The sequence below is a fragment of the Scyliorhinus torazame genome, chromosome 14, assembly GCF_047496885.1.
Source record: "Scyliorhinus torazame isolate Kashiwa2021f chromosome 14, sScyTor2.1, whole genome shotgun sequence".
In the NCBI taxonomy this organism is placed as follows: Eukaryota; Metazoa; Chordata; class Chondrichthyes; order Carcharhiniformes; family Scyliorhinidae; genus Scyliorhinus; species Scyliorhinus torazame.
In genome coordinates, this window is record NC_092720.1 from 17,197,451 (window position 1) to 17,341,629 (window position 144,179).

At 50.5% G+C, this 144,179-nt stretch overlaps 1 protein-coding gene across 2 annotated transcripts; it reads right to left on the bottom strand.

The window, feature by feature from the left end:
• Positions 1 to 2,348: 2,348 nt before the first annotated feature.
• On the bottom strand, positions 2,349 to 56,043 carry LOC140389547 (membrane-spanning 4-domains subfamily A member 4A-like). Of its 2 annotated transcripts, XM_072473751.1 has the most exons (8): positions 55,761 to 56,043; positions 53,316 to 53,500; positions 51,204 to 51,413; positions 39,518 to 39,646; positions 28,596 to 28,652; positions 17,310 to 17,438; positions 17,113 to 17,211; positions 2,349 to 2,871 (listed from the first exon to the last, which is right to left on the bottom strand). In XM_072473751.1, exons 3-8 carry the CDS (start codon positions 51,396 to 51,398, stop codon positions 2,758 to 2,760), a joined length of 723 nt encoding a protein of 240 aa, XP_072329852.1. In that variant the 5' UTR covers positions 51,399 to 51,413; positions 53,316 to 53,500; positions 55,761 to 56,043; the 3' UTR covers positions 2,349 to 2,757. The 2 variants fall into 2 exon arrangements, with proteins under 2 accessions (XP_072329852.1, XP_072329853.1); XM_072473752.1 differs by lacking the exon at positions 53,316 to 53,500.
• Between the last annotated feature and the right edge of the window lie 88,136 nt (positions 56,044 to 144,179).

Here is a 144,179-nt window from a genome sequence, read left to right on the forward strand (position 1 = left end):
AAGCGGCACGCCGTTCTATGGATGCCGGCCTCGAGACCCTGAGCCATGGAGGAGAGCTGAGCCACCTTGTACCCGGTCCGGGAAGGAGGCTGCCAGCCGCCGCCTTTCGCCATACCTGGGCACAGCGGCAGAGACGATCAGCGCCATGTGCAACACCATCCCGACCGGCCAGCAGTGCAGGAAGAAACTGCACAACCTCCTCAGGGTGACCAGGGTGAGTAGGCAGCGCTGTGCCCCGAGCACCAACCCCCGTCCCACACACCCTAACCCACCCCCACCCAGAGGGCAGCCAAACCCCCACCCTGCACCACATGCCAGCACCCATATCGGCCGCCATGGGTAGGTGCCCTGGCCACTGAAGCCATGATCTGGGCTGCATGCATCGGACTATCTAACACTGTTCTGTTCACTCCCTACCCACACCAGGGCGTAGTCAGCCATAACCACCAGAACGGAGAAGACTGGAAGGGGACCCCCGGACCTTCTGTTCCTCATCGCAGCAGAGCAGAGGGCACAGGACGTGGTTGACGGGCGAGGAAGTGGGGCCCCGCTGAGTTGCAGTTTCCTGTGACACGTGTGTCAACCCTCCCCAACACCACCCCACCCCCACCCCCACACCCCCACACACCCCCAACATCATCCCATACCCACCCCACCCTCAACCTCACACCACCTTCACACCACCACTACCCCCACCTCACCCCCGCCCCACACACCCCCACCCCACCACCCTCACCCCCACACCACCCTTAACTCCACCCCACCCCCACACCACACAACCCCATCCCCACACCACCCCCACCCCACATACCACCCCCACCCCACACAACCCCACCCCACCACCCTCACCCCCACACCACCCTTAACTCCACCCCACCCCCACCCCACCACCCTCACCCCCACACCACCCTTAACTCCACACCACCCCCACCCCCACACCACCCTCACCCCACCACCCTCATCCCCACATGGGCTGAATGGCCTCCTTCTGCACTGTAGAACACAATCTCAGACTAAAGGACGATCCTTTAAAACAGAGATGAGGAGGAATCTCTTCAGGCATACCCGCGTTCCAATCCCACATGGCAGGTGGTGAAATTGAATTCAATGAAAATCTGGAATTACAGGTCTAATGATGATTATGAAACCGTTATCAGTTGTTGTAAAATAAAACCCATCAGATTCACTGATGTCCTTTAGGGAAGGAAATCTGCCATCCTTACCCGGTCTGGCCTACATGTGACTCCAGACCCACAGCAATGTGGTTGACTCTTAAACGCCTTCTGAAATGGTCCAGCAACCACTCAGCACTGTCTCCTGATGACAGTAACATCTTGACTGAGATTATAGATGTAACCGAGGAAATAGCTGCAGAGCAGCAGGAAATGGAGATCTTAAATGGATTCCAGATGGCGAAACCGCTGAACAGTGAAATGAGTGAGCAAACATTTCAGGGAATAGAGAAATGCACAAATATAAGAAAAGAACCAGGACAATCAGGGTCCAGCTTTGTCAATGCAGAGAGAAAACTAACAGCACAATGAGGTGTGTCCCTTTATATTCAAAAATAATGAGTTATGTTTCACCACTTTGAGATGGGAGGGGCTGGTTTAGCACAGGGCTAAAGAGCTGGCTTTTGTTGTGTTATGTACTCTAGGATAACACAGGCTGCAACTAGATGCAGCTTTGATCAAAAGATACTCCAGACTTTGAAGTAAGATCAATGTGATTTATTGAACCATTAGCACAGTTCTCTATGAGTTCGACTCTACTGCCAATCTTGCTACAGTAACTCAGTCTAACTAACCAGTCTGCTCTAAACCACGTGGTGGGTGTGATGCTTCTGATCTGCCCCTGTCCTACTCTCTAAGTGTCGCCTGTGGTAAGAGAGAGAGAGCATGTGTGTCCTGTCCTTATATATGGGTTGTGTAGTGCCCCCTTGTGGCAGTGTCACCTCTGGGTGTCTTGAATGCCCATTGGTCATGTCCTATTCTATGTGTTCATTAGCTGTATGTCTGCATATCATGACGTCTCTGGTGCTGCCTCTAGTGTTTACTTAGTCGAAGTGTATTTACATTAACCCCTTGTGTATTTACAGTGATGCATATCACCACAACTTTTAAAGCAGACCAAGGCAGGCCAGCAGTACGGTACCAGTACCAGCCTCCCCGAACAGGTGCCGGAATGTGGTGACTAGGGCTTTTCACAGTAACTCCATTTGAAGCCTACTTGTGACAATAAGCGATTTTCATTTCATTTTTTCATTTCAGATTACAGAACATCTAGTTCTGTTTTCATGCAGTACTTTCAACGTTCAACAAATATATGTTTTATTTGTGTAGATTTATTATACAGCAGAACTATACAGCAAGAACAGGGAACCCTAATTATCTATTGTATGGAAGCAATTATCTGAAGCGGTTTAATTTCCGATGATCTCCACAACATATAACAAATGGATTGAAAAATAGTTTTATTCCACACTCCACCAATCCCCACCTGTACACAGTTTGTCTGGGCGACATAGAATCACAGTCTACTGTATGTGGGTGACTCTAAAACGATCAAGAATAGCAAGTCCACTGCTACCTTCTCACGGCAAGTCGGGACAATATATGTGGCCTTCGAGGAATAACGTGCAGCTCAAGTACAAAATGGACAGAATCCTGACTCTTTGGATGCATCCTAATAATGTTGCTCCAAGTTCTGTAAGATTAAATAACTTGGGCTAAACAGAATTTCAACCGTAACCGTTTCTTATCCAACATATGCACTTTCCATCACTGCCACGTGGTAGGGTGGAGGGTTGTCATGAAACTGCTGTTGAGGAACCAGTTGTTCAGATGTGCTGTTGAACACCACAATCACCGGCTGAAAAACAAAACAACACGAGTGAATAGATTGTGAAAGGTTTCAGAGCAGAATGAGCCAGTCAGTTCCTCATGGCTCGCCCGCCTCTCCCAAAACATTGGACCCGTTCCATTGTCACTTCCCCACTGGGACAACAATGTTTGTGCCAGCTCTCTGCCAGAGCAATCTACAAGGCTGTGTTTATTGGTGCCACAACACTAGGGGGAGCACTTCCTGCACATGCTCAGATGAGGAAATCTCCCCAGAATTTCTGTGAATAGTGTCATGTTCTGTAGACTGGTCGGTGTAAATGATGCACTACAGAACATCTAGTTCTTCACTAGTTTAAAATAATTTATTATGAAATAATTGCGTGATAAGGTTAACTGGAGTAAATATGTAACAAATTACTAACACTAACTATACTAGAGATACTGTAAAATATCTATCCACCAACACGACTTACTCCCAACTCCCCTCGATACAGAGTCACCTGGTAGGTTTAAATTGCCACCTGGTGGACAGAGGTCATGTAAGTTATTATATACAAGATTGCTATGCATATCATCGCAAAAAGTTTAACTTCAGTGGAAGAACCTGTCTGTGTTTCATTTTATCACTATAATTTCCTGACTCCCCAGTTTTAGAGTTGGAGTTACCCAAAGGTGCGCTCGGAATTCCAAAAAAGAAGTTCCCAAGTCAGTGATAATTCTGCAATTGTCCAGAAGTACTAACTTCCCCAGAACAATAGCGCTGCGCAGGAATCCATACAACAAAGTCATTTAAATCGCTATGTTCAGATGGCTCTGCCTGTATCACACTCAGTTACTCTGAAAGAGTCAAAAGAAATAAAAGCACTTCTAACCTCTGCTCTTTGTGGTTTTTATAAATGACTTGGATGAGGAAGTGGAAGGGTGGGTTAGTAAGTTTGCCGATGACACGAAGGTTGGGGCAGTTGTAGATAGTGTTGTCGATTGTTGCAGGTTACAACAGGACATTGACAGGATGCAGAGCTGGGCTGAGAAGTGGCAGATGGAGTTCAACCTTGATAAATGTGACGTGATTCATTTTGGAAGGTCGAATTTGAATGCTGAATACAGGGTTAAAGGCAGGATTCTTGGAAGTGTGGAGGAACAGAGGGATCTTGGGGTCCACGTACATAGATATCTCAAAGTTGCCACCCAGGTTGATAGGGTTGTTAAGAAGTCGTATGGTGTGTTGGCTTTCATTAACAGGGGCATTGAGTTTAAGAGCCGCAAGGTTTTGCTGCAGCTTTATAAAACCCTAGTTAGACCACACTTGGAATATTCCACACTTGGAAGTTCTGGTCGCCTCATTATAGGAAGGATGTGGATGTTTTGGAGAGGGTACAGAGGAGATTTACCAGGATGCTGCCTTGAATGGAGGGCATGTCTTATGAAGAAAGGTTGAGGGAGCTAGGGCTTTTCTCACTGGAGCGAGGAAGGCAGAGAGGTGACTTGATAAAGGTGTACAAGGTGATGAGAGGCCTGGATAGAGTGGAGACCAGAGACTTTTCCCCATGGTTGAAATGGCTGTTACAAGGGGACATAATATTAAGGTGATTGGAGGAAGGTATGGGGGAGATGTCAGAGGTAGGTTCTTTACACAGAGAGTGGTGGTGTGTGGAATGCACTGCCAGCAGCAGAGGTGGTGGAGTCAGAGTCATTCGGGACATTTATGCGACTCTTAGACAGGCAAATGGACAGCAGTAAATTGAAGGGGTGTAGGTTAGGTTGATCTTAGATTAGTATAAATGGACGGCACAACACCGTGGGCTGAAGGGCCTGTACTGTGCTGTACTGTTCTATGTTCTATGTTCAGTGTAACTATTTTAACAACCTAGATAGAGCCCCATATGGGAAACCCCCCAAATTCCGTCTCCCCCCCAGGGGAATGACCACATCCCTCCCCCTCCCAACTAAGTTCCCCACTCGCACGGGATTCTTCACCTCCCCCTTGACTTGACCCCTGTCATGCACTATCAATTACTATGAGATGAGAGTAGAGAGTAATCAAGGCTTTATTAAGCAGAGATGTGTGGCCTCCTGCAGCTGCTACCAGAATGGGAGCAGCTCTGGTGTGCAAACACATTTATACCCCGCCTACTGGGCGGAGCCAGCAGGCAGGGATTTACCCCCGTACCTCTAGTAGAGGAGCCTTACCGTATTGCATCTACTATAGCAATCAGTGGTGACTACCACATTCTCCCCCTGTTACAAAAGGAGTCCAGCGGGGGGGGGGGGGGGGGGTGGAAAAATTTACAGTTTGGTGGAAAGATTTACAGATCAAGCAAAATTTATAAGTTCAGTCGGTCGGGTGCCTTGATCCTCTGCTGTGATCACCTCGGTCCCGGTGGTGATGCAGGCACCGACTTGGTCGCCTGTGACTCCGGGAGCGTATTGTGCTCGTCTTCATCCCCGGGTGGGACCAGTGGGAGGACGGACCGTCCTTGACGGGGGTGTGGTGAGGTGCGCTGGGGGGGAGGGTGAGTGGCGCCGGGGCAATCGGAGGGGGGGGGGTGTCGGGTGGTGGGCTGGGGGTGGGGATCCAGCTGGTGCCAGGCCCCGGAGGGAGACTGTGTCCTGGCGCCCTTCGGGGTACGCCACGTAGGCGTACTGCGGGTTCGCGTGCAGTAGTTGTACTCTTTCGACCAATGGGTCCGCCTTGTGGGTCCGCACGTCTTTGAGGAGGTGGACGGGTCCAGGAGCTGCCAGCCATGTTGGGAGCGAGACCCCGGAGGTGGACTTCCTGGGTAAGGCAAGGAGACGTTCATGGGGGGTTTCATTAGTTGCAGTGCAGAGCAGTGATCGGATGCAGTGGAGCGCGTCGGGGAGGACCTCCTGCCAGCGGGAGACCGGGAGGTTTTTAGACCACAGGGCCAGTAGGACGGCCTTCTAGACCGTCCCATTCTCCCTCTCCACCTGCCCTTTTCCCCGGGGGTTGTAGCTCGTCGTCCTCCTCAAGGCAATGCCCTTGCTGAGCAGGAACTGACGCAGCTCGTCGCTCATAAGAACATAAGAACATAAGAACTAGGAGCAGGAGTAGGCCAGCTGGCCCCTAGAGCCTGCTCCGCCATTCATTGAGATCATGGCTGATCTTTTGTAGACTCAGCTCCACTTTCCGGCCCAAACACCATAACTCTTAATCCCTTTATTCATCAAAAAACTATCTATCTTTATCTTAAAAACATTTAATGAAGGAGCCTCTACTGCTTCACTGGGCACGGAATTCCATAGATTCGCAACCTTTTGGGTGAAGACGTTCCTCCTGAACTCAGTCCTAAATCTACTTCCCCTTATTTTGAGGCTTTGCCCCCTAGTTCTGATTTCACCCGCCAGTGGAAACAACCTGCCCGCATCTATCCTATCTATTCCCTTCATAATTTTATATGTTTCTATAAGATCCCCCTCATCCTTCTAAATTCCAACGAGTACAGTCCCAGTCTACTCAACCTCTCCTCGTAATCCAACCCCTTCAGCTCTGGGATTAACCTAGTGAATCTCCTCTGCACTCCCTCCAGTGCCAGTACGTCCTTCTCAAGTAAGGAGACCAAAACTGAACACAATACTCCAGGTGTGGCCTCACTAACACCTTATACAATTGCAGCATAACCTCCCTAGTCTTAAACTCCATCCCTCTAGCAATGAAGGACAAAATTCCATTCGCCTTCTTAATCACCTGTTGCACCTGTAAACCAACTTTTTGCGACTCATGCACTTGCACACCCAGGTCACTCTGCACAGCAGCATGTTTTAATATTTTATCATTTAAATAATAATCCCTTTTGCTGTTATTCCTACCAAAATGGATAACCTCACATTTGTCAACATTGTATTCCATCTGCCAGACGCTAGCCCATTCACTTAGCCTATCCAAATCCCTCTGCAGACTTCCAGTATCCTCTGCACTTTTTGCTTTACCACTCATCTTAGTGTCGTCAGCAAACTTGGACACATTGCCCTTGGTCCCCAACTCCAAATCATCTATGTAAATTGTGAACAATTGTGGGCCCAACACTGACCCCTGAGGGACACCACTAGCTACTGATTGCCAACCAGAGAAACAACCATTAATCCCCACTCTTTGCTTTCTATTAATTAACCAATCCTCTATCCATGCTACTACTTTATCCTTAATGCCATGCATTTTTATCTTATGCAGCAACCTTTTGTGTGGCACCTTGTCAAAGGCTTTCTGGAAATCCAGATATACCACATCCATTGGCTCCCCGTTATCTACTGCTCTGGTAATGTCCTCAAAAAAATTCCACTAAATTAGTTAGGCACGACCTGCCCTTTATGAACCCATGCTGCGTCTGCCCAATGGGACAATTTCCATCCAGATGCCTCGCTATTTCTTCCTTGATGATAAATTCCAGCATCTTCCTTACTACCGAAGTTAAGCTCACTGGCCTATAATTACCTGCTTTCTGCCTACCTCCTTTTTTAAACAGTGGTGTCACGTTTGCTAATTTCCAATCTGCCGGTACCACCCCAGAGTCCAGTGAATTTTGGTAAATTATCACGAGTGCATTTGCAATTTCCCTAGCCATCTCTTTTAGCACTCTGGGATGCATTCCATCAGGGCCAGGAGACTTGTCTACCTTTAGTCCCATTAGCTTGCCCATCACTACCGCCTTAGTGATAACAATCCTCTCAAGGTCCTCACCTGTCATAGCTTCATTTCTATCAGTCACTGGCATGTTATTTGTATCTTCCACTGTGAAGACCGACCCAAAAAACCTCAGTTCCTCAGCCATTTCCTCATCTCCCAATATTAAATCTCCCTTCTCATCCTCTAAAGGGCCAATATTTACCTTAGCCCCTCTTTTTTGTTTTATATATTTGTAGAAACTTTTACTATCTGTTTTTATATTCTGAGCAAGTTTACTCTCATAATCTATCTTACTCTTCTTTATAGCTTTTTTAGTAGCTTTCTGTTGCCCCCTAAAGATTTCCCAGTCCTCTAGTCTCCCACTAATCTTTGCCACTTTGTATGCTTTTTCCTTCAATTTGATACTCTCCCTTATTTCCTTAGATATCCACGGTCGATTTTCCCTCTTTCTACCGTCCTTCCTTTTTGTTGGTATAAACCTTTGCTGAGTACTGTGAAAAATCGCTTGGAAGGTTCTCCACTGTTCCTCAACTGTTTCACCATAAAGTCTTTGCTCCCAGTCTACCTTAGCTCGTTCTTCTCTCATTCCATTGTAATCTCCTTTGTTTAAGCACAAAACACTAGTGTTTGATTTTACCTTCTCACCCTCCATTTGTATTTTAAATTCCACCATATTGTGATCGCTCCTTCCGAGAGGATCCCTAACTATGAGATCATGAATCAATCCTGTCTCATTTCACAGGACCAGATCTAGGACCGCTTGTTCCCTCGTAGGTTCCATTACATACTGTTCTAGGAAACTATCGCGGATACATTCTATAAGCTCCTCCTCAAGGCTGCCTTGACCGACCTGGTTAAACCAATCGACATGTAGATTAAAATCCCCCATGATAACTGCTGTACCATTTCTACATGCATCCGTTATTTCTTTGTTTATTGCCTGCCCCACCATAATGTTACTATTTGGTGGCCTATAGACTACTCCGATCAGTGACTTTTTCATCTTACTTTTCCTGATTTCCACACAAATGGATTCAACCTTATCCTCCATAGCACCGATGTCATCCCTTACTATTGCCCGGATGTCATCCTTAAATAACAGAGCTACACCACCTCCCTTACCATCCACTCTGTCCTTCCGAATAGTTTGATAAAGGAGGATCCCTGGTCACTGTGGACGTAAGTGGGGAAACCAAACAGGGCGAAGATGCTGTTGAGCGCTTTAATGACCTTGGCAGAAGTCATATCGGGGCATGGGATGGCGAAGGGGAATCGGTAGTACTCATCGTCCACCTTCAGGAAGTCTGTGTTTCGGTCGGTGGAGTGGAGGGGCCCTTTGAAATCCATGCTGAGGCGTTCAAAGGGGCGGGAGGCCTTCACCAGGTGCGCTCGATCTGGCCGGTAGAAGTGTGGTTTGCACTCCGCGCAGACCTGGCAGTCTCTGGTGACAGCCCTGACCTCCGCAATGGAGTAGGGCAGGTTGCGGGCCTTTGTGAAGTGAAGGAACCTGGTGACACCCGGGTGACAGAGACCATTGTGTCGGGCCCGGAGTCGGTCCACTTGTGCGCTGGCACATGTACCTCGGGATAGGGCATCAGGGCGCTCGTTGAGCTTCCCGGAGTGATACAAAATCGCGTAATTGTAGGTGATGAGCTCGATCCTCCACCGTTAAGATTTTATCATTTTTGATCTTGCCCCACTGTGCATTATTGAACATGAAGGCAACCGACCGTTGGTCAGTGAGGAGAGTGAATCTCCTGCCGGCCAGGTAATACCACCAATGCCGCACAGCTTCCACGATGGCTCCTTTTCGACAGAGGAGTGCCGAATTTCGGAGGCATGGAGGGTGCGGGAAAAGAATGCCACGGGCCTGCCTGCCTGGTTGAGGATGGTGGCCAGAGCTACGTTCGATGCATCGCTCTCGACCTGGAAGAGGAGGGACTCGTCGACGGTGTGCATTGTGGCCTTGGCGATGTCTGCCTTGATGCAGATGAAGGCCTGGCGGGCCTCAGCCGTCAGGGGGAAAACAGTGGAGTGACTCAGTGAACGGGCCTTGTCCACATAGTTAGAGTCCCACTGGGCATAATAGGAGAAAAACCCCAGGCATTGTTTCAGGGCCTTAGGGCAGTGGGGGAGGTGGAGTTCCATGAGGGACACATGCGGTCGGGGTCGGGCGCTAGAACTCCGTTTTCCACAACATAGCCAAGGGTGGCTAAGCGGTTGGTGCGGAACGTGAGATTAAGGAGTTTGGCGGTGTGGAGAAATTTGAGAAGGTTAGCGTCGTGGACCTGCTGATCGTGGCCACAGATGGTGACGTTATCTAGGTACGGGAAAGTGGCCCGCAGTCCGTACCGGTGAACCATTCGGTCCATCTCACGTTGGAAGACCGAGACCCCGTTAGTGACGCCGAAGGGAACCCTAAGAAAATGGTAATGGCGGCCATCTGCTTCAAACGCAGTCTATTGGTGGTCCGCCTTGCGGATGGGGAGCTGGTGGTAGGCAGATTTCAGGTCCACTGTAAAAAAGACCCGATACTGTGCAATCTGATTGACCATATCAAATATGCATGGGAGGGGGTACGCGTCGAGCTGCGTGTACCGATTGATGGTCTGACTGTAGTCCACGACCATCCTGTGTTTCTCCCCAGTCTTTACTACTACCATTTGGGCTCTCCAGGGGCTGTTGCTGGCCTCAATGATGCCTTCCCGTAGTAGCCGCTGGACCTCCGACCTGATGAAGGTCCTGTCCAGGACACTCTACCGTCTGCTCCTGGTGGTGACGGGTTTGCAATCAGGGGTGAGGTTTGCAAACAAGGAAATTGGATCAACCTTAAGGGTCGTGAGGCCGCGTATGGTGAGAGGTGGTAGGGGTCCGCAGAATTTTAAAGTTAGGCTTTGGAGATTGCATTGGAAGTCCAGGTCGAGTAACAGGGCAGCGCAGAGGTTGGGGAGGACGTAGAGTCGGAAGTTGCTGAACTCTACATCCTGGACGGTGAGGGTCGCGATGCAGTACCCCCGGATTTCCATGGCATGGGATCCGGAGGCCAGGGAGATTCTCTAAGTGACAGGGTGTACCGCGAGGGAGCAGCGCCTTACCATAGAGGGCTTTCCGTGCTCCCGGAGTCAAGAAGGCAGGAAGTCTTGTGCCCACCGATTTTCACTGTCGTCGTCGCGGTTGTGAGGTTGTGAGGCCGGGACTGGTCGAGGGTGATGGAGGCGAGCTGCGGCTGGTGTTGGTAGGCCCCGGGCTAGTCGGCGGTGGTGGCAGGCGATTAGCGGCCAGACGAAGTTCCCGATGAGCAGGAATCCTGAGGCGCCGTCCAAAATGGCGCCGAAGATGGCGGCGCCCATGGGCGCACATGGTGGGCAGCGTTAAAGATGGCGGAGGCCACGGGCCGCACGTGGTCTGCAGGGAAGAAGATGGTGGCGCTCATGGGCCGCAAGTGGTCTGCGGAGAGGGAAATGGCGGTGCCCACGGGTCGCACATTGAGAGTGCAGGAACGCTGGGCCTAGAAACTGCAGCGATCGATCGGGCCTGGCACATAGCAGCAAAATGTCCCTTCTTTCCGCAGGTTGCGCTCCGCGCCGGACAGCGCTGCCGAGGGTGTTTGGTCTGCCCGCAGAAGTAGCATTTGGGCTCCCCCAGGGTTGGCTGGCTGTCGCGCGGCACAGGCTTGGGGTGGGCTGGGGGCAGCAGCTGGTGGGGCCCACGATGTCCATGAGGATGCCGTGTGGTCGGGTGCGTACGACTGTACATTAATGGAGGCTACTGTTAGCGAGTTTGCGAGTTGCCTGGTTGCCACAAGGTCAAGCATACCCCCTTCTAATAGGCGCTGGCGGATGTACGCCGACCCCATGCCCATAACAAAAGCATCTCCGATTAAAAATTCCGTATGCTCGACTGCTGAAACTGCCTGGCAGTCACAGTTCCTCACCAGGGCATGCCAGAAATCGTCTAAGGACTCACCGGAGAGTTGCTGTCTCGTGGACAGGAGGTGCCTGGCGTAGAGTTTGTTAATCGGCCGAATATAATGTCCTTTCAGGAGCTCCACTGCTTCAGAGTAAATGGGTGCATCCCGGATAAGGGGTAAAATATCAGAGCTCACCCGTGAGTAAAGGACCTGGAGCTTCTGTGCATCCGAGGGTTGTTTAGTCGATGATCGGAGGTAGCTTTCGAAGCAGGCTAGCCAGTGGTCGAAGGCCGACGTGGTGTTGGCTGCTTGAGGGTGCAGCTGTAGGCGATCAGGCTTGATGCGTAGTTCCATCGCTGTAATATCTCTGCTTAATAAATTGATGCACTATCAATTACTACGAGACGAGAGTAGAGAATAATCGAGGCTTTATTAAGCAGAGATGTGTGGTCTCCTGCAGCTGCTACCAGAAGGGGAGCAGCTCTGGTGTGCACACACATTTATACTCCGCCTACTGGGCGGAGCCAGCAGGCAGCGATTTACCCCCATACCACTAGTACAGGAGCCTTACCGTATTACATCTACTATAACAATTAGTGGTGACTACCACACCTCAACCCGTCCAGACCCAGTTACCTACCAACCCAATCATCCCATGAAATAAATGACCCCAGCCCACACAGACCCAAATCTCCCAACACAATCTGCACCCCTAATGTCAGAAACAAGCCCGCACCCTGATTTTCAACTCCACCCTGAAGTCCGACTCTCCTCCTTGATGACGATTTACCACCATTTACAACTACCCCCCCTGATGTCCCACTCTCTCTTCCCAATGTCCAACACCCCCCAATGTCTCACTCTGCCACCCCAATATCCAACTCCACCCCGAGGACTGACTCCCCATCAATGTCCAACTCCCCTCCCTGACGTCCCCCTCCAATGTCCATCTCCCCCACAATATCCCATCTCCACCGCTGATGTCTGACTCCCCCACGCTGATGTCTGAACCCCCCATCTCCCTCGTGCCCAATTCCCCCCCCCCCCCCCCCGATAATGTCTAAAAGCCTTAATCCTTCTTTTCTGACCTCTCACCCCCCCAACCCGATAGCCAAGCACCCAACCCCCACATCTTAGAATCATAGAATGTACAGTGCAGAAGGAGGCCATTCGGCCCATCGAGTCTGCACCAGCTCTTGGAAAGATCACCCCACCCAAGCCCGTACCTCCACCCTATCCCCATAACCCAGTAACCCCACCCAACACTAAGGGTAATCTTGGACACGAAGGGCAATTTTTCATGGCCAATCCACCTAACCTGCACATCTTTGGACTGTGGGAGGAAACCGGAGCACCCGGAGGAAACCCACGCACACACGGGGAGGATGTGCAGACTCTGCACAGACAGTGACCCAAGCCGGGAATCGAACCTTGGACCCTGGAGCTGTGAAGCAATTGTGCTATCCACTATGCTACCGTGCTGCCCAATCTCAGTCACTAATCTTGGGCGTCATTCTCTGACCCCCCCGCCGGGTCGGAGAATGGCCGTTGGCCGCCGTGAATCCCGCCCCCGCCAGTTGCCGAAGTCTCCGGTACCGGAGATTGGGCGGGGGTGGGAATCGGGCCGCACCGGTTGGCGGGCCCCCCCCCGCTCAATTCTCCGGCCCGAATGGGCCGAAGTCCTGCCGAGAAATTGCCTGTCCCGCCGGCGTAAATTAAAGTAGGTATTTACCGGCGGGTCAAGGCGGCATGGGCGGGCTCCGGGTTCCTGGGGGGGGCGCGGGGCGATCTGACCCCGGGGGGTGCCCCATACGGTGGCCTGGCCCACGATCAGGGCCCACCGATCCTCGGGCGGGCCTGTGCCGTGGGGGCACTCTTTCCCTTCCGCCTCCGCAACGGCCTCCACCATGGCGGAGGCGGAAGAGACTCTCCCCACTGCGCATGCGCGGGAAACTGTCAGCGGCCGCTGACACTCCCGCGCATGCGCCGCCCGGGGATGTCATTTCCGCGCCAGCTGGCGGGGCAACAAAGGCCGTTTCCGCCAGCTGGCGGGGCGGAAATCCCTCCGGCGCCGGCCTAGCCCCTCAATGTCGGGGCTCGGCCCCCAAAGATACGGAACATTCCGCACCTTTGGGGATGCGCGATGCCCGTCTGATTGGCGCCGTTTTGGGCGCCAGTCGGCAGACATCGCACCGTTGGGGGAGAATTTTGCCCCTTGTCCCTGGCCTGATATTTTCAATGGGGCATTTAAACACACCTGATTTACAGCAGCTAGTTCTGTAAAAAGCTGAGTATGTCCACCTTCACTCTGTTTCTTTTATACTTCACTGCTGGAGCCCGGGACGCACTGTGTTGCCTAAATATCACTCGGCCTCAATAGGAGCATCTGATGAGGCAGGTGTTGTGGCAGTACCAGGTATTGCGGTACCTGAGAGGCCGACGCCTTTGGTTGAGACCCTGGAGTCTACCATTGGCTGTGTGAAGTAGCTCCGCCCTGAAGGCAGGGTATAAGCATTGGTGCCGTCCCAGCAGCCTTCATTTTCTGTAACAAAGCTGCTGGGGATCAGTTCTAGTGCATTAAAGCCTCAGTTACTGAATACCTGCGTCTCGAGTATATTGATTGCGCATCAGATGTTTAAGAATTTAAGTGCAGGCAGGTCAGTTTAGAGTAACAACCAATCCTGATTGCCACTCCGAGGAAATTTTGTCTTTGTGATTCCTTAGTAACTGTGTATGCCGTAACCTTCAGGCTCCCTGGCATCGGATTTGGGGGGGTGCCCTAACGATATGCTAGGGAATGCCCCTCAGAACTTCATAGGAAAGCATTTGCACAGCATTTGATTGGAAACACTAGCTTTCTCTGTGCAAATGCGTTGCACTGAGAACGATACAACAAAGCAATTTAAATCACAAACTTCAGATGGCTCCGTCACAAATCATTACACAAAGGGGCTGGTTTAGCACAGGGCTAAATAGCTGGCTTTTAAAGCAGACCAAGGCAGACCAGCAGCACGGTTCAATTCCCGTATCAGCCTCCCCAAACAGGTGCCGGAATGTGGCGACTAGAGGCTTTTTACAGTAACTTCATCGAAGCCTACTTGTGACAATAAGCAATTTTCATTTTCACTTTCATTTCATCATTACTCAGAAGAAATAAAACCTTTTCCAACTTCTGCGTAACTATTTTAAATACCAAGACTGATCTACACATGAGACCCCCCCCCCCACACACACACACACACACACACACTCTTGACCCCCTCAGGGGATTCCCCCACCAGCCCAACCCCCTGACATCCCACCTGCACAGAACACATCCTTCCTGAACCCACAGGCGTGGCTCTAATCCCTGACGCCACCTGACCTCCCCGACCCAGTTTTTACCCCCCCCCACAACAAACTTCCCCAACCCGACCTTCCGACCAATCTATACCCCACCTGCTGGACTCCATGCTCCGACCTGACTCCCACATCCCCAGAGCTACCCCAACCACTTTATGTCTTATCACCCAACCCTCTGATATCTGAGACCACACACCACACGCGAAATCCAGCTCCCCCCCCCCCAGCCTTCAACGCTCCTAACCTCCGACTTCCGAATCCCACTCCGACTGCCGACCCCCCACCCCAAATCCATCCCTCTGACCCCCTCTAATATGTGTCTGTAAGGTTCAAGGAAGTATGCAGTCCAGGAAATGTTAATGGCAATTTTAACCATCCATTGCACACACAGGCAGCTCGTAAAGTAGTCGAAGATTCACAAAAACATTAAACTGCACGTAGACAACTAAATAGCAAATCGGTTTGGAGACTTGAGAAAACAAGATTTGGAAAAAAAATCTTTACTAAAAATCTTTGTTCATGTTTTTAACAAGAAATTGAACAAAATTTGCATTTCTATAGAGACACCCATGACCTTGGGTGTTTCTACTGCGCTTTCCAGCTGTGGAAGTCATTTTGAACGAGACTCACAATCATAATTTCGGCAACGTGGCAGACAGATTCTGCTGAGCAAGATTGCACCTGAACATCGTGAACCTTCCGTCTCAGCAGTCGAATGCGCTGTGTCTCGGGTGTCCGTTATTTCTGGAATGAAATTTGCTTATTGTGGTCGTTGAGGCCGAGTTATGAGTGGCAACCCCGTCTGGAGCTGGCACAGCTGAATCACGTTGGCCTGAGGTCGACGATGTTTCCTTTCTTATTTTGTTGCGCTCTTTTCTACCATCTTGTCATTTCTTTTGTTCCCAGCTTTTTCCACACCTTCTGAACTGTTTGTTTCCAGGCACTCCAATCAGTATCAAAGACATCCCATACATTGACTCCAATCCTTATCAACATGAGGGCTCACCTGCAGACATCCTCATATCACAGATGTTGATCACAAGCTGACCAGAGAGCAGGGGCTGGATTCTCCGACTTTCAGGCTCTGTCCTGATGCCGGCGTGGGAACGGTGGCCTTTTTACGACCGAAAATGCGGCGCAAAACGGCCACCGATCCTCCGTTTGGTGGGGGGCTAGTAGGCAGGCAGAGTATTGTACCCGGCTCTAGCTGTCGATACGGCCAGAGAATTGCTGGGTCCGTGGATTCGACCTGCAAAATAGTGCCCCCCCTTTGTCCGGCTCGCAACCCCCCCGGACCACCCCCTAACAGAGCCTCAGCCCCTGCCAAAGTTGCCGCCTGCCCGCGGATCGGCTCTCTCCCGACTTTGGTGGCGCCGGACTGAGTCCACAGCCGCCACGCCGAGTTCACGACAAGTAGTAGCATGAGAGACCCACGCCTCGGGAACTCGGACGGACAGGGGGCGGAGCATCGGGGGGGGGGGGAGGGCCTCAGGCAACGTCCTGATTTCGGCATTGGCGGCCGGAGAATCCCTTCGGTTTTCTGGGAAAGCGATCATCGTCTATTTGGTTTACCACCATCAGCACTGTAATAATGACTAGCTGACCTGTTTTGGTGATGTTAATTGAGGGATAAATGTTCGTCAGAACATCAGAGAGAACTCCCCAGTTCATCCTCAGAATCATTCCATGGGGCTGTTTCCATTCACCTGAGACTGTGACTGGGGCCTTGGTTTAATCTCCCATCTGAAAACACAGCACCGACAGACGGGCTGCACTCCCTCATCACTGGCACCGGGGGTATCAGCCTAGATTTGGTGCTCAAATCTCTGCATTGGACTTTGATCGAATCTGTACCTCAGATCACAAAGTGCTGCCCACTGAGTCCCAGCTAAAAGCGAATCAGACTGCTGCTTGGAAACCGGGGATATTAAAGTGGTGTCAGGGCCGATTAGAATAAGTGAAAAAAAACAGAAAACATGAGGGAGAATGCAACAGGAAAACTGCTTAAGATTTGAGAGGTCAAGTCACCTGTTCCTGTGTGGGTAACATTGTATGATTGAAGCTTTGGCTGGTAGAACCTTGCTGTACTTCATCTAATTTTTTGGCTTAACGTATCTTGTGGGACTGCTGGGATGAGGGTGGATAATAAAATTGTGGAAAGTTAATTTTAATTGTTCCTGTTGGGTGAGAAGTGGCAGAAACACACTGGCTGCTTGTTTCTGCCCTGCCTGACCTGCTGTTCCATTGAGCTCTGTAGTGTGGGGTGTAATGCAAGGGGTTGGTACCCAGCAGTTATCATTGATACAGGCAGGATTTTCTAAAATGTACTTGTACTGTAGAGATAGCCCATTCGATCCATTCATTACTTAGCTTACCTTTGGTCTTGCACAGGTAATCTTTGCGTTGGCGATTGAAATTGCAATGGATATTAATACATTAAGCAGCGTCAGCAGGAGAAGTATGGAAATTAGAATCTGTGATGTGTTAAACAGAAAGAAATTAAGTTAGACAGAAATTAAGTAGAAAAAAAAAATATTGTTTATAATGGCTCAGTATCAAATGTAACACACACCTCATCTTGAACACAGCGCGCTGAATGATAGTGGCAGAACGATAAAAAAACAAGGTTTACAGAATATATTACTGTTGCTGCTAAACAGGAAATGGCACTGATGATGTTCACTGCTATACAACCTCCGATCTGGAAGTAGAAAAACATTAAAGAACATATGAGAAAATATGGCCAGAGGAAACATCCAATGAGCCGATCAAGTCTACTCTTATTCCAGTCTATTTGAAATGAACCCAGCTCATTGAATCCACACAAACCCACACTTTTGGAAGGATGTCAAGGTTTTGGAAAGGGTGCAGCAGAGGTTTACTCGAACGGTTCCAGGGATGAGCAACTTCATTGACTCGGATAGACTGGGGAAGCTGAATTTGTTTCTTTGAGGTTTTCAATTGGATGAATGGTTTTGATGGAGTAACGAAGCACCAGAAGAGTCAGTAACCAGACAATATAGATTGAAGGTGATATGGAAAAGAAGCAGAGGCGATTTGAGGAAATGGTCTATTTCAGATTGAGTAGCTGTGATCTCGAATGCACTGTTTGAAAGGATGGTGGAAGCAGATTCAATAAAATAATTCAAAAGAGAATCAATTGATTTGGTGGTTAGCATTGTGGCTTCACAGCTTCAGGGTCCCAAGTTCGATTCCCGGCTTGGGTCACTGTCTGTGCAGACTCTGCACGTTCTCCCCGTGTCTGCGTGGGTTTCCTTCGGGTGCTCCGGTTTCCTCCCACAGTCCAAAGATGTGCAGGTTAGGTGGATTGGCCATGCTAAATTGCCCTCAGTGTCCAAAAGGGTTAGGAGGGGTTATTGGGTTCGGGGGAGAGGGTGGCTGAAGGCTTGAGTGGGTCGATGGGCCGAATGGCCTCCTTCTGCACTGTATGTACCAGCCTCTCCGAACAGGCGCTGGAATGTGGCGACTAGGGGCTTTTCACAGTAACTTCATTGAAGCCTACTTGTGACAATAAGCGATTTTCATTTCATTTTTCATTCATTTCATGTTCTATGTCTAATTGCGGGAAGACCAAGTAAGGACAGCCGATTTCCTCCCCTAAAGGGCATTATTGAACCAGACTGGTTTTTACAGCAACCTATGAGATGGCAATTAACCTCATTGATTCAATTCCTGACACCAATTATCCCTGAGACCACTGGAGTGTTTAATGGTGGCTCTGGGAGTGAACATATGTCACATGGGTCCCCTTGGTTGCGAAAGGTCGGCCAATGAACTATGTTTGCGTGTAGTCTTATAAACACAGATCCTGCCTGACAAATATGACCATGTCCAGTCAAAGGACCTGGCATAGGAAAGGTGGGGGAGGCAGAGTGGTGTTGAAATCCATCCGAGGGCCCTTGTCTCTGCCGCAAGGTGTCTGTTCTCTTTCGTCACCGTGAACCCATTCCCACCTCACTTAGCTGTGGTCAGGGATCCAGGGGTGATTTTCCGGCAAGGCCTTTGTGCATTATTGCCAGCAGTCCCGATGACACTGCCTGCAATGGAGAACTGCTGACTTCTGATTACCTGTCAGGTCACGGGAGCAGAACTTCCACCATCTGGAATACTTGATCCTCAGGGAGCCCAGGCTGACTTGTTAAGTGCCTGAAAGCATTCAAACCCACAGACGAAATGGGGGCTCCCACCAGTTCGCTGATGAGTGGGGTGGCTCGAATCACGTTGGGAGAACTAATACGCCAAATTAATGAATTTCGATGATCCCAGTTATCTTTTCTCATCCTAACTATTCTTGAATATGCAAGTGTCCTAGGATTTACACATTAAATTGCCTCTTGTGTCAGAAGGCTTTCGATAAGGTCACACATCGCAGATTAATATGTAAAGGTAAAGTGCATGGGATTGCAGGTAGTGTCTTGAGTTGGATAGAAAGCTGGTTGGCAGACAGGAAGAAAAATGTTGGAATAAATGGGTCTTTTTCTGATTGACAGGCAGAGACTAGTGGGGTATCACAGGGATCTGTGCTAGGATCCCAACTGTCCACATTATATATTAATGATTTGGATTAGGGAACTAAATGTATTGGGCTGGATTCTCCGCAGCCCGACCCCACAATCGTGGCCGGCGCCAGGGCGGAGAATCCAGTTTGACGCCATAATTGGGCCCGGCGATTCTCCGGGCACCGAAAATCGGCGTCACCGTGGAGTATGCCGCGCCCCCGGGGGCCCATTGCCAGAGACCCGCTCATCAATCCTCCGCTCCTGACCGACCGAGTTCCCGACGGCGTGGGACTAACCAGCTATTGCCGGTCGGGATACTCGCATGGCGGCAGCGGACTCAATCCACGGCCGCCCTGATCGGGGGCGGGCGGATCGGAGACCGGGGGGGGCCTTATAGGCGGCCGCGGATTAAATGTGCGGGGTTTGAGGCTCGGTCACGCGGCCAATCGGGGGTCTCTTTCTTCGGTGTGGCTCCGCGGTCCAAGTCGCCATGGAGCACGGCTCGACCGCTGGAGGCCGCCGCTGTGTGCATGCGCGGCCTCTGACCCGGACGTGCGGGGCCCATATCTGCATCAAAAGTTGCGAGATTTACTCCAGGGGCGAAATTCTCCGGTATCGGCGCGACCGGCGCCCAAAACGGCGCAACTCCCACCTGCATCGCGCCGCCCCATACGTCGCAAAGTCTCCGGCCCGGAATGGGCTAGCAGCGACGTGACGCTATCCACGCTGGCTCACGTGGTTCACGCTGTGCGGCGTCATGCACGCCGCTCGGCGTGACGGCTCATAAGACGCGCTGGTCCCCCCACACAACCAGAAGACCCGACCGGATGGCCGCCCGCCGCTCAGCCCCGAGGTTCCAGTCCCGCAACATGGAGGCGCTCCTGGACGCAGTGGAGCAGAGGAGGGAGGCCCTGTATCCCGGACACGGCCGCAGAGTCGCCCCATGCCACAGCCAGCGTCTGTGGAGGGAGGTGGCAGAGGCCGTCAGCGCTGTGGCCCTGACACCACGGACAGGCACCCAGTGCCACAAGAAGGTGAACAACCTCGTCAGGGCAGCCAGGGTGAGCCCCCCCCCCCCTGCCCGATATCCATATCCCCCATATCCCCCCTCCCCATATCATCCATATCCCCCATATCCCCCCTCCCCCATATCCCCCCTCCCCCATATCCCCCATATCCCCCCACCCCCATAGCCCCAATATCCCCCCTCCCCATATCCCCCCTCCCCCATGTACCCCATATCCCCCTCCCCCATATCCCCCCTCCCCCATATCCCCCCTCCCCATATCCCCCATATCCCCCCTCCCCATATCCCTCCTCCCCATATCCCCCCTCCCCCATATCCCCCATATCCCCCCTCCCCATATCCCCCCTCCCCATATCCCCCTCCCCAATATCCCCCTCCCCCATATCCCCCATATCCCCTCTCCCCCATATCCCCCATATCCCCCTCCCCATATCCCCCATATCCCCCTCCCCATATCCCCGCTCCCCATATCCCCCATATCCCCCTCCCCCATATCCCCATATCCCCCTCCCCATATCCCCCTCCCCCATATCCCCCATATCCCCCCTCCACATATCCCCCTCCCCATATCCCCCCTCCCCCACATCCCCCTCCCCATATCCCCCCGCCCCCATATCACCCCTCCCCCATATCCCCCCTCCCCATATCCCCCTCCCCATATCCCCCTCCCCATATCCCCCCTCCCCATATCCCCCATATGCTCCCCCATATCCCCCCGCCCCATATCCCCCTCCCCATATCCCCCTCCCCCACATCCCCCCTCCCCCACGTCCCCCTCCCCATATTCCCCCTCCCCATATCCCCCATATCCTCCCCCATCCCTCATATCCCCCTCCCTATATCCCCCCTCCCCATATCCCACCTCCCCCATATCCCCCATATCCCCCCTCCCCCATATCCCCCATATCCCTCCTCCCCATAGCCCCCATATCCCCCCTCCCCCATATCCCCCATATCCCCCCTCCCCCATATCCCCAAGTGAATCCAGCCCTAACCTTAAGCTCTGCAATACACGCGCAACCGATGGCGTGCATTCATATACCTGTCTAACACTGTTGCCTTTTACCCCTGCCACCACCCCCAACAGGAGAAGCGCGCACACAACACCAGGGAGCATGTGAGGACTGGAGGAGGCCCCGCTGATGAGAGGCCACTGACCGAACATGAGGAAAGGGCCCTGGAACTGGCTGGCAGACCTGAGGACCGGGAGGTTGCTGATGCAGAGGTCGGGGGCCCACCAGAAAGTGAGCCACCGACAGCCCATCCCCATATCCCCCCTCCCCCATATCCCCCTCCCCCATATCCCCCATATCCCTCCTCCCCGATATCCCCTCTCCCCCATTACCCCCATATCCCCCCTCGGCTATATCCCCCCTCCCCCATATCACCTGATCACTGCCTGCGTGTCTAACCATGCATGCTTCATTGTGTATCGCAGGAGCAAACGTCGAGGCACCCATCCCCACAGATGCAGACCGCCCGCACGATGCCCCTCGGAGACCACGGGAGACGGAGAGACCTGGAGCAACAGGGAGACGGCGCCCCAGTCTCATGCGGGTGCGGCGACGCAGGCGTGTGCCACCCAGCGACGAGAGGGGCAGCCACAGGCGCCCGTCACAGCCGAGCCACGAAACCACAACAACCCCCTGAGCTCCATGGCTGCAAACCTGCAGACCCCTGTTGATACCAGCACGGGCCTCCAGGACTGGCAGCGCCAGATGTCAGGGAGGCATCGGATGGCCAGTCCGTTCGCATCCCCCACCCATGTAGAGGCCTGGGGGCCATCGGGCACCCCGAGGGAGGAGGAGGTGCTGGGGCCCGTTCCGGGTCCCATTGTAGGGGAGGTCCCGGAACACGTCAACACCACGGGTTCCCCCCCCCCTTCCATCCCTGGTGCATCGGGTGGGCAATGGGCAGGACAGGCTGGCAGCTTGCCATCCCTGTCGCCCTGGCCGCAGCCTGGCCCATCTAGGCCAAGACGCCCCAGGAAACTGCCGCCAAAGGGATCCCGTGTCAGAGGGCAGGAATCGCAGGAGTCCACCTCCAGTTCTGCTGTACCGTCTGGGGAACCACCTCGGCGTAGTCAAAGGGCCCGTAAGGCCAAACAATTAGACACTGAGTAAGTTGGCACGGGTGCAGGGCACAGATGAGTTTTAGGGGCTAGGGCACGTGCATGAACTCCTTTCGTTATTAAAGCATGAACTCCTTTCGTTATTAAAGTCAATGTTACACCTACAGAAGCTGCCTTTGTGCTCTGTCCAAAACGTGCGGGGGTGTCATGTACGTTGAGCGCCAGTGTGTGTGTGAGGGGTGGTCTTACCTCAGCCCCAGGTGAGTCTGCCCCCTTCCCCCTGGGCCGCCATCAACATCCCCCCGGGCAGAGGACGGGACCGTGCACTGCAGTGTCACAGCCGCATGCAGGGATGGTCCGGGTGGATGGTGGTACTGTGGCCATGGGTCAGACATCGTCCAACGATGTGGAGCCAGGAGCTCATCGCAGAGCGGGTTGTCATCATCCTCCATGGCCTGCAATAGACTCGCGTCCACCGGCAATTGTGTGAGCCCGGCCATTGTGCCACAGGTGGATCGGCAATGGGGGGGGGTGGTGTGCATGCGGGTGGGGTTGGGGAGGCGGGTGAGGGTGCTGGGTGGGTGGATGGTGGGGGGTGTGGGTGGTCGGGTGTTGCCATGGTGTGCGGTCTGTGGACATACTACCCGATTCCCACGCCCATCTAGTCAGTGAAGCGGGCGTCTATCAGCCTGTCCTGTGCCCGCTGGCCCAGCCGGTAACGGTGGACAGCCACCCGCCTGTGTCTACCCCGTCTGCCTTGACCATTGCTCCCATCCCCCTCACCTGGGAGGACTGCGCCTCTTCCTGCTGCTCCTCCACTCCGCCGTCCTCTGCCTGCGGCACATTGCCCCTCTGCTGGGCTATATTGTGCAGGACGCAGCACACCACAATGATGCGGCCGACCCTATCTGACTGATACTAGAGGGCGCCCCCAGAGAGGTCCAGGCACCTGAAACGCATCTTCAGCTTGCCAAAGCACCTCTCTGTCACTCCCCTTGTCGCTACATGGGCATCATTGTAGCGGTTCTCCGCCTCATTGCGTTGCCTCCGTATAGGCGTCATCAGCCGCGATCGCAATGGGTAGCCCCTGTCGCCCAGCAACCAGCCCTTCAGCCGGGGATGGCGTCCCTCGTACATGCCGGGGATATATGACCGTGACAACACGTATGAGTCGTGTACACTGCCCGGGTAACGGGTGCAGATGTGCAGGATCATCATGCGGTGGTCGCAGACCACCTGTATGTTCATCGAATAGGTCCCCTTCCTATTGGTGAACACGGCCCTGTTATCTGCAGGTGGCCGCACGGCGACGTGCATCCCATCAATCGCGCCCTGGACCATGGGGAACCCGGCCACGGCAGAGAAGCCCACGGCCCGGGCATCTTGGCTGGCCCGGTCCACAGGAAAGCAGATGTAGCGGTGCGCAATGGCATATAGGGCATCTGTCACTGCCCGGATGCACCGGTGCACCGATGTCTGCGATATGCCGGACAGGTCCCACTCGGTGCCTGGAATGACCCCGTTGCATAAAAGTTCAGGGCCACCGTAACCTTGACGGACACGGGGAGAGGGTGTCCCCCGCCAGTGCCACGCGGTGACAGGTGTGCCAGCAGGTGGCAGATGTGTGCCACGGTTTCCCGGCTCATCCGGAGTCTCCTCCTGCATTCCCGGTCCGTGAGGTCCTGGTACGACAGCCGGGGCCGGTACACACGTGGCGTCCTCGGGTGCCCCCGTTGCCGTGGGGCCGTGACATCCACCTCCCCCTCCTCGTCCTGTCGGGCGAGTGTCCCTCCAGCCTGGTCGGCTGCCGCCTGCCCCTCTGCGGCAGCCTGCCCCGCCTCTCTGGCACGCTCCTCCTCCTCATCCAGGGCAACATGGACATTAGCGGCTGCCGCCACGGCGGCCAACATCGCTGGCTGACCGGAAAACATGAAGGCCTGTGGCGGGGGGGGGGGGGGGGGGGGAACGACGACATGTCATCATTGCCCATACCACCTCCTCACCCCAGCAGGATGTTATGGACCGCATGGGTCCGACTGTTGGAGGCTGGCACCTGGCCAGGTGGACCAACTCACTTGCCCTCGCATCCCCCCCTCCCCGGCACGCACCTCCCCGTCCCCCTCCCCAGCACGCACCACCCCGTCCCCCTCCCCGGCACGGACCCCCCCCGTCCACCTCCCCGGCACGGACCCCCGTCCCCGTCCCCCTCCCCGGCACGCACCTCCCCGTCCCCCTCCCCGGCACGCAGCTCTCCGTCCCCCTCCCCGGCATGCACCTCCCCGTTCCCCTCCCCGGCACGCACCTCCGCGTCCCCTTCCCCGCCACGGACCCCTCCCCTGTCCCCGTCCCCGGCATGGACCCCGTCCCCCTCCCCATACGGACCTCCGTCCCCCGTCCCCCTCCCCGGCATGGACCCCGTCCCCCCCTCCCCCTCCCCGGCATGGACCCCCCCGTCCCCCTCCCCGGCACGGACCCCCGTCCCCGTCCCCCTCCCCGGCACGGACCCTCGTCCCCCTCCCCGGCACGCACCTCCCCGTCTCCCTCCCCGGCACGGACCCCCCCCTGTCTCCCTCCACGGCACGGCCCCCCGTCCCCATCCCCCGGCACGCACCTCCCCATCCCCCTCCCCGGCACGGACCCCCCCCCCGTCCCCCCGTCCCCCCCGCCCCCCCTCCCCCTCCCCGGCAGTCATCCTCCCGTCCCCGGCACTCATCCCCCTCCCCGGCACTCACCCCCCCTCCCGGCTCTCCCCCGGAGCCCACCCCACTCGACCCACCCCCGCCACACTCACACACACACACAACCCTACACACCCCTCTCCCCCACACATACAGACTGCGGCCACGCCATCACCTCTCCAGCGGCCAATCCCCCAGGCCGTCACCCACCTCCACGCTGGTCAGCATCAACCTTGGGCACTGGTTGACGCCGATTTAAAGGTGTTTTGGTTTACGCCGACGTGACAGCCCATCCGGGCGGGAGAATATCGGCAGCTCTGAAATCCATTGCCTCGCGCCCACCCGTGCCATTCTCCGAGGCGTGCGGCACGATTGACGCCCCGCCGACTTTTCTCCCTTCGGAGAATTTGCCGGGCGGCGGGGGCGGAATTCACGACGGCCCACGGCGATTCTCCGACCCGGTGGGGGGTCGGAGAATCTCACCCCAGGTCTCTGCTAGCCCCCTGCAGGTCTATGAATTCATTGAACCTATTTGCAGGAATTTCTGGAGTAAAACTCCACCGTTTTTACACCGGCGTAGGGACATAGTCTCATTTTGGGATTTTCCAGCCCATTATCTCCAAGTTTGCAGATGATACAAAGTTGGGTGGGAGGGTGAGCTGTGAGGAGGATGCAGAGATGCTCCAGCAGGACTTGGGCAGGCTGAGTGAGTGGGCACATGCATGACAGATGCAGTATAATGTGGATAAATGTGAGGTCATCCACTTTGGTAGCAAAAATAGCAAGGCAGATTATTATTTGAATGGGTGTAAATTGAGAGACATGGATGCACAGCAAGACCTTAGTGTCCTTGTGTATCAGTCCCTGAAAGAAAGTGCGTAGGTACAGCAGACAGTAAAGAAGGAAAATGTATGTTGGCATTCATAGCGAGAGGATTTGAGTACAGGAATAGAGATGTTTTACTGCAATTGTACATGGCATTGGTGAGGCCACACCTGGAGTATTGTGGGCAGTTTTGGTGTCCTTATCTGAGGAAGGATATTCTTGCTATGGAGGGAGAGCAGCGAAGGTTTACCAGGCTGATTCCTGGGATGGCAGGACTGTCAGATGAGGACAGACTAAATTGGTTAGGATTATATTCATTGGAGTTTAGAAGAATGAGAGGGGATCTCATAGAAACTTATAAAATTCTAACAGGATTAGACAGGGTAGGTTCAGAAAGAATGTTTCCCATGATGGGGGAGTCCAAAACTAGGGCTGGTAGTTTGAGGATAAGAGGTAAACCTTTTGGGACTGAGGTGAGGAGATATTTCTTCACCCAGAGAGTGGTGAATCGGTGGAATTCGCTACCACGGAAAGTAGTTGAGGTCAAAATGTTGTGTGATTTCAAAAAGGAATTGGATATAGCTCTTATGGCTAAAGGGATCATAAGGGGGAAGGTGGGATCAGGGTATCAAATTTGAAGAACCGGTTCTGGGGGAGGTGGGACCAGTACAAAGCGGACAGTCTGCAACTGGGCAGGACTGGAACCAATGTCTTAGGCGGGATGTTTGCTAGTGCTGTTGGGGAGGGTTTAAACTAATGTGGCAGGGGGATGGGGACCGATGCAGGAAGTCAGAGGGAAGTAAAATGGGGATAGAAACAAAAGGCAGTAAGGGGGAAAGTGTAAGGCAGAGAAGCCATAGTCAAAAATCAAAAACGGCCACAGTCCAGGATATAGTGACTGAGGAGAGCTCAGTGAATAGGCCCACTAATACAAAAAGGAATAAAATGTGAAGTAAAACATAAATGGAAAACAAAGCAGCAGGTTATTACATGAAGATATGGATTCAAGGATAAGGAAAATTAGGAGAAAAGTTAAAAGGAAAAATAACGTAGGAGAGGTTACTGAAAGAGGTGTTAAGATTAAAAACGGAGGTATAAAAGGCAACATAAGGGTACCTTACGTAAATGCTCGTAGTATTCGGAATAAGGTAAATGAGTTGATGGCGCAAATCATCGTGAATGACTATGATTTAGTGGCCACTACTGAAACATGGTTAAAGGATGGTCACGACTGGGAGTTAAATATCCGAGGGTATCAAACTATTCGGAAGGACAGAGTGGATGGTAAGGGAGGTGGTGTGGCTCTATTATTTAAGGATGACATCTGGGCAATAGTAAAGGATGACATTGATGCTATGGAGGATAAGGTTGAATCCATTTGGGTGGAAATCAGGTAGAGTAAGGCGAAAAAGTCACTGATAGGAGTAGTCTATAGGCCACCAAATAGTAACATTGCGGTGGGACGGGCAATAAACAAAGAAATAACTGATGCATGTAGAAATGGTACAGCAGTTATCATAGGGTATTTTAATCTACATGTCGATTGGTTTAATCAGGTCGGTCAAGGCAGCCTTGAGGAGAAGTTTATAGAATGTATCCACAATAGTTTCCTAGGACAGTATGTAATGGAACCTACGAGAGAGCAAGCGATCCTAGATCTGGTCCTGTGTAATGAGACCGGATTGATTAATGATCTCATAGTTAGGGATCCTCTTGGAAGGAGCGATCATAATATGATGGAATTGAAAATACAGATGGATGCTGAGAAGGTAAAATCAAACACTAGTGTTTTGTGCTTAAACAAAGGAGATTACAACGGAATGAGAGAAGAGCTGGCTAAGGTAGACTGGGAGCAAAGACTCTATAGTGGAACAGTGGAGAACCTTCCAAGCGATCTTTCACAGTGCTCAGCAAAAGTTTAAACCAACAAAAAGGACGGTAGAAAGAGGGAAAATAGACCGTGGGTATCTAAGGAAATAAGGGAGCGTATCAAACTGAAGGATAAAGCATACAAAGTGGCAAAGATTAGTGGGAGACTAGAGGACTGGGAAATCTTTAGGGGGCAACAAAAAGCTACTAAAAAAGCTATAAAGAAGAGTAAAATAGATTATGAGAGTAAATTTGCTCAGAATATAAAAACAGATAGTAAAAGTTCCTACAAATATATTTAAAAAAAGAGTGGCTAAGGTAAATATTGGCCCTTTAGAGGATGAGAAGGGAGATTTAATGGGAGATGAGGAAATGGCTGAGGAACTGAACAGGTTTTTTGGGTCGAGTCTTCACAGTGGAAGACACAAATAACATGCCAGTGATTAATGGAAATAAGGCTCTGATAGGTGAGGACCTTGAGACAATTGTTATCTCTAAGGAGGCAGTGATGGGCAAGCTACTGGGGCTAAAGGTAGACAAGTCTCCTGGCCCAGATGGAATGCTTCCCAGGGTATTGAAGGAGATGGGTAAGGAAATTGCAAATGCACTCGTGATAATTTACCAAAATTCACTAGACTCTGAGGTGGTCTCCTGCTCCTAGTTCTTATGTTCATATGTTCTTATAAATTCTGAAAATTGTTGGACTGGACTTGCATCCAAGAGACTGATGTGGAAGGGTTGCATTTTTACCCACTGCAGTGTCGTATTCTACAGTATTCATTTTATGCAACCCAAGACAAGGATATCTGGAATGACATTATCTCTTGTCAGCCAACCATACCAAATCATTCTTTGACCAAATACATACCATAAAATGGGATGGTTGCTCTTGAACAAGTGCAGCAAGTATTCCTGAAATAATAAGCTGAAGAAAACATATTTCATATTAGAAAGCAAATTTGGAAGAACAAAGAACTAAGAAAAGTACAGCACAGGAACAGGCCCTTCGGCCTTCCACGCCGGCACCGACCATGCTACCATCTAAACTAAAATCTTCTACACTTCCGGGGTCCGTATCCCTCTATTCCCATCCTATTCATGTATTTGTTAAGATGCCCCTTGAACATCACTATCGTCCCTGCTTCCACCACCTCCTCCGGTAGCGAGTTCCAGGCACCCACTACCCTCTGTGTAAAAAACTTGCCTCGTACATCTCCTCTAAACCTTGCCCCTCTCACCTTAAACCTATGCAAAAAGTCTCTGACCATCCACTCTGTTTATGCCCCTGATAATTTTGCAGACCTCTATCAGGTCGCTCTTCAACCTCCGCCGTTCCAGTGAGAACAAATCGAGTTTATTCAATCTCTCCTCATAGCTTATGCCCTCTATACCAGGCAACATCCTGGTAAATCTCTTCTGCACCCTCTCTAAAGCCTCCACATCCTTCTGGTAGTGTGGCGACCAGAACTGAACACTATACTCCAAGTGTGGCCTAACTAAGGTTCTATACAGCTGCAACATGACTTGCCAATTCTTACACTCAATGCCCCAGCCAATGAAGGCAAGCATGCCGTTATGCCTTCTTGACTACCTTCTCCACCTGTGTTGCCCCCTTCAGTGACCTGTAGACCTGTACACCTAGATCTCTCTGACTGTCAATACTCTTGAGGGTTCTACCATTCACTGTATATTCCCGACCTGCATTAGACCTTCCAAAATGCATTACCTCACATTTGTCCGGATTAAACTCCATCTGCCATTTCTCCGCCCAAGTCTCCAAACAATCTAAATCCTGCTGTATCCTCTGACAGTCCTCATCGCTATCCGCGATTCCACCAACCTTTGTGTCGTCTGCAAACTTACTAATCAGACCAGTTACATTTTCCTCCAAATCATTTATATATACTGCAAACCGCAAAGGTCCCAGCACTGATCCCTGCGGAACGCCACTAGTCACAGCCCTCCAATCAGAAAAGCACCAATGACAATTGAAATCTAGCATTTTGACTTGCTAAATTCTTCTCCTCTCAAACTGGAGCCTCAAGTTGGACATTGGCTCCATAAACCTTCTGCCTCTGTCTAATTCTTCGCTCAGAAGGGATTCTTCCTCTTTGAAGCTGGATAGAGAGTTAATGAAGGAAGCTTAATGGGCCAAAAGGATGGGGAGCGTCACAGCTCAGACTGACACTTGTGTGTGTTTTACCTTCACACTCTCCTTTCCCTTTGAGGAATCAGAATTGGAGGGATGAGCAGGCTGATTATAAACTGTTAGGGACTGACCCGGAAGTACTTGAATATTTTTCCAGCTGGGGTCAATGAATGTTGAACTGAATGATGATCAATCTCGCAGCCTCTCCTGAGTTTCCAACATCACCCATACCAGTCTTCAGAACACTGCCTTTGACACTAAGAAACGGCTGAAGGCATTGGATACAGCAAAGACAATGGACTCTAACAACACCTCAGCATTAGGACTGAAGAATTGTGGTTCACAATTTGCCTCACCCTTCGCTAAGTAGTTTCAATGAAGCTACAAGGCAGGTAACTCCATGACAATGTGAAGAATTGTGCACGTGTTCTGGCCATAAAATGGAGAAAAATTCCAATCTATCATTTACCATTCCATCAGACTACTTTCAATTATTAGCAAAGAGATGGAAGATACCATTGACAGTGCAATCAAACAGTGTTCACTCAGCTCTCTCTCTCTCTCTTAGGCAGTCCCATGGGGGTGAGGATGACTTGTTTCCACACTAAAAATGAGTTCTCAGGTAACTGAGGAGTCCAAAATGTGGTGTAGATTCTCTGTCACAGGTGGGGCAGATGATGGTTGGAGGAGTGGATGGGTGGAGTGCCCAAGTTGCCTTGTGTTCCTTTTGCTGTCGACACTTAGATTCAGCTTTCTCTCAATGATGAAACGGGACCTTCGCAGATGCTTTTCTTCCACTTCGAGCCGCCTTGGGCTAAGGATTCCCAGTTGTCACTGGGGATGGTGCACTTTTTCAAGAAGACTTTGAGGGTCCTCTTGAAATGTTTCTTCTGCCCTCCTGGGGCTCGCTTGCTGAGTCGAAGCTCTGAGTAGGGTACTTGTTTATGGAGTCTCATGTCAGACATGGGGACAATGTCGCCCGACCAGCTGAGCTGATTGAACGTGGTCAATGTTTTGACGCTGGGGATGGTGGCCAGAATGTGAAGACTGACGTTGGTGCGCCTGTCCTGCCAATGGATTTGCAGCCTCTTGCAGAGGTAGCACTGGTGTTGCTTCTCAAGGGTTTTGAGGTGCGTACTATTTATAGTCCACATCTCTGGGTCATACAGTGGGCGGGTATCTCTACTGCTCTGCAGACCATGAACTTAGCACTGAGTCTGAGTTCCTGGTCTTCAACACTCTTTCTCAGCTGACCGAAGGCTGCGCTGGACACTGAGGCAAAGTTGAACCTCATCTCTGATGTCTGCCCTTGTTGGTAGAAGGGTCCCAAGGGATAGAAAGTGGTTGACATTATCCAAGGCCTTGTCAACACCTTCACTGAGGCATATGAGAGTATGGATCTTACACTAAACATCTGTAAGACAAAGGTCCTCTATCAAATTGCCCCCACCACACAGCACTGCCACTCGGTTAACAAAATCCACGATGAGGCTTACTCAGCAACAAGCTGCTCACCCATGCTGAGTTTGGGTTCTGCCAGGGTCACTACACTTCAGGTCCGATTATAGAGTCTGGTGTGGATGACTGCCCTCGATATCAAGACTACATTTGTCTGAGTATAGCATCAAGGAGTAGGAGCAGATTTTAAATCAGTGAAGTTGTGAGGAAGCTGCTCCAATCATTGGGGTAGTATCTACCACAGAACAATGGTGGATGGTTGTGGTTATTAGAGGTTAATCTTCTCAACCCCAGGTGTTCATCTGGGTAATGTCTTAGGCTGAACCATCACAACTGCTTTGTCAATGATCTTTCATCCAACATAAGGTCAGAAGTGGGGATGTTCATTGACGATTGCACAGCACTTATTACCATTCGCAACTGCTCTGATACTGAAGTGGTCTGTGGCTGCAAGCAGTCATATCCAGACAGCGTTCAGGTTTGGGCTGATAAATGGCAAGTAACACTCATGCCACCCGTTCTAGGCAAGCCGCACTCCAACAAGTTGACATCCAGTGAAATTACCATCACTGATCTGCTGGAGTTTAGAAGAGCAAGAGGCGGCTTGATTGAAAAGTGTAACATCCTGTGCTGTTAGGGAGGGAGTTCCAGGATATTGCACCAGCGATAGTGAAGGAACGGCGATATATTTCCAAGTCAGGGTAGTGAGTGACTTGGAGGAGATCCTCCAGGTGGTGGGGTTCCCAGGTATCTGCTGCTCTTGTCCTTCTAGATGGTAGTGGTCATGGGTTTGGAAGGTTTAAGGAACATTGGTGAGTTACTGCAGTGCATCTTGGAGATGGTACACACGGCTGCCACTGTTCATCAGTAGTGAAGGGCTTGAATGTTTGTAGAAGGGGTAGTAACCAAGCGGGCTGCTTTGTCCTGGATAGTGTTGAACTTCTTGAGTGTTGTTGGAGCTGCACTAATCCAGGTACGTGGGAGTATTCCATTATACTCCTGACTTGTGACTTGTGCCTTGGGCAGGCGTTGGGGGGTCAGGAGGTGGTTTACTCACCGTTGGATTCCTACCCTTTGACCTGCCCTGGTAGCCACAGTATTTATATGGCTAGTTCAGTTCAGTTTCTGATCAATGGTAACCCCCAGGTTGTTGATTGTGGGAGATGGTAATGCCATTGAGTGACAAGAGGCGGTGGTTAGATCCTCTCTTGTAGGAGATGGTCATTGTGGTGTTGGGTGCTCTGGTGCACAGATGAGCCAACACAGTTGTATGTGGTACAACTCTATTTTATTATAACTCTTATAATACAGTTCGTTCTGGATACTCTGCACGTGCTGTCTCCCTAAGTGTGTTTGGCAACAGATGTGTCCTGGTTCTCCTCTGCAGCTAATACTGACCACCGGGGGTCGTGTCTGTGCTTTTATATCTTTCTGTCATTGGTTGTGGTGTTGTGTGTTCTGATTTGTCTGTTGGTGTGTCTATCATGATGTGTGTGTTTGAATATCATGACATCCCCCCTTTTTACAAAGATATGTGCCTACGTGGTTATAAATATAATTGTGTCGTGAGTGCATCGAAGAGTGTGTGTGTGTGTTATGTACAGCGTGTGTATATGACGTAACTATTTACATGGGGCGATGTCGGGTGCGTCACACTAACAAGGTTGTACCATAACAAAACTTGGATGCGAGAGAAAAAAAAACTTGAACATTGGTCTGGTCAGACGATATCTGGAACAATAAACAACAACAGGTTATAATACAGAAGTGTTTGACTTTTTGAACGTATGAACAGCGTTATAAGTCCAGTCTAATGGGTGACCGCCTCAAGAATGGGCTGGTCCTCAAGCCGGTTCAGCTGTGGAGATTTGGGGTCACACTGGTTCACCTTGGACTGTTGGAGGTGATGCTGTTGCCGAAGTCTCTACTTTACCATTTGTTGTACTTCGTGCAGTGCTTGGTTTTTTCATTCGTGCAAATATAACATTCAACATCTTTGTTAGTGGTGCCTTGGCTGTGGTTTGGTTCTGGTGGCGATGGAAGGGGCATGATCCGTGGCATCTCCACGAAGTCATCCTTGGGAACCAGTGGAGGATCCGGCGTGTGCGTACGGTTCAGTTGCGAGCGTGGAAGGCGGCGCAAAGCTCGCTGATTGCGCCTACGCACCAATCCATCCGCCCTGCATGCCAGGAACAAGGTGGAGTCTTTTTCTTTTTATGTTTGTGGTGGACGGCATCTTGTAGCCGATGGGTCGTCGCCATCGAAGTAGCACCATCACTAATATCATGCAAGGCGATGACTGTGCCAGATGTGGAAGTTGGCCGAGACCGTGTACGCTGGTTCCGGCCACCTGCTGTGCCGGAAGGGCGACTCCGCAGAGAAACGTCGAAGCATGTCGCCTTGGAGAGAGAATTGTTGCTCGCATCAATGTCTGGCGATGGCGCGAATTGGTGTGTCCATCTTGGACCGCCGGTGCTGGTTGCCACTGCCGACCCAGTGGGACTGCCACGCGATCCATTCCCTGTCGCCGTGGCATCCGCCGTCACCCTGAGCGTGCCATCACCGAGGCCGCGACACCGCCCGTCCGGAGCAAGGTCTGGCGTGCGCGAATCAGAGTCGGCGCTTGGCTGCTCCCCATCTGGAGTCCGGTCTGCCTTCCGTCGATGCCCCCCGTCCGGAGTCCCAACAGGTTCACTGGAGGCAGCCGAGATTCCCTGAAGCTGCACTTCTGGAGTCGGAACATGCAGGAATGCACCAACCAGTGGAGAGGCTCGAGCCATCGAGGGTGGAAGCGGTGCGCCGCCACCGCAGTCGTCAGTGGTCCCACCGTGATCGTCGAGTGCCTCGGTACGCACTAGGCGAGGTCCGTCACCTTGCACCTTTTGCATGGGAAGTGGGATGCTATCGTCACTCGTCTCACATCCCGTGGATAGATCCTCATTAGCAGCTTGCTGTTCACTAGGGTTGGGTAAATTGTCAGAGTTTTCATCTGGTGGTGCACACCATGTCGGTGGACTGTCATTATCTTGCCGTTGTCCTTCATTTGGGCTTTTCTTCTTTGGAATTTTAAATCTTCCCCCAGACATTGCAGAACCTTGTTTATTACCCCCAAATTCTCCCATAGGTATGGTCTCGAATATAGGATCCAATGTTTCTATCGACATTGTACTATTTTCCAAAGAACATTCCGTTTCACTTTTCTTCTCAGGTGCCTCATATGTATCTTTGTCTAACGTACATGCCTTCATGATCTCTGGGTCTGATTTTGCTGGGACTGGCATGGTCACAGTCTCTCTTTTACTGTTCTCAATTGCCCACATTATACTCCCCATACATAACTGCTTAATCACTGGGGTTAGTGTGGTACAATGGATAATCGGGTCGACCTTATCTGCATCTTCACCATTAGTGGAAAGCACACTTGGTTCACTTGAAACTGCTGTGGGTTTTAAATTCGTTATCTGGCTACTCGATGTCGGTGTCCTCAGGATTCTTGCTCCAATGTTCTGCTCAATAATCAGTGGAGCGTGTATAGGTTCAATGCAATTAATGTTCCCCTCAAGGTTTGAAGAGTCATTACTGACTAACTGCTGGTCTCCGAAGTTGGGATTTTGCGGTGTTGTGTTGAAGGGAGACATTTGTCCCTGCTGTAGATATGATTCAGGTTGTGTTATTTCCATTACCTGAGGATCAATGTCTTGTCCATTTTTCCGATCCGTACTAAAACACTGGCGATTCTCAGTCTGCTCCTTGCAAGTTAAACATTCAATTAATTTCGTTAGCAAATCCTCAGCATCCTTCTGTGGCCGTGCAGCATTATTAATCTCTGTTCGGCTATAATGATCCTGAAGGTCAGCGCATAAACCTTTTTTCTTTGGGCTTGGACGAGGCGATTCCTTTGGCTTGTCTTCAGTTGGGCTTGAACAGTCTTCAGCGCTGTGCCCTTCATTGTAGCATGAGAGACCGTCATGTTCATGCTGCTGTGTAGTGGAGCATGGTAGGCTGTTATAGCCTTGTTGCTGTTCACGTGAGCATGGCAGACTTGCATCGTCTGCCGCTGGTTGGTCAGGAGAGGTTGCTAGACCCTCATGGTCTTGTTCCTGCAAGGACTGCGCTCTGGAGTCTTGCGTTCCTTCCATCGTGGAGTCCGTCCACGAGCTCTCTGTGGAGGCTTGTGACACTGGAGTCACTTCTTGGTCGTGCAAGGACTGCGCTCTGGAGTCTTGCGTTGCTTCTATCGTGGAGGCTGTCCACGAGCTCTCTGTGGAGGCTTGTGACACTGGAGTCACTTCTTGTTCGTGCAAGGACTGTGCTCTGGAGTCTTGCGTTGCTTCTATCGTGGAGGCTGTCCACGAGCTCTCTGTGGAGGCTTGTGACACTGGAGTCACTTCTTGTTCGTGCAAGGACTGCGCTCTGGAGTCTTGCATTTCTGCAATTGTGGAGTCTGTCCACGAGCTTGCTGTGGAAGCTTGTGACACTGGAGTCACTTCTGGTTCATGCGAGGACTGCACTCTGGAGTCTTGCATGTCTTCTTTCATAGAGTCGGGAACGTTGAGCGGGACGTGGACCACGCTCTGTGTGGCAGCAGGGCACTCTCCGTGTGCTTGCACCGCTCCCTGTCTGTTAATGTCAGGCTGCAGCATCATCCGGTACTGATAAGTTGGAACGTCATATCTGCTGGATTGAAGATCCTCAAATCCGAAAAATGAATCCGCATCTGCGTCGGATTCAATGTGTGGGCCGCCAATGTGCAACACGAAAGGTTCGTCCGAGTCATAGTCATATAGGACCACGGAGCTATCATTGGGCTCGCGAGGTCCGGAAACACTGTAAAGATCGTCATCGAAGTATTCAAGGTCGGAATCATCGGCTTGTGCGTAGGTAACTGCTTGTCGGAGGGTTCTTCGGAGGTCAAATTCATCTCCTGGGTCAATTTGCAGCACTGTGCTGTCATTCCAGGTGAGGGAAGGTTGTTTTACAGCTTTAACAGATTTTTGTTTTTTTGATTTGGGACGTTTCCCTTTTAAATTGGTGCAGTCTGGGGCCTCTGACATCCTGACGCTCGGTATGTAGCACGTAGGAAGCGACTGCGCATGCTCAGATCGCTGTTCCTTTACCGATGGCCGTTTTCTGGACTGCGCATGCGCAGCATCTCGCGCATGCGCAAACGAAACTTCCGGTTCTGCGCACTGCTCGCGCAACTGTGCTAGCGTGATACCTTTAGCAAGATGGCCGCCGACCTCGACCCAGCCTTCTCTCAGGCCCGGGATTTCGGCCTCTGGGAATTCGGGCTCTGGGATCCCAGCCACGAGGTGAGTACTGCAGCTTTTCTTACCTTTATGTGCCGATTGGATTGTGTTTTCTTCACAGTACTTGGAGAATTTGCCCAGGACTGCCTGGTAATCGTACCTTTGCTGCCTCCTGAAGAACCTGAACCTTCTGAATATTTCTCTTGCCCTTGCACCGGCGATGGTGAGGAGAAATTCAATTTTCTTCCTATCATCCAGGTCTTGGAGTTCAGCTGCCACCAGGAACAATTCGAACATTTGCCGGAATCGCCGCCAGTTTTCGCGGAGGTCGCCGTGGCACTGGAGCGGCTGCGGAACCGGGAGCTCGTACATCATGCCTGGGCACTGCTGGTTGTCTGTGTACACTGAGGTATGCCGGCAGGTATCGATCCACTCCTGTACCATGTGGTGTTGGGTGCTCTGGTGCACAGATGAGCCAACACAGTTGTATGTGGTACAACTCTATTTTATTATAACTCTTATAATACAGTTCGTTCTGGATACTCTGCACGTGCTGTCTCCCTGAGTGTGTTTGGTAACCGATCTGTCCTGGTCCTCCTCTGCAGCTAATACTGACCACCGGGGGTCGTGTCTGTGCTTTTATATCTTTCTGTCATTGGTTGTGGTGTTGTGTGTTCTGATTTGTCTGTTGGTGTGTCTATCATGATGTGTGTGTTTGAATATCATGACAGTCATTGCCTGGTAATGTGTGGCGCGAATGTAACTTGCCTCTTGTCAGCCCAAGCCTGGATATTGTCCAGATCTCGCTGCATTTGGACAGGGACGGCTTCATTATCTGAGGAGTTGCGAATGGTGCTGAACATTGCGCTATCATCCGCAAACATCCCCACTTCTGACCTTATGATGGAAGGCGAGTCATTGATGAAGCAGCTGAAGATGGTTGGACCGAGGACACTACCCTGAAGAACTCCTGCAGTGATGTCCTGGAGTTAGGATTATTGACTTCCAAATACCACAATCATCTTCCTTTGTGGCAGGTATGACTCCAACTAGTGGAGAGATTTCCCCTTGATTCTCATTGATTCCAGTTTAAATAGGCCTCCTTGATGCCACACCCGGAGCATGCTGCATTGATGTCACCTCAACTCTAGCATTCAGCTCGTTTGTCCATGTTTGACCAAGGCTGTAATGAGGTCAGGAGCTGAGTGACCCTGGCCAAACCCAAACTAACATCCGTGAGCAGGTTATTGCTGAGTAAGTGCCGCTTGATAGCACTGTTGATGACTCCTTCCATCACTTTGCTGATGATGGTGAGTAGATTGATAGGGTGGTAATTTGCTGGGTTGGATTTGTCCTGTTTCTTGTGTACAGGACACACCTGGACAATTTTCCACATTGCCAGGTAGATGCCAGTGTTGTAGCTTTACTGGAACAGCTTGGCCTGGGGTGCAGTAAGTTCTGGAGCACACGTCTTCAGTACTATTGCAGGAATATTGTCAGGGCCCAGAGCCTTCACAGTATCCAGTGCCTTCATTCATTTCTTTATATCACGCGGAGTGAATTGTATTGGCTGAAGGCTGACATCTGTGATGCTGGGGACCTCAAGAGGAGACAGCGATGAATCATCCACTTGGTACTTCTGGCTGAAGATTGTTGCAAATGCATCAGCCTTGTCTTTTGCACATATGTGCTGGGCTCCTTCATCATTGAGGATAGGGATATTTGTGGAGCCTCCTCCTCCATTGAGTTGTTTAATTGCCCACCACCATTCACAGCTGGTTATGGCAGGGCTACAGAGCTGGGATTTGGAGGGAAATAGTTAAAAACCAGGGGCGAAATTCTCCTACCCGCCCCGCCACATTTCTGCGCCGACCGGCCGGCGGGAGTCTCCGTAACACCGGCCGGTCAATGGGGTTTCCCATTGTGGGGCAGCCCCACGCCGTCGGGAAACCCCCAGGCACCGGCAAAACGGAGACTCCCGCCGGCGGAGAATGACGCCCCAGGTTTTGAAAATATTGTAACTGCAGTTGAGATACAAGCTTGTATTGTTCTGAGTCAAGGTCAGATTATAAATTTGCAGCTTGGCGGTGAAATCTTACACCAGCCCTTCAGCCAGACTGCAAATGTATATAGCCAGTAAGTTAGATACCAATGCGCATGATGGTAAGGACCACTATTCAGAAGTCACAATTAAAAACTTGTAAGCCAATCGGGAGCAGAGAGTGTGGGGGGGCGGTATCAAACCATGAAGGTATAAAGTTACTGCCGCACGTGTTGCCCACTCTCTTCGCTTTTTTTCTCTTTCCAATTGTTTTCTTCCTTATGCCCTGCTGGGCTTTTGTTTCTTTATTTTTGTACTTTTTATATTTTTGAAAGTGTACTAACCAAGTTTTTGCAATAAAAGTCAATATCGCACTACCATCTTATTTGAAAATAAGATATCCTACAGATCTGGTCGTTGTGCAATTGCTCAGCTCTGTCTGTTACTTGCTGCTTATGCTGTTTGGCACACAAGTAGTCCTTTGTTGTAGCTTCACCAGGTCGACACCTCATTTTTCAGTGTGCCTGATGCTGTTCCTGCCATGCTCTCCTATGCTCTTCATTGGACCAGGGTTGATCCCCTGGCTTGGTGGTAATGGAGAATCTACTTTGGAGATTGACTGCGCTTAGCATTCTTTGTGGAACATTACAAATGCATGAATGCTGCCAAATGTGCCTCATGAATGGCGGCTCGATGTTGAAAGCCCAACAATTTTAGCTGGCTTGCAATGCAGAGCAAAGCCAGCAGCGCAGTTCAATTCCCGTTCCGGCCTCCCCGAACAGGCGCTGGAATGTGGCAACTAGGGGCTTTTCACAGTAACTTCATTGAAGTCTACTTGTGACAATAAGTGATTATTATTATTTTACACTATTGTGCTCATCAGTGGTACTTACTGAAATTCCAGTCCACCAGGGTGCCCCAATTCTTGTTGAAATGTTCATTTCCTGATGCTGACCTGTCACAATGCTGATTTGTATAATTGCAGCAGTTATGATGATTATGCCTGTCACGACCTCTGTTATCTGCAAGAGCCAGAAAATTGTGTTTAATTAACAAAATAACCTTTTGTTAGTAGTTTTAACTTGCTCCATGGTGTGAAACTGACACTGCAGATCACCCACTCTTTCCATTGAGTCTGAGTTTCACCTCCATTGATTTTCACTTGTGCAGTTTACCCAATTAATTCACCACATGGCATTCTGGAATTTGAAATGGGAATGTTTAGGGTTTATTGTAGAAAATTAAAAACAAAACAAAATAATTCACAGAATTTAACTCTTCTTCCTAATTAACCTTGTATTTCATGTCAATACTGCAGCACAACCAGAAATAACTTTATGATTATGTGGGTTAAACTCATCTTTAGAAAGAAGGATGACTGTTATTCCATGACACTGTGACAGATCATTGTCTGTGTGGTGTATATGGGGCTGGATTCACCAGTCGCTGACCAAAAACGCGGTCGGCGATAGGCCGGAGAATCAAAGTTCCTGACCAAATCGGGGGCGGCGCCGCTTTGGTGATGGTCCACCCCCTCAAAAGCGGCATACTTGCAGAGTACACCATGCCACATATCGACGGCCTCTGAACATTGCCTGAGGCCCACCCCCTGAAGCTCCTCCCCCAACCGGCCGAGATCCCGACGGCGCGGTCATGTGTGGCCTCATCTGTCGGGGACTCGGCGTGGCAGCTGCGACCTCAGTCCAGCACCGCCACCGTCGGGGGAGGGCCAATCTGCAGGAAGGGGGGACTTTATCAGTGGCACTGTGGATGGGTGGTCCGGGGCGCGCGAGCCGGCCGAAGTGGGGGGCTATTTCACAGGCCGGGTCCACGAGTGGCCAGCGCCATGTTTCATGGCGCCGCCGTACAGGCTGCCGTCGTGCGCATGCGCGGCCACAGACCCAGCAATTCTCCGGGCTCGCCACTGCCCAAACGGAGGATCGGTGGCCGTTTTACGCCATTTGTTCTGTCGTAAATGCCCCCCCGTCGGCCTTAGGACACAGCCTCAAAATCGGAGAATCCAGCCCATGAAGCCAGTTCTGGTGGGGATGAAATCATGTCAGTGACAGAACCCGTCTGATTCTCCAACCATTAATATTAATACAAAGATAATCTCGTGGGGACAGGACGGAATGTGCAATTTTCTTCATCATATTTGCTGATAATGTTCAATGTACAGGTCGGAATGAGGAAAAATTTCCCCTCTCTGAATTTTATTGCACAATCATGGGACCGCACAGCAACAGAAGGAGGCCATTCAGCCCATCAAAGCTGTGCCAGCTCTTTGAAAGACCTATCCAATTAGTTACACTCTATCAACCTTTTCCTCACAACCTTGCATGTTTTTATCTTTTCAGGTATATCTTCAATTGCTTTTTGAAAGTAATGATTGTATCTGCTTCCATTCCCCTTTCTTGAAGCCCATTTCAAATGGTAACACCTCAAAATATAAGCAAATTACATTGGCCTGAATTTTACACTCCACCCCCAGTAGCTTCTTGGCGATGGGGGAGTGTGTGACTGCAGGGAAGGAATTCATTCTGGAGCCAATCATGCAGTGATTTGGTGCTGGGACAGACAAGATACTCTCCCTAATTGAGGTCCTTCAGTGGCCAATTAATGGCCATTAAAGGGCCATTTTCCAACCCAGCCTCGATTTTTCATGAATTGAAGCTTTGGGGAAACAAAAAGCTTAAAGGGCGCTATTCTCCCCCCCCCCCGCCCCCCGCCCACCACCACCCCCCCCCCCCCACAACCCCTCCCCCCCACGCCGGGTAGGAGAATTGTTGGGGCGCCGCGTGAATCGCACCACGCTGCTCCGACCCCCGCACGCGATTCTCCCACCCCTCGGAAACCAACGGCGCACGATTCGCACCGGGCCGCTCGGAGAACCAGCGAGCGGCGATTCTCCGGCCCGTATGGGCCGAGAGGCCACTGCGACATGGCAGGTTCCCGCCAGCGCCATCCACCCCTGGTCGCTGCTGGCGGGAACTCTGCGGGAACCCTGGGGGCGGCCTGTGGGGGAGGGAGGGGGGCTCCTTCATCGGGGTGGCCTCCAATGGGGTCTAGCCCGCGATCGGGGCCCACCTATCGGAGGGTCGGCCTCTCCCCACCCCGGGCCTACCTCCTTCCGTGCACAGCCCCAGAACACCGCCGCCATGTTGGTGAGGGGCCAGCAGCATTCGCGGGTTGGCGCGGCGCACATTTGGCAGCGCGTAAGGACGCTGGAGCTGCATGAACCGCTCCAGCGCCAATAGGTCATGCCCGGGCCGTGTTTGCGCCGTCGCGAAACGCGGTGGCATTCACGACGGCACAAACACTTGGCCTCCATATCGGAGAATCGTCCCCAAAATGTTTGATCTCGGGCATTAAGTGATGGGGGTAGCACTTCCGTCAAAAGCCCCTACTGACTGGGGGCACCCTCGCCTAAAGGCCCAGTAATCTTCAGACCTCTCTCCCCTGCCTAATCTATCTCTGAAACCCCAATCTCCCCCTGGCAACTCCCTCGGCCTTCTCTCCCCTCCCCACCCTGGCACGTCTTACACTTCTCTGGGTCTCCAGTTCCCAGAACTTCATCACAGCCATGATGTGGAGATGCCGGCGTTGGACTGGGGTGAGCACAGTAAGAAGTTTTACAACACCAGGTTAAAGTCCAACAGGTTTGTTTCGCTGTCACTAGCTTTCGGAGCGCTGCTCCTTGCTCAGGTGAATGAAGAGATATGTTCCAGAAACATATATATAGACAAATTCAAAGATGCCAGACAATGCTTGGAATACGAGCATTAGCAGGTGATTAAATCTTTACAAATCCAGAGATGGGGTAACCCCAGGTTAAAGAGGTGTGAATTGTGTCAAGCCAGGACAGTTGGTAGGATTTTGCAGGCCAGATGGTGGGGGGATGAATGTAATGCGACATAAATCCCAGGTCCCGGTTGAGGCCGCACTCATGTGTGCGTAACTTGGCTATAAGCTTCTGCTCGGCGATTCTGCGTTGTCGCGCGTCCTGAAGGCCGCCTTGGAGAACGCTTACCCGGAGATCAGAGGCTGAATGCCCTTGATTGCTGAAGTATTCCCCGACTGGAAGGGAACATTCCTGCCTGGTGATTGTCGCACGATGTCCGTTCATTCGTTGTCGCAGCGTCTGCATGGTCTCGCCAATGTACCACGCTTCGGGACATCCTTTCCTGCAGCGTATGAGGTAGACCGAGTCGCACGAGTATGTACCGCGTACCTGGTGGGTGGTGTTCTGACATGCAATGGTGGTATCCATGTCGATGATCTGGCACATCTTGCAGAGATTGCCATGGCAGGGTTGTGTGGTGTCGTGGTCACTGTTCTGAAGGCTGAGTAGTTTGCTGCAAACAATGGTTTGTTTGAGGTTACGCGGTTGTTTGAAGGCAAGTAGTGGGGGTGTGGGGATGACTTTGGCAAGATGTTCATCTTCATCGATGACGTGTTGAAGGCTGTGAAGAAGATGTCGTAGTTTCTCCACTCCGGAGACATGTGAGACAGACGAAGCATCTACTTACATCGTTGTTCTTTCTGGAACAGGTAACCAGCCCATTGCCAAAGGCTCTAATTTTAGGGGTACTGTTCCACATCACGTCTGACAGGCCAGGAGACTCTCGAACTCTCAAGCCTGCCATAGGCGTATCGGAAGGATTTATTGGTTTATAATCAATGTTCTTTTTTTAAAAATATTTTATTGAAAATTTTTGGTCAACCAACACAGTACATTGTGCATCCTTTACACAATATTATAACAACACAAATAACAATGACCTATTTTATAAACAGAAAATGAATAAATAATAAATAACAAAAATGAAAACTAACCCTAATTGGCAACTGCCTTATCACAAGTAACACTCTCCAAAAATATAATTTAACAGTCCAACATACAATTATCTGTAGCAACGACCTATACATATTATACAGTATATATTAACAACCCTGAGAGTCCTTCTGGTTCCTCCTCCGCTCCCCCTCCCCCCCCCCCCCCCCCCCCGATCCTGGGCTGCTGCTGCTGCCTTCTTTTTTCCATTCCATCTATCTTTCTGCGAGGTATTCGACGAACGGTTGCCACCGCCTGGTGAACCCTTGAGCCGACCCCCTTAGAACGAACTTAATCCGCTCTAGCTTTATAAACCCTGCCATGTCATTTATCCAGGTCTCCACCCCCGGGGGCTTGGCTTCTTTCCACATTAGCAATATCCTGCGCTGGGCTACTAGGGACGCAAAGGCCAAAACATCGGCCTCTCTCGCCTCCTGCACTCCCGGCTCTTGTGCAACCCCAAATATAGCCAACCCCCAGCTTGGTTCGGCCCGGACCCCCACTACTTTTGAAAGCACCTTTGTCACCCCCATCCAAAACCCCTGTAGTGCCGGGCATGACCAAAACATATGGGTATGATTCGCTGGGCTTCTCGAGCACTTCGCACACCTATCCTCCACCCCAAAAAATTTACTGAGCCATGCTCCAGTCATATGCGCCCTGTGTAATACCTTAAACTGAATCAGGCTTAGCCTGGCACACGAGGACGACGAGTTTACCCTGCTTAGGGCATCTGCCCACAGCCCCTCCTCGATCTCCTCCCCCAGCTCTTCTTCCCATTTCCCTTTTAGTTCATCTACCATAGTCTCCCCTTCGTCCCTCATTTCCCTATATATATCTGACACCTTACCATCCCCCACCCATGTCTTTGAGATCACTCTGTCCTGCACCTCTTGTGTCGGGAGCTGCGGGAATTCCCTCACCTGTTGCCTCGCAAAAGCCCTCAGTTGCATATACCTGAATGCATTCCCTTGGGGCAACCCATATTTCTCGGTCAGCGCTCCCAGACTCGCGAACTTCCCATCCACAAACAGATCTTTCAGTTGCGTTATTCCTGCTCTTTGCCACATTCCATATCCCCCATCCATTCCCCCGGGGCAAACCTATGGTTGTTTCTTATCGGGGACCCCCCCAAGGCTCCAGTCTTTCCCCTATGCCGTCTCCACTGTCCCCAAATCTTCAGTGTAGCCACCACCACCGGGCTTGTGGTGTAGTTCCTCGGTGAGAACGGCAATGGGGCTGTCACCATAGCCTGTAGGCTAGTCCCCCTACAGGACGCCCTCTCTAATCTCTTCCACGCCGCTCCCTCCTCCTCTCCCATCCACTTACTCACCATTGAAATATTAGCGGCCCAATAATACTCACTTAGGCTCGGTAGTGCCAGCCCCCCCCTATCCCTGCTACGCTGTAAGAATCCCTTCCTCACTCTCGGGGTCTTCCCGGCCCACACAAAGCCCATGATGCTCTTTTCAATCCTTTTAAAAAAAGCCTTCGTGATCACCACCGGGAGGCACTGAAACACAAAGAGGAATCTCGGGAGGACCACCATCTTAACCGCCTGCACCCTCCCTGCCAGTGACAGGGATACCATATCCCATCTCTTGAAATCCTCCTCCATTTGTTCCACCAACCGCGTTAAATTTAACCTATGCAATGTGCCCCAATTCTTGGCTATCTGGATCCCCAGGTAACGAAAGTCCCTTGTTACCTTCCTCAACGGTAGGTCCTCTATTTCTCTACTCTGCTCCCCTGGATGCACCACAAACAACTCACTTTTCCCCATGTTCAATTTATACCCTGAAAAATCTCCAAACTCCCCAAGTATCCGCATTATTTCTGGCATCCCCTCCGCCGGGTCTGCCACATATAGTAACAAATCGGCCGCATACAAAGATACCCGGTGTTCTTCTCCTCCTCTAAGTACTCCCCTCCACTTCTTGGAACCCCTCAACGCTTTCGCCAGGGGCTCAATCGCCAGTGCAAACAATAATGGGGACAGAGGGCATCCCTGCCTTGTCCCTCTATGGAGCCGAAAATATGCAGATCCCCGTCCATTCGTGACCACGCTCGCCATCGGGGCCCTATACAACAGCTGCACCCATCTAACATACCCCTCTCCAAAACCAAATCTCCTCAACACCTCCCACAAATAATCCCACTCCACTCTATCAAATGCTTTCTCGGCATCCATCGCCACTACTATCTCCGTTTCCCCCTCTGGTGGCGGCATCATCATTACCCCTAACAGCCTCCGTATATTCGTGTTCAGCTGTCTCCCCTTCACAAACCTAGTTTGGTCCTCGTGGACCACCCCCGGGACACATTCCTCTATTCTCATTGCCATTACCTTGGCCAAGATCTTGGCATCTACATTTAGGAGGGAAATAGGTCTATAGGACCCGCATTGTAGCGGGTCCTTTTCCTTCTTTAAGAGAAGCGATATCGTTGCTTCAGACATAGTCGGGGGCAGTTGTCCCCTTTCCTTTGCCTCATTAAAGGTCCTCGTCAATACCGGGGCGAGCAAGTCCACATATTTTCTATAGAATTCGACTGGGAATCCATCCGGTCCCGGGGCCTTTCCCGCCTGCATGCTCCTAATTCCTTTCACCACTTCTTCTACCTCGATCTGTGCTCCCAGTCCCACCCTTTCCTGCTCTTTCACCTTGGGAAATTCCAGCCGATCCAAAAAGCCCATCATTCTCTCCCTCCCATCCGGGGGTTGAGCTTCATATAATTTTTTATAAAATGTCTTGAACACTCCATTCACTCTCTCCGCTCCCCGCTCCATCTCTCCTTCCTCATCCCTCACTCCCCCTATTTCCCTCGCTGCTCCCCTTTTCCTCAATTGGTGTGCCAGCAACCTGCTCGCCTTCTCCCCATATTCGTACTGTACACCCTGTGCCTTCCTCCATTGTGCCTCTGCAGTGCCCGTAGTCAGCAAGTCAAATTCTACATGTAGCCTTTGCCTTTCCCTGTACAGTCCCTCCTCCGGTGCTTCCGCATATTGTCTGTCCACCCTCAAAAGTTCTTGCAGCAACCGCTCCCGTTCCTTACTCTCCTGCTTCCCTTTATGTGCCCTTATTGATATCAGCTCCCCTCTAACCACCGCCTTCAGCGCCTCCCAGACCACTCCCACCTGGACCTCCCCATTATCATTGAGTTCCAAGTACTTTTCAATGCACCCCCTCACCCTTAGACACCCCCCCTCATCTGCCATTAGTCCCATGTCCATTCTCCAGGGTGGGTGCCCTCCTGTTTCCTCCCCTATCTCCAAGTCTACCCAGTGTGGAGCGTGATCCGAAATGGCTATAGCCGTATACTCCGTTCCCCTCACCTTCAGGATCAACGCCCTTCCCAGCACAAAAAAGTCTATTCGCGAGTAGACTTTATGGACATAGGAGAAAAACGAGAACTCCTTACTCCTAGGTCTGCTAAATCTCCACGGGTCTACACCTCCCATCTGCTCCATAAAATCTTTAAGTACCTTGGCTGCTGCCGGCCTCCTTCCAGTCCTGGACTTCGACCTATCCAGCCCTGGTTCCAACACCGTATTAAAATCTCCCCCCATTATCAGCTTTCCCATCTCTAGGTCCGGAATGCGTCCTAGCATCCGCCTCATAAAATTGGCATCATCCCAGTTCGGGGCATATACGTTTACCAAAACCACCGTCTCCCCCTGTAGTTTGCCACTCACCATCGATTAGCCATCCCCTTTTTCCAGCTCCTCACCCGGTTCCCACGCAGCTGTATCTCCCCCAGGCGGTGCCCCCCCGCCCATCCCCTCCCATACCAGCTCCCCCCTCTCCCCAGCAGCAGCAACCCAGTAATTCCCCCCCCCCCCCCCCCCGCTAGATCCCCCGCTAGCGTAATTACTCCCCCCATGTTGCTCCCAGAAGTCAGCAAACTCTGGCCGACCTCGGCTTCCCCCCGTGACCTCGGCTCGCACCGTGCGACGCCCCCTCCTCCCTGCTTCTCTATTCCCGCCATGATTATCATAGCGCGGGAACCAAGCCCGCGCTTCTCCCTTGGCCCCACCCCCAATGGCCAACGCCCCATCTCCTCCACCTCCCCTCCTCCCCCCATCACCACCTGTGGAAGAGAGAAAAGTTACCACATCGCAGGATTAGTGCATAAAACTCCTCTTTCCCCCCTTTTTAACCCCCCTCTTTGCCCCCCACATTCGCCCCACCACTTTGTTCAAACGTTCTTTTTAATAACCCGCTCATTCCAGTTTTTCTTCCACAATAAAAGTCCACGCTTCATCCGCCGTCTCAAAGTAGTGGTGCCTCCCTCGATATGTGACCCACAGTCTTGCCGGTTGCAGCATTCCAAATTTTATCTTCTTTTTATGAAGCACCGCCTTGGCCCGATTAAAGCTCGCCCTCCTTCTCGCCACCTCCGCACTCCAGTCTTGATAAACGCGGATCACCGCGTTCTCCCATTTACTGCTCCGAGTTTTCTTTGCCCATCTAAGGACCATTTCTCTATCCTTAAAACGGAGGAATCCTCGCGCCATCACTCGGTATGCTCCCTCCACCTCCAACGGACCCGCCGGGGCCTCCGCTCCCATTAACGAGTGCAGCATCGTGCTCACATATGCCCCGACGTCCGCTCCCTCCGCACCTTCAGGAAGACCAAGAATCCTCAGGTTGTTCCTCCTTGCGTTGTTCTCCAGTGCCTCCAACCTTTCCACACATCGTTTCTGATGTGCCTCATGCATCTCCGTCTTCACCACCAGGCCCTGTATGTCGTCCTCATTCTCGGCTGCCTTTGCCTTCACGACCCGAAGCTCCCGCTCCTGGGTCTTTTGTTCCTCCTTTAGCCCTTCGATCGCCTGAAGAATCGGGGCCAACAGCTCTTTCTTCATTTCCTTTTTGAGCTCATCCACACAGCATTTCAAGAACTCTTGTTGTTCAGGGCCCCATGTTAAACTGCCACCTTCCGACGCCATCTTGGTTTTTGCTTGCCTTCCTTGCCGCTGTTCTAAAGGATCCACTGCAATCCGGCCACTTTCTCCTCCTTTTTTCATCCGTATCCAGGGGGGATTCCCTTCTGGTTTACCGCACAGTGTTTTTAGCCGTCAAAATTGCCGTTGGGGCTCCTATCAAGAGCCCAAAAGTCCGTTTCACCGGGAGCTGCCGAAACGTGCGACTCAGCTGGTCATCGCCGCACCCGGAAGTCTATAATCAATGTTCTGACCATCTTATGAATGCAACATCTGTAGCCATCAAGTCCTGGGCCAGAATCTTACGGTCCTCAAATGGTGGGTTTTTAGATGGGTTGGAGGAGCATTAAATTGAAGGTCCCTCGGACAGGAGGCCCGCATTTGGCACAATTGTGGCTGCTGAAGGGCCATTTTCTGCCCAGCCTCAGGATTTAAGTTGGCGGGAGGGTTGAAGTTCCATGGGAGAGTTACATCTCGTGTGGGAAGTGAGGGGAGGGGGGGTGGAGCTCCTCAATCAGGGGAACCATGCTGAAGACAGGTTTTTCCCACCTCCACCCCTCCGAGGATCAATGACTTCCAGATGACCCTCACTCCCTGGCCTCCCCCAAAGACAGCAATCGACATCTTCAGACCAGTCTCCCGGCCTTTCCTATCCTGGGATCCATTGAATTTACCCGAGCCTCCAGTGCCTGGACTTAGTCTCCGAAACCCTCCTGCATTTCTTCTTCTGTCCACTGCAGCATTATCCCTGCAAGACTGGTGATCTGCCAGCCATTGGCTGGCAGCTCACCCTCTCAGCTGAGGGCCGGACATTCCACCTGCAGCCATTCGACTCTCATTTGAGCATGAAATGTCTGCTGAGCTCTCTGATTTGGCAGGGAGATGTCTCCTGCCTGACTCTTCAGATCAGGGGAAGTGCGATCCCGTCATCTGTAAATTTTAGGCCCTGGAGAAGCTTTTAGAACCTTAGTTAGGCCACACTTGATGTATAATGTTCAATTCTGTCGCTACACTACCAGAAGGATGTGGAGGCTTTAGAGAGGGTGCAGAAGAGATTTACCAGGATGTTGTCTAGTATGGAGGGCATTAGTTATGAGGAGAGGTTGAATAAACTTGGCTTGTTCTCACTGGAACGAAGGAGGTTGAGGGGCGACCTGATAGAGGTCTACAAAATTATGAGGGGCATGGACAGAGTGGATAGTCAGAGGCTTTTTCCCAGGGTAGAGGGGTCAATTACTAGGGGGCATAGGTTTAAGGTGCGAGCGGCAAGGTTTAGAGGAGATGTACTCGGTAAGTTTTTTTACACAGAGGGTAGTGGATGCCTGGAACTTGCTGCCAGAGGAGGTGGTGGAAGCAGCGACGATAGTGATGTTTAAGGGGCATCTTGATAAATACATGAATAGGATGGGAATAGAGGGATATGGACCCCGGAAGTGTAGAAGAGTTTAGTTTAGACGGACAGCATGATTGGCGCAGGCTTGGAGGGCTGAAGGGCCTGTTCCTGTGCTGTATTTTTCTTTGTTCTTTGTTCTTTGTTCTTTGAGTGGTATTCAAACCCAGAGCTGCTGGCTCTAAGGCATTGACATTTCACATTGTTTCACAAGAGCTCGCTCAAACATATGATATTGGGGCAGTAAAATTTTAAACAAACGCAAAATACTGTGGTCGCTGTAAATCTAAAAAAAAAATCCGAGAATGCTGGACATACTCAGCAGGCACAGAGAAATCTGCGAAAACAGAAACAGCCTTAATGGACCGAATTTTTCAGAGGAGTTGGAAGTGCTGCGCTTGACAAAAAGCTGGAAGTGATATCACCGCAGCAGGTATTAGGACAATGGGGAGACATTTTTCAGAAGTTAGAAGGCCTGAAGTCTGTTCCTGTGCCAACTCATCTTTGCCATAGTGGGATAATTGTTGGCAAAAGGCTCCTCCATGCACCTTGGAGTGTCAGCTCCCTGGAACTCATAGGGTTTAATACAAGGCTTGCTAGGCAATTTGAGAATGCCATTTAAATGTCAACCACAATACAATAGGCTTGGGGTCATATAATAATAATAATAGCTTATTGTCACAAGTAGACTTCAATGAAGTTACTGTGAAAAGCCCCTAGTCGCCACATTCCAGCGCCTGTTCGGGGAGGCCGGTACGGGAATTGAACCCCCTGCTGCTGGCCTTGTTTTGCATTACAAGCCAGCTGTTTAGGCCACTGTGCTAAACCAGCCCCTGGTTTATTTGGCCAATGAAAGGGCAGTACGGTGGCGCAGTGGTTAGCACTGCTGCATCACGCCGCTGAGGACCCGGGTTTGATTCCAGCCCCGGGTCACTAGTCCTTGTGGAGTTTGCACATTCTCCCCGTGTTTGCGTAGGTCTCATACCCACAACCAAAAAGATGTGCAGGGCAGGTGAATTGGCCGCACTAAATTGCCCCTTCATTGGAAAAAAAAGAATTGGGTACTCTAAATTAATTTTAAAATAAATTAATTAATAAAATTAAAATATTTGGCTAATGAAGATAAAGGGTGTAGATTTCCTTCCCGAAAGGACATTGGTGAACTAGATATCTATGTTTTGATGACAGTCCAGTCCATGCTAATTACAGGTGTTTTCTCATCAGTCCTGACCACTAGATTTCTAGGACAAAATCGTTACACTATCATATCTATTGTGTAATCTCCTGCAGTTATGTTAAAAGCAAAGCCATGCAACCCACATCAATAACATTTTATATTGCTACAGTACACCCTTTCCTTTCTGATCTATATTGTGCTGAAAGAGTTTCCACTTTGGAAAGTGCACTTACACCCAACGCCTTGAGTTTTCCTTTGAGCATCTTCTGCACAGCAGATTTATCTTGATTGAGTGTTGTAGCCATAGTTTCGTTCACATAACCATTTTCCAGATATTGCACACATTGACGGGGACAGGGCAGTAGCCATTGTGGTGGGAATTGGTTTGGTGGGCAGACATTTTCGCCATTCCTCAAAAGGTAAGCCATTGTCACGACAATTGTCTGGAAGATAAAGGAGAATCTGTGAGTTGTTTCTTCAACTTGTACTTGTGAACGACATTTGTGAGATCTTGTCCAATAATGTAAGCACAATTCTGGATTTAAAAAAACAGACACATGGAAATCGAATACCTTTCAGAGAAATGAGGCTGAGGAAATTCTTCTGTTAGTCTCAGATTGCAGCAGTGGCGGACACAGTTAAGGGGTGAGGATAACCACAGAAATTAAAGCTTATCAACATTTTCTTTCCTGTATGAGTATGACCGAACATGAATAAGGTTACCAGTGGGTGGTGGATCATGAAAACAACGGGTGTATTTTAAAAACGTCAGGAGGAGTTCATGCCAGAAAGATTATTTCACCAGATGTTGGCATCACTTTTTAGATCAGCATTTTTATTGCCTAATTTCCCTCGAAAAGATGGCATGGAGCCACATTTATGATGTTCGACAGCCCAAGTGTTTTGGGAACATCCACGGTGCTTTTTGGTTGGGAATTCCAGGACCTAGACCCAGAGGTGTAGAAGGAATAGTGATTATAATTCCAATTCAGGATGGTGTGTGGCTTACTTTGCAGGTGGTGGTGTTTCGATGTATTACAATCCCAAACCAACAGTGACTAGGATACCGAATCGAAACGCCAATATTTTATCTTTTTTTTTTAAATTTCTACAAATTTAGAGTACCCAATTCATTTATTCCTATTAAGGGGCAATTTAGCGTGGCCAATCTACCTACCCTGCACATCTTTGGGTTGTGGGGGCAAACACGGGGGAAATGTGCAAACTCCATACGGACAGTGACCCAGAGTTGGGATCGAACCTGGGACCTCGATGTCGTGAGGCATCAGTGCTAACCATTGCACCACTGTGCTGCCCTATTTTGGTTTATTAAAGATTGTGAGGAAGGATCGATTAGTTCCAGGCATGAGTGCATGAAGAAATAGGCCATGGTTATTTTAAAACAAAACTTTATTACAGCTGCAACATTAAACTTTTTAACTTTCAACCCCCAAAAGAACTGCTTACATGTACACCTTAAAGCTACCATTCAATTTCCTGTTAAAACACAAAGAAAATGCACATACAGCTCCCAATCCACTTAAACAAGCAAGCCCTAAAGTGATACTTGTATTGCAAAGCAGATTCTGGCTCTTGAAACCCCCTTCAGATTTTGTGATTGAATAGCAAGGGGAATATCAAGGGACTCAGTTATACAAAGTCCCTTTAGTCATACAGGCTGGCTGGAGCAACACACACAGTCCACTCTGAACCTAAGGGGTGGCACAGTAGCACAATGGTTAGCACTGTTGCTTCACAGCTCCTGGGTCCAAGATTTGATTCCCGCTTGGGTCACTGTCAGTGAGGAGTCTGCACGTTCTCCTCATATCTGCGTGGGTTTCTTCCGGGTGCTCCGGTTTACTCCCGCAGTCCAAAGATGTGCAGGTTAGGTTGATTGGCCATGATAAATTGCCCTTAGTGTCCAAAAAAAGGTTAGGTGGGGTTACTGGGTTACGACGATTGGGTGGACTTGTGGGCTTAAGTAGGGTGCTCTTTCCAAGGGCCGGTGGCAGACTCAATGGGCTGAGTGGCCTCGTCCTGCACTGTAAATTCTATAATTCTAAGTGATGTCCCGTGGATTTCTCCTCAGAATCCCCCCGATGATCTTCATAACGTGAGCCACCTTGTCCAATTGAACTCCAGCTTCACATCAGTGACCTTAAATTCCGCTTTCATAAAAATGCACTTTCCAAATCTTCTTTTAAACAAGGTTTTTCCTCTGCGGTGTCCATCAAGGGTTCACTTACAGGTTTTACAGCTTCCCCTTCAGGATTTCTTTGTCTTCACAGTTGCTTGAAGAATAAATTTACAGACTGCAATAAAAGAGCATCAACCTTTTGATTTACCTCTGAAGTCTGCTTTCCTACTTTAAGACTGGTTACCACAGCTGTCCCTTTAACTCTGCCGTCTTTTTAGCTTTGCCTGTCTTTACTGAACAGTTCTCTGTTCAATACTGTTACGTTCAGGCTTCTTGGAAACTTTGCTTCAGTTCTTTAGTTTCCTTAACTAGCTGGACTTTAGCTCTCTGCGCCTGTTTTACAAAGAACAAAGAATTAAGAAAAGTACAGCACAGGAACAGGCCCTTCGGCCCTCCAAGCCTGTGCCGACCATGCTGCCCGTCTGAACTAAAATCTTCTGCACTTCCGGGGTCCGTATCCCTCTATTCCCATCCTATTCATGTATTTGTCAAGATGCCACTTAAATGTCACTACCGTCCCTGCTTCCACCTCCTCCGGTAGCGAGTTCCAGGCACTCACTACCCTCTGTGTAAAAAACTTCCCTCGTACATCTCCTCTAAACCTTGCCCCTTGCACCTTAAACCTATGCCCCCTAGTAATTGACCCCTCTATCATGGGAAAAAGCCTCTGACTATCCACTCTGTCTATGCCCCTAATAATTTTGTAGACGTCTATCAGGTCGCCCCTCAATTTCCGTCATTCCAGTGAGAACAAACCGAGTTTATTCTACCTCTCCTCATAGTTAATGCCCTCCATACCAGGCAACATCCTGGTAAATCTCTTCTGCACTCTCTCCAGCACCTCCACATCCTTCTGGTAGTGTGGCAACCAGAATTGAACACTATACTCCAAGTGTGGCCTAACTAAGGTTCGATACAACTGCAACATGACTTGCCAATCTTTATATTCAATGCCCCGGCCAATGAAGGCAAGCATGCCGTATGCCTTCTTGACTACCTTCTCCACCTGTGTTGCCCCTTTCAGTGATCTGTGGACCTGTACACCTAGATCTCTCTGACTGTCAGAACTCTTGAGGGTTCTACCATTCACTGTATATTCCCGACCTGCATTAGACCTTCCAAAATGCATTACCTCACATTTGTCCGAATTAAACTCCATCTGCCATCTCTCCGCCCAAGTCTCCAAACAATCTAAATCCTGCTGTATCCTCTGACAGTCCTCATCGCTATCCACAATTCCACAAAGCTTTGAATCGTCTGCAAACTTACTAATCAGACCAGTTACATTTTCCTCCAAATCATTTATATATACTACGAACAGCAAAGGTCCCAGCACTGATCCCTGCGGAACACAACTAGTCACAGCCCTCCAATCAGAAAAGCACCCTTCCATCGCTACACTCTGCCTTCTATGACCTAGCCAGTTCTGTATCCATCTTGCCAGCTCACCCCTGATCCCGTGTGACTTCACCTTTTGTACCAATCTGCCATGTACCAAGCCGACTTGTGACAATAAGCGATTTTCATTTCATTTCATTTTTCATATTATCTGGTGAATACCATTAGGTCCAGGAGATTCACCTCTTAAATCCCATTCTTTTCTCCATTGTCACGGTATTTTTTTATAAGTTCCTCCCATTGATGTATATTAATGTCCCTTCTCTCACGGGTATTTAATTCAGTCCCTTTACTGTGAAAGTGAATCCAAAGAACTTGATTGATGGATCTGATGAGTAATTTCAAGAAGGAATTAGGTATATGTTTTGGGGCTAATGGGATCAAGAGATATATGGGGGAAAGGTGGGATCAGGGTATTAAACTTGATGATCAGCCATGATCATAATGAATGGTGGAGCAGGCTTGAAGGGCCGAATGGCCTCCTGCTGCTTCTATTTTCTATGTATGTTTCTATCTAATCTTATATTTTATATTGTATCACTTGTGTCAGCTTAAATACTTTGTGTTGCCCTATTATGTATTTTCTTTTCTTCCCTTTTCTTCCCATGTACTTAATGATCTGTTGAGCTGCTTACCCTTAGCTGACTGCATTTATATTGTTCGAAACATTTCCCTGAAAACGTCCGAGTATTTTCTGGCTTCACCTGTTAAGTGTGTTCAGTTCCAGCCTCTTTTTTAAATGGGCCGGATATAAATGTTAAACTGGCGCCTGTGAATGATCTTTTCCCCCAACTTCATGTCAAATTCTAATCCTGTTATGGTCAAGGTTTGCCCGCTGATCCAACGCAGTCAAATTATTAATTCTGGTTCTTTACTTGTCATCAATTAACGGAATGGTTGCTGTCCAGAAGGAGGCCATTCGCTACATCGCGTCTATACTGGCTCTCTGCAAGAGCGGTTGCCCCGAGGGCCATTAATCCGTCCTTTCCCCATAGCCCTCCACATTCCCTTTTCAGATACTCGTCCAATTCCCTCTCTCAGTTACCTAGCGGGCTTCAGACTCATCAGTGGCGAAGAACGAACGCCTTTTCATTTGGAGAGGTGCCCGTTCGATGGGCCGAATGGTCTCCCACTTCGCCGTAACAAAGATCCCCGCTAGGAACAGGAGAAGTTCGAAATGCAACGTTAATCTTACCTTCCTCTGGGCTGTGTAACCTGAGCGAAGAGTCACTGGCTCGCTCTGATATCAGCACGTTTCAATCAATCAAAGTGGCCTGACAAAGCTAGAGGCAACTGCCAGAAAAGCAAAATCCTGCGGGATGCTGCCGACGTGAGATTGCAGCAGAAAGTGCTGGGGGAACAAAAGGGAGCACGTCCTGCAGCATCTGTTCATTGGATTATCTGCTGGAATATGATTAATAAATCCCACAGTCTCCACCTTGCTTGGGGGCGATACTTGCCCCAAGTTTCACGTTTCTGTTTGAACTGTGTTAGTCACAGTTGGACTTGGCCATTGTTGCGAAAACTACTTGGAAATCTGTGGAATAAACATCGCAGAAACAAGCCCTTCCGCCCAACTTGTCAGAACTGGTGCTTCTTGTCTGTGCTTGTCATTTCCAGTAAATGGTCTGTTTGTCTCTCAAAACCTTCTTGTCGGAAGTCAGAACATTTAAAATCCGGGATTCTCCACTCCCACGCCGAAGTGGCCGCGCCGTCGTGAACGCCGCCGAGGTTCACGACGGCGCGGAACGGCCCCGGTCCCGACCGATTCAGGCCCTGACAATGGGCCAGGTCATCTACACGCGCCAGGCCTTGTCGCTCGCGTAAAAGCGGCGCCGCATAAGGGACGTCATCCGCGCATGCGTGTTTGCCGTCCTCTCTAAGTCCGCCCCGCAAGAAGATGGGGGACGGATCTTGCGGGGCCACGGAAGGAAGGAGGTTCTCCTTCAGAGAGGACGGCCCGACGATCGGTGGGCACCGATCGCGGGCCACCCCACATTCCAGGTGAAGCCCGGTGCAGGATCCCCCCTCGCCTACCCACAGGCCGCCTCCCCCAGCGTTCACGCACCACCCACGACTGCAGCGACCAGGTGTGGACGGCGCCGGGGGGAACCCGCCGTTTTGGCCTGGCCGCTCGGCCCATCCGGGCCTCAGGATAGCGGGGGTGCCGGAGAATCGCCATTTTCGGTGTCTCCGGCGATTCTCCGGCCTTGGGCCTGCGAAACTCGACCGGGCGTCGGACCGGCGTCCCCGGAAATTTTGGCGGCCCAGGCGATTCTCCCAACCGGCGTGGGAGTGAAGAATCGCGCCCGCTATCTGAAGTTTCAAAGTAAACTTTCCCCCAACAATTTAAAGTTTAGGGGAGAAACTCAACGAAATCCAGTGACATGGAAACAGAGGCAGAGTTATTCTATCAACTCTGGGGGTTTAAGTGTTTCATAGAATTTACAGTGCAGAAGGAGGCCATTTGGTCCATCGAGTCTGCACCGGCTCTTTTAAAGAGCACCCTACCCAAGGTCAACACCGCCACCCTATCCCCATACCCAGTAACCCCACCCAATACTAAGGGCAATGTTGGACACGAAGGGCAATTTATCATGGCCAATCCACCTAACCTGCACATCTTTGGACTGTGGGAGGAAACCGGAGCACCCGGAGGAAACCCACGCACACACGGGGAGGATGTGCAGACTCCGCACAGACAGTGACCCAAGCCGGAATCAAACCCGGGACCCTGGAGCTGTGAAGGTATTCTGAGAGACAGGATCTACAAGCATTTAGAGAGGCAAGGACTGATTCGGGGCAGTCAGCATGGCTTTGTGCGTGGAAAATCATGTCTCACAAATTTGATTGAGTTTTTTGAGGGAGTGACCAAGAAGGTAGATGAGGGTAGTGCAGTACACGTTGTCTACATGGACTTTAGCAAAGCCTTTGACAAGGTACCGCATGGTAGGTTGTTGCAGAAGGTTAAAGCTCACGGGATCCAGGGTGAGGTTGCCAATTGGATTCAAAATTGGCTGGACGACAGAAGGCAGAGGGTGGTTGTAGAGGGTTGTTTTTCAAACTGGAGGCCTGTGACCAGTGGTGTGCCTCAGGGATCGGTGCTGGGTCCACTGTTATTTGTGATTTATATTAATGATTTGGATGAGAATTTAGGAGGCATGGTTAGTAAGTTTGCAGATGACACCAAGATTGGTGGCACAGTGGATAGTGAAGAAGGTTATCTAGGATTGCAACGGGATCTTGATCAATTAGGCCAGTGGGCCGACGAATGGCAGATGGAGTTTAATTTAGATAAATGTGAGGTGATGCATTTTGGCAGATCGAATCAGGCCAGGACCTACTCAGTTAATGGTATGGCGTTGGGGAGAGTTATAGAACAAAGAGATCTAGGAGTACAGGTTCATAGCTCCTTGAAGGTGGAGTCGCAGGTGGACAGGGTGGTGAAGAAGGCATTCGGCATGCTTGGTTTCATTGGTCAGAACATTGAATACAGGAGTTGGGACGTCTTGTTGAAGTTGTACAAGACATTGGTACGGCCACACTTGGAATACTGTGTGCAGTTCTGGTCACCCTATTATAGAAAGGATATTATTAAACTAGAAAGAGTGCAGAAAAGATTTACTAGGATGTTGCCGGGACTTGATGGTTTGAGTTATAAGGAGAGGCTGGATAGACTGGGACTTTTTTCCCTGGACCGTAGGAGGCTTAGGGGTGATCTTATAGAGGTCTATAAAATAATGAGGGGCATAGATAAGGTAGATAGTCAACATCTTTTCCCAAAGGTAGGGGAGTCTAAAACTAGAGGGCATAGGTTTAAGGTGAGAGGGGAGAGATTCAGAAGGGCCCAGAGGGGCAATTTCTTCACTCAGAGGGTAGTGAGTGTCTGGAATGGGCTGCCAGAGGTAGTAGTAGAGGCGGGTACAATTGTGTCTTTTAAAAAGCATTTAGATAGTTACATGGGTAAGATGGGTATAGAGGGTTATGGGCCAAGTGCGGGCAACTGGGACTAGCTTAATGGTAAAAACTGGGCGGCATGGACTGGTTGGGCCGAAGGGCCTGTTTCCATGCTGTAAACTTCTATGATTCTATGATTCTAAGCAATTGTGCTATCCACAATGCTACCGTGCTGCCCCCAAGTGTTGATAGTTCCAGTTTTAAGGCACAGATTAAAGTCACCGCTGAATTTAATAATAATTTTTATTGTCACAAGTAGGCTTACATTACCACTGCAATGAAGTTACTGTGAAAAGCCCCTAGTCGCCACACTCCGGTGCCTGTTCGGGTACACAGAGGGAGAATTCAGAATTTCCAATTCACCTCACAACACGTCTTTCGGGACTTGTGGGAGGAAACCCGAGCACCCGGAGGAAACCCACGCAGACACGGGAGAATGTGCAGACTCCGGCACGGTAGCACAGTGGCTAGCACCGTTGCGTCACAGCTCCAGGGTCCCAGGTTCGATTCCCGGCTGCGTCACTGTGCGGAGTCTGTATGTTCTCCCCATGGCTGCGTGGGGTTCCTCCGGGTGCTCTGGTTTCCTCCCACAGTCCAAAGACGTGCAGGTTAGGTGGCATGGCCATGCTAAATTGCCCTTAGTGTCCAAAAAGGTTAGATGGGGTTACGGGGATAGGGTGGAGGTGTGGGCTGAGGTAGGCTGATCTTTCCATGGGCCAGTGCAGATCGATGGGCTGAATGGCCTCCTTCAGCACTGTAAATTCTATGTTCTATGAGTACTTGATATAAATGACAGTTCGGTGAGATTGAGCAAGGAAGTGTCCACTCTGACACCCCCCTCCTCCCCCACACATGTTTCCCACCCAGGTCCGGACCCCATTCCGAATCTCGCCACTTGTTCCGACTCCGCCCTCTGAGTCTTTCCAGCATTTCCTGTTTTTATTTCAGATTTCCAGCATTTATTTTAACATTCAAGCTGTATTTGATAATAATCTTTATTCGTGTCACAAGTAGGCTTACATTAACACTGCAATTAAGTCACTGTGAAAAGCCCCTAGTCACCACACTTCGGCACCTGTTTTCCGATACACGGAGGGAGAATTCAAAATATCCAATTCACCAAATAAGCACATCTTTTGGGGCTCAAGACATAAAGATGTACAGACATACAAAGAGATATAAAGACATTCGAATAATATATAGGATTATGTCACTCTCTAAAACTGAGCAAACCATGCTTCCTGGGCCGATCAGGACTTTATGCCATTGCCTCAAACAGGGGAAGGGGGGGAGGGGATGGCTGGGGGGACACCGATATGCCCCATAACACTATGTTCACAGTGGGCAGTCAGCCGCCTCAGAAAGTGGGTCATTTGCCCGTTTTGTATCTGGCAAAAAAAAATCATGTTTTAAATCTCCTTATCGGCAATTACTGCCCAGTATGAAGTGAATGATAATCCTAATCCCTTTTGGTCTATTCCAGATCACCACACTCCTCAGATATCACTCTCACTTCGTTTGAGAAAGTTAGGCCTCACAGAGACTTATATAGGCCTGAAGATCTGGGGTGGGATTCGCCGTCGGCCGACGCCGTAATCGGGAAACACGATTGGGCGGAGTATCGGTTTTGATGGCAAAACCGTGGCAGGTGTCAGTTTCACGCTGAATCGCAATTCTCCGTTGCCTCGACAGCGGAGTAAATGCGTTCCACTCCACACGTGCAGTAAACACCGTCGGCATATCATTAGCGGGCCTGACCTGGTATTATCCGGGGCCTCTGCGATGCTCCGCCTCCACTGAGCCGACTTCCCAATGGAGAGGTTCACTTGTGTTTTTAAAAATCGTGAAACAGGCGCCATGGCTGCTGAGGGGGAGTGACGGGGTACGGAAAGTGTCCAACATCACCATAGTGTGCTGACAGTTGTGCTGCTGGCCATGGGGGCTTCTGCAGGGGCATGGCAGAGGGGGGCTAGCGAGGATTGGCTAGTGGTTGGGCTGTGGGGTCGGGGTACATGGGCACTGCCAGGCAGTCATGCAGCTGCCCACGCCGTTGACTGCCCACTGTGAACATAGTGTTATGGGTCATATGGGTGTCCCCCGAGGGCACCCCCCCTCCAGATGCCCTTGGCCCCAGCTGAACAAATAATCGGATGGGCATGCTCCAGGTTTAGCACAGGGCTAAATCGCTGGCTTTGAAAGCAGACTAAGGCAGGCCAGCAGCACGGTTCAATTCCCGTACCAGCCTCCCCGAACAGGCGCCGGAATGTGGCGACTAGGGGCTTTTCACAGTAACTTCATTTGAAGCCTACTTGTGACAATAAGCGATTTTAATTTTCATTTTCAGTGCAACCTGTGACATCTTGTTGGCTGGGATGAGTGTGTGTGGGGAATGTAATGTCTATGTGCGGCTGCAGCTGTCAGCCTCCTGAGGGTCAATCGCGAATCTGGCGACTCCAACACCATTTCTCATTGGAATTGATTGTGTTCCACATGGCGCTGATGCTGGTCCCTCAATGGTCACTGTATCAGTCCAGGTGCGGTGCCAGTTTTGCTGTCGAGGAACACCACGAAAACAGCCCCACCGCCAATAGTTAGGGTGGGATTCTCCAAATGCCAACACCAAAATCGCATTCGGCGATTGGGCGGAGAATCCCTTTTGACGATGCTCCGTCCCCTCCAAAACAGCGTCATCGGTGAGTACACCACAAGCCGTTGGGACGGCCTCAGGACGTCACCTGAAGGCCCTCCCCCAATGCTCCTTCCCCGATGGGCCGACTTCCCAACGGCGTGGATCATTTGTGGTCTGAGGTTTTGTCAACCTTGCATGGTGGCTGCAGACTGTGTCCTCGTGCATCAGTCACTGAAAGTATTGCCCAGATACAACAGGCAGTAAAGAAGGAAAATGGCATGTTGGCCTTCATAACGAGAGGATTTGAGTATAGTAATAGGGGTGATTTACTGCAATTGTACAAGGCATTGGTGATTGGAATGGATTGGATTTGTTTATTGTCACGTGTACCGAGGTACAGTGAAAAGTATTTTTCTGCGAGCAGCTCACCAGATCATTAAGTACATGAGAAGAAAAGGGAATAAAAGGAGAAAAGAAAAGGTGAGCCCACACCTGGAGTACTGTGGGCAGTTTTGGTGCCCTTATCTGAGGAAGGATGTTCTTGCTATGGAGGGAGTGCAGTGAAGGTTTACCAGGCTGATTCCTGGGATGGCAGGACTGGCATATGAGGAGCAACTAAATCGGTTAGGATTATATTCATTGGAGTTTAGAAGAGTGAGGGGGGGAATCTCGTAGAAACTTACAAAATTCTAACAGGATTAAACAGGGTAGATACTGAAAGAATGTTCCTGATGGTGAGGTGTCCAGAACTAGGGGTCATTGTTTGAGGATAAGGGGCGGAGAACTTTCTTCACCCAGAGAGTGGGGAATCTGTGGAATTCACTGGCACAGGAAGTAGTTGAGACCAAAACATTGTGTAATTTCAAGAAGGAATTAGATGCAACTCTTGGAGCTACAGGAATCATGGGATATGGGGGAAGGTGGTATCAGGGTATTGAACTTGATGGTCAGCCATGATCATAATGAATGGTGGGCAGGGTTGAAGAGCCGAATGGCCTCCACCTGCTTCTATTTTCTATGTATATTTCTATGTAATCGACCCAATGTCTCCCCAATCGGCAATCCTGCCATTGCAGGAATCTGCCTGCACTCCCCCAGTGGAAACCTTTTTCGGCAAGGAGATAAAAACTAATACCATAGTGTGGTCTCTCCAGAACCCTGTACAGCTGCAGTAATACATCCTTGCCTCTGAACTCAAATCCTCCAGCAATCAAGGCCGACATGCCATTTGCCTTCTTAACTGCTTACTGCACCTACATGCTTGTTTTCAGTAACAGTTCCCTTTGTACATTAACATTTCCTAATCTATCATACCTTAAATAATACTCTGCCAATCTCCTGCCAAAGTAGGTAACTTCACACTTATGCACATTGTACTGCACCCGCCACGCATTCGCCACTCACAGCCTGTTTAAATTGCCTTGAAGCACCTTAACATGCCCCTCACCACTCACATTCCCACCAAGTATCATATCATCGGCAAACGTGGAAACATGACCTTTTGTTGCCTTATCTAAATCCTTGATAAATATTACGACTTGGGCTGCTTCAATATTTGAGGATTCACGAATGGGTCGGAACATTGGTGCAATCATCAGTGGACATTCCACCTCTGACCTTATGGCGGAGTGGAGGCCATTAATGAAGCCACTGAAGATGGTTGGACCTAAGAAATACCTGAGGAATTCCTGCAGTGACCACAAAATCACAGATATCCTGGTACTGCGATGATTTGCGACCAACAACCACCTTGGTTATGAAGAAGAGTCATCTGGACTCAAAACATTAACTCGGCTTCTCTCTCCACACATTCAGACAGACTTTCTGAGTGTCCAGCATTTTCCTTTTTTATTTCAGATTTCCAGTATCCACCGTATTTTTATATCAACAAAACCAGCTTTTTTTATGGTTGGTCTGACTCCAATGAGTGGAGTGTTTTCCCCTGAATCCAGTTTTGCAAGGACTCCTTGATGCCACACTCAGGGAAATGTGGCCTTGTTGTCAAGGGCAGTCATTCCCACATCATCTCTTGAATTCAGCCTTTTTCTCACATTTGGGCTAAGGCTGTACTGAGGTCAGACGTATTTTTGTTGACATGGCATACTTGGGCAGTTTTCTACATTGCCAGGTAAATGCCCTGGCAGAGGGTGATGGTCGAAGATTTGTTTTGTGACTGGAAACCTGGGTCCAGTGGTGGGCCACAGTGATTGGCGCTGGGTCCCATGCTGTTTGTAGTGTGCATTAATAATCTAGATGTGAATGTGTGGGGGGTATGATCAGTGAGTTCGCAGATGACATGAAAACTGGTAGTGTGGCAAATAGTGAGGAGGAAAACATTAGATTACAGGATGGTATACATGAGCAGTCAGATGGGCACACAGTGGCAAATGGAATTTAACCCTGAAAAGTGTGAGGTGGTGCATATTGGGGGGACTGACAAGGCAAGGGAATACACAATAAATGGTAGGACGCTAGGAAGCATAGAGGACTAGAGGGACCTTGGGTGCATGTCCAGAGATTTCTGAAGAAGTAGGACATGTAGATAGAACATAGAACATAGAACAATACAGCGCAGTACAGGCCCTTCGGCCCACGATGTTGCACCGAAACAAAAGCCATCCAACCTACACTATGCCATTGTCATCCATATGTTTATCCAATAAACTTTCAAATGCCCTCAATGTTGGCGAGTTCACCACTGTAGCAGGTAGGGCATTCCACGGCCTCACTACTCTTTGCGTAAAGAACCTTAGGTGGTTCCGAAGGTATATGGGATAATGCCTTTATTTGCCGAGGCATTGAATATAAGAGCAGGGACGTTATGATGGAGCTGCATAAAACACTCCTTAGGCCACAGCTAGAGTACTGTGTGCAGTTCTGTTCGCCACACTATAGGAAGGATGTGATTACACTAGAAAGGGTGCAGAGGACATTCACCAGGATGTTGCCTGGGCTGCAGCATTTCACCCATGAAGAGAGGCAGGATAGGCTGGGATTGTTTTCTTCAGAGCAGAGGTCTACAAAATTATGAGGGATAGAGAGAGAGTAGACGGGAAGAAACATTTCCCCTTAGTAGATGGCTCAATGATCAGGCCTCTTACATTTAAGGTAAGGAGCAGGAGGTTTGCGAGGATTTGAAGAAAAACATTTTCACTCAGAGGGTGTGGGAATCTGGAACTCGCTGCCTGAAAGGATGGTAGAGGTGGAAACCTTCACATCATTTAAGAAGCATTTAGATGAGCACTTGAAGTGCCATAGCACACAAGGCTATGGACCAACTGCTTGAAAATGGGATGCAAATAGATAGGTGTTTGATGGCCGGCATATATATGATGGGCCAAAGTGCCTCTTTCTGTGCTGTAAAACTCTATGATTCCATGATATAGTCATGGACAGATGCATTTATAGCAGGCAGGTTTATGAGGATGAGGTCAAGTACATTTTTCTCCCTTGCTGCTACCCTCACCACATTCTGCAGACCCCATCAAGCAACCATGTCCTTAAGGCTTCAGCCAGCCTGGTCTGGAGTGGTGCCATTGAGCCACTGTGGGTGATGGAGAAGTTTCCCACTCAGAGTATATTTCGTGCCTCTGCCACCCTCGGTGCTTCTTCCAAGTGGGGTTCAACATAGAGGAGTATTGACTCAACAGCTGAGAAGAGGCAAGCGGTAGCTGATAATCGGCAAGATTTCCTTGCCCATGTTTGCCCAAATGCCACGATTCTTCATGAGGTTCAGAGTCAACGTTGTGAACTTCTATGCAACTTCCTCATGACTCTATGCCCCTGTCCCATCACTTCTGTTGGGTCTGTCCGGCCAGTGGGATAGGACATACTCAAGGATGGAGATGGTGGTGCCTGGGGCATTGTAAGGAATGACTCCATGAGCGAGACTTCTCAGTCGCCTTGTTTGAGTAGTCTATGGGAGTGCTCCACCAATTTTGATACAAGCTCCCAGGTGCTAGTAAAGGAAGACTTTTCAGGGTGTACAGGCAGGGTTTTGCCATTTTGGTTTACGATGCTCAGTATCCCAGTGCGCCGGGTAATGCTGGAAGGGAAGGCAATTTGCTGCCTTCAGTTTTGCCATCTCACTATCTCAAATTAGCCGAACACTTAGAACAATTCATCTGCAAATTGTAGTCTCATAACATTGGAAATCTGAACAGAATTAATGTATTTTCTACTAATTCCCCTCTACTCCCTTCAATGCCCAAATCCTTGCTTGATTGGGAATAGTGAGGTTGCAGATGACTTAGTTTCCATTTGCTTGTCTGAGTACAGAGTGTGGGCAAATCCTTGGAATTCAACCGCTGGCCTCTCTTCAGAGTTAAATTACAATCTCTATCCCACATCTGTGGGTGGGCAGCGGTCACTGCATGGTCTTCAGCAGAGTGATCTCCCTTGACCAGAGTCAGTTGGAGCAGTGGTAGCAATCCCGCTGCTTCACAGTCTGACATGAAACTGGTTTCAGAGGTTGGGGTCTGATGAGGTGTGTCTCTCTGTGATTCAGCTGCTTACTGGAACAACCACATTTTAGGCATCATGCCAATGATTTTAAAGTGAAACTGATGTAATACCGATCTTCAATAGATTAGTGGCCAGTTGTTGTGGGTGTTCAAACCTTTAAACCTTCAAATTAAATGATGCAAACCAAAGTGATTAAATTGTGATTTCAGTTCTGGAATATTATCAAACACTTACTGATTTAACTTTTCCTAAAGATTTGAGGCAGTGAGCTCCCAACCTTGGACGGGAACTGATTTTTAATTCACAGAATAATAGATTTGTTATGATGCTGAAGGCGACCATTACTTTTGCTCTGCAAATGGTTTCTATTCCAGTAATCAGCGAATGACCTCTTGAATGCCCTGATTGAACCTGCCCCCACCACACTTCCAGGTAGTGCATTCCAGACTCAAGTCACTCATTGGTTTGATTTTTCTCACATCACATTTGTGGGTTTTGTTTTGTAAATCGCTTCAAATCTGTGCCCTGTGGATCTCGATCCTTTGACGAGCGGGAACATTTTCTCTCTATCCACTCTGTCCAGCCCACTCATGATTTTAAACATCTCTAGCACAGGGCTAAATAGCTGGCTTTTAAAGCAGACCAAGGCAGGCCACCAGCACGGTTCAATTCCCGTACCAGCCTCCCCGAACAGGAGCCGGAATGTGGCGACTAGGGGCTTTTCACAGTAACTACATTTGAAGCCTTCTTGTGACAATAAGCGATTTTCACTTTTCTTTCTATCAAATCTCACCTTAATCTTCTTTTCTTCAAGGAGAACAGTCCCAACCTCTCCAATCTAGCCTCATAAATGATGTTTCTCAATTCTGGAACCATTCCTCTAAACTTCTTCTTCACTCTCCAATGCGTTTACATCCTTCCTATATTACGGCACTCAGAACTGTCGACAATAGTCCAGCTGAGATCTAACGATATAAGTTTACCATAACCTCCTTGTTCTTGTACTCCATCTCCCCTACTAATAAAGTCCAGGATACTATTTGCTTTATTATCTGCACTCTCCATCTGTCCTGCCACCTTCAGTGATGTGGGCATATATACACGCAGGTCCCTCTGCTCCTGCACCCTTTGAGGATTTTATCCCTTATTTTAGATTGTTTCTCCATGTTCTTGCTACCAAAATGCATCACCTCACACACTGAATGTCATCTTCCAGCTATCTTAATATATATATTTTTAAATAAACGGGAGAATTCAGAATGTCCAATTCACCTAACAAGCACATCTTCGGACTTGTGGGAAAGAAACTGGAATGCCCGGAGGACACCCACGCAGAAACGGGGAGAGCGTGCAGACTCCGCACGGACAGTGACCCAAGCCGGGAATCGAACCTGGGACCCTGGCGCTGTGAAGCAACAGTGCTAACCACTGTGCTACCGTGCCGCCCACTCCATCAACTTGTCAATATGCTTTTGAGGTTCTACACTATCCTCCTCATGGTTTATAACACTTCCAAGTTTCCCTCCTTCCGCAAACTTCAAATTGTCCCCACTGCACCAAGATCTAGGTCATTAATATATGTTGAGATACCTGTATTTCTGATGGAAGAAAATCGATTGGATTATCCTCCATTATCAAGCACAAAGTGCCACAGTAAAGGTGTCTATCAGGTGCCTGCAGTGACAGCTGAGTAAAACCCATGTGACATCGTTAACTCTGATCCACCAACACAAACCCATTGGAACAAAATAAAAGCAAAATACTGCAGATATTAGAAATCTAATAAAAAACAGAAAGTGCCAGAAATACTCAGCAAGTTTGACAGCATCTGTGGAGAGAGAAACAGAGTTTAACATTTGGAGTCAGATATTAATTCTTCAGAACTGAAGGGGGGAACTGGACATTTCTTTCATTGTCCAAAGTCCCACTTCTAACTCAACGCCATTAAATCCAAGTTCACACAACCTGTGTCTGATTATCAGGTAGGTGTCAGGAAAATTCCAGCATTGAATATGGTAATATTCCTACTGCTGAACTGTATGTGTCCCAAGACTGAAAATATTTAGAGATATAAAAAAAAAACACCATCTTGTGCTTCTCAATCCCTCCCTACAGATCTCATTCCAGAAATGGATTATTCGTTGATAGGTTGAGTTCGCTGACGACAGCAGGGCTGATAGCTGAGGTGATAAATTGCACAGAATCATACAGCTCACATGAGACCATTCGGCCCCTTTTCTCAATGCTGGCTCTTTGAAAGAACTATCAAATCAGCCCCCATCCTTTGCTCTTTACGATTCGCTCTGCATTTTCTGTCGCCTTTTTCCTTGTTACCAACGCCCAGGAGCTGAGGGAGGAATCAGTCAGGATTCTGTCCAGTCACTGCTGTCCAATCGCCTTCACTGGGAACGCTGGCCGTGAATTCCGGATGAGAACAGTGTGTGGGGTCTTTTCAGCATTCGCTTGGCATTGGAACATGAATAGACATTTCAGCTTCTGGAGCGCGATCTATCAATCAAATTGATGATTCCTGATGTGTCCCTCAATTCCATTTTCCACCTTTGCTGTGGAAAATGGAACAAACCATACATCCTGCATTTCAAAGAGGTGACAGTAGGCCATTTTCCCGTTTTGCCTCTGGTGAATAAATTTGTGTTTTAATACTACTTGTCATGTGAGGGTACCTTTAAGAAATGGATATTTAAGCAATGTACCTTTAAGAAATGCAGTGATGTCATAACACGTGATACCTTACTTTCAGAGAGTAAAAGCAGACTGTTGGGTCTGGCAAAAACATTGCAGTTAACATTACCTGACAAAATGCGAAAAGATGAGGTAATTATGGTGGTGACTAAGCATTTAAAGTTGCCTGAGATAGAGTTTGGCTCATTGGAAATGGCAAAAATTCAGTTGCAAATTAAACAAATGGAACATGAGAAAGAATTAAAAAGGTTTGAATACGAGAGTGAGAGAGAGGAAAAAGAGAGAGAAAGAGAGAGAGAGGAAAAAGAAAAGGAGAGAGAAGAAAGGAGAAAAGAAAGAATAGCCCTGGCAGAACAAAAAGAAAAAGAAAGGGAGATACAGATCAGGGAAAAAGATAAAGAGAGGGAGTTTGAACTTCAGAAAATGGCCATGAAACATGACAATCAGTTAAAATTGGCAGACGTAAAGGGACACGTACAGTTGGAGGAGATGGATGAGGAGAATGAGAAAGAGCGTCATAGTCGAAGGCTTGGTGGGAATCTATTTAAATATGTCCAAGCATTGCCAAGGTTTGACAAGAAGGAAGTAGAAGCCTTTTTCATTTCATTTGAGAAGGTAGCTAAACAAATGAACTGGCCACAGGACATGTGGGTGTTACTGATTCAAACAAAGCTGGTAGGTAGAGCTAGTGAAGTGTTTGCATCACTACCGGAGGAGGTTTCTGGAACGTATGAGGAGGTGAAGAAACCCATCTTAAGTGCATATGAGCTAGTGCCTGAAGCTTACAGACAAAGGTTTAGAAATTTAAGGAAAGAATTTGGTCAAACATACATGGAGTTTGAAAGGCTCAAGCAGAGTAACTTTGATCGGTGGATAAGGGCTTTAAAAATCGACCAAACGTATGAAGCTCTCAGAGAAATTATACTTTTGAAGGAGTTTAAAAATTCAATTCCTGATGTAGTGAGAACTCATGTGGAAGAACAGAGGGTTAAAACTGCGAGATTAGCAGCGGAAATGGCAGATGATTATGAATTAGATCATAAATCAAAGATTGGTTTCCGACATCAGTTTCAGCCGGTGAGGGATAGAAACTGGGGACATGAGAAATACTCAAGTGGTAAAGGTAAAGGTGATCTGATGGGAGACAATAAACAGAGTGTACCTCAGATTAAAAAATAAATCCAGGAGGGTGGAAAAGAGATGAAAAGTTTCAAATGTTTTCACTGTGATAAACTAGGCCATGTAAAGTCACAGTGTTGGTGGTTGAAGAAAAGCACTGGGAAGGCTGATGTGGTGAAACAGGATAAGACAGTGGGGTTTGTTAAAGTGGTAAAGGAAAGCCCAAGCGAAGCGAAGGAGGTGCAAACGATTATACAGCCTGTTCAAGAAGTAATTGTTAAGAAGGTGTCAGATGTCTTTAAAGAACTTACTTGTGTGGGTAAAGTTTACTCAGGTGTATCAGGAGGAGCAGGTAAAGAAGTCACAATTTTAAGAGATACAGGGGCTACTCAATTTTTAATGGTAAGAGATGAGGAATTATGTCGTTTGGGAAGAATGTTGCCAGAAAAGGTGGTGATATGTGGAATTCAGGGTGAGAGGAGTAGCGTTCCATTATATAAGGTAAGGTTGGAAAGTGCAGTGAAGAGTGGTGAAGTGGTAGTAGGAGTAATAGTAAACTATCTTGTCCAGGAATACAGTTTATCTTGGGTAATGATATAGCTGGATCGCAGGAGGGAGTGATGCCTACTGTGGTTGATAAGCCAGTGGAAAATCAGACAACTAAAGTGTTGAAGGACGAATATCCTGGGATTTTTCGGGATTGTGTAGTAACAAGGTCACAATCAAAGAATGAAGATGAAGTTGAAGTGCAATTATCAGAAACGATTTTTGGTCAGATGGTTGAAAAAGAACAAGAACAGGTGGAGGATGAGGCGGATATTTTTAGATCACGAAAATTGGCGGAGTTACAACAGAAAGATGTAGAAATAAAACGGATGTATCAGAAAGCATATACGGAAGAGGAATCTGAGAGTATACCAGAGTGTTATTACCGTAAAAGTGATGGCTTGATGAGAAAATGGAGACCTGTACACATGCAGGCGGATGAAAAGTGGGCAGAAGTTCATCAAGTAGTATTGCTGGTAGGGTATAGAAAGGAGGTGTTGCGAGTTGCACATGAGGTACCAGTGGGAGGTCATTTGGGAATAAGGAAAACTCAAGCTAAAATCCAGAAACATTTTTATTGGCCTGGACTACATAAAGATGTAGTTAAATTTTGTCAATCATGTCACACATGTGATGGGGAAACCTCAGGCAGTGATAAAACCAGCGCCCTTAATACCCATTCCAGCATTTGAGGAACCTTTTTCAAGGGTCCTAATCGATTGTGTTGGACCGCTTCCTAAAACAAAAAGTGGGAATCAATATGTTTTGACTGTAATGGATGTGTCTACTAGGTTTCCAGAGGCCATTCCAGTATGTAATATTACAGCTAAAAGGATTGTGGTGGAGTTACTTAAATTCTTTACTAGATATGGATTACCCACAGAAATTCAATCGGATTAAGGGTCAAATTTTACTTCAAAGTTTTTCAAAGAAGTTATGGATAGCTTAGGAATAAAACAATTTAAATCTACTGCGTACCATCGAGAATCGCAGGGAGCATTAGAAAGGTGGCATCAGACATTAAAGACAATGTTCAGGGCGTATTGTCAAGATTATCCAGAGGATTGGGATAAAGGAATCCCATTCGTATTGTTTGCAATTAGGGGTGCACCTAATGAGTCTACCAAATTTAGTCCTTTTGAACTAATTTTTGGTCATGAGGTAAGAGGACCGCTTAAATTGATTAAGGAAAAATTGGTGGGTGAGAAATTGGAAATTACCCTATTGGATTACGTGTCAAATTTTAGGGAACGATTAAATAGAGCAGGTGAATTGGCTAGACAACATTTGAAAGTTGCACAAAATGTGCTAAAACAGGTAGCGGACAAGAAATCCAAAGTTCGTAGTTTTGCCAGTGGGGATAAAGTTTTAGTGTTGTTACCAGTGGTAGGGGAGCCTTTAAAAGCTAGGTTTTGTGGACCATATCAGATTAAGGAAATTAAGTGAGGTGAATTATGTGGTAAAAACACCAGATAGAAGGAAGACTCACCGAGTGTGTCATGTGAATATGCTTAAAAGGTACTTTGAAAGGGAAGGAGAGAAAAAGGAGGTTGTAATGATTCTAACTCAAAGTGACAAACCAAATCCAGATGACTGTGAATTTGACATACCTCAAATTAAAATGGAAAATGAGGATGCTCTTAAAAATTGGGATGAATTGTTAAGTTACTTTCCAGAGGAAAAACAAACTGACCTGCAAGTTATTGATATCACATGGACAAGTTTGTAGAGATCAATTGGGAAGTACTAAAATGGCTATACATGATTGTGGTATTATAGGTATTACGGTATCTGACAGGCTAAAGCACTATTGGTGGAAACTGTATGCTTTCTATTGGTAGAATGTATGCTAGCTCCGCCCTTATTGGCGGGGTATAAGAACCCGTGCCACCCCAGCAGCCTTCATTCTGTACCCGAGTGCTGGGGGAAACATCTAGCTTTTTTAAGCCTTCAGTTGGACTACAACCTCGCTTTAATGGTCATTGATCGTGCATCAATGATGTAGATGGGGGAAATCCTGTTCCTATCAAACAACATCCATATAGGGTTAATCCTTTAAAATTGGCACAGGTTAACAGAGAAATTGAGAGTAGGTTGCAGCCAATGGAGCTCACCCATAGTGATGGTACCTAAACCAGACGGTACCCAACAGTTGTGTGTGGACTATAGAAAGGTGAATGCAGTTACAAGAACGGACTCTTATCCTGTCCCACCATTGAAGGATTGCATGGAGAAAGTGGAACAATCTGCTTTTATTTCCAACTTCCAGACATGGAAAGAACATTTAAAACATCGTATGGAGTTCTTCGATCTTCTTCAGGAGGCGGGTTTGGTGATGAACCTAGCCGAAAGTGAATTTGGAGAAGCCTGAATCACTTTCCTTGCGGAATTTCTGTTATCTTTAAGACGAAGGGAAATAATGCGATTTCTTAGCATGAGTGGATTTGATCGAACATTTGTGCAAAAGTTTTGTAGAGTGGTTGCTCCACTGATGGACCTGCTAAAGAAACGTCAAAAATTTCAATGGACAGCGGACTTTCAACAGACATTTGACTGCCTGAAAGCTGTGATCACCAATGCTCCTGTATTGGAGAATTGCAAGGGAATCTGTGGTCAGATTGATCTAAAGAATCTGATTCTGAAGAGAAATGCCGAGGCGTAGAGGTCTGGATGGATCGTGCAGAGACTTTGTTCAAAGAGACTGTCAATCGAGAAGGATTTCAGTTGGAGGAAGAAGAACAAAGAAAAATGGACTATATTGTTATACCTGTTTGCGTGTGTTGTTTTTTTTAAAACAAAAAGGTATATTTACTGTGTACATTTCTTAGTAGATTGTGCAAAAGTGAAAAATGAAACCATCTTGAAGTTGATGGTTTATTTCCTTTTTCTTGGGGGGAGGTGTCATGTGAGGGTACCTTTAAGAAATGGATGTTTAAGCAATGTACCTTTAAGAAATGCAGTGATGTCAGAGAGTGAGTGGAGCTTGGTTTTAGTTCAGCCATTTTGCAGTTTAGTTTCAGTTTGAAAGAGCTTGGGGTATGTCTGTGTTTGCAGTGAGCTGGATCTGCTGAGATCTCTGCCATGAAAGACTATCTCTGGATCATTTGGGTGATTTAAACTCATAATAGTAAAGCCTTTAACCTGATGTGTTTCTGTTTAAAGGTTTAAAGGTCTCACGGATTTTGAAAGGAATAACTGAAGGATTATTTAGTGCTGTAATATTTTCGGGGTTATCTCTGAAGTAAGGGGTGTTAAGAGATCCAATGTTTATTTAAGATGTTAAGTTGAGTTCATGGAATAAACAGTGTTTTGTGTTTAAAAACCCACGTGTCCATAATTGTAATCCCACACCGAGGGAAAAAGCCGTGTGCTCGGAAAAGCAACAAATCCATTAAAGGGAGAGGTTGGTTGAACGCCGTGATACATTTTGGGGTTCTGAAAACACCTCGCCCATAACATACTTATCTGCAATCTGTAGGAATTCAATGCTTTATGTTCTAACATGATTTAGGCAGATTATAACTGCCCAGATAGTGTATGGGTCAGGGTATCTGCTATATGATGTGAAAGTTGCCATAGTCCCCGAGGACCATAGGCTGCTCTCCCCCTTTGAAAGGTAGCTTGGTGGTGATTTAATCTAAGAGCCTCCATACCTCAGGCATGGAGCAAGCTTGAGAAGGCAGGGCCTTCACAAATAACCGCAGCAGGTACAGTAATTGTACTCCTGCTGTTGGCACCGCTCCACATGACAAACCAGCCCTCCAACCAGCTGAGCGAACCAACACCCAATAAATAGCATACCTCTCCAGTGAATAGTGTGCAGAGATGGGTTCTGGAGATTGAGGCAATATCTTTTTACTCATTCGTGTGATGTGGGTGTCTTTGGCCAAGCCAGAATTTATTGCCTCCCCCTAATTACCCTAAAGCAGGTGGTGGTGAACTGCATTCTTGTGGTCATGGGCAGTCCCTCAGAGTCCAGGATGACTTGCTTCCACTCCGGGGAGATGGGTTCTTCGGTGGCTGAATAGTCCAACCCAGGATCCGCAGACTCTGCCCCAGGTTTGGCAGGTGGTGCTTGATGAGGTGGTTGGGTAGGGGGACGCTCTGGATTCTGCACTCTCTGTTGTACCGTCAATATGATGCAAGGCAGGTTGAGGTAACATCAATTAAAGGCATTATTGAGCAGAACTTGATCCCCAGCAGCTCGGTTACAGAATGCAGCTGCTGGGGGAAATCTGGGTTCTTATACCGGCATTTCTGGGTGGAGCCCAGTAGGCGGCAGATCCTATCTGGACACGGTATCCATCTACCAATAGCCTGTCGGCATCGTGGTGTACCGTATTACCCCTAATACATACCACCACATTCACCCCTTGTTGAAAAAGAACCCGGCGGGATGGTGGTTCGCATGGTGGTAGGGGTTTACAGGGTCGGTACTGTGCCGTAACTCTGAACTATAAACAAAATTGTCGCTTTAACCGGGCCAACGGGCCAAACAGGGTCGGCATTGTGCCATAACTATAAACTATCTACAATAATGCCACTTATACCGGACAGCACGGGCTAAACAGGGTCGGCATTGTGCCATAACTATAACTATACACAATAATGCCGCTTTTACCGGGCTACTGATACTTTGAGATGAATTAAAGCGATTCGATGAGCCGGGTGGGTGTCCTGGTCGTCCTTTCCGATCGTCTCGGGCGTGGTGGTGATGGCGCTGGCTCGAGTCCTGTCATCTCTGGGAACGTAGCACTGTCCCCTGTTTCCTTACTCCTGGGCGGGTCTGGGAGGAGAACCGAACCCCCCGTGAAGGGGGTGGCTGTGGGATGAGCCGGCGGGAGTGAGGGGGTGATTGGTGTGGGGAGCTGCGGCGGGCGGCAGGTCCCGCAGGGAGACCGTGTCCTGTCGGCCATCAGGGTACTCCACATAGGCGTATTGCGGGTTTGCGTGAAGGAGATGCATCCTTTCCACCAACGGATCTGACTTGTGCACCCGCACATGCTTCCGGAGCAGGATGGGTCCCGGAGCTGCGAGCCAGGTCGGAAGTGGTGTTCCAGAGGAGGACTTCCTTGGAATGAGAAGGAGGCGCTCGTGAGGCGTTTGGTTCGTGGTGGTGCACAGCAGGGACCGGATAGAGTGAAGGGCATCCGGGAGGACTTCCTGCCAGCGGGAAATTGGGAGACTCCTAGACCGGAGGGCCAGCATGACGGCCTTCCAGACCGTTCCATTCTCCCTTTCTACCTGCCCGTTCCCCCGGGGGTTGTAACTGGTCGTCCTGCTCGAGGCTCTGCCCTTGCTGAACAGGAATTGACGCAGTTCGTCACTCATAAAGGAGGACCCCCTATCGCTATGGATATAGTCGGGGAAACCGAACAGTGTAAAAATGGTGCATAGGGCTTTAATGACCGTGGCCGCGGTCATGTCGGGGCAGGGGATGGCGAAAGGGAAACGGGAGTATTCGTCAACGACGTTCAGGAAGTACGCGTTGCGATCGGTGGAGGGGAGGGGGCCTTTGAAATCCAAACTGAGGCGTTCAAAGGGCCGGGAGGCCTTTATCAGGCGTGCTCTATCTGGCCTGAAAAAGTGCGGTTTGCACTTAGCGCAGATCTGGCAGTTCCTGGTGACTGTTCGGATGTCCTCGACGGAGTAAGGGAGGTTGCAGGCCTTGAGGAAGTGGTAGAAACGAGTTACCCGCGGGTGGCAGAGGCCCTCGTGGAGGGCTTGTAGACGGTCCACTTGTACGTTGGCACATGTGCCGGGAGATAGGGCATCGGACGGCTCGTTCAGCTTTCCGGGACGGTACAAGATCTCATAATTGAAGGTGGAGAGTTCGATCCTCCACCGCAAGATCTTGTCGTTCTTGATCTTGCCCCGCTGTGCATTATCGAACATAAAGGCAACCGACCCTTGGTCAGTGAGGAGAGTGAATCTCCTACCGGCCAGGTAATGCCTCCAGTGTCGCACAGCTTCCACTATGGCTTGTGCCTCCTTTTCCACTGAGGAGTGGCGGACTTCTGAAGCGTGGAGTGTTCGGGAGAAGAAGGCCACGGGTCTGCCTGCTTGGTTGAGGGTGGCCGCCAGAGCTACATCTGATGCGTCGCTCTCGACCTGGAAGGGGAGGGACTCGTCGATGGCGCGCATCGTGGCCTTTGCGATATCCGCCTTGATGCGACTGAAGGCCTGGCATGCCTCTCTCGACAGGGGAAAAGTAGTGGACTGGATTAGTGCACGGGCCTTGTCGGCGTATTGGGGAACCCACTGGGCGTAGTAAGAAAAGAAGCCCAGGCAGCGTTTCAGGGCTTTGGCACAGTGAGGGAGAGGGAACTCCATGAGGGGGCGCATGCATTCAGGGTCAGGGCCTTTCACTCCATTACGCACTACGTAGCCCAGGATGGCTAGACGGTCGGTGCTGAACGCGCGTTTTTCCCTGTTGTAAGTGAGGCTGAGGGCGTTAGCGGTCTGGAGGAATTTGCGGAGGTTGGCGTCGTGGTCCTGCTGGTCGTGGCCGCAGATGGTGACGTTGTCGAGATACGGGAACGTGGCCCGTAAACCGTGCTGGTCAACAATTCGGTCTATCTCTCGTTGGAAGACCGAGACTCCGTTCGTGACGCCAAATGGAACCTTTAAAAAGTGGTATAGCCGCCAGTCTGCTTCGAAGGCAGTGTACTTGCAGTCACCGGGGCAAATGGGGAGCTGGTGGTAGGCGGACTTGAGGTCCACGGTGGAAAAGACCTTGTACTGTGCAATCCGATTGGCCATGTCGGATATGCGGGGGAGAGGGTACGCATCTAGCTGAGTGTACCTGTTGATGGTCTGACTATAGTCGATGACCATCCTCTGTTTCTCCCCGGTCTTAACAACTACCACCTGGGCTCTCCAGGGACTGTTGCTAGCCTGGATGATGCCTTCCTTCAGCAGCCTCTGGACTTCGGACCGGATACATGCTCGGTCCTTGGCGCTGTGCCGTCTGCTCCTTGTGGCGACAGGTTTGCAATCCGGGGTGAGGTTCGCAAACAAGGAAGGCGGTTCAACCTTGAGGGCCACGAGGCCGCAGACAGTCAGTGGGGGTATAGGGCCGCCAAATTTAAATGTTAAACTCTGGAGGTTGCATTGGAAGTCCAACCCTAGGAGTGTGGGCACACAGAGATGGGGGAGGACATACAGCCGGTAATTTTTGAACTCCCTCCCCTGCACCGTTAGGTTAGCGATGCAGAACCCTTTGATCTCAATGGAGTGGGACCCCACCGACAGGAACATTTTCTGGGTGCTTGGCCGAATTACGAGGGAACAGCGTCTTACCGTGTCCGGGTGAATGAAACTCTCCGTGCTCCCAGAGTCGATAAGACACAGCGTCTCGTACCCATTCACCAGGACTGTAGTCGTTGCTGTCTGGAGCGTCCGGGGCCACGACTGGTCCAGGGTCATCGATGCCAAGCGTGGTTGTCGCAGTAGATCATCGTTGTCAGGCAGTATGGGGCCGTCTGTATCGGGGTCCTTTCCTGTCAGCCAAGATGGCGGCATCCACGGATCGCACGCGGTCGGGGGTGGACAAAATGGCGGCGCCCATCTCTCCCTCATGTCGTCCGGGGCCCAAAATGGCGGTGTCCGTTGGCCGCACGTGGATCGCTGGGGGGGCTTGGTCTGTGGCCACGTTTCTTCCCCGGAGATAGCGGCAACCCCGCAGGACTGGCACACCGCTGCGTAGTGGCCCTTTTTTCCGCAGCTTTTGCAGAAAGCCGAGCGGACCAGGCAGCGCTGCTGAGGGTGTTTCGGTTGGCCGCAAAAATAGCAGCGGGGCCCCCCCGGTTGGTCTGGTGTTTTGGCCGCGCAGGTGTGCGGGGGTGGGGGGGGGGGTGCCGGAGAGTCGATCACGGCGGGGGTCCATGGAGCCCAAGGGGCTGCAGTGCGGTCGGGGGCGTAAGCGCGGGCGTTACGTGAGGCCACATTGAGGGATGCCGCCAGGGCCCGAGCTTCTGGGAGACCCAGAGATTCTTTCTCCAGAAGCCTCTGTCGGATCTGGGACGAAGCTAAACCTGCCACATACGCATCACGGACCAGGAGCTCTGTGTGTTCACTCGCTGTTACCGCCGGGCAGTTGCAGTTTCGACCCAGGATCTGCAGGGCATTATAGAACTCGTCCAGCGATTCTCCTGGAAATTGTCGTTGTGTGGCGAGCTGGTAGCGCGCAAAAACCTGGTTGGCGGGCCGGATGTAGATGTCTTTCAGCACGGCGATGGCATCGGGGAAATCGTCCTCATCCTCGATAAGTGAGTAGACGTCGGGACTCACCCTGGAATAGAGGACCTGCATCTTTTGTTCGTCCGTTGGTTTGCCGGGGGCCGTTCGGAGGTAGCTCTCAAAACACGCCAGCCAATGTTTAAAGATAGAGGTCGAGTTAGCTGCTTGGGGTGCGATGCGCAGGCACGCCGGGGTGATGCGGAGCTCCATATTCCTACGTCGTTTTTTAATTTAAGTCTGCTCAATAAATTGTTGTACCGTCAATATGACGTAAGGCAGGTTGAAGTAACATCAATTAAAGGCTTTATTGAGCAGAACTTGATCCCCAGCAACTCGGTTACAGAATGCAGCTGCTGGGGGAAATCCGGGTTCTTATACCGGCATTTCTGGGTGGAGCCCAGTAGGCGGCAGATCCTATCAGGACCCGGTATCCATCTACCAATAGCCTGTCGGCATCGTGGTGTACCGTATTACCCCTAATACATACCACCACACTCTCTGTCCGCTGTTTATGCTTGGCCTCCGCGTGCTCCACCTTGTGACGCTCGAGGTGATTGGCACCTTCACAGATGCTTTTTCTCCTGTTTGTGCATTTTAAGGCAAGCGATTCCCACGTGCCGGTGGGATGTTGCATTTATTTATGGAGGTTTGCAGAGTATCCTTGTAGCATTTCCTCTGCTCTCCTAGTGACTGTTTGCCATTGCGGAGCTCGGAGTAGAGTACTTGTTTCGGGAGTGTTGTGTTGGGCATGCGGACAATGTGGCCCGCCCATCACAGCTGGCCGAGTGTGACCAGTGCCTCGATACTGGGGATATTGGCCAGGAGAGGACAGACATGTTGGTACGCCCGCCCTGCCGGTGGATTTGTCAGAATTTGCAGAGGCAATATTGGTGATATGGCTTCACGAACTTGCGGCGTTTGCTGTACATTGTCCATGTTTCTGATGCACACAGGAGGGCGGGGACCACGGCTGCTCTGTAAACCATGAGCTTGGTGCTGGATCTGAGACCTTGGTCTTTGAACACTCTGTTCCTCAGGCGTCCGAAGACTGCACTGGCGCATTGGGGTCGATGCTGGATTTCCTGGTCGTTGTCTGCTCGCACTGGGAGGAGGCTGCTGTGGTATGGGAAATGATCCACATTGTCCAGGGGCTCACCTGGGATCTTGATGGTCGGGGAGCAGTTTTGTGTAGCAGGAGCGGTCTAGAGTGCAAGTACGCCCACAGTAATGTTAGGCAGGGAATTCCAGGATTTTGACCAGTGGCAGATTTCCTGGGCGTCATTCTCCGACCCCCCGCCGGGTCGGAGAATGGCCGTTGGCCGCCGTGAATCCCGCCCCCGCCCCCGCCGAAGTCTCCGGTACCGGAGATTGGGCGGGGGCGGGAATCGGGCCGCGCCGGTTTGCGGGACCCCCCGCTCAATTCTCCGGCCCGGATGGGCCAAAGTCCCGCCCAGAAATTGCCTGTCCCGCCGGCGTAAATCAAAGCTGGTATTTACCGGCGGGACCAGGCGGCGTGGGCGGGCTCCGGGGTCCTGGGGGGGGGGGGGGCGTGGGACGATCTGACCCCAGGGGGTGCCCCCACGGTAGCCTGGCCCGCGATCGCGGCCCACCGATCCGCGGGCGGGCCTGTGCCGTGGGGGCACTCTTTCCCTTCCGCCTCCGCCACGGCCTCCACCATGGCGGAGGCGGAGGCGGAAGAGACTCTCCCCACTGCGCATGCGCGGTAAACTGTCGGCGGCCGCTGACGCTCCCGCGCAGGCGGGGCAACAAACACCATTTCCGCCAGCTGGCGGGGCAACAAACGCCATTTCCGCCAGCTGGCGGGGTGGAAATCCCTCCGGCGCCGGCCTAGCCCCTCAATGTTGGGGCTCGGCCCCCAAAGATGCGGAGCATTCCGCACCTTTGGGCCGGCGCGATGCCCGTCTGATTGGCGCCGTTTGTGGCGCCAGTCGGCGGACATCGCGCCGTTGGGGGAGAATTTCGCCCTGCGCTCAGCTTCATCTTTACCATTCCCCCAATCCCCCTTCCGCTACCTGAACCTGTAGGCCGAAGCCCCCCCGCTTCCCCCGACCACCCCCGCTCCCCCCCCCCCCGCACTCCATCTCTCTCCCCTAACTTCTGACTCTGTCACTGAAATTGTGAGGTGCAGGAGATCTAAGAAGGTGTGATGGCCATATAATTTTTAAATCTTTAATTATGTTGTTTTTCTATGTATTAATCATTTGAGTTCCCAAAGACCATTAACACTATACCTTTTATTTGAGTACTTATTAGTACCGGTGGGCATATTATTTCAAACCATGGGATATTTTGAATCATTATTCTTTAGCATAGCTATAATTTAATTATGCAATGGTTTAATTATTTAATTAAAGATGATAAAGCATGAATAACAGAGCTTTGCTTCCAGGAGATGGAACAAAACTGGATAAATAGAGTTAAAATACACATTAGCCATAATTTAGCTGAAAGGTAGAACTAACTCAAGGGGCCGAATGGCCTCCCGTTGTTTCTATGTTCTTATATAGATATCAGTGGGTGGGGATTGGCACATTGGCACATTCACACATCAAGTTCCTTCTCCAAGAAAATTGAACTTGGCTGGATCTCAAAAAACTATATTAGGCAGGTACATTAATGGCTCGAATAGTACCTCATTGATTTTTTACAGCATTCGAGGCGAAATGTTAGCAGTCCACAAACTGATCAATCTTCCATGCCTCAAACTAAATTAAGGCCATTTATGCATTGACATTTCAGGAGACAATATGTAAGCATTTGTACCTTCAACAGTGAAAATGAATACTCTTTTGAGATATTTATATTTCAGCCATATCCCACTCCTCAATCCCAACCGCTGGTCTAAATCTCTCAAATGACCTATGTGGTTTTTCTGGCCTTGAATGGAATTTATAAACTTTTACCCTGGGAATGCTGCCTGATATTTAAAAAGGAAGGTCTAGAAAAAAGGGAGAATTATAGACCAGTCAGTCTGACATCAGGGGCGAAATTCTCCGTTATCGGCGCAAAGTCCGCCGATCGGCGCAAAAAACGGCGCAAATCCGACTTGCGTCACGTCGGAAAAATGGGTCAAAAGTCTCCAGCCCGAAATGGGCTAGCAGCGACGTGACGGGATCCGCGCTTGCGCACGTGGTTCACGCCGTGCAGCGTCATACACGCCGCACGGCGTGACGGCTCATAAGTCCGCGCTGCTCCCCCCCAGCCGACCGGAACACCCGACCGGAACACCCGACTGGATGGCTGGCCGCCGCTCAGCCCCAAGGTTCCAGTCACGGGATGTGAAGGCGCTCCTGGACGCAGTGGAGCAGAGGATGGACGCCCTGTATCCCAGGCACGGCCGCAGAGTTGCCCCACGCCACAGCCGGCATCTGTGGAGGGAGGTGGCAGAGGCCGTCACCGCTGCGGCCCTGACACCACGGACAGGCACCCAGTGCCACAAGAAGGTGAACGACCTCGTCAGAGCAGCCAGGGTGAGCCTCCCCCCCTGCCCGATATCCATATCCCCCATATCCCCCCTCCCCCATATCCCCCATATCCCCCTCCCCCCTATCCCCCCTCCCCCATATCCCCCCTCCCCATATCCCCCTCCCCCATATCCCCCCTCCCCCATATCCCCCCTCCCCCATATCCCCCTCCCCCATATCCCCCTCCCCGATATCCCCCTCCCCCATATCCCCCTCCCCCATATCCCCCCTCCCGCATATCCCCCCTCCCCCATATCCCCCCTCCCCCATATCCCCCCTCCCCCATATCCCCCCTCCCCCATATCCCCCCTCCCCCATATACCCCTCTCTCCCATATGCCCCCCTCCCCCATATCCCCCCTCCCCCATATCCCCCCTCCCCCATATCCCCCATATCCCCCCTCCCCCATATCCCCCCTCCCCCATATCCCTCTCCCCCATACCCCCCTCCCCCATATCCCCCCTCCCCCATATCCCCCCTCCCCCATATCCCCCTCCCCATATCCCCCTCCCCCATATCCCCCCTCCCCCATATCCCCCCTCCCCCATATCCCCCCTCCCCCATATCCCCGCTCCCCCATATCCCCCATATCCCCAAGTGAATCCAGCCCTAACCTTAACCTCTGCAATGCACGCGCAACCGATGGCGTGCATTCATATACCTGCCTAACACTGTTGCCTTTTAACCCTGCCACCACCCCCACCCCCCCGCCCCCCCCCCCCGCCACAGGAGAAGCACGCACACAACAATAGGGAGCATGTGAGGACTGGAGGAGGCCGCGCTGATGAGAGGCCACTGACCGAACACGAGGAAAGGGCCCTGGAATTTCTGGCGGACCTGAGGACCGGGAGGTTGCTGATGCAGAGGTCGGGGGCGTACTAGCAAGTGAGCCACCGACAGCCCGTCCCCATATCCCCCCTCCCCTATATCCCCCCTCCCCCATATCACCTGATCACTGCCTGATGTCTAACCATGCATGCTTCATTGTGTATCGCAGGACCAAACGTCCAGGCACCCATCCCCGCAGATGCAGACCGCCCGCAGGATGCCCCTCGGAGGCCACGGGAGACGGAGAGACCCGGACCCTCCGGCATGCGACGCCCGCAGGATGCCCCTCGCACACCACGGGAGACGGAGAGACCCGGACCCTCCGGCATGCGACGCCCGCAGAATGCCCCTCGCACACCACGGGAGTCGGAGAGACCCGGAGCCTCCGGCATGCGATGCCCGCAGGATGCCCCTCGCACACCACGGGAGACGGAGAGACCTGGAGCAACAGGGAGACGACACCCCCGTCGCGTGCGGGAGCGACGAGGCAGGCGTGTGCCACCCAGCGACGAGGGGGGAAGCCACAGGCCCCCGTCACATCCGAGCCAGGACACCACTACCCAGGACACCACTACCCAGGACACCACTACCCGGGACAGCACTACCCAGGACACCCCTAACCGGGACAGCACTACCCAGGAAGACGAAATACCGGACAGTGACTCAGAGTGGATGGGTGGAGACGAACCCCCACCCCAAAGTGCCATGGACTCAGAGTGGGACGAAGAGCACGACACAACGCCACTGCTGTCACCAACACCCTCCACCATCGCAGAAACACTCACCTCGGTTGGGCACTTTAGTGATGAGGCGTCTGGTACACTCACTGGTGCGCACAACACAGCCGTCCCGGTACAGCAGGTGGAGGTTGGAGCAGTAGAGGGGCCGGGCGGTCGGAGGGCAGCCCAGCCCAAGTGAACATCTGCCGCCCAGATGGATCCCGGGTTCCTGGAGTTTCCACACCCACACATAGATCCGATGCAACCACCGACCCGGAGACGAGCGAAGAGGGTGACGGCCGGCTTGCGGCGGCTGCAGTCGCAGGTGGAGGAGTCCACCCGCGTCCAGGAGCTGGAAGTGGTGCTGGTCATGCGTGCCACCCAGGCCGACACCGCACGGGTGGCGTCCGCGGTGGAGGCAATGGGTGCGACGGTGTCAGACTTGGGGAACCGTTTGCGAGGCCTGGGGCTTTCCGTGCAGGTGGCGTCTGTGGCCCAGGACATGGCTGCCCTCTCACAGGAGGCCATGAGCCAGTGCCAGCGCCAGATGGCAGAGGCGCTCAACACCATAGCCCAGTCTCAGCAGGCCATAGCCCAGTCTCAGCAGGCCATGGCCCAGTCTCTACAGGCCATGGCCCAGTCTCTGCAGGTCATCGCTGAGGGCATCGGCGCCAGTGGCCATGTGCGAGCCGGCGTCGCACTGTCACAGACAGGGTTTGCCAACCCCCTGGGCTCCATGGCTGCAAACCTGCAGACCCCTGTCGATACCAGCACGGGCCTCCAGGACTGGCAGCGCCAGATGTCAGGGGGGCGTCGGATGGCCAGTCCGTTTGCATCCCCCACCCATGTAGAGGCCTGGGGGCCATCGGGCACCCCGAGGGAGGAGGTGGTGGTGTGGTCCGTCCCGGCTCCCCCTGTAGGGGAGGTCCTGGAACACCGCGACACCTCGGACTCCCCCCCGTCCATCTCAGGTGCATCGGGTGGGCAACGGGCAGGACAGGCTGGCAGCTCGCCATCCTAGTCGCCTGGGCCGCAGCCTGGCCCATCTCGGCCAGGACGCCCCAGGAAACGGCCGCCAAAGGGATCCCGTGTCAGAGGGCAGGAATCACAGGAGTCCACCTCCAGTTGTGCTGTACCGTCTGGGGAACCACGTAGATGTAGTCAAAGGGCCCGTCAGGCCAAACAATTAGACACTGAGTAAGTTGGCACGGGTGCAGGGCACAGATGAGTTTTAGGGGCTAGGGCACGTGCATGAACTCGTTTGGTTATTAAAGTCAACGTTACACCTACAGAAGCTGCCTTTGTGCTCTGTCCAAATCGTTCGGGGGTGTCATGTACGTTGAGCGCAGATGTGTGTGTGAGGGGTGGTCTTACCTCAGCCCCAGGTGAGTCTGCCCCCTTCCCCCTGGGCCGCCATCAACATCCCCCCGGGCAGAGGACGGGACCGTGCACTGCAGTGTCACAGCCACATGCAGGGATGGTGCGGGTGGATGGTGGTACTGTGGCCATGGGTCAGACATAGTCCAACGATGTGGAGCCAGGAGCTCACCGCAGGGCGGGTTGTCATCATCCTCCATGGCCTGCAATAGACACGCGTCCACCCGCAACTGTGTGAGCCCGGCCGTTGTGCCGCAGGTGGATCGGCAATGGGGGGTGGGTGTGCATGCGGGTGGGGTGGGTGGGGTTAGGGAGGGGGGTGAGGGTGCTGGGTGGGTGGATGGGTGGGGGGTGTGGGTGGTCGGCTGTTGCCATGGTGTGCGGTCTGTGGCCATACTACCCGATTCCCATGCCCATCTAGTCAGTGAAGCGGGCGGCTATCAGTCTGTCCCGTGCCCGCTGGACCAGCCGGTAATGGTGGACAGCCACCCGCCTGTGTCTAGCCCGTCTGCCCTGACCATTGCCCCCATCCCCCTCATCTGGGGAGGACTGCGCCTCTTCCTGCTGCTCCTCCACTCCGCCGTCCTCTGCCTGCGGCACATCGCCCCTCTGCTGGGCTATATTGTGCAGGACGCAGCACACCACAATGATGCGGCCGACCCTATCTGACCGATACTGGAGGGCGCCCCCAGAGAGGTCCAGGCACCTGAAACGCATCTTCAGCACACCAAAGCACCTCTCGATCACTCCCCTTGTCACTACATGGGCATCATTGTAGCGGTTCTCCGCCTCATTGCGTGGCCTCCGTATAGGCGTCATCAGCCACGATCGCAATGGGTAGCCCCTGTCGCCCAGCAACCAGCCCTTCAGCCGGGGATGGCGTCCCTCGTACATGCCGGTGATGTATGACCGCGACAACACGAATGAGTCGTGTACACTGCCTGGGTGACGGGCGCAGACGTGCAGGATCATCATGCGGTGGTCGCAGACCACCTGTACGTTCATCGAATAGGTCCCCTTCCTATTAGTGAACACGGCCCTGTTATCTGCAGGTGACCGCACGGCGACGTGCATCCCATCGATCACGCCCTGGACCATGGGGAACCTGGCCACGGCAGAGAAGTCCACGGCCCGGGCATCTTGGCTGGCCCGGTCCACAGGGAAGCGGATGTAGCGGTGCGCCATGGCATATAGGGCATCTGTCACTGCCCGGGTGCACCGATGCACCAATGTCTGCGATATGCCGGACAGGTCCCCACTCGGTGCCTGGAATGACCCCGTTGCATAAAAGTTCAGGGCAACCGTAACCTTGATGGACACGGGGAGAGGGTGTCCCCCGCCAGTGCCACGCGGTGACAGGTGTGCCAGCAGGTGGCAGATGTGTGCCACGGTTTCCCACCTCATCCGGAGTCTCCTCCTGCATTCCCGGTCCGAGAGGTCCTGGTATGACTGCCGGGGCCGGTACACACGGGTTGCCCTCGGGTGCCTCCGTTGCCATGGGACCGCGACGTCCTCCTCCCCCTCCTCGTCCTGTCGGTCAGGTGTCCCTCCAGCCTATGCGGCTGCCGCCTGCCCCCCTGCGGCAGCCTGCGCCGCCTCTCTGGCACGCTCGTCCTCCTCCTCCTCATCCAGGGCAACATGGACATTAGCGGCTGCCGTCACGGCGGCCAACATCGCTGGATGATCGGAAAACATGACGGCCTGGTGGGGGGGGGGAGGGGAACGACTACATGTCATCATTGCCCATATCCCCTCCTTCCCCCCAGCCAGGTTGCATGGACCGCATGGATCCAACTGTTGGAGGCTGGCACCTGGCCAGGTGGACCAACTCACTTACCCCCCCATCCCCCTCCCCGGCACGGACCTCCCCATCCTCCTCCCCGGCACGGGCCCCTCCCCCCATCCTCCTCCCCGGCACGGACCCCCCCCAACCTCCTCCCCGGCACGGACCCCCCCCCCCATCCTCCTCCCCGGCACGGACCCCCCCCATCCCCCTCCCCGGCACGGGCCCCCCTCCCATCCTCCTCCCCGGCACGGACCCCCCATCCTCCTCCCCAGCACGGAACCCCCACCCCCCTCCCCGGCACGGACCCCCCCCCATCCCCCTCCCCGGCACGGACCCCCCCATCCCCCTCCCCGGCACGGACCCCCCATCCTCCTCCCCGGCACAGACCCCCCTCCCGGCACTCCCCCGGAGCCCAGCCCACTCTAACCACCCCCCCCCCCCGCCGCACACACACACACACAACCCGAGACACACCTCTCCCCACACATTCAGACTGTGGCCACGCCATCGCCTGCCCAGCGGCCAGCTCCCCAGGCCGTCACTCACCTCCACGCTGATCGGCGTGAACCTGGAGCACAGGGTCACGCCGATGAAAAGGAGGTTTAATTTACGTCGACGTGAACGGTCATCACGTCGATGGGACTTCGGCCCATCCGGAAGGGAGAATACCGGCAGGCCGAAAATCGGCTGCCTTGCGCAGACCCGTGCCATTCTCCGACGTCAGCGGCGCCATTAACGCCCCGCCGACTTTTCTCCCTTCGGAGACTTCGGCAACCGGCGGGGGCAGGATTCACGGCGGCCAACGGCCATTCTCCGACCCGCTGGGGGGTCGGAGAATGACGCCCCTGTAGTGGGGCAGATGTTAGCGCCTATTACAAAACACATGATAACAGGACATTTAGAAAGCATTTCCGGGATTGGACAAAGCCAGCATGGGTTTATAAGAGGCAAATCAAGGACGGCATGTGGCGCAGTGGGTAGCACTGGGACTGAGGCGCTGAGGACCGATGAGTTCGAATCCTGGCTCTGGGTCACTGTCTGTGTGGAGTTTGCACACTCTCCCCATGTCTGCGTGGGTTTCACCCCCACAACCCAAAGATGTGCGGGGTAGGTGGATTGGCCACGTTAAATTGTCCCTTAATTGGAGAAAAAATAATTGCATACTCTAAATTTATTTTTAAAAAATGAAATGCAAATCATGCTCAGCAAATATACTGGAATTTTTTGAGGGTGTAACTCGTAGAACAGATAACGGGAAACCAGTAGATGTGGTACGTTTGGACTTGCAGAAGACCTTTGCTAATGTCTCTCATCAGGGGTTAGTGGGCAAAATTAAAGCATATGGTAATGCATTGGCATGGATCGAGAATTGGTTGCCAGACGGGAAATCAAGGGTATAAATAAGTCTCTTTCCGAGTGGCAGGCAGTGACTAGTGAGGTACTGCAGGGGGCAGTGCCTGGGTCCCAACTGTTCATGATGTTTATAAATGACCTGGATGAGGTAACCAAATGTAACATTTCCCAGTTTGCTGTCAACACAAAACTGGGCAGAATTGTGAGGAGGATGGATGGAGGCTTCAAGGTGATTTAGACAAGTTCACTGAGAGGCAAACACGTGGCAGATGCAGCACAATGCAGTTAAATATGAAGTTATACACTTCAGTGTGAAAAACAGAAAGGAAGCGTAGTCTTTAAATTGTGATAGATAGGGAAGTGTGGGTGTACAAAGGCATCAACCTGGGTGTCCTTGTACATCAAGGGGGCAGCACGGTAGCATTGTGGATAGCACAATTGCTTCACAGCTCCAGGGTCCCAGGTTCGATTCCGGCTTGGGTCACTGTCTGTGCGGAGTCTGCACGTTCTCCCCGTGTGTGCATGGGGTTTCCTCCGGGTGCTCCGGTTTCCTCCCACAGTCCAAAGATGTGCAGGTTAGGTGGATTGGCCGTGATAAATTTCCCTACGTGTCCAAAATTGCCCTTAGTGTTGGATGGGGTTATGGGGATAGGGTGGAGGTGTTGACCTTGGGTAGGGTGCTCTTTCCAAGAGCTGGTGCAGACTCAATGGGCCGAATGGCCTCCTTCTACACTGTACATTCTATGATCAGTCAATGAAGGTGGAGAGGCAGGTGCAGTAAGCAATTAGGAAGGCAAATGACATGTTGGCCTTCATTGCAAGAGGATTTGGGTTCAGAACAAGGCCTTGGTGAGACCACACTTGGACAATTAGAGTCATAGAGACATGGGGGCCTATAGCACAGAATCCCTATGGATCTCACTGGACACAGGCTTCCAGTCTCAAAAAGCACTCTTCGACCATCACCCTCTGCTTTCTGCCTCTCAGACAATTCTAGATCCAATTTGCCAAATTTCCTTGGATCTCATGGGCTTTTACCTTCGCTGTCAGACTCTCATGTGGGACCTTATCAAAAGCTTTGCTGAAGTCCAAGTAGATTACGTCAAATGTATTTCCCTCATCTACACACCTGGTCACCTCTTCAAAAAACTCAATCAAGAGGCTGCACGGTGTCGCAGTGGTTAGCACTGCTGCCTCTCGGCGCTGAGGTCCCAGGTTCAATCCCAGCCCCGGGTCACTGTCCTTGTGGAGTTTGTACATTCTTCCCATGTTTGCGTGGATTTCGCCCCCACAACCCAAAGATGTGATTGTTAGGTGGATTGGCCACACTAAATTGCCCCTTAATTGGAAAAAAAATGAATTGGGCACTGTAGATTTACATAAAAAAAGAAAATAAAACTCAATCAAGTTGGTCAGACGTGACGTCCCCTTAACAAAACCATTGTGACTGCTCTCGACTAATCGCTGCCTCTCCAAATATAGATTCACTCAGTCTCTCAGAATGGCTTCCAATTGTTTCCCCACCACTGAAATTCAACTGACTGGCCTGTAGTTTCCTGATTTGTCGCTTCCTACCTTCCTGTATAATGGTACCGCATTGACTATCCTCCAGCCGTCTCCTCTGGGCAGAGAGGAATTGAAAATTATTGCCAGCTATTTCCTCCCTTGCCTCACTCAACAGCCTGGAATACATTTCATAAAGAGGAGGTGACACAGTGGTATGGTGACTGGACTAGTAAACCAGGGACCTAGGTCGGGATTCTCCCCTACCCGGTGGGGCGGGGGGGTCCCGGCGGGATGGAGTGGCGGGAACCACTCTGGCGTCGGGCCGCCCCAAAGGTGCAGATTTCTCCGCACCTTTAGGGGCCAAGCCGTCACCGTGGGGGGCTAGGCCCGCACCAGAGTGGTTTCCACTCCACCAGCTGGCGTGGAAGGCCTTTGGCGCCACGCCAGCCGGGGCCGAAAGGACTTCGCCGGCGACGGAAGTCCGCGCATGCGCGGGAGCGTCAGCGGCTGCTGACGTCATCCCCACGCATGCGCAGAGGGCGGGGGGGTCTCTTCGGCGTCGGCCATGGTGAAGGCTATGGCCCAGGCGGAGGGAAATGAGTGCCCCCACGACACAGGCCCGCCCGCGGATTGATGGGCCCCGATCGCGGGCCAGGCCACCGTGGGGGCACCCCCTGAGGCTAGATCGTCCCGCGCACCCCCCCCCCCCCCGCACCCCCCAGGACCCCGGAGCCCGCCCGCACCGCCAGTCCCGCCGGGAAGGTAGCTGGTTTGATTCACGCCGGCAGTACAGGCATAGAAGCAGCGGGTCTTCGGCCCATCGCGGGCCGGAGAATCGCCTGGGGGGTGGGGGTGGGGGAAAGAGCCAGCAACCGGCATGGCGCGATTCCTGCCCCCACCGAATATCTGGTGCCGAATAATTTGGCGGCCGGCGGGGCGGGATTCACGCCAGCCCACGGCGATTCTCCGACCCGGCGGGGGGTCGGAGAATCCCGCTCCTGGAGTGATGCTCTGGGAACCCACCACTGCAGTCAGTGAAATTTGAATTGTAAAGAAAATCTGGAATTAAAAGTCTAATGATGACCATTGAAACCATTGTTGATTGTTGTGAAAACACATCTGATTCACGAATGTCCCTTAGGGAAGGGAAGGAATTCTGCCGTCCTTACCTGGTCTGGCCTGCACGTGACTCCAGGTCCACAGTAATGGTCCTCCTGGTCACACTGCCCGAGCTGACAGGCACGGCCACATCCTCCAGGGCAGCAGTGGCTCCCCCATGACCCTGGGGGGAACAGCGCATCCCATCTGGCCTCCACCGCGTCCAACAGTCTGGCCAAGTCGGCATCGCTGAATTGTGGGGCAGGCCGTCTCGGCGCCGTGGCTACGAGCTGAGTGGGGCTGGCTGTGCAGGGTCGGTTTAAGTGCTGCTATCCCTTGTTGGCAGGGGGCTGGCCAGCGCGGTCCTGGCGAATCAGCCGGCGGGCCCATGATTTGCAGCGAGAAGCCCGTGGGGCCTCGTTAAATGGACCAATTTAATGTTTTATAACAGCCTCACCGGTCTGAGCATCGCGAAGCTCGTGATAGTTCCCACTCACTACCACACTTAGAAACATTTTGGTTAAATCCCACCCTCTGTTACTTAATTGAATATTTTTAAGGTTAGGCAAATGAATATTTTATATTTGTGTAGATTTATTGAACAGCAGAAAAATACAGCAACATCAGAAAATACTGACCATCCGTTCCACAGAAGCAATCATTCGAAAGGAGTCTCACTCAATGATCTCCATTATACGTTGCAAAGTGATCAAAAAATAGCATTAATTTTTAAACTCTTTGGGAGAGAAACGGCGGGGGCTGGCGTGAATCCCGCCCCCGCCGGTTGCCGAATTCTCCGGCACCGGAGATTCGGCGGGGGCGGGAATCGCGCCGTGCCGGTTGGCGGGGCCCCCCCCCCCGCGATTCTCCGGCCCAGATGGGCCGAAGGCCCGCTGCTAGGATGCCTGTCCCGCCGGCGTGGATTAAAGCACCTCTCTTACCGGCGGGAAAAGGCGGCGCGGGCGGGCTCCGGGGTCCTGGAGGGGGCGCGGAATGATCTGGCCCCGGGGGGTGCCCCCACGGTGGCCTGGCCCGCGATCAGGGCCCACCGATCCGCGGGCGGGCCTGTGCCGTGTGGGCACTCTTTTCCTTCCGCCTTCGCCATGGTCTCCACCATGGCGGAGGCAGAAGAGACTCCCTCCACCGCGCATGCGCGGGGATGCTGTGAGCGGCCGCTAACCCTCCCGCGCATGCGCCGCCCGGAGATGTCATTTCCGCGCCAGCTGGTGGGGCACCAAAGGCCTTTTCCGCCAGCTGGCGGGGCGGAAATCAGTCCGGCGCGGTCCTAGCCCCTCAAGGTTAGGGCTGGGCCCCCCCAAGATGCGGAGGATTCTGCACTTTTGGGGCGGCACGATGCCCGACTAATTTGCGCCGTTTTTGGCGCCGGCCGGCGGACATCGCGCCGATACCGGAGAATTTCGCCCTTTCTTTCTCATTTTTCCCATTCCGTTACATTTTGTACCTCATAAGGACAGCAATGTGATAATATGGCAAGGCAATACAACTTACAGAACTCAAGAATCATAACACACACCAAATCTATTGAAAAACAACAATGATTCATAACCTTGAGCATTAAACTATTCCAGCATCGATATTTTTATTGATAAATTGCATGAGATACAGGTTTCCTTGAATTATCTGTTGATATGTGTGTGAATGTTGCGGTTATTGTTAATGTGTCTTTGTGACATCATTGGAGTTTACCATTTGCTGAAGTGTGTGTGTAACATTGTTCTACGCAATTATTTATTCACACGTTCAGCTAACATTCCCTTGGTTGCTATTTGAGTTTTTGGTCCCTACTTGTTATTAGGTGCAATTGTATTTTCTATTTTATCATGTGTTTGGGGACACTCTGCTATGAGGTAAAGTATTGAGCTGTCACTGTGTCACGGGTTGTGATCTTTGACTGAAGTTTGCTTGTTACCCAAGTGAATGAACATTTTCATGTATTTCCCTATACTAGTGCACAATTACAGTCGGTTACATTCCTGAGATACAGTGTGGGGTGGCCACAATGGGAAATCCCATTGGCAGGTGGCGGGAATGGAGGATCCCGTTGCCGGCGAGGGTACGCCACCCAGGAAAATGCGGATGGCTCACTGGAAAATCCCGATGGCTTTGAAATCATTGCAGGTCATGAAATTGAATTCAATAAATCTAGCAACTAAAGGACTAGCACCAAGAATAAATCACTATTGTAGATTTGGATGGTTGGAACAATACCATTGCTTTACCAATTGCTTACAGCAGAGGGAGTTTGCCCACCCCACTTGCATGATCTACATGTGAACCTGGTCCACTGTAATTGCTGACTCTTAATACCCAGTGAAGCAGCCTGGAATAGAAAGCCCATAGCTGCTTTCGCAAGGCAACTGGTGTTTGGGCAATAAATGTGCCCATGGCTGAATCATGTGCAGCCCAAGAGCAAAGTGTGCAAAAAGGACTTCGGAATGTAGCGAAACGGCCACACGTGGCAGAGCTCCCGCCGGGGATCGCAACTTTATTCCATTTTTCACTGGGAACTTGCACCCAAAAGCCATAAACCTATCAGTTTGAGCCCTCCACTGTAAGGGGATGTGGAATAGGTGTCAAACCAGACACCAAAAGATGGAAGACACAACTTTAAAATCAGACACCTCAAGACCATCAAAAAAACACAAAATGGCATCGGAGGCAATCACCATGCCCGGGGCCACCCCCATAACCAATATTTTGGCCGCCGAGGTATAGAAGCTTTGCCGAGAGGTTAATTAGAACCATGAGAAGGTAATCGAGGTGACGGTTTCTTCGATCCAAAGGGCCCTGGCCAAGGTAGATGAGGTAGTGAAGCAGCAGACTGCGGAGCTGCAGGAGATAGGGGTTGCCCTATTGAGGCAGAGCAACCAGATTGCTTACTTGGAAGTGCAAATAGCGAAGATGGCGACCGATGGTAACAAGGGTCTGAAGCCTCAGATAGATGACCTCGAAAATCGATCGAACAAGTCTCGTGCTGGGGAGCCACCTCGTGTGTTTGTGATCCGGTTCCACAGTTCAAGATGGGCCGAAGAACAGTGGAACAGCAGATGGGAAGGCCACCGGGTGTGAATAGATCAAGATGCCGGTTCGGAGCTTGTCAGGAGCTTTTAACAAGGCTAAGGCCGCACTGCATCTCGAGAAAGTTTGGTTTGACATGGTTTACCCAGCACAACTTTGGGTGACCTTTGAGAATGAACATCATCACTTTGAGACTCCAGAGGAAGTTGAGGCGTTCATTCAAAGGACCAGGGTTGAAATAATTGTATCCGGATTGATGGAAACTGGTTCGGAAAAGGAGGGAGAGTCATTTGGAGTTTTTTAGGGGGTTTCTATTAGTCTATTCATTTTTGTTAATGGTGGAAAGGGTGTAGATTGGGCTGTTTGTGACTTTCTGTGAAGAAGTTTATTGTTTTTGCTGTTCTTACTTGGAATTTATAAATCAGTTTTGGATGAATTTGGTTTTGATTTCTTTGGAAATTTAAGGTTTTTGAAGGCTCTGTGTTAGCTGGATTAATTAGGAGTGAGGAGATGGGGTTATCTGTGACTCATATGAGGGGTCATTCGTTTAGTTTAAGTTTAGGGGTTGTACTAATGGGATGGTTGAGTTGCGGAATGGGAGAGGGGGCTGTTTGGGGTTTTGTGTATAGTTTACCTGGTTGTTGTTGGGGGTGGTGTCGGTGGGTGGCGGAGAGGGGGGGATGGGATAAAGGCTGTGTGGTAGTCACCACTGTTGTATTATATTGTATATATGGGTTGATAGTGCATCAGGCTGGTTTAGTTCTACGATGGTTACTGGAGACTTTTCTTTGTCGATTTTTTTTCTTCTGGGTGTTTGGCGGCCATCTTGGGTGGATCTGGTGTCAGCCTTTCCTGGAGAGTTGCTGGACTGCCTCATGGGTTGGGAATGGCTGACTCTCGTGGGGAAGAGGGTGGACGTCCCTCATTCCGCTGGTAACATGGAATGTGAGGGGGTTGAGTGGCCCGGTTAAGAGACCCAGTGTGTTTACGCACCTTGAGGCTTTTAGGGCTGATGTGGTGCTGTTGCAGGAGACCCATTTACGGATTGGAGACCAGGGGCGAAATTCTCCGAACCCCTGCCGGGTCGGAGAATCGCCGGGGGCTGGCGTGAATCCCGCCCCCGCCGGTTGCCGAAGTCTCCGGCACCGGAGATTCGGCGGGGGCAGGAATCGCGCTGCGCCGGTTGGCGGGCCCCCCCGCTCGATTCTCCAACCTGGATGGGCCGAAGTCCCGCCGCTAAAATGCCTGTCCCACCGGCGTAAATTAAACCACCTACCTTACCGGCGGGACAAGGCGGCGCGGACGGGCTCCGGGGTCCTGGGGGGTGGGGGGGGGCGGGGTGATCTGGCCCCGGGGGGTGCCCCCAAGGTGGCCTGGCCCGTGATCTGGGCCCACCGATCCACGGGCGGGCCTGTGCCATGGGGGCACTCTTTCCCTTCCTGACTCCCTCCACTGCGCATGCACGGGAATGCCGTCAGCGGCTGCTGACGCTCCCGCGCATGCGCCGCCTGGAGATGTCATTTCCGCGCCAGCTGGCGGGGCACCAAAGGCCTTTTCCGCCAGCTGGCGGGGCGGAAATTCGTCCGGCGCGGGCCTAGCCCCTCAAGGTTGGGGCTCGGCCCCCAAAGATGCGGAGCATTCCGCACCTTTGGGGCGGCGCGATGCCCGTCTGATTTGGGCCGTTTGGGCGCCAGTCGGCGGACATCACGCCATTTCCGGAGAATTTCGCCCAGATAAGGTTATGGAGGAGCTGGGAGCTGGGAGGGGCAAGTGTTTCATTCGGGGTTCGATGGCCGGGCCCGGGGGCTGCGATCCTGATCAACAGGAGGGTAGCCTTTTCAGCAGGGAGGATTTTGACGGAGCAGAGTGGGAGGTATATCATTGTCAGAGACTGTTAGCGGGTGCACCAGTCATGCTGGTCAATGTATATGCTCCAAATTGGGACAGCACAACTTTTATGAAGAGGTTGCTGTCACTAATTCGGATTTGGATTCACAACAGCTGATCATGGGTGGGGTCATGAATTGTGTTTTGGCCTCCCGACTGGATAAACCGAGACCTTAAGGTGTTAAGACCTTCTAGAGTGGACTCATGTGCAGCATGGTTTTGTGAAGGGGAGATTGTGCCTCACTAACTTGATTGAGGTTTTTGGGAAGGTGACAAAGATGATTGATGAGGATAGGGCGGTGGATGTTGTTTACATTGACTTCAGTAAAGCCTTTGACAAGGTGCCTCATGGCCGACTGGTACAAAAGGTGAAATCACACAGGATCAGAGATGAGGGGGTAAGATGGATACAGAACTGGCTCGGTCACAGAAGGCAAAGGGTAGCAGCAGAAGGGCATTTTTCTGAATGAAAGGTTGTGACTAGTGATGTTCCACAGCGATCGGTGCTGGGGCCTCTGTTGTTTGTAGTATATGTACATTATTTGGAGGAAAATGTAGCTGGTCTAATTAGTAAGTTTGTGGATGACACAAAGTTGGTGGAGTGGCAGATAGTGTTGAGGATTGTCAGCGAATACAGCAGGACATAGATAGGTTAGAGACTTGGACAAAGAAATGGCAAATGGAGTTTAATCCAGACAAATATGAAGTACGCACTTTGATAGGTCTAACATCGAGGGGAACGATACCATAAATTGGCAAAACTCTTAGGAATATATAAAGTCAGAGAGATCTGGGTGTGCAGGTCCACAGATCTTTGAAAGTGGCAACGCAAGTGGACAAGATAGTCAAGAAAGCATACGGAATGCTTGCCTTCATTGGACAGGGCAAAGGGTACAAAAACTGGCAAGTCATGCTACAGTTGCATAGAACCTTGGTAAGGCCGCACTTGGAATATTGCGCACAATCCTGGGCTCGTTAACCTTTGGGTCTCCTTCTTCCGCACCATGTCGGGCATTCTTGGGGTCGACCTGGAGTCATGCCCTTTGGTAGCTATCTTTGGGATCTCGAACTTGCCTGAGTTACAGACAGGGGTGAAGGCAGAGATGCTCTTGCTTTTGCTTGCTTGATAGCCCGTAGGTGAATCTTTTGAGGTCCTCATCCCCGCCCAGTGCAGCAGCCTGGCACGGGGACCTGATGGAATTTTTTACACAGAAAAAGAATCGAGTACCTAATGAGAGAGTCGGCTGAAAGATTCTACCTTAGATGGCAGCCGTTCATTTCCCTTTTCAGGGAGTTAGTCACTATCTGATGTTAGGTGGAGGGGGGGGGGCATTGGGGATTGCTTGTTGTTTCTTTTGGGTAGTTGGGGGTGGATGAAAAGGTTGGAATATCAGTAACTGTTGTACATACATTGTTGTATTGGTGTTATTCTGCAAAACTGTGAAGAAAATAATATTTTTCAATTTGGGGGTATGGGTTGTTGGCGGCAGATATTTTTTTGGATTTTTATGAATCTGGTTGAATATTTTACATGTTTGTAAACTGGAAATTTGAATAAAAATATACTTTTTTAAATGTGCAGAAACCTGAATCGTTCCATGCATCTAATATTGCACTAAGCTCTGCAAGGTGAATTAACTTGTGCAAAGCAGAATTTCAACAGAAACCTCTTCCTATTCCAGCATGTACATTTTCCAACGCTGTCAATAGCGAGCAGGATTCACTTGGAACTGTTGAGAGGGAATCAGTTGTTCTGATGCGTTGTTGGACATCACAATAATAGGCTGGGGGAAGAAAGGAACAGAAATATATAAACTTTGAAAGGTTTTAGTGCAGAATAAGCCAGCCAATTGATCAGGGTTCAGCCACCTCTCCAACACCATTGAACCCCTGCCGCTTCCCCTTTTCATAGAATCATGGAATTTACAGTGCAGAAGGAGGCCATTCGGCCCATCGAGTCTGCACTGGCCCTTGGAAAGAGCACCCTACTTAAGCCCATGCCTCCACCCTATCCCTGTAACCCAGTAATCCCACCAACCTTTTGTTTTTGGACACTAAGGGGCAATTAGCATGGCCAATCCACCTAAACTGCACATCTTTGGACTGTGGGAAGAAATTGGAGCACCCGGAGGAAACCCACGCAGACACGGGGAGAACATGCAAACTCCACCGAGACAGTCAATTCGAGGCTGGAATTGAATCTGGGATCCTGGAGCCATGAGGCAGCAGTGCTAACCACTGTGCTACCATGCCACCCTTTTCTTTTGCTCCATTCCCCTGCTTTCGTTCTCTCAACTATTTATCCAAATTACAATTAGAATCTATCATGAATTCTGCTTCCACCATTAACCCTAAACGCTCACTTCATTTTTCTGATGGAGTATGGTACTCGATTTAAAAAACAATAAATTTAGAGTACCCAATTCATTTTTTCCAATTAAGGGGCAATTTAGCGTGGCCAATCTACCTCGCCTGCACATCTCTGGGTTGTGGAGGCGAAACCGACGCATACACAGGTAGAATGTGCAAACTCCACATGGACAGTGACCCAGAGGCGGGATCGAACCTGGGACCTTGGTGCCGTGAGACAGCTGTGCTAACCACTGTGCCGCCGTGCTGCCACTTGTTACTCGTTTGGAAATTATTTGCCCTAATCACTTCAGCAAAATCTCAAGTCACTTTGAACATTTACCACAAAATGTCCTCATAACCTCTCCAACATGTGACATTAATTAATATGTGACATTAATTAAAGAGCTCACAGGTAGCCTCGCGAGCCTGCTCCACCATTCAGTACTATCATGGGTGATCTCATCATGGCCTCAACTCCACCGTCTTGCCAAATTCTCCGTAACCCTTCATCCCATTACTAGCTAAAATCTGTCTAACTCCTCCTCAAATGTACTCACTGTCCCAGCATCCACTGGGACAGTGAATTCCATAGAGTCTCCTCATCTGTGTTTTAAATTTGCTACCCCTTATTCTGAAACTATGATCTTTCTTTCTAGAATGCCCCACAAGAGGAAGCATCCACTCCATGTCTACTTTATCCATTCCTTTTATCACCTCGTACAACCTCAATTTGATCTCTCCTCATTTTTCTAAACTTTAGAGAGTGTAGGCCTAAACTGCTCAATCTCTCTTAAGACAAACTCCTGGGGCATGATTCTCCGATCGCGGGATAGAGTGTCCGCTCCGTCGTGAACGCCCTACGGTGGCGCGAAATGGGCGGTTCATGCCGCTCCAGCTTTACTTCCTGGTGCGCACTGAGGGCGGAGCCAACTTGAGTATGCACAGTGGCGACACGCCAACCTGCGCATGTGCGGTGGCCTTACTGAATGCTCCAGCCCCGACACAACATGGTGCAGGCGTTCTGGGGCTGGACGCACAACAAAGTAGGCCCGGGGGGGGGGGGGGGAGAGGCCGGAACGCCGATCGGTGGGCCCCGATCGCGGGCCAGACACCATCGGCAGCCTCCCCTCAGGCTTGGAGGCCCATCCTCGGGGACGGAGCCCCCCTCCCCTCCCCCCCCCACATGCCGCCCCCCCCCCCCCCCCCCGACCCTTCGCACAGAGTTCCCGCCGGCAGCAACCAGGTGTGGACGGCGCCGGTAGGACTCTGCTTTATCCGCGCGGCTGCTCGGACCATCTGGGCCAGAGAATCAGCAGCCCTGCCGTGTATAGCGGCCCGCGACGGCACCGCGCCAAACGCGCCGGCGCAAATGATGACGATTCTCCGCACCTCGGGGCATCGTGGCGCGGTTGCTGCGATTCTCCAGCCCGGCGCGGTGCTGGGAGAATCGTGCCCTTGATCTCTGGAATCAATCTAGTGAACCTCCTGTGAACTGCCTTCAATGCAACTACATCTTTCCTCAAATAAGGGGACCAAAACTGTGCACAATACTCCAGGTGCTGTCTCACAATGCCTTGTGTAGTTGCAACAACACGTCCTTACCTTTATACTCTATTCCTTTAGCTATAAATGGCAACATTACATTTGCTTAATTTATTGCCTGCTGTACCTTCATGCTAGTTTTCTATGACTCATGCACAGATTGACCCCGATCCCACTGCAACGGAGCCCCCTAAGTCTCTCCCCATTTACATAATAAGTTGGTGTTTAATTTGTCTGACCAAAATGGATGACCTCACACTTATCCACATTAAACTCCATCTGCCACATTTTGGCCCACACCCCTAACCTATCTATATCCATTTGCCAGGTGCTTATTTCCTCATTGCAACTTACTGTCCCACCTATTTTAGTGTCATCTGCAAACTATAGAACCTTCTTTCCCTGTATCCAAGTCGTTAACATATATTGTAAATAGTTGGGGCCCAAACCGAACCCTGTGGCACCCCACTAGTTGCATCTTGCTATCCAGAAAAAGACCCATTTATTGAAATTCTTGTCCTCTGTCCATCAGCCAGTCTTCTAACCAAGCTAATAAATTACCTCTAACCCCATGTGATCTAACCTTGTGTATTAATATTCTGTGCGGCACCTAATCAAATGCCTTCCGGAAGTCCATATATACATCTACAGGACCTCCTTGTCCACTTGGGTTGTTACATCTTCGAAGAACTCTAGCAAGTTAGTCAAACATGACTTACCCTTCATAAAACCATGCTGACTTTGATGGATAGCATTTTGACTTTCCAAATATCCTGATGTTACTTCCTTAATAATGGATTCTAACAATTTCCCAACAACGAATGATAAACTAACTGGTCTGTAATTTCCTACATTCTGCCTCCCTCCCTTTTTGAACAAGATTGAATAAACTCAGAAATAATGTTCCCGATGGTGGGGGAGTGCAGAACTAGGGGTCATAGTTTGAGGATAAGGGGTAAATCTTTGGGACTGAGGTGAGGAGAAATATCTTCACCCAGAGAGTGGCGAATCTGTGGAATTCAATACCACAAAAGTAGTTGAGGTCAAAACATTGTGTAATTTCAAGAAGGAATTAGATATAGCTCTTGGGGCCAAAGGAATCAAGGGATATGGGGGGAAAGGCTGAATCAGGATATGAAATGAAATGAAAATCGCTCATCGTCACCAGTAGGCTTCAAATGAAGTTACACTGAAAAGCCCCTAGTCGCCACATTCCGGCACCTGTTCAGGAAGGCTGGTACGGGAATTGAACCATGCTGCTGGCCTGCCTTGGTCTGCTTTAAAAGCCAGCGATTTAGCCCAGTGTGCTAAGCCAGCCCCATTGAACTTGATGATCAACACGATCAGAATAAATGGCGGAACAGGCTCGAAAGGCCGAGTGGCCGCCTCTTGCTTCTATTTTTTATGTATGTTTCTCTATGTATGAATAGCAAATCTGTTTTAGAGATGCTGATCCTAAGACATTCCTGTTCTTCAAAATCAATTCCTGAGATCTTCATCCACATTGACCTGAATGTGGCTGTGTCCTCAGCTTAGCATCTGATCTGAAATTCCAGCACCAATAACAACAACAAGGGGCTGTTCAGCACAGGGCTAAATCGCTGGCTTTGAAAGCAGACCAAGGCAGGCCAGCAGCACGGTTCAATTCCCATACCAGCCTCCCTGAACAGGTGCCGGAATGTGGCGACTAGGGGCTTTTCACAGTAACATCATTTGAAGTCTACTTGTGACAATAAGTGATTTTCATTCATTTTCATTTCATTTCATTCATTCATGTAGCACTAACCCTCTCTCCAAACACTGGGAGATATTCGCCATGAATTCATGTTCAAATCTCTGATTTGGAACTGGATCCACAGAGCGCTGAGTTAGCTAAAGTTTATAGCTGGATTCTGGCTGGAATACTGGGGATATTAAAGAAGTGTTGGGACAGAGCAGGTTTAGAATAAGTGGGGAAAAAACAAACAGGAAGGGGACAAGCAAAAGGAGGAGAACAGATCACTTCTGATCGTCCAGGCCAAAGGTTTGTGTGTGGCTAACATTTTATAGTTGAAGCTTTGGTTGGTTTAACCTTGTTGAATCCACAGCACTTCCTTTTTGCTTAACTGCTAACTTATGGAAATGTTGGACTGAGGACAGACAATAAAAAACAGTTTTAATTGTTCCTGCTGGGTGAGAAGTGGCAGAAACTCATTGCCTTATTAGTTTATGTCCTGCCTGACCTAGTTTATGTCCTGCCTGCCTCCTTTGACAAAGAGTCATCGGACTCAAAACGTTAGCTCTTTTCTCTCCCTATAAAATGCTGCCAGACCTGCTGAGATTTTCCAGCATTTTCTCTTTCGTTTCTGCCTGACCTGTTGTTCCATTGACTTTTGTAGGGTGGGTTTTGACACAAGTGTCTAACCTGTCAGTGCCCAGCAGTTGCCATTGTTGCACATATGGTTTTCTAAAATGTGAAAGAGAACTAATATACAAGTGAATGTACAGACGGCGATATTCTTGATTTAACTTACCACTGGTGTGGCACAGCAGCAATTCATAGCTTTACAGTTGAAGCTTGAAACTGTAATGGATATTGCTGCGTTGAGCAGGGTCAGTATTATAAGAATGGCCATACATGCAATCGAACCCTGCAAAGTGTTGAAGGTAGATAAATTAAATTGGACAGAAAACATTTTAAAATGTTGCTTTAAAAGTCTCAGTATCAATAGAATTTAACACTCACGTTATTATAACATTCAACTAAATAATTACAATATCGTGGATATACAAGGCCCGTAGAATACATTATTGTTGCTGGCAAGCAGGAAATGGCACTGATGATGTTCATCGATAAGCAACCTCTGATCTGGAAGTTAGAAAAATTAAAGAGCATATGAGAAAACACAGAAGGAGAAAATGTCCAATTATCTCATTCAGGCTACTCCTATTATAATAAAAGCAAAGTACCACGGATTCTGAAAGTTCTGTAGGAGGGTCAAAACATTGGGCGAGATTCTCTGGTCTCTCCGCAGCATGTTTTTCGGTGGAGGGGAGGCGGCCCACTCTGAGCAAGATCTCGCTGCTGTCAACGGAATTTCTCATTGAATCCACCTCATTGTCATTGGGAAACCCACAGTGGGGGCGTGCCGTCGGCGGAACAGAAGATCCCAGCAGCATGGTCAGCCAGAAGATCTCACCCGTTAACTCACTTTCTCTCCACAGACGCTGCCAGACTTGCTGAGTTAATCCGACATTTTCTGTTTTTACTACTCCTACGCTAGTCTATGGGAAATTGACCCATATCACTGAACCTATATAAACCTATTCAATTCCATAGTCCAGGAAGAATGTCCAAGGGTTTGGAAAAGGTGCAGCAGAGATTTGGTGCCAGGGATGGGGAATTTAATGGCTGCGCTGGGAGTTAACAGTTTTGCACTGCTCTCCTAGAGTTCCTGAAGGTTGCTCAACAATCCTTTAGTGTTTTTCAGTGGTCTCAAAAGTGGGGATAGTGGTGGGGGACCCTTGTTGACAGGCATTCCATGCCCAATCAAAGAACACCGCTGACAGCAGGGAATGATGATAGTGGGGCTGCTGGAGGGTGGGGGGAGGGGTGGGTGACAACGACGCCGAAACAACCCACCGCACTAGTCTTTGACCCACATGACTCTCTCTCTGATCCTCTCTACCTGAATACATTTAAATTGTCTTTGGGGTTCCCTACAAAAGGAAGTCACATGGGTCCCACTCTTCTCTAATTAGTGCTGAGATCTACATTGCAGAAACTAAATTCCACCTTGTCACCCTCCTCCTTCAGCGATACAGGTAACAGTCAGTCTTTTATTTTGCTCAATGCTGGTATAAATAAAACATGATCAAAAGAAAAGGAGCAAGAGTAGACATTATGGCCACTCTCGCTTGCTGCATCCTACTTTTCGGCACAATTTTAATCATCGGACACAGTATTGAAGAAGGTCATTTAAAGGTCATTTAAACTATCAGGTCTAGACTGGCTCATTCAAATACCATGGGCAGGAGTCTCAGATCCCGACGGCAAAATCGCAATCGGCGACGGGACGGAGAAACCCCGATGGCGACAGAATCAGGGGCGGAGCCACTTTCCCGATGCTCCGCCCCCTGAAAAGTGGTGTACTCTAGGAGTGCGCCGCACGCCGTATCGCCTGAGGCCCCCCCCCCACGATGCTCCGTCCCTGACCGGCCGGGTTCCCGACGGCATGGGACATGTGTGGTCTCACCCGTCAGGAACTCAGCATGGCAGCTGCGGACTCAGTCCAACGCCGCCACAGTCGGAAGAGGGCCAACCTGCGGGCAGGGGGGGGGCATTAATCAGGGCTAGGGGCACTGTGGCAGGGCGATCCGGGGCACGTGCGTCGGCCAAAGGGGTGACTTTGAATCTGTAAATATGAGTCTATCGGGCAGTAAATTCCAAAACCTAAAACATATTGCATAAAAAATATTCTCCTCGTGCTGTCTCCGGTTGCTTTGACAATCACTTTGAATCTGTACCCTGAGCTTAGTGAGGAAACTAACCTCAAATTTCATTTACTCTAAATTTAACTTACTTATTTCATAATGTAAATGTACAGCATAGAGCAATTGTACACAAGGGCATTAACCAAAGTGATATCGGAGGCAGTTTAGGAGGTAAGAATTGTTACATTCAGGAAAGACAAATGAGACCATTTATATTTATTCACCCAGTTCATTAGCTCTCCTAGCAGAAGATTTAATTATATTTTAATAGTTAACAATAATTAAAATAATCTTTATTGTCACAAGTAGGCTTACATTAACATTGCAATGAAGTTACTGTGAAAAGCACCGAGTTGCCACATTCCAGCACCTGCTCGGGTACACAGAGGGAGAATTCAGAATGTCCAAGTTGCCTAACTTCGGGACTTGTGAGGTGAAACTGGAGCACCCGGAGGAAACCCACGCAGACACGGGGAGAACGTGCAGACTCCACAGACACTGACCCAAATCGGGAATCGAACCTGGGACCTTGGAGCTGTGAAGCAACAGTGCTACCCACTGTACTACTGTGCTGCCCTGTTGTTGCCCATGCCCAATAATAGTTGTTATGCAAAGTTAAATGTCTACATTCATGACCAATGTCAAGGATATGAGAGTTTGATTTTCCAAGTGCAGCATTTGTGTGTAGCTTCGTGTCCCTGACAGGTCTGCACAATGATGATTCCAATGTCAGATATTTAAGGCATAAGGAAAGTTTAAGATGCGTCCCACTGCCATGTTTAGATTCTACATTATCACAGCTGGAAATTATGTTCATCTTCTATATGGCTGCATCTCTACCTTGAGTCAAGAAGTGGAAGTGTATCACCTCACCTCTTCAAGTGCATAAGTGTCAACAATGATGCATTTCAATCCATGGGCGAAATTCTCCCAAAACGGCGCGATGTCCGCCGACTGGCGCCCAAAACGGCGCCAATCAGACGGGCATCGCGCCGCCCCAAAGGTGCGGAATGCTCTGCATCTTTGGGGGCCGAGCCCCAACATTGAGGAGCTAGGCCGGCGCCGGAGGAATTTCCGCCCCGCCAGCTGGCGGAAACGGCCTTTGTTGCCCCGCCAGCTGGCGCGGAAATGACATCCCCGGGCGGCGCATGCGCGGGAGCGTCAGCGGCCGCTGACAGTTTCCCACGCATGCGCAGTGGAGGGAGTCTCTTCCACCTCCGCCATGGTGGAGACCGTGGCGGAGGCGGAAGGGAAAGAGTGCCCCCACGGCACAGGCCCGCCCGCGGATCGGTGGGCCCCGATCGCGGGCCAGGCCACCGTGGGGGCACCCCCCCGGGGCCAGATTGCCCCGCGCCCCCCCCAGGACCCCGGAGCCTGCCCACGCCGCCTTGTCCCGCCGTTCAAAAGGTGGTTTAATCCACGCCGGCGGGACAGGCAATTTATCGGCGGGACTTCGGCCCATCCGGGCCGGAGAATCGAGCGGGGGGGCCCGCCAACCGGTGCGGCGCGATTCCCGCCCCCGCCGAATCTCCGGTGCCGGAGACTTCGGCAACCGGCGGGGGCGGGATTCACGCCAGCCCCCGGCGATTCTCCGACCCGGCGGGGGGTCGGAGAATGACGCCCCATGAGTCAGATGCTGAAAGGTTGGGTTTTTACACACTGCACTCTCATTCCATTATTCTATTCTAGTGTTCATTCTGTGCAAACTAAAATAACAGGGATATAATGAGACAATATCGAGTAACAAGATCTTCCTTGTTTGTCATCTTGAGCCGAGATACTACTTTTAAATCAGCCACATGAAAATTATACTTTTGAGTCAGGACTTACCAGAGGAGCAGTTGGTTCCCTCTCAACAGCTACCGCAAGTGACCCTGCAATAATAAACTTAAAAAGACATCTCAATTCAGAAAGCAAATTGGAAGAATTAAATAGTAATTGAAATATAGGATTTGCATAAACTCCTCTCCCCAAAACATTGGTTCCATATACCCCGTGCCTGTCTGATTCCTTATTCCAAAAGCTACTATTACTGTTTGAAGCTGGAAAGAGAGTGAATGAAGAAAGTTAGATAGAACTATAGGCTGGGGAGCAAGACTGTTCAGATCGACATTTGTTTTGTATCTTCAAACATTAATTTTCCATTTGAGAAACAAATGTTGAGGTGTTAGCGAGATGAGCAGGCTGATTGGCATCCTGTTAGAGACTCAGGCTGAGGTACTTGAATATTTTGATAAAACATTTGATAAATGAATGATAAAGTGTCGGATGATGATCCATCTCAGCAATGTGGAGGAGCAGAGAGATCTTGGGGTCTATGTTCATAGATCTTTGAAAGTTACCACTCAAGTGGATAGAGCTGTGAAGAAGGCCTATGGTGTGCTAGCGTTCATTAACAGAGGGATTGAATTTAAGAGCCGTGAGGTGATGATGCAGCTGTACAAAACTTTGGTAAGGCCACATTTGGAGTACTGTGTACAATTCTGGTCGCCTCATCTTAGGAAGGATGTGGAAGCTTTGGAAAAAGTGCAAAGGAGATTTACCAGGATGTTGCCTGGAATGGAGAGTAGGTCTTACGAGGAAAGGTTGAGGGTGCTGGGCCTTTTCTCATTAGAACGGAGAAGGATGAGGGGAGACTTGATAGAGGTTTATAAGATCATCAGGGGAATAGATAGAGTAGACAGTCAGAGACTTTTTCCCCGGGTAGAACAAACCATTACAAGGGGACATAAATTTAAGGTGAATGGTGGAAGATATAGGGGGGAATGTCAGAGGTAGGTTCTTTACCCAGAGAGTAGTGGGGGCATGGAATGCACTGCCTGTGGAAGTAGTTGAGTCCGAAACATTAGGGACCTTAAAGCGGCTATTGGATAGGTACATGGATTACAGTAGAATGATGGGGTGTAGATTAATTTGTTCTTAATCTGGGACAAAAGTTCGGCACAACATTGTGGGCCGAAGGGCATGTTCTGTGCTGTATTTTCTATGTTCTATGTTCCTCCTGATGTCCCCACCATCCCAGATACCAGTCTTCAGAAAATTTGAGTCACCCCATTGCTATCAAGAAATGGCTGAAGGATTGGATTGGATTGGATTTGTTTATTGTCATGTGTACTGAGGTATAGTGAAAAGTATTGTTCTGTGTACAGTTCAGACAGATCATTCCATACGTGAAAAAAACATAGGGCAAACGTAAATACACAATGTAAATACATAGGCAATGGCATCGCGTGAAGCATACAGGAGTACTCCGTAGAGAAGATGTGTGAAGAGATCAGATCAGTCCATAAGACGGTTGTTTAGAAGACTAGTAACAGTGGGGAGAAGCTGTTTTTGAATTTGTTAGTTTCTGTTCTCAGACTTTTGTACCTCCTGCCCGATAGAAGAAGTTGGAAGAGTGAATAAGTGGGTGGGAGGGGTCTTTGATTATGCTGCCCGCTTTCCCAAAGCAGCGGGAGGTGTGGATAGAGTCAATGGATGAGAGGCAGATTCACGTAATGGACTGGGCAGTGTTCACGACTCTCTAGTTTCTTATAGTCTTGGGCCAAGCAGTTGCCATACCAGGCTGTGATGGAACTAGATACAGCAAAGAATGTGGGACTTGATAACATCCCAGCAGTAGTTCTGAAGACATGTACTCCAAACTAGCCACGCTGCTCCAATTCAGCTACAAGACAACAACAATGTAGAAAATCGTCCTTGTATTCCCTATCCACAGAAGGCAGAACAAATCCAATTGGTCTAATTTTCGTCCCATCAGTCGACTGTCCAATATCAGCAAAGTGGTGAAGGTGGCTTTGAGAGTGCTATCAAGCAGTGCTTAATCAACACCAGCCTGCGCATCCATGCTCAGTTTGTGTTCTAACAGAGTCACACGGCTCCAGACTTCATTACAATCTTGATCAAAACACAGACAAAATAGCCAACTTTCAAGTGAGTGAGAGAGGCTGCCCTTGACATCAAGACCGAATTTGACTGAGTATGACATCAAGGAGTAAGAGCAAAATTGAAGTCAGTGGAAATTGAGAGAAAACTCCACCAGCTGGAGTCATACCTAACACAATGGAAGATAGTTGAACATAGAACATACAGTGCAGAAGGAGGCCATTCGGCCCATCGAGTCTGCACTGACCCACTTAAGCCCTCACTTCCACCCTATCCTTGTAACCCATTAACCCCTTCTAACCTTTTTGGACACTAAGGGCAATTTAGCATGGCCACGCCACCTAACCTGCACGTCTTTGGATTGTGGGAGGAAACCGGAGCACCCGGAGGAAACCCACGCAGACACGGGGAGAACGTGCAGACTCCGCACAGACAGTGACCCAGCCGGGAATCGAACCTGGGACCCTGGCTCTGTGAAGCCACAGAGCTAGCTACTGCACTACCGTGCTCCCATAATTGGTTGCATTTGTTGAAGACAAATCTTCTCAATCTCAGGAGATTACTGCTTGATTTCTTCAGAGTGACATCCTGGGACAACTAGTTTCAAAGAACAAATAACAGTACAGCACAGGATCAGGCCTTCCAGCCCTGCAAACCAGCGCCGATCATGATGCCTGTTTAAACTAAAACCTTCTGCGCTTACGGGATCTGTTTCCCACTATTCCCATCCTATTCATATATTTGTCAAGATGCCTCTTAAACATCACTATCAAATCTGCTTCCACCTCCTTCCCTGGCAGCACGTTCTAAGCACTCACTACCCTCTGTGTAATTTGCCTCACACATCTCCTCTAAACTTTCCCACTTGCAGCTTAATCCGATGTCCCCTAGTAATCGCCTTCTCCACCCTGGGAAGAAGCATCTGGCTGTCCACTCTGTCCATGCCATTTATAATTTTGTCAACCTCTATCATGTTGTCACTCAACCTCCATCGTTCCAGTAAAAACAATCTGAGGTTATCCCCATCGCTACATCCTGGTAAATCTCTTCCAGATCCCTCTGCTTATCAATACTCCGAGGGTTCTGCCATTTGCAGCTGCTTCTTCAATGATCTTCTCTCCAACATAATGGTCAGAACGGGAGATGTTCACTGATAATTGTGTTTTGCTCATTACCATCAGAATTCCTCAGATACTGGCAAAGAATCTGCAGTCAACGTACAATCACTTATAAATGGGAGAAAACATTCATGCCACACAAGTGCCAGGCCACTGGGTATCTTCAACAAGAATCGGATCTTCCTTTGACATTCAACAACATTACCATTACCATTGTTGCAAGTATCTAGTCCGTCGTTCATGTCAATATTTTAGAACTAACAAAATGTTAGTTCTGGGAAGATTATTGTTGTGAAGGTAGGTTAACTAAATATCACTTATTGTCACAAGTCTGTTTCAATGAAGTTACGTGAAAAGCCCCTAGTCGCCACATTCCGGCATCTGTTCGGGGAGGCTGGGACGGGAAAATGCTGGGCTTTAGAGATTTCCAGAACATCTAAAAGAAAAAGTCAATTCAGACGGTTACCCATGTTTGTTTAATAGATTCAAAATAGAAGAGAGGGAGCCACAAACAGAAGGGAGGACTACTTAGCTGGTGAGTCGGGACATGATGTATACATTGAACAAAAACAAACAAAGAACAAAGAAAAGTACAGGAACAGGCCCTTCGGCCCTTCAAGCCTGCGCCGACCATGCTGCCTGTCTAAACTAAAATCTTCTACACTTCCAGGGTCCCTCTATTCCCATCCTATTCACTTGTCAAGATGCCCCTTAAACGTCACTATCGTCCCTGCTTCCACCACCTCCCCCAGCAGCGAGTTCCAGGCACCCACTACCCTCTGTGTAAAAAAACTTGCCTCGTACATCTCCTCTAAACTTGCCCCTCGCACCTTAAACCTATGCCCGCTAGTAATTGATGCCTATACCCTGGGGGAAAGTCTCTCACTATCCACTTGCAAAGAAGTTCAATGCAGAGAGATGTTTTGTGTTGGAAGTTAGACCTAAAGTAATTATTCTTTTATGATATACGGCATTGCTGGGAGGACAAGGCATCCATGGCTGACGAGGGATGTCAAGGACAGCTTAAAGGCTAAAGAAAAAACAGACAAAGTGGCGAGAATTAGTGGGAAACCAGAGGATTGGGAAGCCTTTAAAAGCGAACAGAGAACAACTAAAAAAGCAATAAGGGGGGAAAAGATGAAGTACGAGTGCAAGCTAGCTCGTAATATAAAGGAAGATAGGAAGAGATTTTTTCAATATATAAAAGGTAAGAGAGAGGCAAAAATAGACATTGGACCACTAGAAAAAGGGGCTGGAGAAGTAATAATAGGAAACAAAGAAATGTCAGATGAACTGAATAGTTACTTTGCATCAGTCTTCACAGTGGAAGACACCAGTGGGATGCCAGAGCTCCAGGAGAACCAGGGGGCAGAGGTGAGTGCAGTGACCATTACCAAGGGGAAGGTTCTGGGGAAACTGAAAAGTCTGAAGGTGGATAAGTCACCTGGACTGGATGGACTACACCCCAGGGTCCTAAAAGAGATAGCTGAGGAAATTGTGGAGGCATTAGTGATGATCTTCCAGGAATCACTGGAGACAGGAAGGGTCCCAGAGGACTGGAAGGTGGCTAATGTAACACCACTGTTTAAGAAGGGAGGGAGGCAGAAGATGGGAAATTATAGGCCGGTTAGCCTGACTTTGGTCATTGGTAAAACTTTGGAGTCTGTTATTAAAGATGAGATCGCGAAGCACTTGAAGTGCATGGTCAAATAGGACTGAGTTAGCACGGCTTTGTCAAAGGGACGTCGTGTCTGACAAATCTGTTAGAGTTCTTTGAGGAGGTAACAAGCAAGTTAGACAAAGGAGAACCAGTGGACGTGATTTATTTAGATTTCCAGAAGGCCTTTGACAAGGTGCCGCATAGGAGATTGTTAAATAAGTTAAGAGCTCATGGTGTTTGGGCTAAGATCCTGGCATGGATAGAGGATTGGCTGACTGGCAGAAGGCAAAGAGTGGGGATAAAGGGGTCTTTTTCAGGATGGCAGCCGGTGACTAGTGGTGTGCCTCATGGGTCTGTGCTGGGACCACAACCTTTTACAATATACATTAATGATCTGGAAGAAGGTACTGAAGGCACTGTTGCTAAGTTTGCAGGTGATACAAGATCTGTAGAGGGACAGGTAGTATTGAGGAAGCAAGGGGGCTGCAGAAGGACTTGGACAAGCTAGGAGAGTGGGCAATGAAGTGGCAAATGAAATACAATGTGGAAAAGTGTGAGGTTATGCACTTTGGAATGAGGAATCTCGGCATAGACTATTTTCTAAATGGGGAAATACTTTGGAAAGCAGAAGCACAGAGGGACTTGGGAGTCCTTGTTCACGATTCTCTTAAGTTTAATGTGCAGGTTCAGTCGGCAGTTAAGAAGGCATATGCAATGTTAGCATTCACGTCGAGAGGGCGAGAATACAAGACTAGGGATGTATTTCTGAGGCTGTATAAGGCCCTGGTCAGACCCCATTTGGAGTATTGTGAGCAGTTTTGGGTCCCATATCTAAGGAAGGATGTGCTGGCCTTGGAAAGGGTCCAGAGGAGGTTCACAAGAATGATCCCTGGAATGAAGAACTAGTTGTATGAGGAACGTTTGAGGACTCTGGGTCTGTACTCATTGGAGTTTAGAAGGTGGAGGGGGGATCTTATTGAAACATACAAGATACTGCGAGGCCTGGATAGAGTGGACGTGGAGACGATGTTTCCACTTGTAGGAAAAACTAGAACCCGAGGACACCATCTCAGATTAAAGGGACGATCCTATAAAACAGAGATGAGGAGGAATTTCTTCAGCCAGAGGGTGGTGAATCTGTGGAACACTTTGCCACAGAAGGCTGTGGAGGCCAAATCACGGAGTGTCTATAAGACAGAGATAGATAGGTTCTTGATTAATAAAGGTGATCAGGGGTTATGGGGAGAAGGCAGGAGAATGGGGATGAGAAAAATATCAGCCATGATTGAATGGCAGAGCAGACTCGATGGGCCGAGTGGCCTAATTCTGCTCCTATGTCTTATGGACAATGTTTGTTGCCCATCCCTAAATGCCTTTGAATTGAGTGACCTGCTAGCCATTTCAGAGAGAACTTATGAGTTAATGATACTTTCATGGTCACCATTACTTCAATCCCAGATTTTATTTAAGTTCTACTAGGTTGTATTGGAACTTGTGTCCCCAGGGGATTAGCCTGGGCCTCTTGATTACTAATTCAGTGACATTACCTATATGCTTCCATCTCCCCATACTTAGTTTGAAACACTCAGTGTACCCTGGAAGGTACATTATCATGGAACCGTGTGGAACTTAAGTAGGTTATCTGGTTTCAATTTATCTGTGTATACGCTGGGAGAGGTGGTTTGTTGTAGTTTGGACCTCATATTGGTTACATCTCACGTGAAATTCCTGGTGTCTTCAATGCAGTTAGGGATCAGGAGAGTTCCTGGGGAGCTGGAAAGGTAGCAGAAGTTTGCTGGTTCCATACTGGAGACAGTTAGGGCTCAGATAAGCAGTGGGAGGCATTTATGCTAGGTTGGAGAAACATTGGGCAGTGTTAGCTTAGTGAAGATAGCTATCTGTAAAAGAGCTTTAATTATGTTGGTAATTATTTTTTTTTTAAAATATATTTTATTCAAATTTTTCGGCCAAACAAAACAATACAAAGGTTTTTAACTTTTTACAACAATAAAACAATACAAATAACAGTGACCGTTTTTAACAAATAAATAAATAATATATAAACTAAATGGCAACTGCCATAACAAAAATAATAACTCTCCCTGATAATAAAATCAAACAGTCCCATATACATAGCCAAGTACAAATATCTATACAAAAACACCCCTGAGGACCCTCCCGAGCCCTCCCCCCCGCCTCCCCCCTGGGTTGCTGCTGTTACCTTCCCATTTCCTTTATCGTTCTGCGAGGTAGTTAATGAACGGTTGCCACCGCCTGGTGAACCCTTGAGCCGAACCCCTTAATACAAACTTTATCCGTTCTAGTTTTATAAACCCTGCCATGTCGTTTATCCAGGTCTCCACGCCCGGGGGTTTGGCTTCCTTCCACATAAGCAATATCCTTCGCCGGGCTACTAGGGACGCAAAGGCCAAAACATCAGCCTCTCTCGCCTCCTGCACTCCCGGCTCTTCTGCAACCCCAAATATAGCCAACCCCCAGCTTGGCTCGACCCGGACCCCCACCACCTTCGAAAGCACATTCGCCACCCCCACCCAGAACCCCTGCAGTGCCGGGCATGACCAAAACATGTGGGTGTGGTTTGCTGGGCCTCTCGCGCATCTCCCGCACCTATCCTCTACCCTAAAAAATTTACTGAGCCTTGCTCCGGTCATATGCGCCCTGTGCAAAACCTTGAATTGTATCAGGCTTAGCCTGGCGCACGAGGACGAAGAGTTTACCCTACGTAGGGCATCTGCCCACAGCCCCTCTTCAATCTCTTCCCCAGCTCTTCTTCCCATTTTCCCTTCAGCTCATCCACCATGATCTCCCCCTCGTCCCTCATTTCCCTGTATATATCCGACACCCTACCATCCCCCACCCATGTCCCTGAGATCACTCTATCTTGAATCTCCTGCATCGGGAGCTGCGGGAATTCCCTCACCTGTTGCCTCGCAAAAGCCCTCAGTTGCATGTACCGAAATGCATTCACTTGGGGCAACCCATATTTTTCCGTCAGCGCTCCCAGACTCGCAAACGTCCCGTCTAAGAACAGATCTCTCAGTTGCACAATCCCAGCTCTCTGCCATGCTCCAAATCCCCCGTCTATTCTCCCCGGGACAAACCTATGATTATTTCTTATCGGGGACCGCACCGAGGCTCCCGTCCTTCCCCTATGCCGTCTCCACTGCCCCCAAATTTTCAGTGTTGCCACCACCACTGGTCTTGTGGTGTATTTCTTCGGGGAGAACGGCAACGGCGCCGTCGCCAGTGCTTGTAGGCTGGTTCCTTTGCAGGACGCCATCTCCAATCTCTTCCACGCCGCTCCCTCCCCTTCTCCCATCCACTTACACACCATTGAGATATTGGCGGCCCAGTAGTACTCGCTTAAGCTCGGTAGTGCCAGTCCCCCCCCTATCCCTGCTACGCTGCAAAAAACCGCTCCTCACTCTCGGGGTCTTCCCAGCCCACACAAAACTCATGACACTTTTCTCGATTTTCTTGAAAAAAGCCTTCGTGACCATCACCGGGAGGCACTGAAACACAAAAAGGAATCTCGGGAGGACTACCATTTTGACCGCCTGCACCCTACCCACCAGTGACAGGGGCACCATGTCCCATCTCTTAAAATCCTCCTCCATCTGTTCCACCAATCGTGTTAGATTAAGCCTATGTAATGTTCCCCAACTCCTGGCTATCTGAATCCCTAAGTACCGGAAATCTCTTGTTGCCTTCCTCAGCGGTAAATCATCTATTCCCCTGCTCTGCTCCCCCGGATGCACCACAAACAACTCACTCTTCCCCATATTCAATTTGTACCCCGAGAATTCCCCAAACTCCCTGAGTGTCTGCATTATCTCAGGCATCCCCTCCACTGGGTCCGCAACATACAGCAATAAATCATCTGCATACAATGATACCCGGTGCTCTTCTCCTCCCCTGAGTACTCCCTTCCACTTCCTGGAGCCCCTCAGTGCTATGGCCAGGGGCTCAATTGCCAATGCAAACAGTATCGGAGACAGGGGACACCCCTGCCTCGTCCCTCTATAAAGACGGAAGTCGTCAGACCTCTGCCTGTTCGTGACCACACTTGCCACCGGGGCCCTATATAGCAGCTGTACCCATCCAATAAACCCTGCTCCAAAACCAAATCTCCTCAACACTTCCCACAGATAGTTCCACTCCACTTTGTTGAATGCTTTCTCGGCGTCCATCGCCACCATTTACTCCGCCTCCCCCTCTGGTGGGGGCATCATCATCACCCCCTAGCAGCCTCCGTATGTTCGTGTTAAGCTGTCTCCCCTTAACGAACCCAGTTTGATTCTCGTGGACCACCCCCGGGACACTGTCCTCTATCCTCGTCGCCATCACCTTGGCCAGGAGCTTAGCATCTACGTTTAAAAGGGAAATGGGCCTGTAGGACCCACACTGCAGCGGGTCTTTTTCCTTCTTCAAAAGTAGCGATATCGTCGCCTCCGACAGTCAGGGGCAACTTCCCCCTTTCCCTGGCCTCATTAAAGGTTCTCGTCAAAAGCGGGGCCAGTAGGTCCATATATTTCCTAAAAAATTCCACCGGGAATCCATCCGGTCCCGGGGCCTTCCCCGCCTGCATGCTCCCAATCCCCTTTACCACCTCCTCCATCTCAATCTGTGCTCCCAGTCCCACCCTCTCCTGCTCCTCCACCTTCGGGAATTCCAGCTGATCCAGGAAACACATCATTCCCTCCTTCCCTTCCGAGGGCTAAGCCTTATATAACCTCTCATAGAATGCCTTGAACACCCCGTTCACTCTCTCCGCTCCCCGTTCCATCTCTCCCTCCTCATCTCTCACCCCACCTATCTCCCTCGCCGCTCCCCACTTCCTCAATTGGTGGGCCAGTAGCCGACTCGCCTTCTCTCCATACTCATACTGTACACCCTGTGCCCTCCTCCACAGTGCCTCTGCCTTACCCGTGGTCAGCAGGTCAAATTCCACATGTAACCTTTGTCTTTCCCTGTACAGTCCCTCCTCCGGTGCCTCTGCATATTGCCTGTCCACCCTCAGAAGTTCTCTCAACAATCGCTCCCTTTCTTTACCCTCTTGCTTCCCTTTATGTGCCCTTATGGATATCAGTTCCCCTCTGACCACCGCCTTCAATGCCTCCCAGACCACTCCCACCTGAACCTCTCCATTGTCATTAAACTCTAAGTACCTTTCGATACACCCCCTCACCCTTAGACATACCCCCTCATCCGCCAATAAGCCCATATCCATTCTCCAGAGTGGGTGCTGTTCTTTTTCCTCTCCTACCTCCAGGTCTACCCAATGTGGAGCGTGGTCCGAAATGGCTATGGCCGTATACTCCGTCCCTGTCACCTTCGGAATCAGTGCCCTTCCCAAGACAAAAAAGTCTAGCCGTGAGTATACCTTGTGAACATGGGAGAAAAATTAGAACTCCTCACTCCGAGGCCTAATAAATCTCCAGGGGTCTACTCCTCCCATCTGCTCCATGAAGTCCTTGAGCACCCTGGCTGCTGCCGGCCTCCTCCCGGTCCTGGACCTCGACCGGTCCAGCCCTGGATCAAGCACCGTATTGAAGTCTCCCCCCATTACCAACTTTCGCGCCTCCAGGTCCGGGATACGCCCCAACATACGCCTCATAAAATTTGCATCGTCCCAGTTCGGGGCGTATACGTTCACCAGAACCACCGCCTCCCCTTGCAATCTGCCACTCACCATCACATATCTACCCCCACTATCCACCACTATGGTCTTTGCCTCAAACAGTACCCGTTTCCCCACTAAGATAGCCACCCTTCTATTCTTCGCATCTAAGCCCGAATGAAACACCTGTCCCACCCATCCTTTACGTAGTCTGACCTGGTCTGTCAGTTTCAAGTGCGTCTCCTGCAACATAACCACATCTGCCTTTAACTTCTTTCGGTGTGCAAGTACCCATGCCCTTTTAATCGGCCCGTTCAGCCCTCTCACGTTCCACGTGATCAGCCGGGTTGGGGGGCTCTTTACCCCCCCCCCCTTGTCGACTAGCCATCCCCTTTTTTAACCCAGATCCTCACCCGGTTCCCACGTACCTGTATATCCCACCGACGGTGCCCCCCCGTCTCGACCACCCCGTCCCATAACAGCTCCCCCTTCTCCTTAGCAGCAGCAACCCAGTTAACCCCCCCCCTCCGCTAGATCCCCCTCTAGCGTAGTTGCACCCCGCCATGTTACTCCCAGAAGTCAGCGAACTCTGGCTGACCTCGGCTTCTCCCCTTGCCCTCGGCCCCCACTGTGCGAGGCCCCCTCCTTCCTGTGTCCCTGTTCCCGCCACAATTATCATAGCGCGGGAGCAAAGCCCGCGTTTCCCACTCAGCCCCGCCCCTAATAGCGCATTTCCCTTCTCCTTCCCCTTTCCGTCCCTCCGGTGCCCACAGTTCCTCATACTCCCCCCCCCGCCCCCCCCCAACATGGGGAAGAGAGAAAAGTTAGAAAAGTTACAGGACCATAAAATTAACATATTGAAAAATCATTCCCCCCCCCCCTTTCCCCTTCCTCGCCCCACATTATCACCCCACCACTTTGTCTCAGAAGCTCTTTCTCTCGCCAGACTATTCCAGCTTCTCGACAACAATGAATGTCCACGCCTCTTCTGCCGTCTCAAAGTAGTGGTGCTTCCCTTGGTGTGTGACCCACAGTCTCGCCGGTTGCAACATTCCAAATCGGACCTTCTTTTTGTGAAGCACCGCCTTAGCCCGATTGAAACTTGCCCTCCTTCTCGCCACCTCCCCACTCCAATCCTGGTATACGCGGATCACCACGTTCTCCCACCTACAGCTCCGAGTTTTCTTCGCCCATCTGAGGACCGTCTCTCTGTCATTGTAGCGGAGAAACCTCACCACGATAGCTCGAGGTATTTCTCCAGCCTTTGGTCTTCGCGCCAGAACTCGATAGGCTCCCTCCACCTCCAAAGGGCCCGTCGGGGCCTTCGATCCCATTAGCGAATGAAGCATCGTGCTCACATATGTCCCGACGTCCGCCCCCTCTGCGCCTTCGGGAAGACCCAGGACTCTTAAATTCTTCCTCCTCGAGTTATTCTCCAGTACTTCCAACCTCCCCACACACCTTTTGTGCTGTGCCTCGTGCGTCTCTGCCTTCACCACCAGGCCCTGTATTTCATCCTCGTTTTCAGCAGTCTTTGCCTTCACGACCCGAAGCTCCAGCTCCTGGGTCCTCTGCTCCTCCTTTAGCCCTTCAATCGCCTGTAATATTGGGGCCAACACTTCCTTCTTCAACTCCTTCTTCAGCTCTTCCACACAGCGCTGCAGGAACTCTTGTTGCTCCGGGCCCCATAACAAACGGCCACCTTCCGACGCCATCTTGCTTCGAGCTTCCCTTCCTTGCCGCTGCTCCAGAGGAGCTTCTGCAATCCGGCAGCTATCCTCTCCCTTTTCCATGCGTGTCCGGGGGGATTCCCTGCTGGTTTACCGCACAGTGTTCTTGGCCGTTTAAATTGCCGTTGGGGCTCCTATTAAGAGCCCAAAAGTCCGTTCCAACGGGAGCTGCCGAAACGTGCGACCTAGCTGGTCATCGCCGCACCCGGAAGTCATGTTGGTAATTAGAGTGGAATTCAGCTTTATGAATCCCATGGATTACAGTCTCAGGAGGGGAGATTGCACCATCGGAGGTGAGCAATTGTTCAGTCAGTTTGCATTGCAGACGCTTCTGCTCCCACTGCTGTCAATGGGAATTCCCACTAAAGCCACCGCTCGCCACCGGGAAACCCAAGGGCAGGGTTGTACTGCCGGCGCAGCCAGAGAATTTTGCTTGATCAAACCATGGAATTGTGTGGCTTTATTCTCTTCATTGGTAACCACGTTTTCAAACTTTGTTTAATTTACACAAAATGTTACTGGTCCCTAACTAGACGGTAACACCATCCCTGAATCACCCACCATCAAAATCCTGGGGATACCATTGACCAGAAACTTAACTGGACCAGATATATAAATACTGTGGCTACAAGAGCAGGTCAGAGGCTGGGAATTCTGAGCCAAGTAACGCACCTTCTGACTCCCCAAATTCTGTTCACCAAGGCATAGGTTAAGGTTTGATGGGATGCTGTCCACCTGCTTGGATGAGGCAACACCAGCAACACTCAAGGATGTCAGCATAAATCAAGACAAAATATCCCAGTTGATTGACACCCCAGCCATCAGTATAAACATGCATTTGATCCAGGACTGACGCACAGTGGCAGCAGTATGTACCATCCACAAGATGCACTGCAGCAACCTGCCAAGGCTCTTTCAATAGCATCTTCCAAACCACAACCTCTCCACCTAGAAGGACAAGGGCAGCAGACATGTGGGATCCCCATCACCTGCAGGTTCCCCTCCATGCCATACAACATCCTGACTTAAAGTTCACTTTTCTTTCACAGTTTCTGTGTCTAATTCCTGGAACTTCCTTTTTGACAACGCTGTGGATGTACCTTTACCACATGGACTGCAGCGGTTCACTAACGTGGCTAATATCAATGGATGGAGAATCAGATGGGTTCTCTTCCCAGTTTATTAACCCCACCACAACATCTTGCACACCACACAGGCAAGGGTCCAAGTGTGGCAATAAATGCTGACCTCGAGGTGACATGCATAATCTGCAAACAGATTCAATGAAAACGAACCCAGGGAATTTTACACTTCTTTACGCCAGGGCTGTTCATTTTCAGCCTGATAACCAATGGGTCTTGTTTCACATTTTAATGCGAATGACAGGCTGTTGGCACCTGTCCTGCCTCAGAGTGTTTCACTTCAGGCAATCTGTCTTGCAGTTAGGGGCATTCAACTAAATCGTGGGACTTGGGTGGTTGAAAGATAATGGTATGGGTAAAGGGTCGGCACGGTGGCACAGTAGTTAGCCCTACTGCCTTACAGTGCCAGGGACCCACATTCGATTCTGGCCTTGGGTGCTTGTCGATGTGCAGTTTGCACGTTCTCCCCCTATCTGCGTGGGCTTCCTCTGGGTGCTCTGGTTTCCTCCCGCAGTGCACAGATGTGTAGGTTAGATGGATTGGCCATGCTAAATTTCCCCATAGCGTCCAAAGATATGTAGGTTAGTGGGGCATTATGAGAATAGGGTGGGCATTTCAGAGGGTCGGTGCAGACTCGATGGGCCAAATGGCCTCCTTCTGCACTGTAGGGATTTTATGCATTCTTTTCTATTCTATGGAGCAGGGCCCTCAAGAGTAATCCCGAAGGCAGGAAGAGCTCCTTGTATGGAAGTTTTCAAAATACAGTGTAATGGTGTCATTTAGGTAGCTCCCATTTTATAGCACTCATCCACGACAAGAAAACCTCGGAGTGGCTAGCTGGTCAAGGATGCTGAATTTGACAAAGGGATTCTAAGATAGCGGCTATGCTCTATTATTAACATATGCAAAGAGTGCAGAGCCTCAATTGGAGATTGACTGCACAGAGCATTCTTTGTACAAGGTTGCCAATGCACGATTGCTGCCAGATGTACTGACAGATATTGACGATACAAGCAGATGTTGAAGGATCTAAATTTTACTTTCATCTATTCATCAACAGTACTTACAAGAGCTGCAGTCCAAAAAGGTGTCCCGACTATTAGGCTGTATTCATTTCTGAGATTTTCACTTGAATTAACGCCAATTTTTACTATTCCAATGAGTAGTACAATTATAGCCGTTACAATCTCTGTTATCTGAAAGAACCAGAAAATGGTGTTAACTTATAAAAAATGAGCGTATGGCATCAGTTTCAATTTGCTCCCTGGGTGTCAAATTGGCAGGGTAGATCACCCGCCCATTCCATAGAAAGAGTCTGATTTTCCTCTCCATTGATTTCCATTGTGCAGTTTATCCACAGAATCACAACGTGGAATTCCTGAATTTGAAATAGTAACTTTGAGGATTTATTTTAGAAAATGCAGTATTAAGAAAAACAATAATTCATGGAATCTTCTCTCCTTTATAATTAACATATCAACATAACATTGAAGGTAAAGTCCCAGATGACCATAGGCTGTTTTCCCCTTTGAGGGGGGAGAGCTGACTGGTGGTGATTTAACCGGAGGGTCGCCACACCTCAGGCGAGGGGCAAAGTTGAGAAGGCGGGGCCTTCATGAATAACATCAGCCGGTGCAGGAATTGAACCTGCGCTGCTAACCTCACTTTACATCACGAACAGGTGAGATCCCAAAGGACTGGAGAATAGCTAATGTGGTACCGCTGTTTAAGAAAGATAGCAGGGATAATCCTGGAAACTATAGGCTGGTGAGCCTCACGTCGGTAGTAGGTAAACTATTGGAGAGAATTCTCAGGGACAGGATTTATACACATTTGGAAACATAAGTGATAGACAGCATGGTTTTGTGAAGGGGAGTTGGGCCTCACTAACTTGATTGAGTTTTTTGAGGAGGTGAAAAATATGATTGATGAGGGGATGGCGGTGGATGGTGTTTACATGGACTTCAGTAAAGCCTTGGGCAAGGTGCCTCATGGCAGACTAGTGCAAAAGGGGAAGTTGGATGGGATCAGAGATGAGGTGGTAAGATGGATTCAGAACCGACTCAGTCACAGAAGGCAAAGGGTAGCAGTAGAAGGATGTTTTTCTGAATGAAAGGTTGTGACTAGTGGTGTTCCACAGGGATCTGTGGTGGGCCTCTGTTGTTTGTAGTGTACATTAACGATTTGGAGGAAAATGTAGCCGGTCTGATTAGTAAGTTCGCGGATGACGCCAAGGTTGGTGGCTTGGCAGATAGTGTTGAGGATTGTCAGCGAATACAGCAGGACATATATAGGTTGGAGACTTGGGCAGAGAAATGGCAAATGGAGTTTAATCCAGACAAATATGAGGTAATGCATTTTGGTAGGTCTAACATCGAGGGGAAATATAACGTAAATGGCAAAACACTTAAGAATATAGAAAGTCTGAGAGATCTGGGCGTGCTTGTCCACAGATCTTTGAAGGAGACAACACAAGTGGACAAAGTAGTCAAGAAAGCATACGGAAGGCTTGCCTTCATTGGACGGGGCATCGAGTATAAAAACTGGCAAGTCATGCTGCAGTTGTATAGAACCGTAGTAAGGCCGCACTTAGAATATTGTGCACAATTCTGGTCGCCACTCTACCAGAAGGATGAGGAGGCTTTGGAGAGGGTGCAGAGGAGGTTTACCAGGATGTTACCCGGTCTAGAGGGTGTTAGCTATGCGGAGAGGCTAAATTGACTCAGACTGTTTTCATTAGAAAGACGGAGGTTGAGGGGTGACCTGATAGAGGTGTACAAGATTAAGAGGGGGGTCGATAGAGTGGATGGGCAGGCACTCTTTCCCAGGGTGGAGGGGTCAGTCACCAGGGGGGCATAGATTTAAGGTCCGTGGAGAAAAGTTTAGAGGAGATGTGCGAGGCAGGTTTTTTACACAGAGGGTGGTGAGTGCCTGGAACGCGTTGCCAGGGGAGGTTGTGGAAGCAGATACATGAACGGCATTCAAAAGGCATCTTGGCAAACACATGGATAGGATGGGTATAGAGAGATATGGCACAAGGAAGTGCTGAGCGTTTTTGGTAAAGGTTGGTATCATGAGGAGTCGGACCTGCGTAGGACACTTCTACAGGTAAGACCCTTGTTTGTCTGTTTCAAAATTGAAAAAAAATGGTCAAGTGACATCACAGGAGGACGTTACCTGATTGGCTGAAAGGCAGACTGGGCTAAATTTGAATATCTGTGGAGTTACTTATTTAAATACTAGTTTTAATTTGATTTAAATTACTATTTTTAAGTTGAATTGAATTACTATTTTTTAATTTGGCTTAAATAACCATTTTGGGTTGATTTAAATTACCCCGGTTCTGGGGGAGGTGGGAACCGTACAAACTGGACGGGTTACACCTGGGCAGGACTGGGACTGATGTCCTATTTGCAAGAGCGGTTGGGGAGGGTTTAAACTAATATGTTAGGAGGATGGGAATCTATGCAAGGAGTCCGGGAAAGAGGGAGCAAAGACAAAAGCAAAAGGTAGAAAAGTGAAGAAGAAAAGTGAAAGGTATAGAAACCAAGGGCAAAATTCAAACAGGGCAATAGAGAAAAATATTGGGAGCAAGACAAACATTGTGAAAAAGACAAACGTAAAGGCTCTGTGCCTCAATGCACGGAGCATTTGCAATAAAGTGGATGAACTAATCGCGCTGATAGATATACATGGGTATGATATAATTGGGATTACGGAGACATGGCTGCAGGGCGAACAGGTTTGGGAACTGAATGTCCCAGGGTTTTCAGTATTTGGGAAGGACAGGCATAAAAGAAAAGGTGGTGGCGTGGCACTGCTGGTTAAAGAGGAAATTAAGACAATAGTGAGAAAGGATATTAGCTCTGACAATGTGGAATCTGTATGGGAAGAGTTGAGAAATACCAAGGGACAAAAAACATTAGTGGGTGTTATATATAGACCCCCAAACTGCAGTGGGGAGGTTGGGAATGGCATTAAACAAGAAATTAGAGATGCATGTAACAATAGAATATCGGTGATCATGTGGGATTTTAATCTTCACATAGATTGGGCAAATCAAATTAGCCACAATACCGTAGAGGAGGAATTCCTGGAGTGTATAATGGATGGTTTTCTTGAACAATATGTGGAGGAACCAACTAGAGAGCAGGCCATCTTAGACTGGGTACTGTGTAATGAGAAGGGAATTATTGCCAATCTGGCTGTGCGAGACCCCTTGGGGATAAGTGACCATAACATGATGGAATTTCTTATCAAGGTGGAGAGTGAAATAGTTGATTTGGAGACTAGGGTGCCGAATCTTAATAAAGGGAACTATGAAGATGTGAGGTGTGAGTTGGCCTTGAAAGATTGGGGAGAGTTATTTAAAGGGATGACAGTGGATAGACAATGGCAAGCATTCAAGGAATGCATGGAGGAACTACAACAACTGTTCATTCCTGTCTGGCACAAAAGCAAAGGGGGTAAGAGGGCCAATCCATGGCTTACAAAGGAAATTAGAAATAGTATCCGATACAAGGAAGAAGCATACACATTGGCCAAGAAAAATAATAGGTCTGAGGATTGGGCGCAGTTTAGAATTCAGCAAAGAAGGACAAAGGGATTTATTAAGAAGCGGAAAGTGCAGTACGAAAGGAAGCTTGCAGGGAACATAAAGATTGACGCTAAGAGTTTCTATAGATATGTGAAGAGAAAGAGGTTGGCAAAGAGAAATGTAGGCCCCTTACAGACAGAAACAGGGGAATGCATAATAAGGGACAAAGAAATGGCTGAGCAATTGAATACATACTTTGGTTCTGTCTTCACAAAAGGGGACACAAATCAGATACCAGAAATGTTGGCGAATGTAAGGTATAGTGAGAGGGAAGAGCTGAGGGAGATTGACATTAGAAGAGAAATGATGCTGGGAAAATTAATGGGATTGAAGGCGGATAAATCCCCAGGGCCTGAGAATCTGCATCCCAGAGTGCTTAAGGAGGTGGCTCTGGAAACAGTGGATACATTGGTGGTCATCTTCCGGGATTCTGTAGACTCTGGAACTGTCCCTACAGATTGGAGGATAGTTCATATCACTCCGATATTCAAAAAGGGAGGTTGAGAGAAAGCAGGGAATTATAGACCAGTAAGCCTCATATCGGCAGTGGGGAAAATGCTTGAATCCATTATCAAGGACTTTATAGCAGAACATTTAGAAAGCAGTGCCAGGATCAGTCAGAGACAGCATGGATTTTGAAGGGAAAATCATGCTTGACAAATCTGTTGGAATTCTTTGAAGATGTAACCAGTATAGTTGATAAGGGGGAGCCAGTCGATGTGGTATATTTGGACTTTCAGAAGGCATTTGACAAAGTCCCGCATAAGAAATTATTGTGCAAAATTAAAGAGCATGGGATTGGGGGAAATGTATTGAGGGGGACAGAAAACTGATTGGCAGAGAGGAAACAAAGAGTAGGGATTAATGGGTCCTTTTCAAATTGGCAGGCAGTAACTAGTGGGGTACCACAGGGATCGGTGCTTGGACCCGAGCTATTCACACATACATTAATGATTTGGATGAGGGAACAAAATGTAACATCTCAAAGCTTGCAGATGATGCCAAGTTAGGTGGGAGGGTGAATTGTGACGAGGATGCAGGGATCCTACAGCATGATCTGGACAGGTTGCGCGAGTGGGCAAATCAATGGCAGATGCAGTATAATTTGGATAAGTGTGAGGTTATTTACTTTGGAAGCAAAAACAGGAATGGTTGTAAATTGGGAGAGGGGAGTGTGCAGCGGGACCTGGGTGTCCTTGTGCACCATTCGCTGAAGGTAAGCATGCAGGTGCAGCAGGCGGTAAAGAAGGCTAATGGTATGTTGGCCTTCATTGTGAGAGGTTTTGAGTATAGAAGCAAGGATGTGTTGCTGCAATTATACAGGGCCTTGGTGAGGTCACACCTGGAGTATTGTGTGCAGTTTTGGTCTCCTTCTCTGAGGAAGGATGTTCCTACTCTCGAGGGAGTGCAACAAAGGTTTACCAGACTGATTCCATGGATGGCACTGTCATGTGAGGAGAGATTGACTAGTTTGGGATTGTTCTTGCTGCAGTTCAGAACATTGAGGGGGGGATCTCATAGAGACGTCTAAAATTCTAGTAGGACTAGAAGGGGAAGATGCAGGGAAGATTTTACCAATGATAGGTGTGTCCAGAACCAGGGGCGAAATTCTCCGTTATCGGCGCAAAGTCCGCCGATCGGCGCAAAAAACGGCGCAAATCCGACTTGCGTCACGCCGCATAAATCGTCGTGAAGTCTCCGGCCCGAAATGGGCTAGCAGCGACGTGACAGGATCCGCGCTTGCTCACGTGGTTCACGCCGTGCAGCGTCATACACGCCGCACGGCGTGACGGCTCATAAGGCCGCGCTGCTCCCCCCCACCTGACCGGAACACACGACCGGAACACCCGACTGGATGGCTGGCCGCCGCTCAGCCCCGAGGTTCGAGTCACGCGATGTGGAGGCGCTCCTGGACGCTGTGGAGCAGAGGAGGGACGCCCTGTATCCCAGGCACGGCCGCAGAGTTGCCCCACGCCACAGCCGGCGTCTGTGGAGGGAGATGGCAGAGGCCCACACCGCTGCGGCCCTGACACCACGGACAGGCACCCAGTGCCACAAGAAGGTGAACGACCTCGTCAGAGCAGGCAGGGTGAGCCTCCCCCCCCCCGCCCGATATCCATATCCCCCATCCCCCATATCCCCCTCTCCCCCATATCCCCCATATCCCCCCTCCCCCATATCCCCCTCTCCCATATCCCCCATATCACCCTCCCCCATATCCCCCTCCCCCATATCCCCCCTCCCCATATCCCCATATCCCCCTCCCCCATATCCCCCTCCCCCATATCCCCCCTCCCCATATCCACCATATCCCCGTGAATCCAGCACTAACCTTAAGCTCTGCAATACACGCGCAACCGATGGCATGCATTCATATACCTGTCTAACACTGTTGCCTTTTACCCCTGCCACCCACACCCCCCCCCCCCCCCACCCCCCCGCCACAGGAGAAACGCGCACACAACACCAGGGAGCATGTGAGGACTGGAGGAGGCCCCGCTGATGAGAGGCCACTGACCGAACACGAGGAAAGGGCCCTGGAACTGGCTGGCGGACCTGAGGACCGGGAGGTTGCTGATGCAGAGGTCGGGGACGTACTAGCAAGTGAGCCACCGACAGCCCGTTCCCATATCCCCCCTCCCCTATATCCCCCTCCCCCATACCACCTGATCACTGCCTGCATGTCTAACCATGCATGCTTCATTGTGTATCGCAGGAGCAAACGTCAAGGCACCCATCCCCGCAGATGCAGACCGCCCGCAGGATGCCCCTCGGAGGCCACGGGAGATGGAGAGACCCGGACACTCCGGAATGCGACGCCCGCAGGATGCCCCTCGCACACCACGGGAGACGGAGAGACCCGGACCCTCCGGCATGCGACGCCCGCAGGATGCCCCTCGCACACCACGGGAGACGGAGAGACCCGGACCCTCCGGCATGCGACGCCTGCAGGATGTCCCTTGGAGACCACGGAAGACGGAGAGACCTGGAGCAACAGGGAGACAACGCCCCCGTCACGTGCGGGTGCGACGACGCAGGCGTGTGTCACCCAGCGACGAGAGGGGCAGCCACAGGCCCCCGTCACAGCCGAGCCAGGACACCCCTACCCAGGTCACCCCTACCCAGGACACCCCTACCCGGGACACCCCTACCCGGGACAGCACTACCCAGGAAGACGAAATACCGGACAGTGACACAGAGTGGATGGGTGGAGACGAACCCCCACCCCAAAGTGCCATGGACTCAGAGTGGGATGAAGAGCACGACACAACACCACTGCTGTCACCAACACCCTCCACCATCGCAGAAACACTCCCCTCGGTTGGGCACTTTAGTGATGAGGCGTCTGGTACACTCACTGGTGCGCACAACACAGCCGTCCCGGTACAGCAGGTGGAGGTAGGAGCAGCAGAGGGGCCGGGCGGTCGGAGGGCAGCCCAGCCCAAGCGAACATCTGCCGCCCAGATGGATCCCGGGTTCCTGGAGTTACCACACCCACACATAGATCCGATGCAACCACCGACCCGGAGACGAGCGAAGAGGGTGACGGCCGGCTTGCGGCAACTGCAGTCGCAGGTGGAGGAGTCCACCCGCGTCCAGGAGCTGAGAGTGGTGCCGGTCATGCGTGCCACCCAGGCCGACACCGCACGGGTGGCGTCCGCGGTGGAGGCAATAGGTGCCACGGTGTCAGACATGGGGAACGGTTTGCGAGGCCTGGGGCTTTCCGTGCAGGCGGCGTCTGTAGCCCAGGACATGGCTGCCCTCTCACAGGAGGCCATGAGCCAGTGCCAGCGCCAGATGGCAGAGGCGCTCAACGCCATAGCCCAGTCTCTGCAGGCCATGGCCCAGTCTCAGCAGGCCATAGCCCAGTCTCAGCAGGCCATAGCCCAGTCTCTGCAGGCCATAGCCCAGTCTCAGCAGGCCATAGCCCAGTCTCAGCAGGCCATAGCCCAGTCCCTGCAGGCCATAGCCTAGTCTCAGCAGTCCATGGCCCAGTCTCTGCAAGCCATCGCTGAGGGAATCGGCGCCAGTGGCCATGTGCGAGCCGGCGTCGCACAGTCACAGACAGGGTTTGCCAACCCCCTGGGCTCCATGGCTGCAAACCTGCAGACCCCTGTCGATACCAGCACAGGCCTCCAGGACTGGCAGCACCAGATGTCGGGGGGGCGTCGGATGGCCAGTCCGATCGCATCCCCCACCCATGTAGAGGCCTGGGGGCCATCGGGCACCCCGAGGGAGGAGGAGGTGGTGTGGTCCGTCCCGGGTCCCCCTGTAGGGGAGGTCCCGGAACACCGCGACACCTCGGACTCCCCCCCTTCTGTCCCAGGTGCATCGGGTGGGCAACGGGCAGGACAGGCTGGCAGCTCGCCATCCCAGTCGCCCGGGCCGCAGCCTGGCCCATCTAGGCCAGGACGCCCCAGGAAACGGCCGCCAAAGGGATCCCGTGTCAGAGGGCAGGAATCACAGGAGTCCACCTCCAGTTCTGCTGTACCGTCTGGGGAACCACGTAGACGTAGTCAAAGGGCCCGTAAGGCCAAACAATTAGACACTGAGTAAGTTGGCACGGGTGCAGGGCACAGATGAGTTTTAGGGGCTAGGGCACGTACATGAACTCCTTTGGTTATTAAAGTCAATGTAACACCTACAGAAGCTGCCTTTGTGCTCTGTCCAAAGCGTGCAGGGGTGTCATGTACGTTGAGCTCAAGTGTGTGTGTGAGGGGTGGTCTTACCTCAGCCCCAGGTGAGTCTGCCCCTTCCCCCTGGGCCGCCATCAACATCCCCCCGGGCAGAGGACGGGACCGTGCGCTGCAGTGTCACAGCCGCATGCAGGGATGGTCCGGGTGGATGGTGGTACTGTGGCCATGGGTCAGACATAGTCCAACGATGTGGAGCCAGGAGCTCATCGCAGGGCGGGTTGTCATCATCCTCCATGGCCTGCAATAGACACGCGTCCACCCGCAACTGTGTGAGCCCGACCATTGTGCCGCAGGTGGATCGGCAATGGGGTGGGGGGTGCATGCGGGTAGGGTGGGGGGTGTGGGTGGTCGGCTGTTGCCATGGTGTGCGGTCTGTGGCCATACTACCCGATTCCCAAGCCCATCTAGTCAGTGAAGCGGGCGGCTATCAGTCTGTCCCGTGCCCGCTGGGCCAGCCGGTAACGGTGGACAGCCACCCGCCTGTGTCTAGCCCATCTGCCCTGACCATTGCCCCCATCCCCCTCATCTGGGGAGGACTGCGCCTCTTCCTGCTGCTCCTCCACTCCGCCCTCCTCTGCCTGCGGCACATCGCCCCTCTGTTGGGCTATGTTGTGCAGGACGCAGCACACCACAATGATGCGGCCGACCCTATCTGACCGATACTGGAGGGCACCCCCAGAGAGGTCCAGGCACCTGAAACGCACCTTCAGCACGCCAAAGCACCTCTCTATCACTCCCCTTGCCGCTACATGGGCATCATTGTTGCGGTTCTCTGCCTCATTGCGTGGCCTCCGTATAGGCGTCATCAGCCACGATCGCAATGGGTAGCCCCTGTCGCCCAGCAACCAGTCCCTCAGCCGGGGATGGCGTCCCTCGTACATGCCGGGGATGGATGACCGCGACAACACGTAGAGTCGTGTACACTGCCTGGGTAACGGGCGCAGACGTGCAGGATCATCATGCGGTGGTCGCAGACCACCTGTATGTTCATCGAATAGGCCCCTTCCTATTGGTGAACATGGCCCTGTTATCTGCAGGTGGCCGCACGGCGACGTGCATCCCATCAATCGCGCCCTGGACCATGGGGAACCCGGCCACGGCAGAGAAGCCCACGGCCCGGGCATCTTGGCTGGCCCGGTCCACAGGGAAGCGTATGTAGCGATGCGCCATGGCATATAGGGCATCTGTCACTGCCCGGATGCACCGATGCAGCGATGTCTGCGATATGCCGGACAGGTCCCCACTTGGTGCCTGGAATGACCCCGTTGCGTAAAAGTTCAGGGCCACCGTAACCTTGATGGACACGGGGAGAGGGTGTCCCCCGCCAGTGCCACGCGGTGACAGGTGTGCCAGCAGGTGGCAGATGTGTGCCACGGTTTCCCGCCTCATCCGGAGTCTCCTCCTGCATTCCCGGTCTGTGAGGTCCTGGTATGACTGCCGGGACCGGTACACGCGGGGCGCCCTCGGGTGCCTCCGTTGCCGTGGGGCCGCGACGTCCTCCTCCCCCTCCTCGTCCTGTTGGTCAGGTGTCCCTCCAGCCTGGGCGGCTGCCGCCTGCCCCTCTGCGGCAGCCTGCGCCGCCTCTCTGGCACACTCCTCCTCCTCATCCAGGGCAACATGGACATTAGCGGCTGCCGCCACGGCGGCCAACATCGCTGGATGATCGGAAAACATGACGGCCTGGTTGGGGAGGGGGGGTGGGAACGACGACATGTCATCATTGCCCATATCCACACCTTCCCCCCAGCCAGGTGGCATGGACCGCATGGGTCCAACTGTTGGAGGCTGGCACCTGGCCAGGTGGACCAACTCACTTGCCCTCGCATCCCCCTCCCCGGCACGGGCCCCCCATCCCCCTCACCCTCCCCTGCACGGGCCCCCCCCCCATCCCCCTCCCCGGCACGGGCCCCCAGCCCATCCCCCTCCCCGGCACAGGCCCCCCCATCCCCCTCCCCGGCACGGACCCCCCATCCTCCTCCCCGGCACGGGCCCCCCCCCATCCCCCTCCCCGGCACGGGCCCCCCCCCATCCCCCTCCCCGGCACGGATCCCCACATCCCCCTCCCCGGCACGGGCCCCCCCCCATCCCCCTCCCCGGCACGGCCCCCCATCCCCCTCCCCGGCATGGGCCCCCCCATCCCCCTCCCTGGCACGGACCCCTCATCCCCCTCCCCGGCACAGTCCCCAACCATCCCCCTCCCCGGCACGGTCCCCCCATCCCCCTCCCCAGCACGGGCCCCATCCCCCTCCCCGGCACGGACCCCCCATCCTACTCCCCGGCACGAGCCCCCCATCCCCCTCCCCGGCACGGACCCCCCATCCTCCTCCCCAGCACGGACCCCCCCATCCCCCTCCCCGGCACAGGCCCCCCCCATCCCCCTCCCCTGTGCGGACCCCCCCCCACCCCCTCCCCGGCACGGACCCCCCCATCCCCCTCCCCGGCACGGGCCCCCCCCCATCCCCCTCCCCGGCACGGACCCCCCATCCCCCTCCCCGGCACGGAGCCCCCCATCCCCCTCCCCGGCACGGGCCCCACCCCCCCATCCCCCTCCCCGGCACGGACCCCCCATCCTCCTCCCCGACACTGACCCCCCTCCCGGCATTCCCCCTGAGTCCAGCCCACTCTAACCACCCCCCCCCCCCGCCACACACACACACACACACACACACAACCCTAGACACACCTCTCCCCACACATTCAGGCTGCGGCCACGCCATCGCCTGCCCAGCGGCCAACCCCCCAGGCAGTCACTCACCTCCACGCTGGTCGGCGTGAACCTGGAGCACAGGGTCACGCCGATGAAAAGGAGGTTTGATTTACGTCGACGTGAACGGTCATCACATCGACGGGACTTCGGCCCATCCGGTCGGGAGAATATCGGCAGGCCCAAAATCGGCTGCCTTGCGCACACCCGTGCCATTCTCCGACGTCTGCGGCGCCATTAACGCCCCGCCGACTTTTCTCCCTTCGGAGACTTCAGCAACCGGCGGGGGCGGGATTCACGGCGGCCAACGGCCATTCTCCGACCCGCTGGGGGGTCGGAGAATGACGCCCCAGAGGTCACAGTCTGAGGATTCAGGGTAAACCATTTCGGACAGAGATAAGGAGACATTTCTTCGCACAAAGAGTGGTGAGCCTGTGGAATTCATTGCCACAGGAAGCAGTTGATGCCAAAACTTTGAATATATTCAAGAAGCGGCTGGATATAGCATTTGGGGAGAATGGGATCAAAGGAGAAAGCAGGATTTGGCTATTGAGTTGGATGGTCAGCCATGATCGTGATGAATGGCGAAGCAGGCTCGAAGGGCCAAAAGGCCTCCTCCTGCTCCTGTCTTCTATGTATGACCAGCACAGGGTTGGAGGGCCAAAGGGCCTGTTCCTGTTCTGTATTGTTCTTTAAACCAGCTGTCTAGCCAACTGAGCTAAGCTACAAATTAACATAACATAATTGCTACCAGCAATCCCATTATGGTTTGTGGCTGGAATCACCTTTTGAAAGTAAGATGAGTATTTGGCTTATTCCATGATACTGCGGCAGATCATTGTCTGTGTGGTGTGTGTGAAGTAAGTTCTGGTGGGGATGAGAGTACGCCAGTAACAGAATCCGTCTGATTTTCTATCCATTGATATGAATACAAGGATAATCTAACAGGGGCTGGAAGGAATGTGCAAATTCCTTCACCTCATTTTCTTGATAATGCTTAATGCAGAAATGAGAAAAAACATCTACAATTTTGTTGCAGAACCATGGAATCACACGGCAACAGAAGGCCACCATGCCAGTGTTAGCAGTTTGAAAGAGCTATCTAATTTGCTTTACTCTGCCAGCATTCTCTTCGTAACCCTGTCTGTTTTTTTAAATCTTATCAGACAAACTTTCAATTGCCCCTTGAAAGAAACGATTGAATCTGCTTCCATTTCGCTTTCAGGCAGCTCATTTCAAATCGAAAACAAAATTACGTGAAGAACATAGAACATACAGTGCAGAAGGAGGCCATTCGGTCCATCGAGTCTGCACCGACCCACTTAAGCCCTATCCCCGTAACCCAATCGCCTCTCCTAACCTTTTTGGTCACTAAGGGCAATTTAGCATGGCCAATCCACCTAACCTGCACATCTTTGGACTGTGGGAGGAAACCGGAGCACCCGGAGGAAACCCATGCACACACGGGGAGAACGTGCAGACTCCGCACAGAGAGTGACCCAGCAGGGAATCGAACCTGGGACCCTGGAGCTGTGCTGCCCTCACTTGTGCTACTGTGCTGCCCAAAATCTACACTTATGTTAAAGACATTTTAAACAAAAATTTTAAACAAAAGTAAAGCGTTGTGGATGTTGCAAACCTGACATGAAAACAGATGCTGGAAGTATTCAGCAGACGTGGAAATATCTGTGGATCAGAGACAGAGTGAACAGGCTGCACTTTTCAAGAGAAACTGGAATTGCCGTCTGCAGTATAGAAAGCAGTAGGTGGCATCACGTAGGTGGCATCACTCCAACAAACATCAGGAACCGGGGTGGCATTTTTCAGAAACTAGAGGACTAATTGTTTCTTCAGGAGCAGCAGCTTGGTCAGAGAGGAACAAATGTTGCTGCTCGCGGACCCCTCCATGCGCCATGGAGTGCCCACCCCTTCTTGGAGCTAACGGAGACCAGCAGGATCACTACAATTATACAGCTTGCTAGACAATTTGAGGAAGCAGTTAAAACTCAATCACATTACTGTGGGTCTGTAGTCACATTTAGGTCATTTAAGCTAAGGATTTCCTTCCATTAAGGACATTAGTGAACCCGTTGAGTTTTTGTGATAATCCAATAAATTCAAGGCATTCATTAATAAATCCAGAAATATTTAATTGGATTTTAATTCCTCAATGGCCATAGTATTTAAAGTCCTGGGGGCGGGATTCTCCGACCCCCCCCCCCCCCGCCAGGGGCCGAAGTCCCGCTGCTGGAATGCCTGTCCCGCCGGCGAGGATCAAACCACCTCTCTTCCCGGCGGGACTAGGCGGCACCGGCGGGGTCCAGGGTCCTGGGGGGGGGGGACAGGGGGGGGGGTGCTTTTCCCTCCGCCTTGGCCACAGTCTTCACCATGGCCGACGCGGAAGAGACACCCCCACCTGCGCATGCGTGGGGATGACGTCAGCAGCCGCTGACGCTCCCGCGCATGCGCGGACTTCCGCCGCCCGGCGAAGTCCTTTCGGCCCCGGCTGGCGTGGCGCCAAAGGCCTTTCCCGCCGGCTGGCGGCGCGCCAACCACCCCGGCGCGAGGCTATCCCCTCCAGGTGAGGGCTTGGCCCCTAAAGGTCCGGAGAAATCCACACCTTTGGGGCGGCCCGACGCCAGAGTGGTTCACGCCACTCCATCCCGCCGGGACCCTCCGCCCCGCCGGGTAGGGGAGAATCGCAATCATTATGCATATTCCCCCATTGGTTAATATCCAGCAATGATGCCAAAAGCATTAATGTTGTGACAACACCTTTGTGTTGTTTCTGAACTGTACCCTGTTAGTATATAAACAATAATCCCCCCTTTTTAAAAGTGTACTTACACCAAGGGCCTTCAGTGTTCCTTGGCGCATATTCTGTGCAACAACATTATTTTGAGCGAGCGTTGCAGCCATGGCTTGGTTCAAAGCATTGTTCATTTGAGGGGCTGTGGTGATACACCACTGTACTTCCCTACCATTGTACATAGTATATAATAGTTATGCGTAACGTGGCCCTGTAATACTGTGTATTGTACTGTAGCTCTGCAGAGGTTCGGTCACTGGTAGGTAACCCGACCTGGCCACGGAGAGCTCCACCTTAGCCACTCCCCCGGGAGTTAGTATAAGAACCCTCTTCTGGGACCGGCCCCATTCTGCCTGGGGTCGTCTGTGTCGGGTAAGCCTCCCATGTAGTATATTAAAGCCTGAGTTAAAGTCTCACATGTCTTTGTGGTTCTTGACGCTTAGCGCATCAGGGGCGTTGGGCAGTGGCCGTTCTGGTGGGAATTGGTTTTGTGCTTGTGTATTTACGACCTTGTCCAAAAAGTCCGGCATTTTCACGGCAGTCGTCTGAAATTTAAAGTAGGGTCTATTTTGGTTTGTGAACCAATATTCTATTGTGTATCTCAACTTGCATTCGCTGATTACAATGTGTGACATTTTGTACAGTCATGTCTTCACAATTCTTAATTAAACACAGATACACAGGAACAGTGAGGTCCAGGAGATCTTTCTGTTTTGTTTTAGGATTGCAGGAGTGGTGGACACAGTTGTGAAGAGAGGGTGCCCACAGGAAATAATTCGAAGCAGCATTTTTTTCAGCATGAGCATCAGAGAACAGCAGAAAGATTATCTGTGGGGCGGTGGAACAGAAAACCTCAGCAGCATTTCAAAAAAGTCTGGAGGCATTCATTCCAGAAAGGGCACTCTGATTAGGGTGTCCAGATTTTCAAACATTAATACCCGTTTACGTTGAAAAGCCTTGGGAAGGGCGGGGCTCCATGAGATTGACATGTTGGGTGACCAATGGCACAAATCTGGAGAAAGTGCTGTTGGTGGTAGAAGATCATTGCATTGGCATAGACATAGAAACATAGGAAATAGAAGCAGGAGGAGGCCTTTTGGCCCTTCGAACCTGCTACATCTTTCAACATGATCATGGCCGATCCTCTATCTCAATGCCATACTTCTGCTCTCTCCTGATACCTCATGATGCCGTTAGTGTACAGAAATCTATCTATGGGGCAGCACGGAGGCGTAGTGGTAGCACTGCTGTCTCACGGCGCCGCGGTCCCAGGTTCGATCCCGACTCTGGGTCACTGTCCATGTGGAGTTTGCACATTCTCCCCGTGTTTGCTTGGGTTTCGCCCCCACAACCCAAAGATGTGCAGGGTAGGTGGATTGAACACACTAAATTGCCCCTTAGTTGGAAAAACTGAATTGGGTACTCTAAATTTATTTTAAAAAAGAAATCTATCAATTTCCTCCTTCAATGTAGTCAGTGACTTGGCTTCCATGGCCTTCTATGGTAGAGAATGCCACAGGTTCACCATCTTTTGAGTGAAGAAATTTCTTCTCCTCTCAGTCCTAAGGTGGCACAGTGGTTAGCACCACTGCCTTACAGCGCTATGGACCCAAGTTTGATTCCGGCCTTGGGTGACTGTGTGGAGTTTGCACATTCTCCCCATGTCTGTGTGAGTTTCCTCCCAATGCTCCCGTTTCCTCCCTTAGTCCAAAGATGTGCAAGTTAGGTGGACTGGTCATGCTAAGTTGCCCCTTCATATCCAAAGATGTGCAGGTTAAGCGGGGCTATGTGGATAGAATCACAGAATAATACAGCGCAGAAGAAGCCCTTTGTCGCATCGAGTCTGTACTGACGCATGAAAAACACCTCACCTTCCTACCTAATCCCATTTGCCAGCACTAGGCCCAGAGCTTTGACTGGTATGACGTGCCAAGTGCTCATCCAACTACCAAGGTCCATTTGTTCCTCGGAACATCCCAGTGTCAGGCCATCCATTGAATACTTCCTTGTCACATTACTCCTACCAAAGTGCATCACCTCTCTTTTCCTGCTCATCGTATCCTGAGTGTCTCTGGTCATCCATAGTTCTCTGGGCTTATTACTCCTACCTATTTCCCTGGAGGGAACATGTTGAGCCTGTACCCTCCCCATTTCCTGGGGTTCCTGCGGAATTTGTGCTATTTCCCCTCTTCACACTTCAAACCCAAGTCCTTGCTGGCTTGGGTATAGCAAATGGCTAGTGTTCATAGTATGTTATCATATTCCTAAGGCACACAGGCAAAGGGCATTGTTTAATTAAATGCTCTGAGCCTTTCGGCTAAGATCAAGTGTCAGATCAAGCTCAAGATGAGGTGTAATGTCTTATCTTGTCAGGTTGGATCTTGTATGTCTCTCTTGTGGAGACCACGGCCTGGATTTTCCGCCACCCGCCGCTGGTAGCTAGGTTCCCGATGTGGCAGAGAATTGGACATCCAGGGTAAAAACTGGATCAGCGCCGAGCGCCAATCCTTTTGGGACGCTCCGACCCCCCTTCTGGTGGTGGGTTGGGGGTTCAACAAGTGACGGGCTAGGCGGGGGGGGTGCAAATGGGTCCTAATAACCCATTTACATCCATTAAACTGATGGGGCATCATAATTTCGGAGCCTGTATGATTCTCCGGATATCTGGGTCAGGAATCACATGGGTGGAAGGACGTTTGACCCATTGAGTCTGCACGGACACTCTGAAACTCCCCCACCATATCCCCATAACCCCATAACTCCACCTAACCTGCACATCTTTGGACACTAAAGACAGTTTAGATGCATGAAGCTTGAAAGAGGTTTTGGGGAAACATTCATTTCCAGCCACCTTCAAGGCACAAGTGGGACCTTCAGTGGTAACTAAAATGGTGGAAGATTCAATGCTGGCAGCATTTCGAGACTGTTTGGATGTGGGTCACAAGTGTCAATACGAAAGAAGAACCACAAATAATAATAATTTTTATTGTCACAAGTAGGCGTACATTAACGCTGCAATGACGTTACTGTGAAAATCCCCAAGTCGCCACATTCCAGTGCTTGTTCAGGTACACAGAGGGAGAATTCAGAATGTCCAATTCACCTGACAGCATGTCTTTCGGGACTTGTGGGTGGAAAGCGGAGCACCCGGAGGAAACCCACGCAGACACGGGGAGAACGTGCGGATCCCACACAGACAGTGACACAAATGTGAATCAAATATAATTATGCGATGAGTTGTGTGAAACAGAATAACAGGGGCTGAATTCTCCGCCAGCGGGATTCTCGATTTTTCTGGCAGCCCGGGGGTTTCCCACCGGCGTGGGGCTACCCCACAGTGGGAAACCCCTTTGACCAGCCAGCGAATCCCGCCGGCGTGCTGCACCAGAAACCTTCCGCATCAGGATGGAGAAACCCAGCCAGGGGTTTTTGAAATAACACATGACATGTAGAGTGTCAAAGGGTAAAATGATGATACTGATTAGTCAGCAAGAATTATACTGTTCACAAAAACTTTTGTCAAGTAATGGGTGTTCTAGTTATAGACTCATTCAATTGCGCTGTGTTAGATAGTGGGCGCATAGCCGCAGTATGTAAGGTGGATTAGTTAAAGCATTACCTGGATTCTCCAAATAGCAAATACTAAAGTAAGGTCAAGAAGTATGAAAATTCGATTTACTCCAGGATTTTGGTTAAAGTTACAAAAGGGGTTGATGATTCGGAGTAAAATTGCTCAGGTAAACAAATTCATCAGCACAAATGTATTACCAAACAAACATGAATTAGGAGCAGCAGAGGTCAATCAGCCCTTCAAAATTCCTCTGCTTTTCAAGAAGATTATTACTTATAATAATGTTGAGGCCCCAGCACTGATCCACTTGTTTCATCCTCCCAACCAGAACAAGACCCATTATGCTTACTCTCTCCTGTCAGCTAGCCGATATGTTATCCATGCCAATATGTTACCCTCCACACCATTTTCCTGCAATAACCATTGATGTATAACCTCTTGCCTACCCCCGGGAAACATACATTTGTTAATCAAGAATCTATCTACCTTTGCCTTAAATATTCCACTGTCTTCTGAGGAAGGGTTTCCAAAGACTCACGACCATCCGAGCAAAGGAAATTCTCCTATGTTCCCTCATAATGGGTCACGCCTTGGGCTGGCTTCTCCTTCGGTGGGATCCTCTGCTTCGCCGGCAGTGCACTGCCCGCGGACTACCTGACGGCATGGGAATACCCACAGTGGGAAACCCCATTGGCTGGCTGCTGGCATGGAGAATCCCGCAGCCAGCAGGGGCCACCAGAAAATGGGTGCAGCGAGACGGTGAACCCTGCCCCCTGATTTTTAAAAGGTGACCCCCCCAGTTCTAGAATCTCCCACAAGAGGAAACATCCTTTCCACATTCAACCTGTCAATACCTTTTGGGATCTTAAAGGTTTCAATCAAGTCGTCTCTTACTCTTCCAAATGTCACTGGATTCAAGCCTGTTCTGTCCAACCTTTCTCAGAAGACAATGTGCCCATTCTTGGTATTAGCCCAGTAAACCTCCTCTGAAATGTTTCTAACTCAGTTACTTCTTTCCTTAAATAAGGTTACCAATACTGTATTTGGTATTCCAGATGTGGTCTCACCGGTGCCTTTTACAACTGAAGCATAACTGCACAACTTTATATTCAATTAACCTCACAGTACTATTCTATTATCTTTCCTAATTACTTGCTGTACCTTTGTACTAGCCTTTACTGATCCATGCATTTGGACACCCAGATCCCTCTGAATCTCAGCTCTGCAATCTCTCATGTAAGTAATGTACTTCTTTATTTTTCCTGTCAAAATGGACCATTTCACATTTGTCCACATTGTACTCCATTTGCCGGGGGTTGGATCCTCAGCACACTGGGCTAAATCGCTGGCTTTTAAAGCAGACCAAGGCAGGCCAGCAGCACGGTTCAATTCCCGTACCAGCCTCCCCGAACAGGCGCCGGAATGTGACGACTAGGGGCTTTCCACAGTAACTTCATTGAGGCCTACTTGTGACAATAAGCGATTTTCATTTCATTTCATTTCATTTCGCTGGCAGCACACTCACGCCCATGGATTTCCCGACGGAGTGGAGTGCTCACAATGGTAAACCCCATTTACCAGCTGCCCGGCCAGAGGATCCCGTTGTCGGCAGGAGTGCGCCACACCAGAAAACGGGTGCAGCAGGATGGAGAATACCACCCCAGGTCTTTACCCACTCTTTTAACTGATCTATGTCGCTTTGTAGCCTCCATATGTCCTCTTCACAACTTATTTTCCTTCCCTATCTTTGTGTCATCATAAATTAAGCAACTGTACCTTTGATCTTTTCATCCAAGTCACTTACATAAATTGTAAATTGTTGAGGCCCCAGCACTGATCCATTTGTTTCATCCTCCCAACCAGAACAAGACCCATTATGCTTACTCTCTCCTGTCAGCTAGCCGATATGTTATCCATGCCAATATGTTACCCTCCACACCATTTTCCTGCAATAACCATTGATGTGATGCCTTATCAAAAGCCTTCTTGAAACTCAAGTAAAGGACATCCATGGCACATCTTTTATCCACAACAGTTGTGACTCCTTCAAAGAACTTCAATATATTGGATGAATGATTTCCCTTTCAGATAACCATGCTAAATCTGCCTGATGGTCTTGACTTTTTCAGCAGTTCAGGATTTTAATTTGTATTTCCGTGTGGTTCAGCTACACGTTGGATTAATTTACACATTAATGAGTTCATGCCAATGGTTTAAAATCAAACCAATATCATAACCACCTATGGTAGATTGTATGATGATTAATTGGATCAGATATCATGGAGGATGAATCCTTCAAATTAGATTCAAATCACGATGGATTATATTGTCATTTTAATTCTGTTGAATTATCAAACTTTTAGGATTTCAGTTGGAAACAATTATATAAAAATTTGAGGTACTCAGTTCTCTCAACCCATGTTAGGATCTCTCATCCTCCATGGAAGTAACTGTGGGCGGGATTCTCCATCTAGCGATGCCTGAATCGCGAAACGGGATGGAACGGAGAATCGCATGTCAGCTGAAAGTCGAGGCTGGCACCAGGCGCCCAACAGAATGCCATGCTCGACAGCGACGTCAATGGAGCCCATGCCACATGCCAGCATGGGCATGCCATTGGCATATCATCACCAGGTCTGACCCAGCATTCTCCAGGCCTCCCGCGATGCTCCACCTCCGCCATTACTGATGGCGAGGTTCACTTGTGGTATTGAATACCGGGAACCGAGTGCCGTGGTTGCTGAGGGAGAGAGAATGGGTACAAAAAGTGTCCAGCATCGCTATAGTGTGCTGATGGTTTGCTGCTGGCCACGGGGCATCTGCCAGGGCTGGGGGGAGTAGAGGTGGGCTGCAGGGTAGGGGTGGCCCGGCACAAACCATCAGATGCAGCTCCTGCTTGTCACACTCTCTAGTGCCGATCCCGACCCCATCGTATCACACGCCCACAGGCTTTGGAATTGCACTAGTTCCACATGACGCGGGTGCCAGCCCATTAACATGTCCTAAATTTCCCCAGGACCGGCTCTGCTTTCAGGGCCACAGAAGACTCATGATTCAGTCCCGGAGTCTCCCAAACATACAACCCAGTCCTGTATCTCTGGTGAACATCGATCGATTTAGTTTGACAATGTGTTTGAAAGTTTAGCACATCTAATGATGCTGAGTAAAGCCCAAGGTGCATTGTTCACTTTGATCCAATCAAACACATCCATTTGGCCAAAGGATGTCCAAAGTCCCACTTATAATTTCCATTAACTCAACTAGCCCTGGCTTGCAAAATTCAGAACATAATGCGCCAAATCTTACGTTCTCCGGGCACCAGAGAAAGGACAAGATGCACTGTGGGACCCCTTCCTCTGTGGAAAATGCCTTTGTTTGATTATCAGGAAGTTGTCAGGAAAATTCCAGCATTGAATGAGTTAATACGTTCACTGTTGAATTATGAGGGAATCATTGAACATACAGTGCAGAAGGAGGCCATTCGGCCTATCGAGTCTGCACCGGCCGCTGGAAAGAGCACCCCATTTAAACCCACACCTCCACCCTATCCCCGTAACCGCACCCAACCTTTTTGGACACTAGGGGCAATTTATCATGGCCAATCCACGTAACCTGAACGTCTTTGGACTGTGGGAGGAAACCGGAGCACCTGGAGGAAACCCACGCAGACACGGGGAGAACGTCAAACCTCCCACAGTGACCCAAGCCTGGCACCCTGTAGCTGTGAAGCAACAGTGCTAACCACTGTGCTACCGTGCCGCCCATGTTTCGCAAGATGAAAATTAATATAAATAAAAATATCCCACCTTGTGTTGCTCAACCCCTCCTTCTCATTCCGGAAATGGATCCACATATTCGTCCGTTGACAGGCAGAGTTATCTGATCCCAGCCGGGTTGGTGTATTGCACAGGTCACATGAGACCATTCGGCCCCTTTTCTCAATGCTGGCTCTTTGAAAGAACTATCAAATCAGCCCCCATCCTTTGCTCTTTACGATTCGCTCTGCATTTTCTGTCGCCTTTTTCCTTGTTACCAACGCCCAGGAGCTGAGGGAGGATTCAGTCAGGATTCTGTCCAGTCACTGCTGCCCAATCGCCTTCACTGGGAACGCTGGCCGTGAATTCCGGATGAGAACAGTGTGTGGGGTCTTTTCAGCATTCACCTGGCATCGGGACATGAATACACATTTCAGCTTCTGGAGCCTGATCTACCAATCAAATCGATGATGTCTGATCTGTCTCTCAATTCCATTTTCCATCTTTGCTCCATATCCCTCACTGCTTTCTAGCCAATTGTAATCTATCTATTCAACCTTGAAAGCTCACAGTTTTGCTAAAGAAATAATCCCGAAACTGGATTTCCTCATTTGTGATTTGTGTTTCCTTTTCCTGATGTAACTTGAGAATGTTCCCGCTCTATCCTTCTACCGCCTTGACTTGATTCCCGCCAAGGAAATAATCTTTTTTGTATCTACCCTTTCAAATCCTCTAAATATGTTAATCACCTTGATCTGATTACCCTTCAATCTCTCATCTGCGCGAGAATAAAAACCTTGTTTATGCAACCTTGCCTCAGAATTTAGTTTCTCCAACTCCAGTATTTTTCTGGTCCACCTGTGCAACGATCCTTCCAAGTTAATATATCATTCCTGGGGCGCTCTGTCCAGACTGAATGCTCTATTCTAGATGGTGTCTGACCAAGGCTCTGTCTGTATAGCCGAACAATCATTTCCTCCCGTTTTTATTCCAGGCACCGGAGACAATTTGGTCTATTCGCCATTTGACTGTTTTCGAATTTGCTTCGCAACGTTTAAAGATTTGTGTAGTTGGTTCCGGAACCTCTTTTCTCCTCGAGCGTTCCGCATTTTTCACCATATAAAACATACTCGATGTATCTTCTTTGTGTCCAGTGTGATTGTTCTCGTCCTTCCCCACGCTGACTTCCATTTTCCAAAGATGTTCTCATTCACTTAATCTGTTCACGTTCCCTTTGTGACTTCCTGCTCCAAAATACCTTACTAAGTGGAATCGGAATCAATGATCCTCCTAAATTGATACAATCTGTAAACGTGGACATACAGCTCTCTGTGAATTCACCAAGTCATTGCTGTATAATGAGAAACTAAGGCTCGAGAATAGACCCTGGGCAACACCAGTCATTGTGCCAATCCGAGTGCCCATTCTTCTTCCCAATGGTTGTCTATGCCACACAACCAATTTATACTCCAAATCTAAATGTTACCTCCACTTAAGCGCACTCTCATTTTGGATAATCTTGTTAAACATTAACTGATGCCTTCTGGAACACGATACAGAAAACAAGCCAAGACACTCCTTTTCTGTCTTCTTAGCAATCTCCACAAAACAAATAAAAATATGATGTGGAGAGGCCGGCGTTGGACCAGGTTAAAGTCCGACAGGTTTGTTTCGAATCACTAGCTTTCGGAGTGCTGCTCCTTCCTTAATATAAAAATATTAATCAGACTCAAAACCAGGTCAGTTCTTTCTAAAGGACCCATTTTTTTCATGTTTTCAATTACTCTATTAGAAAAAGTGAGCAACAGCTGAAGTTCATACTGCTGCAAGACAGTCGTGTTTTTTACTAAGATGCTCCCGTCAAGCCATAAAAAAAGACGTTCAGCTTCCCACACACATGTGGTATGTGAATTTCAGTGTTCCTGCGATGCCAGCAACATCGAACAGACCTATCAAAGACTGGTCGATCCGATCAAGCAGCATTTCCCGTCGGCTGTTTGCAATAGACAGAGAACTGATCATACTCAACTCGCCTTCAGCTCGTTCAGAACATACTGCCACAAATCTTCCCTTCTCCCAATGACCAGAGAAAGGACATAGCCAGCAAGATGCACTGTGGGAGCCCCTCGGAGGTCCCAATGCATAGAATCTGGAAAATGCCTGGGAGGTTAAAATTGCCATGGGCAATTCCCTTGCTCACTCCGAAATTGCTCCAAACCTGAGTTCGAGTTCGAGATTTCAAAGAGTTCCGACGTACCGGAACAGTTACTCAGGGAATGTTAGACTGAAAAGGTATTAAATATTATTCTGCAATCAGATATAACTTTTTTTTCATAAATTTAGAGTACATTATTATTTTTTTCCAATTAAGGGGCAATTTAGCGCAGCCAATCCACCTACCCTGCATATCTTTGGGTTGTGGGGGTGAAACCCACGCAAACACGGGGAGAATGTGCAAACTCCACACGGACATCGACCGTGGAATGGCAAGAACAAGCAATTTAAGGTTCTCAGCCAGGCTCGCGATAGGCGTGCTGGAAGTTACATACATTCATGCGTAAGGACCTTTACTCTGCGCGCAAACGTTCAGGAGACTGAATGACAATAATGACCTGGTGCATGTCCCATTGATACCACGAACAATCTGAGTTAGATTGTCAACTAATCAGCACTGGCTTCTCATTCGGTAAAAACATTGCTGGTTTTGAAATTTGACATTCTTCTGTCTGTCCTGATGTGTAATATACAAAACGATTTGACAGCACGTCTCTGCCATCCTCTTTAATAATGGTCCCCTCCCCACAACTGATGCCAAACGGACAGGCATCTGATAAACTGGTTTCTCTCCCTCCCAGCCTTAAATAATGCCATTAGCAAATTTCCGATTTGCTGACATGACTTTTGAATCAAGAGTGCTTTGAACATTTTAACTAGTTCTTCTGCAATTGCTCGCCAATTTCTTTTAATATCCTGCGCCAAAACAAACATATCCGGGAGATGTATCTCTTTTAAATCCCACCACTATCTATTAATATATATATATTGCCATGATCATTTTTATAAGTTGCTCCCATTGATTTATTTTGGTCACCTTTCTCTCCCGGGTACTTTATTCTGTTCCTATCCTGTGGAAGCGAATACTGTGCGGAGTCTGCACGTTCTCCCCGTGTGTGCGTGGGTTTCCTCCGGGTGCTCCGGTTT

Excerpts from the sequence above, each read along its gene's own strand:
- LOC140389547 (XM_072473752.1), bottom strand. The coding sequence starts at position 51,398 with ATGGCTTACCTTTTGAGGAATGGCGAAAATGTCTGCCCACCAAACCAA. Across the intron at positions 39,647-51,203 it reads GAAAACTCAAGGCGTTGGGT|ATAACAGAGGTCGTGACAGG; the intron begins GTAAGTGCACTT and ends TGGCTCTTGCAG. Across the intron at positions 2,872-17,112 it reads TTACCTGTGCAAGACCAAAG|CCGGTGATTGTGGTGTTCAA; the intron begins GTAAGCTAAGTA and ends TTTGTTTTTCAG.